This window comes from Chroicocephalus ridibundus, chromosome 1, assembly GCF_963924245.1.
Source record: "Chroicocephalus ridibundus chromosome 1, bChrRid1.1, whole genome shotgun sequence".
Taxonomy (NCBI): Eukaryota; Metazoa; Chordata; class Aves; order Charadriiformes; family Laridae; genus Chroicocephalus; species Chroicocephalus ridibundus.
Window position 1 is genome coordinate 205,363,463 of NC_086284.1, and position 127,622 is coordinate 205,491,084.

Genomic DNA, 127,622 nt, shown 5'->3' on the forward strand with positions numbered 1-127,622 from the left:
ACTTTTTTTTGTAGGAAGATTAATTTAAACTGGTGGCTAGAACTGTACTTAATATTCCAGAATAATTCTTGCCAGGGCTTTGTATTATACGACGACTACTCTTCCTGCTTCTGGAAATTCTGTGTGTAATATATCTAAGGCCACACATCTTATGGCTGCTTCACATTTGTTGCTAATAAGCCTGCTGCGATTGACTGGTTCTCTTTTGGGGGGTACTTTGGTGAGCTTTCTGCTCCTTTGATTAATTGTGTTCCTGTAGTTTCCTATAGCAAATGTTACATGACTGGAGGCACTCTGGCCAGGCCATATGGTATAAAAGGGTATTCATGATGGGACTTGTATATTCCAGCTACTTTTTGGAAGAGGTGGAGTGTGAATGCTGTCTGTATTTAATACTGCATCTGTTGACAGTGTATATAAGGCAAAGGGTGTTTGTCCTTTGCCCCAAATGTTTATTCATTTTAGCACTGTAAAGAGACCAGTGTCAATGAAGTTCTAAGAAATTTACTTAAACCCACTGTAGACTGCAGTACCATGTACCTTTCTCCAGGTAGCATCAACAACTCCTGTCCTGCCCCTCTGGCCACTGCTCCAATCCTTGAGCAGGCCCTAAATGCAATTCTTTTTTCTTGAGTCTAGATTAGTTCCATACTTTGCTTCAGTGCTGTCCCACAACGGTCTGAACCAGCAAAAAGTGAATGGTGATCAAGAGTCTTAATTGCATGGCAGGGAGGAGAGGTAGGATGGGGAAGGGACCACTGAAGGCCCACGCCACCACTCCGAGAAGTGTCTGTTGAACTATAAACTTCAACCGTCAGTACTGCTGGGGCTGTATGAAAGATGCAGCACGTGGAGTCACTGAGGCTGCTCAAATGAAACCAAGTCCTTCACCATCGGTGTTTATGTTTGGCTTCACAGGTGTGAGCTGGAGCAATAGGCTTACGATGTAACTCCTTACCGGAATTAGGTATATTGAGTACAAAATTTTGATGGTAGTGTTATTTTCTATTTTCACCTCAATGGAGAAATAAACTAAAAATGACGCAGTACTAGATGAAAAGCACGTACATCCCATAGGTTATGTAGAGCAAGATGAAAACCTGTGTGTTATTGGAGAGGAGCGGGACCTGCGAGTTCAGAGCTGCTGTACCATAGCCTAAAAAGACCAAACAAGCAAAAACCCATTTCCAAACAGCCGAAGCCTGTACTCAGACACAGATGAGGTAGTACTCGGGACAACAAAATGGCTGTGGTTGTGGTTATAGGTGATCCACAGGGGCGCAGCTGGAGGCAGTCGGGGGGAGGGGGAGCCCCGACAGTGCGTGGCCGGTTCCGGGCGCCGCCGGGGCGCCGTGCCGCAATTACCGAAACCGCGTCCCAGGCACTTACTGCGGGACGCTGCGAGGCGCGGGGCGCGCAGCCCCGGGGTGCGCAACGCCAGCGGCTGCCTTCCCCGGCGAGGCTCTTCGGCCGCCTGCCCCGCTCCGCTGGGCGCGGCGGCGGCTCCGCGGGGCCAGGCCGGGCCGGGCGGGGGCGCGGAGGGGCAGCGGAGGGGGAGCGCGGGCCCGGCGCTACCCTCGGGGCGGGCAGCAGGCCCGGCTGCCGGCGGCGTCGCGGAGCGCGGCGCGCAGGCGCGGGGGGCGCGGGCATGCGCGCTGAGCGGCGGGGAGCCCGATCTGATAGGGAGCAGGGGCTGACACTACCCCCGTGTGGGCGGCGGAACGTCCCGAGGATGACGTGCGGCGTTCTCGAATCCCGTGTCTCGCTCGCTCGCTCGCCGCCGCCGCCGCCGAAGGAAACGGGAAAAGCAACAAGGAGGCAGGAGCAGGCGCGGCGCCATGGCGGCCCTGGAGCGGCCCGTGCCCAGTCCCGAGGCGTTCCTGGGCCAGCCCTGGGCCGCCTGGGTGCGGGAGGCCGCCCCCCCGCACGCGCACGGCGCCGCCCCCCCGCACAGTAAGGGCAGGGACCGGCCCGCGGCTCGGCACGCCGCTCCCCTCCCCCGGAGCGCACGCACGGCGGCGGGGCCGGGGGCCGGGGGGCCCGGGCGGGCCGACCTCCCCCCCCCCCCTTCCCCGCTCCTCCCGGGGCCGCGCTGCGCGGCGGGAGGTGCCGCCCCCCCGGGCGCTCAGCTGACGCGCCGAGCCCCCGGTGCCATGTGTGCGGGAGGCGCTGGCGCACGCCGTGCCGTGCCGCTGCCCCGCGGCGCGGGCTCCGCCGCTGGGCCGGCGCCGCGGTGGGGGAAGGGGGCGAGGGGGAGGATGCGCGGCGCGGAGGGGCCGGAGGATGCTGCGGGGGGGGTTGGGGGGTGGGCGGAGGGTGCTGCCGCGGGGGGCCCGGCGGTTCCGCTCCCTGGCAGATGCTCCGACCATTGTGCTTTTGCTGTTGCAAATAGAAACACCGCTCACCTCCTCACCTCTCCTCCTCCTCCTCCTCCTCCCCCCGCCAAACAATAAATGCACACCCCTGGGCCCTCGGCGCTTCCTGACTCTGCTTCTCTTCTGCAGGTGTAGATCTAGAAGAGACTGGAAAGGAGGGTGGAAAAAGCAGGGAGGTTATGAGGCTTAATAAAGAAGGTAAGTGGATAGTGGTGGCACACCTCTCTCTACCTGTCTGTCTCTTGGTGGCTGTGGATGACTGTGGTTTGGCCTTGACAGGGTAGTCTAATAGCATGTTGATCTCCCTGCTGTGAAGAATGTTTCAAGATTGGATACATGCAGATGACTGTCACTGTGTTAACTTCTTTTGAAGTACGAGTATAACAGGTGTATGTATGCAACTGACAGACATGGTAAAAGATAAGGCAATTTTAAGTCAAAAGACAACTACACATCAGTGGCCATATTGGATTTTTTTTAAGGACTCTGTCGCTTCTTGGTGCAACACTTCACTTGCTTCTGTGTGAAGATAAGCACATAAACCTGTGCGTCAGCTTTAAACGTTATATTATCATTGGCGACTGTAGTGAAAAACATTTTCACTTGCGGAGAGAAATGGTCTGTTACGATCTTTGAGTTCATTCACTTTAGCTCAAGTCGCATTTTATTATTTAATTTTCACCACCGAGCGTGATATACAGTCACCTGAGTGGCTAACATCTAATATTATCTTATATTAGCCTAACCCATGCGTATTATACAAAACCAAATATAATAGGTCATTTGGGCCGTAAGGTTTTCTTCTGGTACCGTAAGTATGAATAGGCAAATTCCTGGCTATTGGTATTTGCTAGTATGCCATGCCTGACACAGTCAGTTGCGAGAGTAGAAACTTTAGTGGTGAGTGTAGGCAAATCAAATCGACACATTTCGTTTGTGACATGCGCCATTAACATCATGCTGGGGTAACACCTAATGCAACTAGTGAAAGGGTTTGGGACATATTTTCATATAGCTTTCTGTTTGTTTCTGTTCTGTTAAGAAAGCGGTATACATATACAGCCTTTCTGTCATGAGAAATATTTCTTGTAAAGTAAGTTCATAATGAACAATCCCATCATAATGAAACTTCCGTGTGACTTACTGATGCTGAGAGAAATCCCGCTATTACCTGTAATGTTGTAATATATATTCTGAAATGATGTTAAGTTTCTTGTTATATTATAGTTGTCATTACACGTGTGTTTAATTTTAGCATCTCGGCAGCTTAAAGGAATCTTATGTTTTCTAAACAAGCTCTTGAAAAAAAGAATGAATTAATCAGTAGCGTAGATTTGTGTGATAAACTATGAAATTGGAGTACACATTAAATAAAATTATTTAAAATACCATAAAACCTCCCTTTTGAAAGACCTTTATAGAGATGCCAAGCTTGATCGTGTTCTTGTCTTGATTCTCACGTGCCTGAACCTCTCTAATTTGCCACCCCAAAAATAAGAGGTAGAACTGGGATTTCCACGTAGTATATCTATAGGTAAAAGGTTCAAAGCTCAAACAGTTTATTTGTCTATCAGTAATGTTTGATTAAAAAGTAATAGAACAAAAATCTTGCTACTGGACCTTGGCCTTCATAAGGAGCTTAATTTGTTGAGATTAAATGTTTTGCACCTAGAAGTCTTTGAAAACAAATTCTTATTGTAAGCTTACTTGAGACATAAAGATTGAAGCACATCCCTACTCCTTAGTCCATACCTAATATGAAGATTGTTTCCTAGAACGATGCAGTTTAGATTATCAGACCTAGTCTATCACTGTTTATTTCTGGGGGGGGTTAGAGACTCCGTTAAAGCAGCTCTATTTAAACTCACTGTCCAGAAAAATTATTTCCAAACAAAGTGTGATGTCGTTGCTGACATTATGATAGTGACAGGTGTGAAACACTTCCTAGCGTTTATAGTACTTACATTGTAATACAGTTTAAAAAACCAAAACTGACTGTTATATTTAGAAAATAAAAAGCTTTAGGAATTTTATTGTTTCCAAGTAGTAACTTGCTTGAAAGTGAAAGAACTTTCACGAAGCTTGAATAAATTAGTATGTGTTGAAATGTTTCTACTGTATTCACTTAAGCAGTCTGTTAATACAGGTGTTTTCACCACACCCATCTGTGTGTCTGAACACCCACTGTAAATCTTCCTTGAGCCTCACTATCCTTATTAATAAAGGTGGGGAAAAATTTGAAGAGTTAGATTGGTCTGCAGAAAACATTGCTCATGTACTTGCAGAAACGCTTGTGTGCTTATTCTGATCTTGCACACATCTGTCGTGTGACATTGACTTTTTGTATTTGCTTTGTTCATAGTCAAGAGTCGGGATTGTGCTAGGTCTTAATGCCAAACCCAACTCATTTTTCTTTGCAATCTTACCTGTTTGTGTAGGCCTTCTTATGGCATTTGTGGTGCCAGGAGATTGTAAGTGGTGTCTTAGAAAAATCTGGTATAGTAAGTACCAGAAAATATGGTAATCGTACCTGGGGGATGATGGACAGACAGGACTTTTAAAGTATCGAAAATTACTGTCCTGTTTGATAATCATAGTGTAAAATCTGATCTTTCTGCATTTACTTCTTGTAGTATTTGTGTGCGTTTTGTCAGCTTTTGTTGATACAACCAGATTTACATGGCCGTTCACTTGTAAGCAGTTAAGCAAGGAGCCTTTTTAGACTAGTGAAACTGTGTGTGTAGAACGTGGTGTGGGAAGACAGTGATCTCCTCCAGACCAAGGTGTTTTACTTTTTGGTATTGTAGAAAAAAATGATGTCAGATGTCAAAAAGTGCTTCCAGCTAGCTTCATCCCTGCATCACTGCCTCCTTTCTGGTTGTGTACTCTTTGTGTTTAGAGTGATGGGCTGCTCTTCCTCCTCTTGTTGACCCAGACAAGGACCTGGGTGGCAGCATTCCCTGGTGACAGTGGGGAGAAACACTGCCAAATCTCCGCCTGCCAAAGTGGTTCATACTTCTTAGCACATCCGCTGGGCAAAGGGGTCGCAGTCTGGCTGTGCTGTTCATTTCTGTAATGTGAGAGATGCACCAAGGCCGCATGCCCCCTGTGCCCCACCTTTAGGGCAGAAGTAAAGACATAGAAATACTGCTCACAGCTTTCCTTTATTCTACAGTGTATATGTAGGCAGCACAGAGGGAGAGAAATTTCCTGAATGCTTGTTCAGTTTTGCAGACGGAATTGCTTTTTGCATGCTAATACTTAACTTTATGTTTTCCTTTAGCAAATGTGGTATGTCCACAGTTGACTTTTACTGGCATGTAGATTTGGGGAGAGGAGATTGCCAAGTTGCAAGTGTTCACAGAAAATCAAAAATTTTATGCATAAATGTTTGTGCCAGAAAAAAAACACTTATCTGCTTATCTAATCAGGAAGCAGAAACAGTATTGTGTAACTTATCTGACAAATCACTACCAACCAACTGGCTTAGCTAAAAGAGGGGTTATCAGAATTGTAGCAGTGTTTAGAATTTATATTGAATTTTAAACAGTGGAATGGTGCTTCTGGAGAACTGAAGATTTTTTTGTGCATAGTAAAAAGAGTCTATATTTAGTTGTCAATTTGTGTCCTGTAAAAAGTCACAGTAGCTTGAGATAGATACAGTGATCTTTTATTATCAGTCATAACCTGTAACTGACTTCAGATTAATTTTGGAGGCATATGTTTTACTTTGTACAGCATTCACGAAAATAGTAGAAGAATGTAAATTTAGTTGTCTTACTTAGAGAACTTCTATTAATAATAGGTTGAGCAAATGTGCAATCATTAAGTGCTGGGAGTACCTTTAGGTAGGTACAGGCTGTAAAGGAGCAAAAGATACCCTGTGTATCTTCACTAACTACATCTGGGTTAAATGTCACCTATGGGATCCAGATCTATATCTGGGTACTTGGTGTCATAGCCAACTTCAGTTTCTCAGTTCAGTGGGTTTGTATTACTGAGGTTTCAGTCTGATGATGTGTGTATTTTGTCTTAGTCTTTTCACTAACCGTACTGACTCATTATTGTTTAGCGTTAGGGATGTTACATAAATAATTCTATTCCGTTTTTCTGATGTTGTATTAAATTCGAGATTCTATATGCTTATTGTGCAACCCCAAATTTGACCATTTTACTTGATGATTATACATGCAAACTGGAGTTTTAGATCTATTGGCTAGTTGTTTACGATATATTTTACCTATTTTGACTTCCCATATAAATATCTGATGGCGAGCTTTTTGGTAAATCCCTTGGCAACACCAGAACAAAATTAAAGGGATACCTATTAGTTTTGCTTTCAGTATTTTTTATTCTTCAGAAAAATATCTTGATGATTTTATCATTCTTCGTGGAAAAATAAGGAGTTAAGGGTGTTGAGAGATGGTAGGAACACTTCTATAGGAAAAAAAGCATATAGCATACCACATTCTATTTTATAAAAAGCAAGAGGAAGAGAACTAAAATTATTTATGAGGAGATTGTGAAAGAAGAGGAGACGACAAAATCAGCTGGTTAATGTAAGCATAGGGGTTGGGGTTGATTTTTTTTTTAATTATTATTTATTTTTTGTTTACTAGTGGTTTGCTGTTAGTCTCCTTTAAGAGCATATCAAACAAAAACGTAAGAATAAGACATTCTTGTTTTTCTTAGCCGCCTTCATCTTTCACCTTTTTGTGGTGGTAGGGAATGTTGGAAAGGGCTGAGAGGGAAAGGAAGTTATAACAAAGTTTTAAACACATACTCCAAAAGAAAGAGGTGAGGTTATTGAATTTGGACTGCCTTAGTTGGTAATTTTCGGTTGGTGTTGGTTTTGGTTTTGCAGTGGGCAAAAGAGACGTCTGAATGTTGTATAATTTTCTTTCTCTTCCCTGTGAGCTAATAAAGGTCTTCCAGAGATACTGGTCCTTAAACAGGTGTAATATTCAGGTGGAGCTCGAGAAGTGAAGGAATTGGCAGGGTACAAAACTGTGGCTGTTGTCAAGAGAAACTTTTTCTTGTCATTCTTATCTTTATACTGGGAATAAGAATAGTGAGCAAAGGTCCCCATGGGGGTTTTCCTTATTTTTCCTTAGGGTGAGAAATGACAGTAGGATTGAATTCTGGTGAGCTTTCTGGTATTCAAATGCCTGATCAGTTTAGTATATGATATCTGACTTGGATTTTTTTTTTTTCCCCATGGACAGCTTCTGCAGGGGCGTGATGTGGCTCCTGGTTGTGGCTGTCACCTCATTTAATGCGTCTCAAGGAATGGTGACAGAAGAAGAATGAAACATTATGTATGTGATAGTGCCCAGAAATTTAGTCAGAATTGTAGTTTATCCTCATAGTTACATAGTTATTTTCTGAAAGCTGTCCTTTAGTTTCATCAACCCACACACTGGATAGAAAGAGTAGAGTAATGGTAAAGCTCTCTGATCAGACATTCTGTATTTTGAATGAGGATTTTGATGGTTTTTAATATGTATCTAAAACTGTTGTTCTATAAATGATTCTGTTAGGTGGCACATATCTTGATGGAGTTCAGGTGATATTTCTCCCAGTATTTGTGCAACAGTTATTCTGAAAAGGTTAGTTCATCTGGAATTTAAGGTACCTCTTTTGAACGCTGGCGGGGAAACCATGTGTGTTTTTCAGTCAACTGACAGTGCTGTCACTAAAGATCTGTCTCTGTCATTCCTTCTACTTGTTGTAATTTATAACAGGACTTGAGAAAGAGGGAAATGACGTGTTTGCTAGAGCATACCCCAAACCCTGTTGTCACCACAGAAAATGAAATTACTTCTTATATCTAATTTTGATTGAGATATAGAAACATGTGTGTTTTCTTATTGATCTGCCTCTGTCTGTGGTTAATAGTTCATAGATGAAATATAGGTTTCCATGTATAAAAAAAGACTACACAAGAGCTGAACCATTTCTACTGTGAAATGGAGTAATTTCCTTGAAACGGGCCTTTTGTTCCTAGCTAATTAAAAATTAGGACATTATCAAGTTCTGTTTTACCTTTGAGGCAAAAAATGTTAGCCGTTTAACCAAAGCTGAGGTGTATGAGATGGAAGCAGTGGAAAATGCTATAGAAAACATGTTTCAAATCACATTTTGTTTAAGTTGTGGATCACAGGAGTCCTGTAGGCACCCAGCATAAGTTTCTGTTAGTCCCAGTGAAAGTTTAGATTTATAATACTGCATGGATTATTAAGAAAGATCACCTTCCATAAAAATAGTATATAGATATGAGTATTCCTTAACGAGTTAACTGTACCATAAGGTTATATGTGCTATGACAACTTGTTATTAAGAATAGTTTTGGAATAACTAGCAAGGAAGATTTTCAGTTTATATGGGAATGGATTAATTTACTGGATCTCTCTGTCTTCCAAGTTCAACTTGGTGCAGAAGTTCTTCAGCTTGTCCTTGAAAAAGCTGATTCAGAAGTTAATGGTGCAGGATGCCAGGTGAAGTTGGTGTCTTTAGGTCATTTATATGCCAAAAAACCTGTGGTGAATGCTGTTGTGACACAGTGACAGAGGTCTTTCAGCAAGCCTATAGCAAAAAGTCTTTGATGGTTCTTTTGCTGGATGAGAGATAGACGCCATGTGGATAAAATCATCCATTTTTTTATTGTAGTGCTGTGCAGCTGTCTAAGCTGACTCAGATTGGAGATGGAATCCAGCACAGTTGCTTAAGACCAATGTGGGGCAGCGGAAAACCAACTATTGCATGCATCATTTCTCTCTTTTTCTTTTTTTGTCTCTTTCCATGATTGAATGTTGATGATTTTAAGGGAGTGATTTTGTCATAACTCGTTGTATGGCTTATTAAAAGTTATTCTTGAAAGCCACTGATGTTGCTGGAAAAGTGGGCTTTCTGATTGCTCTTGGTCCTGTATTTGGTGGAAATAGAGATGAGTTCTGAAATGTTGTGTTTATTATTCAACAATTTCCTTTCATAATTTACTAAGTTATATTAATAATGCAGCCCTTAAGCCCAACACATCTTCCTATTTATCTGTATTGTTGACAGCAATTAGAATTTAGCATTATTTGGTCTCGCTGCTTTTTGGTTTCTGTATGCGCACATTTGTAAAATGTATGGTGTTAAAAATAAGTGGAGTTTGCTGAGATCAGAAAGAGCATCAGCTAGAAATAGCAAAGAACTTGAAGACAAAACTTCTATTCTAGGTTCTGCATGACCACTGATACCAATGTACGTATAGTGCAGTTTCACTTAATCCCTGGGCCCCTCCCGAATCATCTGTAAAACGGAAGCAGTTGTATTGTGACAGAGCTGTGCTCAGTACACAAGGGGTTTAGGCTTGCTTCCCTTTCCGTTCTCTTGGAGCAGGTGTTCAGCAGAAGAGACAGAAGGGTGACTGATGAAGTAACACCAAGACGTAAGAATGACTGTCAAAGGGCAAGAGTTCATGGGGTTTGATTCTGTGTAGCGATCTTAGCTGTGCTTTTTTCTTTGTTTGTTTTGTTTGTAATTTTTTCCTAATATACAGTGTTTGATGCTTTCTGTCTAGTCATTCTTTCTCGTCCTTTTCCTACTGCAGGGGGCTAGATATAGGGGTTGGGCAAAGGCTGGGAATTTGAAATTATATTTAAACACTGCTAATATCATATAAAAGTTGTTGACAAGTTTGTTGGATCAAAAGTGTCTTCTCTAGAAAGACAGAACAGGATAGACTGGACCTCTCCAGTGGGAGAATAAGGTGACTTCAGCTTGTCATTGTTCTGAGCTGAAATGGTCAGAATGGAAGCAGAGATTTACAGAACTGTAAATCATCATGTGTGTTCATCTTTGAATCTCAGGTATTCTGTCCTCAAGTGGCCTTTAGGCTGGCCTCTTGTGATTCTCCAGATTAGACAGATTATCAGGTGGCAGTTACCTTTTCCAGTTATTTTTTTAAGCTGCTCTTAGCTGTGTCTCATTGAGACAGGATGCTACTGATGATGTAAATCTGAAAAGTTTGTTGGACCCATGCCACCACAAAACCACTGACAGAGCCAAAACCTTGTTTGTTTGGGGTTGATAATGGAGACAGTCAGAGGACAATGGTCTGGATGAATATAAGTAATTCATCTGTTACTGCCATGATTAGGGAGGCAGTATTAATATTTACACAATCCTAATGCCTAGCAGCCCTATCAGTGACTAGATGCTACTGTGCAGGGTACCGGTGCAGCGAGCAAGGGTGTGTGCATGCATGTTGTGAAATCGTTGTGCTGCAGAAAACTAATCTTTTAATACATGACGAAGCAGGAGCTTTAGTATTGACAAACAAAAGCACTTAGTTGTGCAACGTGATAGGTGGTAGACTTTAGCCGAAGCTAAAATGGCTTTCTTAGAACTGTGGCAAGGAGAGCTCTAAGATGATGTTCAGAGGGCAGTGAAGTAGTTTTGCAAAAGCTTGGAAGGTGTCCTTACTCAAGTGTGGAAGTTGACCTGAATGAAAATACAGCCAGGTTGTTAAAAGCTTAGTAAATGGATACTGACATCATGCGCCAACTAGAAATGTGAGCAAATGGTGTGACAATAAGTAGGATGCGGACAGTATAGTGTAGGTAAGACAGAGGAGCCTGGAGAGCAAAGATGAATCGTTCCCAGTGTTGAAAGCTGGAATGGAGGATTGTGTGTAGAAGGATGCAGAGACAATAATGGTAGATCAGTATGACAATATAGAAGAAAAAACTTTTGGAACAGTGTGAACAAGCACGATAATGTTTGTCAAGACAAAAAAGAAGAAAATTTTAGTAACAAATGTGAAATGAAGGCCCAGACAAATCTTCAGTTCTGAAGATGTTTAGAGGAGACTTTCTCCTAAGGATGCAAGCCAGGAAGAGTCATTTAGATATAGACGTAACCTGAATGAACAGATCAAGAGAGAAGTCATTGTCAAAGATGACATAGTATTTCCTATCTGAATGATGGACAAGATGATAACACTGTCCACAGTGATCAAGAAAGGAGGAGGAGAAAAGAGGGTGGGAGAGGTGAGATCTAAGTTCTGTTCTAGCTGTACTGAGCTGAAGCTGGCAGCTACTTTAGTGACAAGAGGTGTCAGAAAGATAGGCTGAGATTTTTTTGCTTAGAGACCTGTCTCCTTAGAAGCTGAGTTTGTGGATGAAATTCCCAGACATAAGGGAAGGGGCAAAAGATGTAGCTCAATGGAGCCCTACTAGAAGGCAACAGAGCAATAAGGAGCCTTCCAGTGACCTGTCAAGGAGTTGGTATGGGGAGGAAGGGAAGTAGAACAGAGTAGAGTTATGGAAGTCAGAAAAGGAGAACAAATGCTTCAAAAGGAGAAATGGGTTTAATTTTTATGAAAAACACACAAGGGTTATAGATGATAGAAATGATTAACTTATTTTGATGTTGCAATAGTAAAAGGGTTTTAGACATTTTAGTGAAAATGGTTTCAGTGTAGTACAAGGGACAGCTGAAGGGAGTTCAGGCTGAAGTTAGAGACAAAATAAAGTGTAATTTGTTATCAAACAGTTCATAATGAGCTTAGAGGTGAAAGAAGGATAGAAAGAGAAGTAGTGTAGTTAGAGAAGCAAGGGGTCAGAGGTAGATTTCCAAACATAGGAAAGACTGGTTGGCTGTGCTGCTGTTCTGTCAGAGCAAGAGGAGAAAGGAGATGTGAGGTATGACGTGAGGTGAGGCAAATGAAAAGAGTGGGACAGATGTGTTTAGTATCTATGGTACAAGGAAGAAGGGAGAGCTGTAATGAAGAGAAAAGGAGTGGGAAGGGAGAACGTGAAATGATTATTATGTTTTCTGGCTTTCTCTTAGAATAAATATTTGCATTCTATTGTGGAGAAAGAAATGGATACAAGAGAGAAGGTTTGAGGAGTGAGTCAAAAGTAGGAGGAAAAAAGGCTGAAATTGCAGGTGTGGGTTCATCTCAACTGGAGGAATGGCACAGCTTAGTAAGCAGCAGGAGAGAGAGAGAAAATGTGCAATAACCTCATTTCCAGACTAGTTTAGTTTTCCACTGCAAATTCTAGGGCAGGCAAGAATAAAGTGAAGGAAATAGATATTTAAGATGAGCATGGTTTCAGGATTGGTGGAGTTGAACCTAGTTGTGAGAAGGAGAAGTAAAAACCATCAAGGGTGGAGAAGAATAGGGCAAAAAATACTGTGTTAGTGTGAAAGAGGGTGGAGTCCTGTGTATCAGAAATAATGGGATGGGAATAATAAGCAGTGCTGAGAGAGTAAATTGATGCCATTAAGTATATGCCAGGTCAGCCTTTGAGTCAGGTTCTCGGATAAAAGATTCTTTTGGAGATGACTGGAGAGAAGACTGCTGGCAGTTTGTGCTCTCTGACAAACCGATGCTTGAATCCATAACATGCCTTTGAGAAAGTTCAAAGCTTTGAAGAGCAGCATTTTGGAGAAATCCAGAGAACATTTGTTGCCTTTTCTCCAAGGAGAGAGAAGAGTGTGTAGATCATGGCTGTGGCAGCAGAATGCTTCTGTGCTTTGGTGACTGATCATACCTATCACATCATGTGATGGACATGAAAGTAGTTTGCTTGCTGGTTTCTAGCTTAGTAGTTCTGTTCTTTGTGGTGCATCATAAGTAGATAATGTGTCTACGTCATCTATCGCATACTGACGCTGAATGTCCTGCTTCCAGAGCCAAGACAAGGCCATAGGATTACATTATCCTGGACTGGGCCCCGGCTAATGTTGTACTGCACAGGTTGTATCATCAGAGCTTGGGCGCAGTGCTGCAGTAAACATCGTTGTACGGCTTTTGCTTGTCTCGCAGGACAAAGCAAGCTTGTTTTGCTGTCTACATGCTACAAGCAGGCATACTTTATCATACAGCACCTTTTTTTTTTTTTTTTTTTTTTTTTTTTTTTTAAGAAAGCAGGACTCCGTGATTTTCGAGGTGTTATATGGAATGTCTGTCATTCACGATGCAGGCTCCTCAGTGTTTAAGAAGTTAATCTCAGGTTTTTGCATCTCTTCGGTAGATCTAAACATCTGTGTAAGGAAAGAGACAGGAAGAGGAGAATGCTGCGGGAGAGAGTTGTTTGCTCACGCACAGAGGATTGAGCTGATCCTTTGACTTAGAAGGTTTTACGCATTCCCTTGCCTGCCTTTCCCAAGCAACTTTCTGCCTGTCCCTGTATGTTATTAATATTCAGTCATCCCAACAGCTTATACACATTGTCTTGTGGAGTTACTGAGGAAAAAAGAGAAGAAAAAAAGTCTTCAGATTTTCTCTTCAGGGTCTCTCAGGGATTTTTTGTGCACTATCATAAAGTCTTGTTCTAATCTATATTCATGCTTTTGTTTTATTTTTGGCTTTTTAGAAGACTTGGAGAAGCTTGGGCTCTTTCAAATATACTAAGAAACTGAGTGCATGGCAATGGAAACATATAAGGAGAAATGAGAGAAAAAATGTTTAAGTTCTTGAAATTATGATGAGCTGTATGTATAGCACTTTTAATAGAGTCTTTGTACATTCTATGCTTGGTCTAAGTTTTCTTCAGCTATTCCCATAACTCGCAACACACTGAGTGTGAACATTACCAAGCCTTGTAGGTATTTAGATTCTGAAAGAGGTAATGCAGCTTTACGTACTTTTGGATTTCTTGTTTATCAGAAAAAAATATTTTTGACTGCGTCTCTGAAGGAGGGAATGCTACAATTTTTATTTTGTGGCATTTATTATTGTTTCCAGCTTTTCTAGATCCCTGTCACTATTCTGTTTTCCAAGCTCTTTTGCAAATCAAAGCTATTATAAACCTTTATCGCTTTCCTGGAAGGTCAGAATTTATCCTGAATGTGAGAGTTTTGTGTGTTGGTTTTTGTGTGTGTTTGTTTGTTTTTAATTTCTTGTTATTAAGGATACATTTGGAAAAGTTCTAAAGAGGTGCATAACATGTTCAAATGATGTAACGTATAAACGTGGTAGCTTTAAAAAACAGTAAGATATGGTCTATATTTCAGAGAGCTTACAATGCACGTCGGACAAAGCCAAAAGCAGTATGTTGTGAAGACAAAAATTGGTCTATGAATGTTGAAAAATTTCATGCAGGCAGCTATTTTAAGGAAGAATTTGAAGGAGGCAGAGAATAATTAGTTGATGTGGAGGAAGGAGGCATCAAAGCTGGTAGTATAGCGCACAGGAAAGTAGTGTACAGAAGAGATTTCTAGTGAAAGCAGTTTATTTGTAAAAATAAACTCTCCCTGTTTTATTAATATTGTCCTACTGTCTTGGAGCTGGAAAGTGAAACTAATAGTAATTGCCAAACTGCAAAAATAACATAAATATTGAAAGATAAATCTTAATCTTCCTTAACTCAGTTCCCTAAACATGCCCTCTGTTCTCCAAATACTTAAACATTCCCTTTTTTATTAGGCTTCAGCCTCATCTGTTCTCTTGAACGGTGCCCTAGTTTTGATACTAGACAAAAAGTGAAGAGAAACTTAACACATTGTGTATGCGACAACATTTATCATTCTTTCATACTCCTCCTTCTTCTGTATTAGCTCTTTTATGCCCATTTGTTTGTATGTTACAGGATCAGAGGATAAATGACATGCAAAATTCTAAGCAGCTTTGACTCTTATTATGAACTTTCAACCTTAGAGTGAGTCTGTTGTGTCCAAATTCCTCTGAAGTTTGAATTTATTTCAGGAGAACTTGAATGTGGGCTTTCCGTGGCAGAATTCTGATATGCCATGTGCAACCATAGAGTGCTATGAGAACAATACACAGAACAAGGGCTTTTAAAAGCTTGTTCATTTTAATACTATGAGATTGTGAGAGAGAGTTTCCTTGTGTTCAAAATTGTGTATTAAAGCTACTTTGAGTAATAATCAGGACTGTGTGTGTATATCCAGAGGAAGGCTATGAAAAGTGGTTTGTGTCTACAGCCCACCTATCAGTGTGAGGAGGGGCAGAGAGGGCGAGTGAATGGGAAGAAATCACGAGAATAAACAAGTTGACTAGTGATAATGTTTATAGATCACCTTTCATCGGAAAAAGGCCCAAAGTGTTCTACCAGGTACGTGCAGAAATTAATCCATTTGTCACTGAAATGGGGCATGGGCATCTTTGAACACAGATGCTGCTGCTGAAAGCCTAATCCTACCTGCACATTCAATAAATGAAGGAACACTGAAAATCTGTGTACTGATAAGGTGTAATTCAGTCCTCACTAAAATATGTTATTGCATAATGATTTGGAAAGGAAAGGAACAATACCTTATTTCTAGATTACAAAGAGAATACAGGTATGTAGAATGTATTTATTATTAAAAAAACAAACAAACAAAACACAAAACAACGCAAAATGACCAAAGCATGTTACCTTTCCCTGTGAGAGGTCATGGCAAGCTTTACTGACTAGAGCTCTGTTTACCAGTTTCCAAAAGACGATGCTCTCATTGGCACCAAATTTTGCTTATTAAAATTAAGCAGTGATCAAAGATTGCCATTTTTCAGAATACATTGTTGGGGTTAATCTTTCTACCAAAGAAGTTACCCAAACCAAGCTTGTTAGAATAGACCAGTTATTATTATAGCAAAAAACCACAGTACTTCACTATATTCTACCAAGTCACCACAAATATTAGTATGGTGCTTTACTACCTTTTTAAAATTACTTAGAAGTAAAATTTGATGCTACCACTCCAAAAGGTATTTTGCTTCCTCCTTTCCTGTGCAAACATCACTAGCATAGTCTTCTTTTCTGTGTCCAGTGAGGACTATGGATGCTTTACCAGATATAATAGGATGTGATCTTATAATCTCTTTTTTTTTTTGGTTTTTTTTTTGGCTGTTTCTGTTTTGTTTCTGTTTGTGGAAATGGTCATCCCACATACTTTGTGATTTTACTTGGATTATTTTTTCATCCAAGATAGGAAGGGGAACTAGCTGGTGATATAGAAATAATTGATGATTACAACTGGCAATTAATTTTCACTACATGGGTAGATTTATAACATTAGCAAATCCTCCATGACTAGCCTGCAGCTCTGCCTTTTGTCTGGTAGAACACCGCCTCTAGCCTGAAGCAATTTTTTTGTTGTGTCCACTGGATTTTGCTGAAAATAAAATCTACTGTGGCCACCCAGTACCTCAAGAGGTGAATATAAAAGTGAGCATCAGAGTGCTGTAGTGCAAAATAGGCTGGGAGTGGTGGGTTTATTGAATAAAATAAAGCTACCCCTTTAAACTACTAAATTGGGTAACTGTTACATGATTGCAATATAATCTTTTTCTCTGCAGTTTTTCTCTTGTAAAATACAGGCACTGAATTCATATGTTCCATAATACATAGATCTTTTGCAATTAAGGTTAAAAAAATATATATATTTTTATGTATAACAAACGGAAGTAAATTTGGTCATGGTCTGTTCTGAATTTGTTGTATTAGGAAGAACTTGTATCTGGAATATAAGCAGGGAAGAAAGAATTACCTTACAGGGTTGATTAATACAAGTATTACTCCCTGTGCAAAGCAGTCTTGAAGAAGGCTGAAAGTGCATGACTGGGAAATAGAGTAGGAGGGAGGTGAATACTACTACTTTTTGTATAGCTTTACTGAAATATTGTATCCCAGTTCTGATGTGCACGCTTTACAAAGGTGTTGGAAAAACTGGAAGGAGTTCAGAAAAATCTACATTAATTTGAGGTCTGGATAATCAGCTTTAGAATGGAAGATTTAAGAAGCTCAATCTATTTAGTTTATCAACAGACAGTAGAGGCTACCTGATAAGTCTATAAGTACTTAGACAGGGAGAAGGTATCTGACAGTTAGATAGTTCTTTGTCAGCTAGATTAAGGGGATTCTCATGGCTGAAAGCTGAAGCTAGATCAGTTCAGACTAGAAATAAGGTGCAGTTTTCTAATGATACAATTAAATAGGAACAGCTTATCAAGGGATGTAGTACACTCTCTGTTGCACAAAATCCTTGCATAAGACCCTGGTGCTTTCCCAGAAAGGATGCTTTAGCCAGCCAGAAAGCTTGAGTTTGAAGCTAGAATAATGTGATGAAATTCTGTGGCCTGTTTTAACATAGAAATTCAGTACAGATCATAAGGAAGATGTTTGTTCTTAATTCTCCTCCTCCCTAAATTTTCATACACTTTAAGTGCTTCTTTTGTTAAAAGAGAAGCTCATGTGAAAGATGAGGTGATCAAAGCAAAAAGGCAGCTTTCCAGCCAGGTGCGTGAGAAGGGACCATCCTTTAATAGCAGGTAAAAGAGAAAGTAACACTTTCCATTTTCCCTTTCTCTTTTCCTGGTAATCAAAACCACAAATATCACTCCAGTCATTAATTTTAAGCGTAACTTAATCATATACCAATATACTTGTTAGCCTTCTTGGAAGCATTGCAGATAGTTTGTGCTTTCTTGCTGTAAATTCATGTAACCGAATGCCTTCTTTGGCTTTACTTCATTTGCAAAGCAAAACAACCTTCGTTAACATGTTTTTCCCGGTGCTGCCTTTTTGTACATGGATTTATGAGGACATAGCAGTTCAATCTTTATGGTAAGGTAAGAGGCTCTGTAGTTTCTAATGAATTGTGTGAGAACTCTTTTTGTCCTGGTTTTGCAAAAGAAATAGTAGGAATCTTTTGAAGGACATTATCGCGTACGTCATTTTGTTTGCCTCTTTGTTGTAAAATCATCACCAGTCTGAGTGAAAGTGTCACTTTTTCTCTTGGTTATGCCCACAGCAAAGCCAATAAATGCTGATTTAAGGTACCGTTCAACTTAGATGAGAGATGTTGTGTATGTGGGGTTAAAGGAAGCACCTAACCTACTTTCAGTGAAGACGCACTTTCAGAGGTTTCCCCAGCGTCAGTGGTCTTGTAAGCACTGTATACAAAATAAGTGGAAAGCAAATGTGCTGCATCTTGAGTTTATAAATTCTCTTCCCTCATCCCCTTACCAGTATTGCAGGCTCCAAAAACTTGTAAAAGGCGGCAGCATGAACTGAGGTTCTAAAAAAGAAAAAAATGCAATATTGGATTTCTTTTTATGAAATGTTAGGTTTTTGGGCCTACACGCCCAACAAAAACAAAAGAATTTCAGGACTGCAGAATAAAGGTTTTTTGTTTTGAAACTAAATGGTTTTAGTTTCATTTGTTTTTTCCTGCAGTTGGAAAGACTAAAACAAACTGTGAATTGGAAGGTGAGGTTTGCTCCAATTGTGTGTCGGTTTGTGTTCTGTTCTAGAGCCATGTGAATTCTCTGTGCACGAGCTCAGGCTGTTTCTGGTTGGGAATGTGCAGGGTCATACGTGTCCTGTTCTACCTTGGAGTAGTACCATGAGGGGGTTCTAAAGTTCCAGGGCATCTGAATCTTCCTCAGTTCCTTGTTGCTGCCTGTGACAAGGTGGCACAGCTTGACAAGTGTCTGATCTGTGACTTCTCAGTTGAGTAGGTACAAAATATTTAGAAGATTACGCTCCGAGTCACATTTAGTGTGTCACCTTTCTATGGAGAGGGACTGAATGTTTGGACTGAGTGTCCCTGTCATGGTCCCTTCACTATGTAGATCCCTCTATCCAGAATTTCTCAAATGTTGAATTACACCAGGATCTACCACTAGGCCAGTATTCTCTGCAGAATAGTAACAACCATGCTAAGATCAAGCAAGTGATTGGTCTACTTAACATTCCCAGCATCATTTAATCCATATTTTCATTCAGGTAAATTGTATTTGAGACTATGGCAAATGCAACAACAAAAGCTGATATTTGCTTTGACATGAGGCACTAAAAAGGGTAATTTCTAATCTGAAAGCAGGAGTTCAAGAAGACAACTGATATCCTGCAGTAGGGACAGATTCATTAAAAACTGGAGGAAGCTGTCAGATAAAGTTGTTCTGCCTGCATGGTGTGACCAGCCAAGGTAGTGGTTTGATGGGCTGTATTAGGCAGGTGTATCTCACTATTGCTGTCAGATAAAGATCTATAAAATGTATGGAAACTCCATTGTACTGTAGAAAGCTCAAAGCCTCACCTTCCTGTGAGGTAATATTCCTCATAGCTATTATTCAAGCTGGAAGTTAAGAGCACCAAGGTTCTTATTTCTTATTTGCCTTCTACAGGAACAAGGTACGTGTTGAAAAAAATCATGCTCTAGATTGTCATGCCACAGTCTCAAAGTCTAAATGGATCGGGACCGTCATCTTCCAGAAGTTGTGCTTGCTTCAGGAGAAACAAACTTCAGAGCCTCATATAGCATATGATGGCACCAAACCATTCTGGATATTTCCTTGGCTTTTTGTATCCGTGTCCTCCCTATCAAAAGGCATCTTGAACCATGTGTTTCAATCTGATGTCTATTGATCATGAAGAAGCCCTTCCTCTCTTCCCTACTCCCCTTACCAAAATGTCAAGGTGTGCTTCTGTGGGAGACAAATGACAGCAGTGATTCACACCAGAAGAGTTCCTGTCCTGAATGGCAGTGATGTGAAGAAGCCCATTAGCTCTTGCTAAATAATATGCACTTGATATGGCACATAAGTCAGATGCCAGCTCCAGGAGAGGAGTACTTCCATCTCTGTGCATCTGATTGAACTGTGAAACTCTATTTTCTTACTGCCAATCACCTGCTGAGAGTGAGCCACACTGACCTGTCAGGAGGAAAAAAATGTTGCTTTTACTATAGTGACTCTTCAGGATGCTGTAGGCAGGGTAGGTTCTGCAGTGTGGACTTGGAAGTGTGGGACTGAAATACTTCATACTGATGTGGGAGATAAAGGATGCAGAGACCTGGTGCACAATCCTGACAGTTGCATCAGGCCATCTTTTAAATTGTGTGTTGGATAAACTACCACCAAAGTGTAGTACAAATACACATTTGCAGTCTGAAAAAGATCTAAAGCACACAAAAAGGTTAGCAGGAACAAGATGAAGGATGGCACTGCAGATTTGCCAGATTTCTATACTGAAAATCTACTGGCAGATTACATCAGAGATCCTAAAAATATATGTATATACATATATTCATCTGTTTATAAAATTCTCTGTAGTCATGTTTGCTTTGGGGTTTTGAGATTTTTCTTAAGTATCTGGTGATTCAAAATGACCCTCATTCAAGGCATCAGTTATGGTCCCTCATCTGGTGTTACAACTTTTATATGGTGTGCTTGGGGGTCTTTTGCCTAAATGAAAGCTGCTTTTAATTTGTGATGCATTGGAGAATATTTATCTTATTTAGCTATTCATGTTTTAATAATTTGAAAAATTACGAGAAATTACTGTACTGTTATTTATTAGTCTCTCGTGTTTCTTATTTTGTTTCAGCTGTCTCTTTTATGGCAACTGGGTTTATATATATATTAAGTGGAACTAGCAATCAGGAGTTGGTCGGTATATGTCGGTATTATATAGCTGGTATTTTTAGATGATCCTTGTCCATTGTCAGTATTTGAGGTGGCCTTTTTCTCTTGCCAGGAATGGCTTTGTGAGAATTCTCTCAGTGATATTGCAGCAAAAGCAACATTTACAAAAGAACGAAAGCCTGAACCTTGGGCTTGTATAGATACAAAACTTCCACGTGGATACTGCTTTGAAAGAAGTCTAGTGCTTAAATAGTGTTCACTGCCAGTATCTAATATATTGTCTTCTGCGGGTGTGGAGACCAGTTTGCCCTTGTCCGTATTAGCATCCAGTTTGTATTCTACCCTGATCAGGTGACCTGTAGTTGACATCTGCTGTCACTTAAAGATTGCTGACGGGTCTTGGTGTGTAGCGGTCTTCCCCTGTGGCCTGGGGACAGTGAGTCTGGCTGGGCACGTGTCACTTTCATTTGACGTTGTTTCTCTCTGCTTATCACCTCCTCCAGGAGCGTAACAGTGTATGGAGGGAAAGGGGGTTCAGAAGAAAGTCAAATCTCTGATGTCCTACTATAATAAAATACCTAAAGTCTGGAGATTTTTTTTTTCTATAAAGACAAATAAGGTAAACATGATACCTATGCATTTGAAAAGTGTAGACTTCTTTTCAGGTTATTGTAGGTTTTATTTTGGTTTGACTAAGGGTTTACCCTTTCAGAACCAATGAACACAGTTTTAATGCTTTAGTAATACACTTGTCTAAAGCACTTGGCAGGCTGCTAATAAATAAAGCCTCTCAAGCTTTCTGTGAAGTGTCACAGGTGGAGGAACAGAAACATGGAGAGGCCAAGTGAATTGCTCCAAACATATAAGATAAATCTCCAGTTGTGTTGCTGGAGTGCTTTGGTTAGATGCACCCTCATTTGGAGATTGTATGAGGGTGAGGTGAGTAAAAAAAAAAAAAAAAACCAACCCCAAAATTCTGCATGTAATTGCATCACATGGCACATCTTCAACAACGTTCCCCAAAGATCTATATCTTGTTATTTACACGTTGTAGCTAGTTGCATCTGTACAGAGGCTACATCCCCTTTGCCTCACCTTGAGTAACCATTGATATTTTTATGAAGAGCAGGGTAATGAAGGACCAGGTACATATGTGGGAACTTGGAGACTGATACCAGCCACAGCTTTTACACCGCTGTTGGCAAGTTTTAATTCTTCCTTTGAGGAGAGAAAACCTGCTTTTCCATATCTCTCCCGAGTGTGCCAATCTTATTGGACTATCTTATGGAAGAGATTTTGTCATCAGAATAGTTGTGCTTTTTTGTTGTTGTATTTCTCCTCTGTTGCGTTTAAAACTTTGCTGTACTTTCAGTCAAAGTTAGGTACTTAGCAAAATCCAGGTGTCTGTCCAGACAGCACTGGCAAAACTTACCTTGGAGTGTATTATTTATACAGGAATATTTGTGGACTGCATTGTACAAACCTGTGTATTGAAGCTTCAGATAGCTTTGAACTGTGGGGTTGTTTTCCTCTTAGATCCAACCTGCTGACAGAGTAGCAATTTGATGCTACTGTATATGTTTCATAGCTTGAAGGAGGCTTCCCTTCACTTTAGCGTGTATCAGTTCATTATTTTCTTTTTATGAGAGCAAAATCAGAGTGCTCCTATGGAGTTGATTCATTCAGAGAGACATTTTGCAGCAAGGGGCTTGCTGTTGTATGTGATATCATTTTTTACTTGGTTTTTGAGTTGCTACTGGTGTTTTCTGCAATAAATTTGCTTTTAATTAGAGGGATTTGGGCAGGTGAAAGGGCAAAGAGGACTAGAGGTGAGAGGAAATTACCCTGGAGAAGAAGGATAGGGAAGAGGAGCGGGGGGATTTCACACCATGGTAGAGTTCTGGGAGTGTATCTTCTGAAGTTTTGGGGAATGTGTCCTGGCTAGTAGCGTGCCCTCTTGCCTAATTTGCTTTATGTGTAAGTGCTTCAGATAGGCCTAATGGGAATACTATGGGAGCTTGCAAATTGCCAGAATCTGTTTGAAGGAATCAAGAAGTGTGGTAAATGATTAAGTTTTTGTTTGCTGAGAGTGTCCCGAGTTTTGATTATGTCTGGGCTACTGATGGCTTACAGTTTCTTTAGTATGTGTGTTCAACACTCTGCATGGCAAAATAGAGGGCAAAGTTTTCATTGGGATAGCTCCCATTATGAATGATCTTGCTCACCTTATGTGTCTAAAAACCTTTCTTAAAAGTTCAGCACATTGAATATTTTGAAAATGAGAACATTTATTCTTCGTTTATTTATGGACTTTGTAAAATCTAGAGGTCTTCTGAACGTAATTGAAAGCCACGCAGTCAAACCAGAGTATGTCTCTTAAGGAGGTCCTTATATCCTTGTATGCAGATGTCATAAGGATAATATAGTAATCCAGCCATTAAACTATAAGTTTAGGCCTTGGTACGTTTATTCTGTAACTTTAATGAAGTGAAATATGATTCCAGTGTGTGAAACAACAGTTGACAATAGAACTGCAAAAAATAGTACTGTATTATTTACATAAATTTTTAAATATTTTTTTGCAAGGAGGAAATATTCACATGGGAGGAACGCTTTAATTCTTTATTGTATAGCATAGCATATCTTTTTGGTGGAATTTTATCAGAGATTATTTTATTCACAATTTCATCAGCCGTTTTGCAACAAGTTTGACGTTTTGTAACGCTCTGTTTCCACAGAGGAATAAAAGTCCTTGTAAGGTTATTGAAACATGCAGTTGTAAAGGACTTGTAAATTATCTTGGAATGTAAACAGTGATTGTGAGCTAGCTATGAGTATGTTATTAAAATAAGTACTGGGGCATGTTTTGGTAATTAACTGGGCATGAATGATTACTAGTGATTTTTATTGTATTATAATTTCTTTGCCATTATTGCTCCCTTTTTTCTTTTTTTTTTCCCCTTCCCCCCCGCCCTTTCTTTGTCAAGGGGAGTTGTCATCTCTTAGTTTTTGGTAGCTGCCCTGTTGATACTGAACCAAAATTAATTGTGAGTGGACAAATGACCAGCTTCTGAACTGTATGTGGTAGATAGTTGCAACATTCTACTTGCTGTAAAGTATAACTCTTAGATGAAACTAAATCTTCCCACTTTATATACATGCAGTTAGACTAAGATTTTGAATCCAGGGATGGATCTTAGTTATGCCTATGTTTCCACTGAAATTGTTGGTGTATTGTTGTTGAATTTAATAGCTGATGACTTTGGTAGTGTTAGCTGTAAAATTCAGCTGGTACGTGAAATGGTAACTGCTTCCACTTAAGTGATAAAGAAATAAAATTGTTATTAGCAAGTTCTGATTTGTGTTTGTGAAGAGTTTAGGATGATACAGTCAGGAAGAAAAAAAATCTCTATTATTCACTAATCATAGAAAGCAAAAGTATGTTGAGAAAATGTGGTGGTATTACAAGATTTTTAATAGTTAAAGTGATGTTGTAAGTATCTTTCAAGTATTGCAAATATAGGTAACGAGTTATAAGGAGATAAAGTTATAAAGTAATAACTCAGACGTTAAAGAAACTCATTAAATCAGCAAAGAAACTTATAGGTAAGGTATCCAGACTGCCTTAACTTTACTGTATAGTCATGCGGTAACTATGCATTCTAGTAACTCAGAGTATGTGCCTCCACATAGTGCTTTTTTTTTTTTTTTTACAGCTATTGGTGGCTTTTTACATTGCAGGAACATGTTGTTCTAGTCAAAACTGAAAGAGTTCAGTTTTTCTAAACTGTAAGAATTCTTGACTCTTTAATGCTCAGTAGTTTTAAAGTGTGGCCATTTGACTGTGTTTAAGTATCAAATGATGCACTGCACTTGAACTTGGAGATTTAAAAGAGCAAATGCACTTTGAGGTATGAAACTGGTTTAGGAATCCTCTACCTAAAACAGAGATCTTGAAGATGCTTTATATTTTAACATGGTGGAAGAAAATGTATTCTGGGTTTAAGAATTTTGCTTAGGCAGAGGCTTTCTGTCATGAATACTTGAAAAAAAAATACTCACGTGTCTATCAAATAGGAGATTTAGGAGGAAGGTGCACATCACTAACTTGGAGGTTTAATGAGTCACACTCCAAATATGCACTTTACAGATGTATGTGGTCATTCCTTGTACTGCACTGAGCGGAATGTTAGTGCGTACTGCCTTTTTTTCTATACTCAGGTATTTAGCCTCCTTAACAAAGAATTTCATAGGCTGTTTTGGTTACGATAGTGATTCTGACTGATGTTATGTTCGTTTACCCTTCACTAAATCCGTGTACCACATTAATCTGTCACCCAACTGCTGCCAAGCAGGCAGGTACCTTCCACAGGTGTGGTGCTATAACAGCGTACGCAGTGCGGTCCTGTGTTGAGATACTTTGCGTCCCTCAAGATACATAGGTACCTCTTTCACACTGAAGCAGCTTCAGCTCACACAAGCGGCTCCAGAGTTTGCTTCTGATCCTTGATGTAGTTCCACTTGTAGAACATGCAAACAATTCTCAGTGGACAGATGTTCACTCGCGTGGCTGCTGTACCATATTTAGGCTATTTTCTGGGGCGTTTTTCTGAAGCTGAATTTTGTTGAACCCAGTCTTTTGGAAAAGTAATGATACCAGTGTTTTTTTTCCAGATGAAATGTTGTGATGGGAACTAGCTGTCACTTATGCCATTGTAAATATCACATAAACTTGCAGATGAGGTGTTAAAATATATTAAGATATATGTAATAATGGATATACTTATTTTCTTGTGTGATGCTTTTCATCAATAAATTTGAAAGTGTTTAATTAGGAGTTACAATGTACATAATTCCTCCTGATGTACAGGAGGAAATTCAAGAATTTTGGCCAAAGGTTTTCCCAGTAGGTGATAAAGGAGTGCAGGGACTGACTCCTCCTTTGTCCATTGTCCTTCCTGTCTGTTGGATTGCGTGGTAATTAGTCAGAGCCCTCCAAGGACCCATACTGTTACAGTAAATGGGGGTAAGGTTTGTTCCTTGTAATAGTGCGGGGGATATTTCTGTTTAATGGGGTTGGTGAAAAGGTCTCTGAAGTGGTCTCTGTCCATGAATCTTGATGACTTTATATTGCTTTATGGTGCTGCAGTGTACCTTAAATGCATAAGATAAGGCAGTGTGTTTTTGCTTCTCTATCTCCTTTTTCTTCTGTCTGTTCAAGGCACTATCACTGCTGAAGCCAGGTATGTGCCAGAGAATTGAGGGTGTCTCTGAAAATCTGTGTCTTGGAGCCCATCTAGGAAACCTCTTGTTCCAATGACCCTACAATTAGATAAATCATGGAGTACCAGAAAGCACAGCAGACCTAAAGAAAAGCTGAAAAAAATGAATTCCAAATACGTGAAGATCAGTCTTTAAACAGAACTACTTTGTTGCTTTTTTATTTTATTTTTTTTTTAGCTGTTGCAGAGCTAGCACAACAGTGTAATACTGGATGAAATAAATTAATAACTGCTTTGCTTCACCCAGATCCTCAGAAATAAATGAACAATTGCTTTGCTACACCCAAATCCTCGGAACAGTGTAATGCTGGAAGGGACATTCCTTCTAAGCAAAGTTGACAGGCATCAGGCTGCAGCATAAGAAGTGTTAAGTGGTCCGCTCATGTCAGTGAGCTGTTAGGTGGATGAGATTAAACTGGGAAGCTGGGTGCTGGTGAAAGCATCACTTCTAGGACCAGGTCGTGTCAGGAAATGTTGTTGCTGACCTTTCACACGTTCGTGCTGAGAACCTGAGACAGTCACTGAGCAGACCCATTTTAGCAGCTTGCTTTAATCTCGGTGCAGTTTTCTTTGTGCCTGTTCTTAGGGTGTTCTTAGCTCCCCAGTAAAAATGGCTGATTCCTTCGTATCCTAACCTCAGCCAGGTGTCAACAGCAGTGAAGCTGCAGCGTACCCACTGCAAGGAAAACGAGCTCAAGGGGCTGCATTGAGAAGCAGGCTCACTACCTCCGTGGTCAAGTGTCTCTGAAACATTCTTAGTTTTTTTCGGTCAGTGTAGCACGTCTCAAGATCTGAATCAGCCTGCTGATTCTTGATTACACGCAGTCATCTTCCTTTAAAACAAAAGACTTCTCAAGCCTCAGAAATGCTACCTTGTGGTATTTGGGTTGCCCCCTGAAGTACTAACCAAGTGCTAGTAATTCGTTGCTGCTGTCAAGTAGTGGAAAGTGAGGTAACATTGTGAGAAAGAGTGAACTGGAAAGATCCTTGTAGTAGTCATATACTTAAGACTAAAATTAGGAAAAGCAGTTACCGTCCTGTATTTTGCGTAGTTCATCCCCCAAAAGCCACCTTTTTCTTCTGTCCAGGAAACAAATAAACAAGACAAGACAAAGAAGGTTTTCCAAGTCTCTGTCGGAGAATGTGGAAATGAAATTGTTGCATCATTTTTTGTTTGTTATATAGTGAGAATTACATAGTAGCGGGTCAGAATATGACTTGAGCAGTATTCGGTGTGGCAGAAATTGAAATAGAACAATAATGTGATTGAACTAATAAACTGCTTCATTCTTTCATTAAAAGAAAAGAGCCCCATTAATAGCTTTTATTATATTAGTGTGTATGCCTTTGAGTGACAATATTAATCGGATGATTTGTATTATGAGTAGGTACTGTGCGGCATAACAAGTGCAGAAGATCTTTTTTGGCAGATGCAAGTAACACATGTGTCTTCCATTGCTTTTTCATTTCTTTCTTTTGCACTTTCAGTACTACTACATGGGTAGGCTTCTTTAGATTACCTCTGTAAATTTTTTAAGGTGTCATAGGATCATTGAATCACAGAATGGTTTGGGTTGGAAGGCACCTTAAAGATCATCTTGTTCCAAGCCCCCTGCCATGGGCAGGGACACCTCCCACTAGACCAGGTTGCTCAAAGCCCCGTCCAGCCTGGCCTTGAACGTTTCCAGGGATGGGGCATCCACAGCTTCCCTGGGCAACCTGTTCCAGGGTGTCGCCACCCAGACATTGGCCTTGGGGTAGAGTTTTTTGTATGTTTGGACTTTGGTTAAAAATTTCTCTTTCATATTTCCATATCCTGTTATCCATTAATAAACTTTTTCTCATATATTTTTCTTTGTTGTAAAGGCCTCTAACTAAAAAAAAAAAGCACAACTGAGCATTTTAATGGTACCTCAATCTGCACGCCAATGAGAAAGAGAATGAAATCCAATTAATTTAGAATTGTGTGAAGGAAAAAGATGATCATATTGAAAGTCTAGCTGAAAGTAACTTCTAGGAGAGACAAGTTACGTGAGAGGCAATGTTCCTGAAGAGAGGTGCTGTTATAGGTGTAAGAGGCAATACAGAAAAAGCACAGAGAATTGGCATAAGAATTATTTCTGTCCTTTTAGACAGCACATTTAGACAATATGTTTTCATTTAATATCCAGCTGTTGATTAAGAATAAGCAGACACCTTCCATCTTGGGTGAGAAGAGAGTTCTTAAATTAAAAGATGTTCTTGCCCTTGACTTCTGTTGAAGGGAAAAGTGAAGTAACAAAACAGAAGTACCTTTGGCAATGGACTTGGGGATTGGAAAAGAACAGACAATTATTGGGGGGAAAAAAAATAGAAATTGATATATGTGGCTGTGTAGAAAGTGCCCCCGTTAATTTGGTCAGTCAGCTTTTGAATGCTACGGATTGTTTCGCTTTTAAAGTGCATGTGTGTTGTAAATGTCATGACTAATTAGTTTCACAGGGTGTTTCTGATTGCTTTGAGATGCAAAGTATTTAGATATTTAGTTATGTTTGACTTTTTTTTAGCTATGCTTTTGAAGAGCTGACAGACCCAGAAACTGAAATTGTCCATAGAGCAGATAAATAGCAAACTGCCTCATAGTATCTTATGACGTCATTTGCAAAAGATTAGCTCCATTTCTATTATAGTGTACCAGTGATGTCCTGGATCTAGCTGTGATTATATCTGTTGTCAAACTTATTCTTAACAAAATTAGGTACAGGGTGATCACCAAATATTTAATGGACAGTACTAATCACCAGCGACTTGCTTTAAAGGAGGAACCTAGTAGTGAAAGATGATACACGCCAACCTTACACTTTTACTGCACATAGCATCTTTTTCTTAGGTCTGCTGAAACAACAGGGGGTTTTCTTATTTGTCATAAAGAAATAGTAACTTGATTGTAAAAACTATACAGAACACTTGGAAAGAGGAGGAACTAGATTTAAGTTTTCCGTGAGTTTTATGATGGCCGAGTTGTGGAGTATAAAAAAATCCTGGCTTTCCTCAGCAGTAATGAATACTCCAACAGCAGTAAAGGCACCCACAACAACACTTGATGAAATGGGAACAGCATATGGGTCCACTCTTCCTGTACCTGGACAAGCAATGAGATACTTAGCATTTTGTGAAATGACATAGGTGAGACTATGGATTTTATTTTTCTCAATGATGTTTGCTCATACTCATCGTTTTCCCTGCTAGAAAAATTAGAAGAGTATAGTCATTAGTCATTGTCTGAGAAATATTTTTCCTGATGATTCTATCTTTATTATTAAACTTTTAATATAGTAACAATAATAATCTTGTTGTTAAAGAGCTGGGCTAGAAATTTGTGAAATTTTCATTTTTATGGGATATCTTTTAACCCTTAATAGCTTAATGTTCTTACTCAAAAAAGTGGGATTTCTGTAAAGAATGCAAAATAAAAGTTTTATCTGAAAATGTCAACAAAGAGGAATATTTGTTGCAATTATATATGCCTCTTGGATACGAAAATGCTCCTTTAAACATTATTAAGACTTCTTTAATAAGTCTTTGCGATAGCATTCCATTTGTCACACACTGCTTCTAAAACATACTGAAAGTTATCTTATTCATTGCATGTTCTATAGTCATACTGAGGTCCCAGCCAAAATGAAGGGCCCCATTGTGGCCGCACTGTATGGACAAATAGTAAGAGAACACTGAAAGGCTGCAATCTAAACAGGCAGGGCAGACAAAGAGCATATTATCCTGATTTTAGAGATGGGATACTGAGGCACAGAAAAAATCTAATCAGGGTCATGCAAGAATGTTGTTTGGGAGCCAGGAATTAAGCCAGCTCTCCTTCAGTGCAGTTGTACTGCCTTAAACCAGAGTCACTCTTCTGCAGAAGATAATACAGCTTCGCAGGCTAGCGTGTGAGTGCCAGTGTGTCTTGCTGAGTGTTTATGAAGAAAACACCAGTTGGAGCCTTGAAGTCTGTTTCATGGCAGTCTGCACAGAAGATATAGGAGCAAAGGTTTTTTTCAGTCTTGGGATTTTACTCCTGAGGACTGTTTGACTGCATAGATAACATTTTTTTTTTTAGTGTGCATTGACAAGAAAATGAAAGAAGAAAACTTGCAGTCCTTGTAGTGTTTCATTACTAGCACCCCAAATGATGGACTAACTAAACTAAAGTATTACAAATTAATTGTATTTAAAAGACTTCTGATTTTTTGCTCCACATTCAGTAGTGCACATACAGTATGGCTGTATTACATTTCTTAAAAAAAAAAAAAAAAAAAAAAAACACAAAACAAAAAAAAAAACCAGAAAATGTCAATAAAGATCAGAGAAGTTATGTTCTGCTCAAACTTTATTTTTCAGATTACTTAATATCTGATCACCTAATAATATAAGATCATTGAAGCTATGGTTTTAACAAATAAGAGAAAAATAAGGAAAAAACCGCTTTAGTACTTACCCTGACCCACTGTGAAGGTGATCTGCAGTACAGATGTACTGTTGTGTAGTTTGCAGATGGATTATCAATTTATTTTGTTTTCAAGTATTTATTTTTACGTGCACAGTGGAAAACTTCAGGTCTTTGCACTAAGTCCATGTAGAAACCCTGCTGGTTTGAAATCAAGTATAGCATACCTACATCATTAGTAAATACTTATTGATAGTGAACCCTTAGGATTATTGTGCGGTGATACAGAAGACAGACAGACAGTAGTCTATGCTATCTTCTCACCTCTTCAGCCGGCCACAATCAGAAGCAACATGTATGGTGAATTAAAATAAATTTTTCTGATCACTCTGGCTGTTCCTCAGCTGTTCTAATAACCTCACAAGAGCTCATTTTATTCTCTGAGGTAGTCAGCTAGCAATTGTCGACTGAATTTGAACATTAAAAAAATATTTACAAGATTTTCACTGGAGTAGAGAAAGACCTGTGTTTTCTCCAGAATGAAAACTCTTGTATTTTGATTTCTTTTAAGAAGTCTTAATTGGTGTCCTGTAAGGAGGAAATGTATTTTGTACATGGAAGAGGTTCTTGGAGTAGATGTTGCTGCTGGTCCCACTGCAGTAGTGCATGCCATTCTCATATGTGAGAACAAGTATTTTTAACTGTGTCAGGTTCTTCCAGCAGGTTTGTGAAGCTAAAGTCTTCCATATACAAAGTCAGGAGGTGGTGACAGTAGTTGCATCTCTCCCCCAGTTTCATGTCATGACAGCAAGATTGTACTTGGTGAATATCTTACATTACTACTACATGCCCGTTCTCAAACTTTGTTCTTTATTGTTTGTTTCAACTGCTATGATCTGATCGTCATCCCTTGGACTAAGCTTTGCTGCTCATGTAAGTCCAGCACCAAATTGCATCAAACCAAGTGCTGGCCAAGAAGCTCAGAAAGAAAGAAGAGATCAGTTTCATATCAAAAGGGACAGGGAAGCTTTGTAACAACCCAGATGTGTACAGAAGTATCAGACTGCTATGCAGGGTGCAAGTGTTAGCAGTGTTCTTTCAACTAAATCTGCCTTCAGAGAGCAAGATTTAGGCAGATCCAGGTCTGCTGGTACCAGGCTATAACCTGCATTGACATAGGTTCTGTGATAAGTCACAATACCTTGTATATGGACAACTTCCTGAAAGAATAATTTTTCTCTGTTACCATAAAATAGGTATGTTTTCCCATCTGTCAAGCAGAGCTGTCTCTTTCAAATTCTGCAGGTTTTCTTTGACGGACCTGAAAAGCATTTTTCCCACTCCCTCAAACACCATTTGCCTTGTTGGCTGGATTGGTGCCAGTCTTGGAAATCACCTATGTTTGGATGGATGCCAGTACAGCTGTAGAGGTGTAAACAAGACAGTCTTCATCACAGAAAAAAGGGAAGAAGTCTCCTTCCCCATTAGCATTCTTAGCCAAACTCTTGGTGCCAGACTAACAAAAGTTTAGGCCTATGATAGGAGTATTTGAATGGCCCAGCTTTCCAGCAAAAGATTCCCTAATTGTCACCGATACTATGGCTTCACCTTTGGTGCTAAACAGACTAACATAATTGGATTTTCAGGACTCTAATGACTTGCAGAAGTCCAATATGCTTTTCTGAAACCCATTAATGTCTCGGGCTCCAACAAAGGTTGCTCACTCCACTAATGAAGGACAGCAATACCAAGCTATTGCCCTGCAGCAGTCATAAGCTGTTGTAATGCCAAAGGTGAAAGCTGAGAAGGGGTCCCAGGTACCCTCTGTATAGCCTGAGTACTTCTGTAGCTTAGAAATACAAGAAATACTGAGGAAAAAATTTAAAAGATCCCACATCTTTCATCCAGCGTTTGATATCTCCAGATTTTCACTTACTACTTTTGTAGGACCAGTATGCTAATGTTGTTTCCTTGCCTTTTTAGTGTATTTGGCTAGGCATCAGAAAGCTTAACCATCTTATGGCAGAAAATCAAGATCTGAAACGCTGTGTGTTTCTGTGATTATTGTAGTTAACTCACAGACACGATATGTCTTCTTGTGTCAAGGTGTGCTCTCCCAGTGGAGAAGCTGGCAGACTTCACCTGCTGTAGAAGTCTCTGAGAAAGTATGTGTGTGGTGCAACCCTCTAACTGTTGCTAAAGGTCAAGCATCTCGTTCAGGAGAGGCATACATCAACGTGAGCTGAAATTCAGTACCGTCATCCATGAAGGATACTACTCGTGCTGACAAGTCTCATTTGCAGCGAGACTTCTCTTGATATATGTTCAAGGAAGAAAGAGTTTTTCTGTTGCTATATAGTGGTTCATGGAGACTCTCTGGTCAAGGTGCATGATGTTCACTTTGAATTATGAGGGAAATGAAGATAATTTCCCTCTATACCTCCCCTTATGCCTGCCCTATGGGAAGTTGAGAAATCAGAGGTATAATGCAGAGACTGATAAACCTCCTGCACATTCTCTATCCTTTGTATGTGCACCTACATGCAGCCACACTCGCTCTCCAAGGTTTTTGATAGTGGTATATGTGAGCATCTAAGAAAGATCCACTGTTTCTGCAGGGTAAGAAAGTCTCCTGATCAGGACTTCTTTGCCATGCTCTCCATACTCAGGAGTCTGGAGACAGTTATGCTGTATGTTCTACAAATGGGATGTCACCTCAGCTTCTGGATACGTAGTGCATAGTCTGGATCCTTATAAATAATTTTCCTTTTAATGTTTTCTTGCCTTCAGTAATTTAATTTTTGCTGTCATTTAATAATACTGTTGCTGTCCTGAAGATTTCCAGACACAAGCAAGATGAAATTTGGAGCTGGAGGTGATATCTTTAATTAGACTAACTGTAGCTGGTAGGGAAAATAGAGACATTTTGGGGCACACATCTCCTTAAAGCCCAAAAGGCAGATCTAACTGTTTAGCTGTTGGTCTAATTGAAGATACTGTCTACATTTACATGACTCTTCTGGCTTGCTTTTAAACACATGAAAGCCTATTTCTTCCTTGTATTTTGCTCACCTTGATTTTTGAGGCAAGTTATTTAACTGATGTGTGGAAGGTTTGGAATTTTTTTCTTTTGTTTCTGTCTTTAAACCTTAATATGCTTAACTGATACATATTTTACCACATAACAGGATTTTCTTCTGGGTATGGACATTGTGCAGTTTTATAATAGTAGACTTCGTAAGCAGTTGCTCTAGTTCCTGGAATATGTTCTTATATGTAAAATGGGAGGCAGCTCAAAATCCAGGTTCATGAGGAGGATGCTCCTTGAAATAATTTCTCTGAAGCAATCTAATCATTAAAGAGAAAAGTAAGAACAGTTATAACTTTGTAGATGATAGTTTGATGTTACCAGAATTGTTACAACTCCCTTACATTCATATGTTATGATTACACTTACCTAGTTAAAACTAAATATTGTGTAATTGAATGATGTCCATTTCAATTACAAGCATGGGTTTTCTTGCCTGTCACCCTGCTAAACTGTCTTTTGCCCTTGCCTTTCAGTCTTGTTCCACTCTCCAAATTCTTCCATGCAGACTTGGAAGAGAAGGGCCAGTGCAGAGCATGGCCAAGGCTGTGAACGGTCTGTCTTTGCTCTAGCTGGTCCTTTCCAGGACCATGCCCTGTCACTCCAGCCCTGGGCTGCAGTGGCCAAATGCAATGTTCACTAAATTTTAATATATTTTAGCAGCTTTAATGTTTGTATTTGCCCTATAGTTTAAATTACGATGATAAAAAATTAAAAATAAAGCATTAACGACCATTCTCATAACCATCCAAATGGACCTCAGTGGTATGTGATCCTCTCTTAATGTGTGCTGTTTTCTTAGTAGTATTACCTACACCCTTCACGTCAGAAATGAGGAGGCTCTTTAACTGAAGGACAGGCAGGAGAGCCAGTGTGTTCAGGAACTGAAAAGGTAAAAGTCAGCCTGTCTGGTTATATTGTACAAAATAATTGAAGAGTTAAATGGTGAAGTGGGAACCCCGTTTTAAAGATTAGTTCAGTAATCTAAAGCGTTAGAAACATAACATAGAATTACATAAAAGCAGATTATATGCTTCTGAATATTTTTATACAGTACAAATTAATAAATTTGTTTACTGCTATCTTTAATTGAGGGACAAGTAACTTTATTTTTACAAAGCTGCTTTTGGAGCCAAATGTCTTCCTTTAATATTGCACAGATACCTGTGTGACAGATTTCAGCGCGAGGTAGAGAGGCATTGCTGCTCCACAGCGGTTTTAACTGGTCTTGGTCCTCCTGCTCTCCAGTTATGGGCTCTGCGTTTCCTTTCCCTCCCTTATGCTAGCGGTAGCGTTCATCAGGCTCTGCAGTGAAACAGCTTGTGGAATTAAACTGTCAGAAAACCTTTTCCTGTTTTGTTTTGTCCTTCATCTTATTACTTTGCTCCTGGTTCAGAGCTGTCCTGAATTTAACTCCTTGTATAGTCAGTTAATTGATGGTACCAGCACAGGGGAGGGGCAGGAATATGAAGCTTGGAGGCAAAAAGGACCATACCAGTGCCTAACTTTGATCACTTTAAATTCTTGTGGAACGGCAGCCTGGCTTACTATTGAAACAGAAAATTGCAAAACAGGGCTTGTTTTGAGTGTCCTATAGTGTTACAGAAAGAAGATTCTTAGAGAAGAAATTAAATGCCTTTGCGAACACAAAAGAGTAGCTGAGCACCTTACTAGTTATTTGGTGTTGATGGCTCTACTTTATCAGAGTTGTGTACGAATAGTGAAATAAAGACTCCGTAAGCAGATGAGATGTCTTCTGCCTACTCCAGGAGGTAAGAGGCCGTGTGCCTCCATGTAAGCAAGTTTTAGGAAGAAGGTTTTTCAAGGAGGAAAAACATAACATTAGCTACTGTCCTACCCTCTAGATATCTTAAGATGTGGAAAGCTGAGATTTCTTGGTGTCGTAGGTGTGCAGCATACTCTCTAGTCCCGTGAGTCTGGGGCTTTTCTCTTCCAGTATTCTTGTGATGCATTAATTCGGTAGCAATTCTGGTCATTTGTTGCCAAATTATTTTAGACTGGGATGGCAAATAGCCTACAGAAATTCGGAAGTGTGGAAGAAAAGCTTTGTCACATTTTCCCGTGTTTGTTTCTTTTTTCTTCTTTTTTTTTTCTTTAATATATGGTGTCTTTTGCAAAATAGTAACATTAGTGATATGTGGCTTACTTTATAATCCCTTCCAACCAGATTGTTGTTACAAAAGGTATTTGTTTAGATCGCTGATTTCCAATTACAAACTTTTTTTTTCTTCTGCTACGGGTCTTTGGGAATGGAAGGCACCACTTCTATTTTCAATACAGTTTCAGAATGCCTAGATAAGGCACTGTAGCACACAATCTTTCCAAGTCATTCGGGGTAGTATTTCCTGTATAAACTGTAATTAATGAAAAATTCCCAGCATTCTTTAGGATTGCCAGCATCCTCATGATTGCTCCAACCTGGGAAGCAGCATACCATTCGAAGTTACTGGTCTGGTTTAAAGATGTCATCACCTTGACTCTTTACCACACTGATTCTTGTTAAGTCTACTTGTTGCTTTTTCATTTGCAAAAAAAAAAAATTTTTTTTTTCTTTGTCTCATTCATTATTGCTGTTGTTGAAAAGTCCAGTATTTCTGTTTTCTTTTCATTAATCACTTGATGCTTTTAGCATGCAGAATCTTCAGTTCCTCGTATTAACACCCAAAGGACATCAGTCAGGACTTAGAATTGTGTTTCGCCCTATGTTAGTTCTGTCCTGAATATTTTAATTTTACTTTTTCCTCAATTTCATGGTTACTTCAGCCATGACCTGCATTTTTCCATCAGAAAAGAAATGGGCTTGAGCATTGCTTTGTCATTCTGACTCTGAAGTTAGCCACAATTTGAGCAGGGGCTTGGAGTAAATGACATCCAGCGATCTCTTTGAGCTTAAATTATTCTGTGATTAATGGCAACTGTGACTCTGGCATTTTCAGGGGTAAAATGCAATTTATACTGGCTCAGTAATTACTGAAGCAACTTACTGGCTTTTGTGTAAAAAAGGAAAACTAAAGGCAAACCATACTTGGGGGAGAATAAAGCTGATGTTAAATGGAAAGAGTGTGACATTTATTTCTAAGATAAGACTATCCTGTCTATGCAAGTGTGTTTAACTGCTGTCTGAGTAATACCTGGAAGATGTCTTTGTATTGTTTCAGTTTCAAGTTTCAATTCACCATTCAAATTACTTAGTTTTTTAAGTAACCTCAAATGTAAAAGTAATCTAATGCACTGAAAGATTTTGTGCATTTTTGAATGATGGACAGATTTGTCACTTCTGCAGAACAAGAGGGAAATATTCAGCACATTTCTAGACACAGAGTTTAAATATCTGTATCTCCAGGAGCTGGAGAAACCACATGGATTTTGGTTTGTCCATTGCCATTTTTGCCTTTGCGGGGTTTGTTTTTTTTTTTTAGCTTTTTTTTGTTAATTTTAAACCAGTGTGTCTTGAATAGTCTTTCCCTCTCCTCTCCTCCTCCCCTTCTCTCTCTTTACACATAAATGTCACTAATATTTTTCAAAGCAGACTTTGTGTGTATATTTAGTGGAGCAACTGATACATAAGAGAATGTTTAAAGTGTGTATAATTTATAGCAAAGGATCATCATTAAAAGTTTAATTTCCCACGCAATATTATGAGGTCTTGCTGTTCAACAGCCTTAATTCTGCAGTGGAAGAATGGTTTAGATTATTTCTAGCTTGTGTTTTATTATACAGTTGGATGTAAATGATTATGAATTATATAATAATAGAGAAGGAACTTCATATAAGTCATCTGGCTTTGATTGTTACTAAAAATAATTCCTTTGTGTCTATTATTGGAGACGATAAAAAGTCGTATCTGACACCTGCATTTTTGTGTTTGTACCACACTTTGCAGAAGCAACATTTTCTTTTGTTTCTATGGTGTTTGTGTTTTTAATGCACATTTTACCAAGCTGACATCTTACAAAACTGTGTCCTATGGCTACATTTGTCTCCTTACTTGCAAATGTTAGTAATATAAAAACTATAAGTAGAAGTTGTGTTTATTTTCCAAGCACCATAGCAAAGTATACACAAAGTAATATTTGGTGTAAGATTTTAATCTAGAAAAGTCGTATTTCCTACAGTCAGCATTCACTGTCTCCGATTTCCACCTATCTTGCATATTTTTCACATGATATGGGACACTCTTGCATCCCGTTAGTCGAACAGCTCATTTTCAAGCAAAGCTTTTGTCAGTGTACAGTGCAGTATCAACAGACGTGGCTGGCCAAAAGATTTCATTTTGAGGGGACGACGATTCAGTTACTGCAAGGAATGGGGTATGTATGGATAGCACTTCTGTAAAGCATGTAGGTACTGAAAATAAGTTACCTGCTCTTTCTTGTCATCAAGAGTCTGCTTCGAATCTACTGAAAGCATCTTCCAGTAGAATGAGGTAACTGTGATGGGGCCGTGGGCTGATTTTACTTAGCAGAGGGGCTGGGGAGCTCTTTCTGTCTCAGACTTGTAGTTATCTGTTATTTGCATGTAGGGAACAAGCAGATCACAGGCTCTGGTAGGGATCACCGTGCCAGTCTGGGATGAGTCATGCAGACCTTGGTCACTTTGTTTCCCTTCTTAGGGGAACCCAAGTTTTGGTAGAAAATAAATACTCTTTGCAGTTGCTCTTCTGTCCCTCCCTGTTCTTTTTGTATGTTGATAATTATTTCGGTATTGTTTGATAGTCAGTCACCTTATTCACAGATTATCTGCTGTCTTCTTCAGTGGTCTTACCTTTTTCCATGAAGAAGTCTTTCCTGAGCTAACTTTGGAGATAGCTGTTTTCTTCTCCAAAATTAACCTTTCCTGAAAAGCTTATCACCATTGCTTCTGACTAAGCGGGCAGGGAGGTGTGATTGTTGCATTTAGAAGATAATTTTTTATTTGGAGAGGCTCCATCTTTTTTGCTGCATGTACAAGGTCTAGATTGTCAAATGGCTGTGATCTGATCCAAGAACAATCACTGTGTTCAGAATAACACTTCAGTCCTGGTCACTTTAAGTAGGAAATGGTAGTATTGAACTATTCTTATTAAAAACGAGAAAACCTGTATTAAAAGATACACAGTTGTTTATATTTTCTGCTTTTTTCTTTTTCATTTCAAACTTTCTTTACTTTCTTCATTGTAAATTCTCTGATCTGGATTGCATTTGTAATATTATCACGCCTAGTAAAGTGAGTCCCCAGTTGGAATTTCTGGTGAGACAATATTAATGCTTTGTACAGTTTTAATTAAAAAGTAATTTATATATACTGTGTGTGTGCTTATAAATCCTGAGTTTAATCATGAAAACTGATTCGTGCCAATCTTGTTAACATCGATGAACTACTAGTTAGTTGAACCTGTTTGGACTTGATGAATTTTCCTCTCTTAAAAACTCCTGCATAGTGAAGTTTTTAAGGAATCCAGTCTGAAAGATAGTGTTTAATTTAAGTTTTTTAGCTATTCTGATTCTATAAGAACAATTTATTTGTGTAGAGTGATTCCTATGTCTGATTTCCAACCTGTGGTCTTGTGTCCTTGAGACTCTTGGATTAATTTAAGTGGACTTTTGCAAGGTAGCTAATAACTTCATATCAGGAGACACATTTACAACAGATGCTTGCACCTCCATTGGGCTATTTCTAGGCATCTGCAAAATAAAAAAAAAAAAAAAACTTCCAAAGTGCTACTTCAGGATGTCACTTACTCTGCATAGAATCATAGAATCATAGAATCATAGGGTTGGAAGGGACCTCTGGAGATCATCTAGTCCAACCCCCCTGCCAGAGCAGGGTCACCTAGAGCAGGTTACACAGGAACACGTCCAGGTGGGTTTTGAATGTCTCCGGAGTTGGAGACTCCACCACCTCTCTGGGCAGCCTGTTCCAGTGCTCTGCCACCCTCAGGGTAAAGAAGTTCCTCCTCATGTTTAGGTGGAACTTCCTATGTTCCAGTTTGTGCCCATTGCCTCTTGTCCTGTCCCCGGGCACCACTGAAAAGAGCCTCGCCCCATCGTCCTGACACCCACCCTTTAAGTATTTATAAGCGTTGATAAGGTCACCCCTCAGACGTCTTTTTTCCAGACTGCAGAGACCCAAATCCCTCAGCCTTTCCTCATAAGAGAGGTGTTCCAGTCCCCTAATCATCTTTGTAGCCCTCCGCTGCACCCTTTCCAGCAGTTCCCCGTCCCTCTTGAACCGGGGAGCCCAGAACTGGACACAGTACTCCAGGTGCGGCCTCACCAAGGCAGAGTAGAGGGGGAGGATGACCTCCCTTGACCTGCTGGCCACGCTCCTCTTGATGCACCCCAGGATGCCATTGGCCTTCTTGGCCACAAGGGCACATTGCTGGCTCATGGTCATCCTGTTGTCCACCAGGACTCCCAGGTCTCTTTCCACAGAGCTGCTCTCCAGCAGGTCAGCACCCAACCTGTACTGGTGCATGGGGTTGTTCCTCCCCAGGTGCAGCACCCTACACTTGCCCTTGTTGAACTTCATAAGGTTTCTCTCTGCCCAGATCTCCAACCTGTCCAGGTCTCTCTGTATGGCGGCACAGCCTTCCGGTGTGTCAGCCACCCCACCCAGCTTGGTGTCATCAGCAAACTTGCTGAGGGTGCACTCTATCCCCTCATCCAGGTCATTGATGAATATGTTGAACAGGACTGGACCCAGTACTGACCCCTGGGGAACACCACTCGTCACTGGTCTCCAACTAGACTCTGTGCCCCTAATCACAACCCTCTGAGCTCTATCTTTCAACCAGTTTTCTATCCACCCCACTGTCCATTCATCTAACCCACACTTCCTAAGCTTCCGTATGAGGATACTGTGGGAGACCGTGTCAAACGCCTTGCTTAAGTCAAGGTAGACCACATCTACCGCCCTCCCCTCATCTGTGTATTGTTTTTCATGCTGTGTTTCACGTAGCAGCGTTTTGGTGTGTTCTCGTACACGTCTCTGCAGTTTCTTTGCATTTCGACTTCTGCCACCTCTTCTGTACCATAAAAACTCAAATGGTGCTTTTACCCGTTAGATGCAGTGCTGTTTGCCAGAGTTGTGCAGCAAGCTCACAGGTACCAGAACTTCTCCTTCACTGTTCTGTCTCCTTGACAGTGTCCGTTGAAAAAAAAAATAGATAATTTTGTGATCCTATGAACTAATCTGATTTTTTTATTCCATCAATATCCTTCGATAGATTTCTTCAGTATTAATACCTTTTGTGTTTTTATAAGTTACAGACAGACTTCATAAAAACTCAGACCCAACTGGACTTCATATGCCTCAGGGCTGGGCGTGTTTTAAAGACTAGTATAGAGAGCTGTGAAGGTTAAATGGACTTCAGGAATTTAAAATGGAAAGAAGTTGTAACTTTTATGTTTATAAAGGGCAAAGTCTGTATGTTTTCATAAAAACATTGTCACCGACTCTTCAAGTAACAGAAAAAAAGGTTTTAAGTTGTTGAGGTGTTTTAACCATTTTTGAAATATTTCGTAGCTGTAATGAAATGCATGTTTTTGAGCTGAGACATTGTGTCAGGCTATACCTGGAAGAAATACTCCTTTTTGTGGAGTTTACAGTGCTGTTAGTGGAAATCTGTAGCTTCTGATCAAATATATCCTTGGTAAGAATTGCCAGTATAAAGTGTTTTTTAAGATCACTGACTTTTCACATTAAAACCAAAAATAAATAGGCTAGACATAGTGCCTGCTTAAGGTTTTGTTTGTTTGTTTTACTAGTAGGGAGGATTTGCTTTAGTCTAACTATGCAGTTTTGGCTTCATCAGTACTAACACTACCTACAAGAAATTGCCAAAGGAGTTTATAGCTCACCACTGCCGTTCTTTTAAATTTATTGCATTAAATTGATTGCATTCATCTGGTTGTAATGCATTTAAAGGCTTGATTAGTCCATGCCTAGCACTGCAAAGGGATCATGATTAGTTAACCTTTCAACTGGATTTCATAGCCTAGTATGAGCAGTAACGTAGGGAGGGACTTTTGGTTTTCAGGGCATAAAGGAACCATTGACATCGTATCAGACTACGAAATACCTGCAGGTCAGTGGTACTGGTTTGTGCCCAAGGATGCTTGGACAACCCTGTTTGTATCTACCTGTGAATTGCGTGAATTACCGTGAGAGGGGTGCTCCTTTTATCTGTGGGTTTTTTGGGGACTGAAGATACTTTGCACTTGATCATGCCACGTACTGCCATCTTAAGCAGTGATGTTACTTACACAGACCAGGGCAGAATTACTTATAAAACTAGTTCTAGGGTGAAAATGATTGCGTTGGTTAAGAACTCATGAAATAAGGTACCTGCTTGAGTCGCTTTTTGAAAGAAAATACTATTTTTGAAGAAAAATGTGACTTACAATTATTGGAGAAGTAGCATTTAGTTGCTGATGTTTATCGGTCACGGTTGCTGTTGTACCTGTTTGTCTTCACTGAGGGTCTTTGCAGTTTAAAAGGCACCAGGTTGATATTCCAGCCTGAGTCAGAAGCCGCTTTTGCAAGTTCTGTAATAGATTTCGGATGCTGCTGAATAACACTGGAATGCCATTTTGCGACATCTTTAAATAAAGATGTCACTGCTCTGTTCTGAGAGGTAGCGCGATCTGTGCAGCCGATACTCGGCACAGGGTTACTAATGCAACAACACCTTTGTTAACAACACTGGGTGTGGTGACACGATCACGCCAAAGTGCATAAAAGTGACTGGAGTTTCTGCCCTCTAAGCTGAGCTGCGGTGGATGAGTATGTGTGGTTGTTCTTAAGTTAAAGCAATGCAGAGTGAAACAAGTTACCTCACTTGTAATGTTAGAGCTCTGAGACCTTCTGTAGTAATTTAAGGCCATTTTACTCTGTGTTTGTAATGGCTTAAGAATGCATGTGTTGCATTAATGTGAGGGACAAGTGCCTGTCATTGTCTGACTGTACACATCTTTTGATTTCATGAAATTCCTCATGCCGTCATTGAGAAATACCTCATTAACCAACTTTGTCTCTTCCCAGAGTTTTTGTTGGGGAAACAAACAGCAGGGCATTTGAACTAGGAGGGATGTTCATGCAGAATCAGAAATTTCATGTCATGACTTCTGGTTCAAAACAGGGGTGACGTTCCTGACTGTATTTTAAGCTGTAGGATCCTTGACCTTGGCTACTATAACTAGCTTTTAAGCAGGAGACGTTCTCTAGCAGTCTGCAGTCAAGCTTGGAATATTTTAACATGGAGCATAACCTTTGCGCTGTGTTTTCTAAAAGGATCTTTAGGCAGAGATTTTGAAAGAGATATTCTTTTACTGTTTCAACAGTTGACCAGTACAGAAATGTTTATTCCACTTCTTGGCAGTGAGTGTTAAAACAAAGGTGTTGCTGCCTGTGTTTTGACTCAGACTGAGGGATGCGACTGCAGCTTTAGTATAGGACCTTGAAACCTAGAAGAGGAAAAAAAAAAAATCTCTTTAACATAGATAAGAAGCTCTTATGGAGCAATGTATAAATTTGCTTTGTATAAATTAATATAACAGTAGTGGCCCTAAAGTATTTTCAATTTTTTTTTTCTTAATATATATTTAAAGCATAATTTCTAATTCTTGTATATATTTTTAACTTTCCCACAGATATGCACTTATTTGGCCATTATCCAGCTCATGATGATTTCTATCTTGTAGTGTGCAATATCTGCAATCAGGTAGTCAAGCCACAGGTTTTCCAGTCACACTGCGGTAAGTGAATGTTTTCTTTCCTGAATTACAGTGCCAAACTGGCGTATGGTTCTCTTAAGAATCATTGCATACGATCATGACAGAGGCATTGCAGATACACTTTTCTGGTTATCTTGTGTTCTTTCCACAGAAAATACTAGGATGCCTGCAAATAAGCATATTTCTTGTAGAGGAAGTTTAATTAGTTCTAGAAGCTGGGCTTTTCAAGTTGAACTTGCTATACTGCATTAACCTATTACAACAAAGAAATCCTGTTCGTTAGATACTAGCTAGACTAAAGCTATTGGATTGTCTTTTATCAAAGCTGCAAAGTGAGGGCTGTGATACTGATCTACATTAACTAGAAGTTGGATGTTATGGATTGTTTTCTGATGGGATTTATGCATAGCTGTATATAGGCTTTATTTTTATATTTATCATAGAGTTTAATTTTTTACATAATTGGCATGTTGAGTCATATTTGTTAAGATTCTCTTGAAAAATGTTCATGTGAAGCTGCAGAAATGTGCAGATATTTATTTCTTAATTAGTATGACAACGGCAAGGTGACAATTTTTATGTTGATTATTTGTAAGCAGAACTACTTTAGTTAGAAATTTTTGCTATTGATTAACAAACTACTTTCAAATATTGTCTGAAAAACTTCATCCCAAGGTCTGGTTTATTTATTACTTATCCAGCGTTTTATTTTTTATTTGTCCAGTAGTTTGTTTATGTGGTGGGTTCCTTGGGTTTGTTTTTTGTTTGGTTTTTTTTGTTTTTTTAAAAGATTGCAAAATGTGACTGGAATGGCTAGCTTTGCATGAGGTTAATCAAATTCAGTTTAATCAAATTAACTTGAAGGTGATTGCGTAATAGTGAAAGGTAGCTAGTACTGAGGATAGAATCAATTAAAAACATTAAGAAAAAAAAAAAAAGACCCAGCAAGATTTTCCTTGCCTACATAGAACAAATAAATTTCACAAATCCTGTGCCCCTTTCGGTCTTCTTGGCAGCAAAGCAACACAGTAAGGAGAAAATATAAGTGGGATGAACAGAAAATATAAACATTTATTTACTTTTTAAGAGATCTTACCAAAATATTACATTGGGTTTCTATGGATGGACTGCTAACAATCAACCAGGAGCAACTGCATTCACGTTGAAAGGCAGCTGCACGAGTTACCGCTACCTTTGGCCTAGATTGAAATAATCATGAAAAAATGGTAATAGTGGAATACAGCATTTATATCCAGTGAATAAGAAAAGGTCTGAAGTATTAGTGTAGTGGGAGACGGACTTATTAATTTAATGGTGGGGGCAGGTGTTAATTTCAGTGTTTTAACAAGCCGTCTGTGATTTTTTTAAAAATTTGTTCCTTGCCCTTAGTCATATGTGGTTTCTTCCTGCCCAGCTTCAGGTGTCTTATGGTTCTTTCAGAGACAGAAAAGTTACTCTCCATATGGTCATAGGTGCATTGGGCACCATGAACATTGAATTGGTGCATTAAGAAAAGATCCACTACAGAACAGAAGAACCCATGTAACACCTTGCTGTAGCCTTCTGTAGTTGTACTGCTTGCTGGGTGTGACCTTCTGGTCTGGGGAGCAGTATGAAAGTTGGTCCTGTTTTTGTGTAGGCAGCATATAGAATGATGTTTCTTCTAGATAAGAGTAAAGTAATCCATGTTAGAAGGAACTTTTTGAGCTCTTTGGAAGTAACAAGTTACCATCAGTGTTAGTGTTTTACCTGTAAACTGCAAAGATCCTGTGAGTCACTTGTCTTTTTTTCTTTTTCTCTTTTCTCCGTTATTCCACTATTTGTACAATTCCTTTTACTTCATCTTCATTATCGCAATCCTCTTAGACTGAACAAGTGAGCATTAAATTCTGAATTGCTTGATTTAAGAGCCTAAGGTCAATAAAGACTTTAAAAATAAAAGTAGACTGTATTAAAAGAAATGGAGAATACTGAAAATAATTCACCACAGATGTTAGCTCTTGAAGATTGTCCTTAATCTAGTCAGACTTGTTTCAGGAAAGGTATACTGGAATATTGCTGAAAGGCCTGTGGAAGAGCTTTGTATAGATAAAATATTGTGTTTTAAAGAAGAAACAGAAATGGTGATGTACTAAAACCATGCAAAAGAAGTTTTAGAAGAGAAGGTTTCTTCGAGATCTTGTCAATTGTTGTAAAGTAACTAATAATTTATTTTCAAAAAATTAATCTGTTAAAAGTACTACATCTTGTATAAGAGACACGCATCTACTAACATATAGTGGTTTTGATAAGAAATGAGTAAGACCTAAAGAAGAGCTACACATGGATCTTAGTAATTGATCTGTCTGGTGAGAAAATTATAAAAATCTTGCATTAGAAAACAGATCAACTGAGAGCTGCTTGTGGCTGAATAACCTCTCACTGGGTATGTTATGGTATCAATAGTCCACTGAGAAAGGTCCGGAGAAGGCTTCATTTGAGACATTAGTTCTGGCTGCATTGGGCTTTTCTGTGAAGCAGGAATATTTAATTTTCAGTTTTATGTAGCGTTTTATCACTCGTTGGACACAACCTATTTGGTGGATCAGATTTTGTTTAATTAGTCAGGACATGCAGCGGTATACCTGTAAATTCAGTGATGCTGTCAGTAGACTTTGAGGTAGTTTAGACTATCATATTTACCATAAAATGCAGTATTTTACATGTCTTGAATTGCAGCTTTAAAGTCGTAACAAAGACAGTGGAATGAGAAAGCATTAGAAGCCTCTACTGTTTTTTGGCTCTTGAAGGCTGCGTCATGTGGAGTCTCTATTGCTACTGACAAGGACTTGTAGAGATCTATCCCAGAGTCTCCCACAAAGTGTGGTTTGTTACTAATATCCCTGGTAAGATCCAGTCCATATTCTCTCAGTAAGGATTTAGGTCCGTGCCAGACACGTGCTTTATGTTTCTAGGTTCCCTGTATTGTAACGTGAAGGTCTTGGCTTTGGAACAGCACTGGAATGCTTAGTTTAGCAAACGTTTTTGTAACACTTCCCTTGAGCCCTCGCTGGCATTTGCCTTTCTCCAGAGCCTAGGAAGACCCACTGTTTCATTTGTCTCTAATTTCAGACATGTGGCAGCCATCCTTGATGGCACTGGGAAGTTGTGAAGATCATAGAGCCAGATGTTATTTAACTTTTAAGGGTTTGATTCCTAGAATATCAAGCAGAAAAAGAGAAAAGTCTGGTGGTGGTTCAGGCTTTTTTAATGGGAGGCGATGCATCATGCAACCTCAAACCAGTAGAAATCGGGAAGGTAAAAGAAGAGATCTGGCTAATTAGAGGACTAACTTGCTGAACTTGAGAGTCTGTAATAAACACAACATAAAACTCAGTGTTGCAAAGTAGTAGATCTTTCCTAGCCTCAAAGTCAGAGAAATACTGAATTATTTTTAAGAGCAGTTTCACGTCCTTGTATCTGTGGGATAAACATTTATATCCATTTGTGAGGATTAAATCATTTATGTACATACGGTGTAAGCCCAACTGAAAGAGAGACTTGCTGTTACAGGCTGCTGGATCAACTATATAAATCAAATAATTTCTTGAGGTCATTCAGTATTATTGTGCACTTAGAAAATAGTATATCGTAATGTTGTCAACAATAGGGTTGAAATAGTGTTGCTTGTGAAGCCAGTTCTTCTGAGTAACTTGTTGCAGTGGTGTACAATGTCTTAGATTATTTTTTTTAATGTGTGAACATGTAGTTGTGTTTATTTCTCCATGAAGTAGTTTGAAATGACAAGTCAGTCTAGTTATACAGCTTGTAGCATTACTAAGTGTATTTGGCATGTGGGGAATTTTAGTTTTGAGACTTTGTTCTCAAATGATGACTTCAATGAAGACGTAGAGCACTTCCTGGGACACCAAAGACACAGTATTTTAGTATCCCTGAAGTGCCATAATGTTCTTGCTGTTTGGGGTTTTTTCTCCAATGTATCTGTTTTCTAGAAGATTTTTAGAGTGGCAGCCTACGCTGAGCTCTGTCCATGTGATTTCTGTTAACTCCAGTTCTGTGACAGTCTGTCTGTTACTTGTTTAGATGGGACCCGTACCATTTCCCAGGAGATGTTTCTATTTTCCTTTGGCCCCAGAGAGAGTAAAGCTTCATATTCTTATACTGCATTGTCCTTTGCTAGACTAAAGAGCATCAGGTACAGTTCTGGTTATTTTTCAAAAAAATGTTCCATACAATAATAGTCTCATTAATGTTGGTCTTTTCCTGTTGAAGGGAAAGTCTGTCATAAAAGGTAGCTCTGGCACAGTGAAGAACAAGCAGTGTACATATAGAAAGCTTGTCAAAACATCTTGACTTTTTATTTTAATATAAGGAAATAAATTAATGATGGGAAAGTGTTAAAAATAAAACTGGGGGGAAGGGGTGAATTAGCCAAGCTAAATAATGCAGCTTGGTTAAACAATAACTGCAATACAATCATCAAAGAAAGTTTCCAAACATAGTCTGGAACAGTTTCCAAAACTGCAGAGGGTATGTTAATGAACTAAATAGTTAACATCCTCATTTGATGAAGTTGTAGCATACAGAGGAAAAGAATTTTGCTTCGTCAAGGGGATATGACTGTGAAGATCTCTTCTTTTGCTAATTCCCTTTTTAGAGGCTTGTTGCTATCTATCCTGCCTGTCTCTAAGGTTATTGTAACAGGCTTCTAATTAAGAAGTAGAAATTCTTCTTCCTTAAAATAAGAAAAAAACCCTACTGTTGATTTTCGTTACTTCTGAGTTATAAATTCTTGGGTTGACATCCTCATGTCCTTACGAAAGTTGGAAAAGGATATTTCCTTTTTATATGTCTATTTGGCTGTATAAGCATCATTTAAAAGAAAAACAACCTAGAAAGTAATGGGGCACTGAAGAATATAAATAAATTATTTTCCCTTCCATATCATAATTATTTTCCTAAGAGAAGTTATATGTTTTGAATTACTCAGACTAGCTATTTTACATTGTACTAGTTGTGCGTTACAATTTAATGAACCACAATTAAAGACAAGAAGGCTGAGCTTACAGTATGAATAAGAATGATTTGCTTTCTTAACATGAGCTGGAACATTACTAGCTGGCATCTTTTTTTGCATAAGGATTTTGATATCACTGGTATCACTGTCACATTGGATGGATTATTCTCAGTTTTTATATTATTTTCAATTATTCAGTACCTTGTTTTATATTCAATACAGCTGTTTGGGATTTTATAATTGTTAATATTTTATCCATTGCATTTGACCTTTTACTGGGGGGAGTGCACTTGTGCCCTTCAACGATAATGGCATTTTGAGTGATTCTTCTTCTGTTACTGCAATTTCCTTTTTTCACAGCCTTGTCAAAACTTGTTATATGATATCATTGTTGATTAAATAACTTTCTGGTTGTCACATGGTTAGGTTTCGTTGCATAAAAGAATTAAAATAATGAAAATTATTCTCATCATCTGTCCCTGTCCCCAGCCCCCCCCCGCCTTTTTGTTAAATGTGGAAATATTAGTAGCTACACAGACAAGAATCTCAGTTGTTTTTTTCTTTTGGTGGGGGTGGGGGGTAGAAGGAATTGAATGTTTTGTGTGTACCTTGTTTGTACTCTTTAACTTGTGCAATTGCCTAGGATACAATGATTTGTCTGTAACTTTCATTTCCATTACTTTGCATTGGAAACTCCTAGTAGCTGAAAGCATACAAAAAATTGGCTTTAGCTTTACAGTCTTTCTGTCAGAAATCTTGTTCTTGAGACCAAAGTACAGCAGTGGCATAACCCTTTGTCTCCTGTCTGCGATGAAAATCTAAGCTGTAGTTCCTGCAATGGTACAGGCAGGTTACGTGGGTCTGTCATGTCCATGTCATTCTAAGTTCTCCGAGCCCAGTGTAATGGCAATAGCTGTGAAACTGCCGTCACAAGCCATCTTTTGTGCCATTCCTGTAGAACTTAAATAGTACATTGTTGCATGGACAATCCAGGTAGAGCGATTATTACCCTTAAGAGGCAAAACTAAAGCAGCAGTTCTTTGAATTAATCTTTTCCCTATATATTCTTGGAGTGCTGTATTTTTAGACCATCAGAGCAATTCTTGAGACTCTGAATAGGTACAAAAAGGCAAAATCTGTCTTTGTTTAGTCCTTGGAGAGACCAGCTCTATATCCGAACTGTTGATAGACTCTGTCCAGACTCAGAAGAGCACTTAGATGCATAAAAAATAACCAAATGACATTTTAATACATGATTCAAATGAAGCAATAAATAAAAATCCTTCTTAGCCGCTTGTATGCATGAGGGTGTTGTTCACTTCAGTATTGTCCTCATCCAGGACTGCAAACAGCTTGTTTTCTTCATATGTGCCCTGGAGAAAGTTCAATGAAAGACACGTTGACAAGGCCATGTTCATTCAAGAAAAATGAGAAAGAAATCCTGCCTTCTCTGTAATTGCTTGTCCAGGAAGCAAGAGATTTGGATTTAGTAGCCTTACCATCTAAGAACTATTCTCTCATCTTCCGCCTTCTAGGAGATGAAAATGTCCTACCCACCAGGAACACCATAACCCAGGCTAAAACAGGACCAGCACATGCTTTTTGCATTGGAGATGTATCAGACAAAGTAAACCTGAATGTAGAGAGTAATACCCAGATCCAAGGGGTGGACTGTGATAGGGACTGAAAAATGTGCAGCTGATGTTCAGAGCAACAGCAAACGTAACATGTCTTCACCTTGCAGGCTGCTGAGATCTGCTGGAGGCCGAAGGAGTCTGTTGTGTTTTCATTCTTAGTCTAGCCTGTGAATTAAAAGTGGAGCTCTGTTCAGACCTGCTGACCTGCTTGCTTAGAAACAAGTAGCACAATATTTGATAGGGTTGGCTTTTTTATATTTTCTGCTATCATCCCACTGCTTAAACTGCTTTCTACTTTGTTGTTATTGATTTACCATCAGTGACAGAGCCTAAAAGAGAGAAGTTCAGATATAGAAATAGATATGATGTATAGAGAGTTACGAGGTGTAAGTAGGAAGCTGACAACTTCCCATAGATAACTTCTGCACTTCAAAGAATCACCCTAGGTTGGTGTGTCAATAATTGAAAATTTCTTCATTCAAAAGATTCTTTGAATGAGAAAGCAGGAACATTTTGGCAGCATTGAATCCCAAAGGATTGCACGTTGGGGAGCAGTGAGTATTCAGCAGAAGAAAACGTTCAGCAGTGAAGAGAATGCTACACATGTATGCAGTTGCTATTGAGCATAGTAACCTTTCCCCTCCCGGTCCCCCTTAATCTAGGCCTATGTATGAAATTGGAAGTCTGGAAGTAAAACATTGATTAATTGTCTTTTCCCTATTTTTTTTCTATTAAGTTTTGCCTTTACAGTGCTTTGACTGTGCTGTAATTTTACAATGCTGATCTTAAACAAATCAACATAGTAAGGAGATCGAAAGAGTAATAATGACACTGCAAGTGTATTGTTCTAGTTTACACATATTTCCTGTCATTATAAATTAGCTTATGTCTAGTGTATTCATTGATAGTATTTGATTAGTGAACCCTTTTGTATTTTTTTAACTTCATATAAATTGTGGTAAATGATGCATACATACTTGAACTGGATGTTGTTGTCATGGCATTGATGGGAGATACATATCACTTAATTTCTTTCAGTCAAGATTTTAATAGAGATGTAGTTTTAAATAGTAACCAATAAGGATTTCTTTTAAGGAGTGTCCATTAATAGAACTCAGCTGTTGAAGGTTGACTGCAGCATTAGGCTTAAGTTTAATCTCCTACATACTATAATTTACAGGGCTGTGTTTAGTGCGTTATTCTTCCAGCTGCTTCACTCATGGAGAGATGGGGGTTGTAATAGTGGGGGAGAGGGGAAAGGAATAGTGAAAATTTTCCATCATAACCTGTAAAAATCTGGCAAAATTAAAAATCAGAGTATTTGGCTTGAAGTTTTTCACAGTGTGTCTTGCTTGGTCTGAGTAAGTTGAATGTCTTCGATCTTAGAGAAAGAATGTTTTTTAAAATAATTTAAAAAAATAAACTTCATGGTCCTATTCCTAGATAGAAGTCCAAAACAGAATTAAGAGCTTTTTGAATTCACTGTTTAGAAGTGTTTTGGCGAGTAAAAGATAAGCAAGAGGAAATCCTTTTTTATATCAAATTGTGAAACACTGTAAAGAAGGAAAATTTGATGTGGAATCTGAATTTGCCAAAGGCCCAAATAAGAAATCATTGTTTCTTTACTGTATTCAAAAGTATAGAAGTGTTAAGATCAAGTCTCTTTTCTCTGCTCTCTCTTTGCTTATCCTGCATGTGATCAGGCAAGGAAAAGGTGGTGGAGTTTTTGAGGGTAGGGTGTGGGGTTTTTTGGTAGTACTTTTACTCTACATGTGTTACAGAAGATAATTAATATTTGGATTAGTCACTATGAAATATTAGAAGATCCATTTCAAGTCTGTAGAAGTCTTGCCTGCATATGACCCTGCCTATTGAAAATGACTTTTAGCAGTTGTCTAAACATTTTGGGTTTAGTTAATTTTCTAACTGTTGCAATTTCTACTATTTTATCATTTAGCAATTGCTTGCAAATCATATTACAAGTTTAGGAACTTCTTGCTCTGCTTGTAATAAAATTTTTACTATAAGCAGACTCATAAAATTGATTCTCGTCCCTTGACTATTGACTTTTCCCAAAGGAAACAGCAGCAATTTTCGGGTAGTGTCTTCTCTAGCAGCTGAACATTTCCTGTGCTGTGAGTTGTGGTTGCTGAGTCTGCATGTGAGTTGTCAGGTGAGGCTGGAGGTGCAACTCATCTTGTGCGTTCAGGGCTCCCTTCAGAGCTGGAGAACCAGGCCAGGGAGGAGGTTGGATGACCCCAGAATATACCTCTGGTCCTCACAGCTGCCAGGATTAGACTGCCTTGTTATGTAGAATGGTGAGTGGAAATAAAACTGGAATGGCAGTTTGTTCCTTTACAGAAGTACTACTTCGGATAGTCTGAAAAATTGCCTTCCAACAATGTTTCTGTTGCCTTTTCTAACATCTGTATGCCACTTGGGGTGCAATGGGGAAGACAAAAGTCCCTTGACGTGCAGGAGGATGATAGGATAGTCATATGTCCTTTTCCAAAGAGGTGCAATAGAGAGCAATTGAAATAAATACCCAGCTGTAGTTCAAGAGCTTTTTGTTTTTTTCAAGTTGGAAGTACTTATATTAAATGCCTTTCACAACTAAATATTTTTTTAATTTGGTATTTAAAAATTCCTTATTTTTTAGTAGAGGGAAATCTCAGATGTGATAAACTAGCTAGTACAACGCTTGCAAATCTACTTTAGATACTTTTTCCACAATGTTCAGTAATAATATTTATCACAGGTTTTGTATACCTTCTTAATTTTTAAAATATTTCTTCTTGTGTATTTTAATATTTTTTTTTTCCTCTAGTATGCAAGCATGTTTGTCACAGCTCCATGTTTAAAATCTAGTGATTTCTATTTATTTCATTGTAATTGTAGTACACAACCTCTTGGTACATGACTAGTGCCAAATCTATTCAAAACATTTTATTTGTATGCATAAAATACTGTACTTAAAATGATGATCATTTCAAATATAGCTGAAGCTCCGTGTGTTTTCCCATTTCACAATCCTGTAGTGATTCATATAATTATCTTAATAGCTTATTGCTATTCTCTTTAACTGGTGATATTAATGTAATAATTGTCATATTAAAATCTAAAATATTGAATTAGGCCTTGTTCTAAAATATATTTTATTATTACAGATAGGTTAGACACACGGTAGGCTTCTGTTTTCAAAATAAAATTATTTGCATTAATCTAGATAGATTAATGAAATTACATTCTACAAGGCGTAATGAAAGAACTGTTTAAAATGTTAGGCAAATGGTGATGGGCAGCTTGTTCACCTCACTACATGTATATTTTGATTTTTATTCAATTTCAAATTCCTGCTTTAGCTTCCTGCCCCCAAACCTGCCTAATGTTAAGATGCCAAAATAAAATTTATGAAACTTGCCTTATTAGCTATTTATGTTTATGAGACTAGCGATGCTGTTAACCAGGAACATTTTCTTTGACTAGTGTTCTGGGAAATAACGGATTTCCCCCACCTTTTTGAACAGGGTTCTTGTTTCTGTGACATAATCTTTTATCATGCCTAGCATCTGCTCTGCAACTAGTGAAGTATCCCTAATACCATACTTACATAAAATATCAAGCATTGTATATGAGAAATGTGTTTAAGGCAAGCATTAATGTATCATTATTTGATACATCTGCTTTTAATTTGTTCCCTGTGTTGTATAAGGTATTCTTTTCACGAGTATCCATCAATGTTGTGCTTTCATAATTGTGTAACTAGAGAACTTCTGAATTTTTTTAAATCTAGTTTTAGGTTTGAGATTGCTGATTGAAAAATTGTTTTATTTTTTAATTCAGTTTGCTAGGAGAAGGATTGGCAGGGGGGAGTCTCATTTTTGGTGCCGCTTTTGCCTCAAAATACTGAAGCAGGAATACACCTGTGCAAGCTAAAACATGGACCAGTAATTGGCCAACAATACTGAAAAGGTCTACAGTGATTATATGTGTTTCAGATTGCCTGAATGTGTGTTTGATGGTGATCGGGTTGCATGAACTGTGGCGATCAGTGCATCCTTATGTGTACTTTAAGCTTTTTCAAACTTGCAATAGTAATGTGGATGTCCAAATGAGTCTGAAGACAAGTGTTTCTCATTCTGTGACCTTAGGCAGATAAAAACTGGAAGGTATGATGAAAAAAAATGCTTCTGAATGTGGCTAGGACAACAAAGATTAGTTTGCTGTTTAAATATATCTTTTTGTCACTGCCTGATGCCAGATGCATTTAGTGGGAATGCTGAAATGAGCAGTAAAGCTTTTCAGCATTTTTGCATGGGCAGGAAAGACATGGTCAGGAGCAGACGGCTAAGGCTGTGGAGAAAAGTGCAGTGCGGAACTGCATGTTTAGTACCATGAATATAGAAATGGTGCAGCAAAAAATTTAACCTTGAAAAGAAGAGTCTGTTGTTTGTCATTGTGCTGCTAAACAATTTTGTTGACCCGAAGTTATTTTAAAGTTAACGGAAACTTGAGAGCTGTGGGGTCCTGTGGAAAGCATTCTCAAAACTTAGGTATACGCTGTGTGAAGAAATACCTCCTTTTTTAGTTTGTTTTTGAACCAGCAATGAACAATCATTTCCTGTCCACCTTCATAACAGTGTGCATCATAACCCTCCTCTGCCATCACTTGTCCAGTTTGACAAGTCCAGATCTGTCCAACTGTCACTCTTGTAGAGACTCTCCACGTCTTTGCTATGTGCTTTTTGTATCTTGCCGAACTCTTCTAAACCATTTTTGAAAGGAGGGAGCAGTGGCATGATGTGCTGTATTCCTTGCCTAACATTTGGTTTGCCTTTTTGACCACTATAGATCATTGAGATGATAATTTCATAGAACTGTTACGAGACCAGTGTCTCATTACTGTGTAATAATGATTCAGAGAGCATCATTTTGTATATAAAGTTAAGATTAGTTTCTTCCATGTCTGTCACTTTACATTTCTCTACATGGAATTTCATTAACTACTTTATTATACCATCCAGTAATGTTAGGTCTTTCTATAATCTGCTGATTTTTGTCTGTAGTACTCTGAGTAATTATATACCAAAGATCTTGTTCTCTCATTAACCACCTTCCTTTTTGGATCATTTCTGAATATGTTGAATAGTTCAGGCCCTAATGCAGACCCTTGCATGCCACTGCTGAAATTCTTTCTTTGGGGACCATTTTTACCCTCTTTTCCTTGCCCTGTAAGTAGTTTCTTAGCCTTCGGGTGGGGGGTTGGAACTCTGCTTGCTGTCTCACAGCAGTTATTTTTCCTTTAAGAAATGTAAATATACGGCCTCATTTCACTTGGAAATTTAAGTTGACTGTGTCAATTGGATTTCCCTTGTCCACGTGTCCCTTTTTGCCTTCCAGAACATTTGTGACTCATAACAGTCTAACTACACTCTCTTCCCCAATACATCGTGCTTATCCGTATGTACGCTGACTTGGTTGCTTCTTACAGCTTCTACCCCTCTGGCTTGGATACGTTTCAGACTTGCTATTCTCCATTTCTTTGGGCTTCCCCACATATTGATGTTGCCTTCTGATCTTCAGGTACAAGGTGGTTTTCAGTGAGAGGCTTTGCTTGCTCGTTAATAGCTCAGTAACGGCATCCATGGGTTCTGGGAAGCTCCTGGATGAATATGGATGGTCCGGCTCTGTTAAGCCTCTTTGCAGCCTCCTCTGCTACTGCCTTAGTTGGAGACAGGAACTCCAAGTCCTTTGGAGCTTCTGGACCATGAAGGTCATTTTTTTCAGGTCTAGAAATTAAGAAAAGTTTTATTTATGCATATGTGTCTATGTGTGCATGTGCATTTCTGTATGTGTACATATATATTGTCTGATCAATCCATTGCACCCAGAATGTAATTGTATCCTTAATTCTGGAATAACTACTAGGGAGCGGTTTATTGACACTTCTTAGTTAGGTGTGTTTGGAAAAAATGGGATTTTTTTCTGTATCTAGCTGAAGAAGAAAACACACAGGTTTTTCACATTAAAGAAATGGCTTGGCTATAACAAATTTTTCTCTCATTTTCTTACCAAAATAAATTTCATGCCCATAGAGGTGAAGTGTTGCACTTGGCCTGAGCTAAATCTTTCTTCTAGGAGACTGGAGAAAAAACAGACGAAATGAAAGTCTAGGTCTCAAAATGATTTCCAATCCTTTAGACATTAGTGTGGAGATTAGAACAGTTAGTGTGCAAAGTGGGACATCCTATTTACCCTTTTCTTCCCTAATCTGAGGAGAGTTGAATCAAGAGCACCTCAAGCAGGCTAGCTGGTATCAATGGGTGTTTGTAATCACTCACGTGGCCTTGTGTTCTCCTTACCGTAAAGAAATGCTGATGGGAACTGGGGTATCTTATCTGCCAGGGAGTGGTGGAACAACTCTGCTTGCAAGGCTTTGCCCGCTTCTCCGATTGCGTGTTTTATATGGAAAAGGAATGGAAAGGATTAAGAGAGCCTCAGAATTAGCCGCAGGCTGAGGGACCGGGAGCTTCTCTACTGGAAGACTCAAGTTCAAGTCTACACTGATTTCTTCTCTCCTATTGATGTTTTTGTTTTGCATAAAATAATGAAATAGCTGTTGAACAGGGTAAGAGTGAGAGTTAATCCCTAACTTTTCACTTGGGATCCAATCTGTAGTTCAGGAAACATGTTTATAAATGGCTCAAATAATTTCAGCAGGAGGGAGGGAGAGCAAACTGCCTCGACGCCCTTCACAATATTTTGGCCTTGTAGTTAGAGCCCTCTTCTGTGGAGGGGAAGATTTGGGGTCAGATTGATTACAGGAAGGTGAGTGCTTTAATCAGGGAAGTACTCATCTAGCTGGAGTTCACCACCTTTCTCTTGTTTAGAGACTTAGCACTTAAATGGCTTTTTAATAAAAAATAAAAATTAGAAATATTTAGTATTTTACCAGTCAGAATTTTAAAAACAAATCCACTCTCTGAACCAAGTCAAAGTGGTTGGTCATAAAAGAGAAATAAAGCCAGTCACACAATTGTCAGAGAATTGTAAATTGATATTTGGGGGAAAAAGCCATAATGATATCAGCTCCTGTGTTTGTTGGATCAGTGATAACTACTGATGTGTCCTGAATATGAAATAATTTTGAGGACAGTCAGGATGCTCAGACAGCAGTTACCAGCAGTGGGTGGGTTGACAAAGCCTGAGCCTTCACTTACGATTCGTCTGTCTCATCGCTGCACAGCTCATGTCCCGTCGGTCTGGTGGCTGTGGAGAGCTATGGGCTATACATGCACTGAGTTAAATATTCCCTAACACATGGCATCATAGTACCCCAGGTGCCCTGTAACATTTGCCCTATTTGGGTCAGGGTTTTTTTTTTTTCTTGCAAAGAGGTAAAAGGGGAAAAACAAAAACAAAACAAAAACCCAACCCACAAACCAAAAAAAAACAGCCCTTGATATTTTCCCCGAAGATCAGAGGAAGGACATGCACAACGGCATTACCCACAACCCTGGCGCCACAGTTCAGATTTCCCAGCTTGGAATCCTGGGGGCTGTGAAAAATTCATCTAGTGTATGTTTGTCAGACTTGGGAAAAACTGGAGTATTTTTGGGTTTCTTCTCTTCCATGGCCCAGATCCTTACTGCTCCTTATCTGGCAGACTGGGAATAAATCGGAAAAAAATTGGCCTCTCTTTGCATTTGAAAAGGTGCAAGAATGAAAGGTCAAGAGCAATGCTACAGCAAGGAACGTGCTTAGCAGGGTTTGGGGTTTTTTTAAGGGAAGTAGGAAGAGAGGCGGGTTAGGATATTTTCATATCCAGTCCATGTTACGTTCACAGCTTTCACTCTAGTTTATTTTTAAAAACTAGAGAAACAAAACAACAAATACTGGACTACCATGTCTCACACACATTAGTAGTTTTGAGATCACTACAATACCTATTCAGTCATTCCCCAATTTTGGAGTTCTTGGAAACAGACAGTGGAAAAAAAAATTTATCTTAGAGTTAGCGTGGGTCAAGTGAAGATCTTGCCTGTGCGTGCTCTGAGGTCATTCCTCTTTGACACTTCGTGCCAGTTTTATCCACGTGCTTTCCTGCCTTCCCATTGCAGTTCTCTCTTAGCACTCGCAGCAACCGGTTGTGGAGAGGCATAAGGGAACAAAGCTGAATTGTTGCTTCTGCCCCTAATTTGAGGATGCCCGGTCATCTTTCTCCCTTGCGGTTCTAAGATCTGTCAGTGAAACCTGGCAAAGCTGGCTTCAGTCTCTTCTGCTTTGCTTTCATCCACAGAGAGCGATTCAAGTTACTCAGTAGCCCCTGTGCTAGGACAGTTTTATTTCCAGTTGCTTATCATGTGGTGCAATTATATTAAAGAATTACAAAGTTGTTGCCAGCATTTGAACTAGCAGCACTGTTTAAGCAGACAACTTGGCTTTGGTTTTGTTATTTAACTGACAGGTATGGATGTGACAATTCTAGCTAGATAGTTTCACTGAGATGAAACAAAATTCAAATAAATGTTACATAGAGCTTCAAGTATCATGGTTTCAAAAGCCAGCTGTCGAAACAAATGCATTCAGCTGAACACTTAAAAATTCAGTTAGCTTAATGCAAGACTTTGTTTTAACCATTAGTTATTCATTGAGTTTTTGATCCATAGTTCCATTTTATAAAATAACAGAAATGTTTTCAGTTTTTAAACTATCTTAGTTGAATGTCATTTTAGTAGAATTGTCTTGTGTCTTGGTTTTGTTTTTTTAAAGTTTGGTGTTTAATGAGAAGTTGGATTGATTTTATTTCTTTGATTTTATTTTTTTTAAAACATACATATGACACAAAAAATAAAACAATGTAATTATTTTCTTTAGTGCTTAAGGAAAGTTAGAACATCTACTGGAAAGTTCTGATTAATGGCAAAAGAATATACGTACGCCAGCTGACGCTCTGCAAGCAGAGTTGCACAATATCAACTGTTAAGCAAGTAAAACAGGTGATGCTTTTACATGTTTATGATCTAACAAAACTGCCATCTCTGCTGATGCAGCGTATCACACCTTTACTTTGCAGCATTCCCTTCTTTAGCTTTGGCAAATAGAAACTGTACTCCTCTCAGATCTACCCAAACAGAATTTGGAGGGGTCCACTACTATTTTCATTTTTTGAAACCTCTTTTATGAGAAAATCTCCTTGAAAAAGTATTACAGCCTTCTTAGTTTCCATTAACATAATCATCTGAAACTTGTGTGCGTGTCTGTGTAAGATTCAGCTAACTGAAGATCTGACCTGGGCATTTTATGTCGGTGAAGGAAATGGATGCATAAAGCGTGTCTTAACTCAGCTTTACAAAGTGTACCTTTGGAGTTACATTGGATGTCAAGGTAGCATTTTCTTTGTGGTCTTCTTGTATTTTGTGTTCTTATGTGTCTGTACAGCATCTGCTTAAACTTAAGGTGATGTTAATTTATAAAGTATAAGTTGTAAGCTGTTTCATCACAAGTAATCTTACTGGGCAGTCCACACAGCAAAGATCTGAAGGTGTTCATTCAAGTGCATCTTCTGTCTCCTCTAAAACTGGATATAATATCAATATGGTGTCTTTTTTGATACACACGTGTCTGTGAAGCTGATAGAATTGATGTTTGTTTTACTGCCAGTAGAAAAACTATTAAGTAAGTGCGGGGAGTTGTGACACAGGAAGGGGTCAGACCCTTGCTTCATTCAAAGAGGAAGCTGCTTGCTCCTCAGTGTGTTGCAAATCGTGCTGTGCTTTTAAAGGCTCTATTTCACCCTGCCTGGCCCTGCTGTTTTTTCTTTTCTTTTCTTTTCTGCTTTTTTTTCTTCTTTAAACTACGATTCTTTTTCTTAGTGCAGTTCACATAAGATGTTTGCACTGGTTGAGACAGCATCAGTATTGACCTAAGCTGGTTTTACTGGTTAACGTTTGCCCCTCTCATTTTTCTGATGTGCTTTGCTTTAAAGCTCAGCTTCAGCTGAACCACACAAATCAGTCCCAGTTATTTTTTAAAATGTTCCTTTTAACGGTTAGTTTGGGGGAGGTTGATTTGTTCTTGAATAATTCAACCCTTCAAGCTGAAGGACGACAGATATAGCACAGGCATGTTACGTTAAGCAGGTAGAGCTGGCTTCTTTGAGATCCCCTTGGTTAGCAAGATGTGTACTGGTCTTGTTTGGGAGAAATGGTTTTGGAATTCTGAGTTTCTGCCAAGAACTTCCATGTAAGTTTTCTAAGATTTGATAAAATTGAGTGGCCACAGCGCTGAGATAGTGCCATTCCTTGCATGCTTGGAGGAAAAAGTGCGGTCAACGTAATGTTAGGTGATGCTACTTTTTACACCTTTGGAGGCTGCAGTGGTTGTATTAAGTGTCTGATTCAAATCACCTGAAGATCCTTCTGGAAATTTTGAAGCATTTTCTATTGTTGTCTAAAAAATAAAGTACACCTATTTGCAAAAACTAAACTTTTTTTACTAAGAACAAGATGTTTAATTAGGTCATCTAGAAGTATGCATACGAAGTGTTGCTGAGTGAAGCTGTAGTAATTAATAACTTGTTTAAACTGAAGAATGACAGCTATGCTGAGTATTGTATAGGAAGCTGTGCTGTGGCTTAAAATACCTTTTGTCTGATGATTTATCCATAAAATGGGAGAATGTTGAAATTTCAAGAATCATTATTATTACAAAAATAAGATCTTATCATGTCGGCTTTGCACATATTGTCATGTGCTATGGACATGGAGACCTAGGCTTACCTGTCTTTAGGTGAAGACAGTGTAGACATCTATACGTGAGGTAGTCATTCAGTGTTAGCTTTATGTGAGTGATAGCAAAGGGAATTTTTATATAATTACACTGACATTTAGCAGCTTATTTTAATTATATTAAAAAATACTACAGGAGGAAAGGCTGGGCAGATTATTTGTTTTGTTGCTTTGTATTTTCACTGCGATGTAAGAGTATCTGCGTTGCCTTCCCTGCACGCGTTCCTTTCTATGCAGTGCCTCCCCCACGCTGTGGGACTCAGCTGGCCGAGCAGCGCCTCTCCCCATTAGTCATCATTGCCTTCCCTAGCACTGTGTGCACAAAAGTAATTCTTTAAAGCAGTCACTCGTGCTTCATTTTTTTTAAAGCTTATTCCATCATACATCACTGCAGTAGTACCTTCTTGTAAGCATGGACCAAATCTTGGTCTCTAAGCACAAGCAGTTTTATGTGGAATAGAAAGATACATTGCAAATAAATCACTGCTCACTGCCTTTAATCTAGTTTCAAAATTGTTTGACTTTTGCCATTCAAACACAGCTTCCATTCACGTGTTTGGGAAGCTTTTGAAAGCATATGAATGGTAATTTTCCCAGTTTTTCTGGAACTTAATGTAGTTAACTTCCAGCAATGCCTGCAGCTGGTTGCCTAATAAAAATAACTTGCGTTCCTAGAAACATTAGATCGTACTGATGGCAAAAATGACCGAGCAATTAGAGTGCAACCCATACTGTTACATTAAAATATGTTCTGTCTTAGTCAATATTAATCTAAGGCAAAAGATTAACTGCAGTGATGTTTAGTAGTGTTTTTATCAATGTGGAGTAGCCATTTACAGAAAAGTTCTCATGTTGTAGCAGTTTGCTCTTTTAACTTTGATTACAGGCCATCTATTCTTACGTTATCAAAAGGCTTCCTGATGTCTGTTGCTTTAGTGATTTCTGTTTCTTTAATGTGTGGAATATTCATATAATGTTACAAGAAATGCAATCACTACTTTGCATGTTGCGCAAATGAACATTTACATCTTCATGCTTAACAGTGTTATACTGTCTTTCCTACTGGTTTTTCTTTTGACAGGCAACCTATGTTTTATTTATCCCATGCTGACTTACTGGTTTTAGTGTAGTGAAAATTTTGTTTTAACGTAGAACTTAGTTTTAAATGTAGTGAGTTTTTTTTAATTATCAATTTAACTTAAGAAATGGTTTTTAATTAACTACAAGAAAAAAAATAAAAAGTGCAACTGTTGTATTTCCGGTTCATCTTTTATTTGAAAACTTTGGGGCAAGTTAAAAATGCAAAATGGTTTTTATTTTAAAGTTTAGGTTCTAGAGAGTTTTCAGTGGCAGGATTAGATTTTTGTTGTAACGAAATGTATTAGTCTCACAAGTAAGGTACTAATATTATGAAAGCATTCAGTCCTAAGTGTAGCACGGGGCACTCAGTATAGAAGCGTTATGACAAATCCCCTGTGCCTCTGCATTACTTCTCTGATAGTCTTTTCTTAGATATGTGAAAGTCAGTGATGAAGGTCTGCAGTGTCCAGTAGGCTCAGCAGCTCTAAGTTATTCTAGTGTTTTGTTCTTGACAATGAAGCAAGCTGTTTCTTGGTGATGTACAGAGATAGTGAATGAAGAGTTTTACTCCATTTGTATCCAGTTCTTTACAGACTCCTGATTACATTTCTCAAAATATTTCTGTGTGAAGAGTCAGTTACTCATTCTTACCACATTTGTCATGTCCCCTCTACTGTATGAAGGCCATAACTGAAGGCAGCTGGGTTAGCTAAGACCAGCCAGTGTGCGACAAGTATCAGGCAATTGATGCCACACTGTTGACGCTTGCTATCGTTTACCAAAAGAATATGGTTATAAATGGGACAGCAATCAGTGATGTTTTGTGTGAATAAACTGTTGACCCTCAGTGGTAAATGTTCATAGACTGGAAGAAGACAGTACAGATTGGAGGCAGAGCTGTGAGAGCAGCCCCAGGTTGCGAGGTGCAGCAGTGCTCTTTTCCAGCAAGGACTGATCACCAAGTGACAGCCGCAGTCCTTGTAAAATAAGCAAGAACCTGTTACAACAGCAGCAAAACCTTCAGCAGCTTTAAAACGTTGCCATCTCTCCAGGATACTTTCTCTGTTGGTGACATCGGTGCCCTTTTTAGAGCTCTGTTGGCTCTCACTGTGCCAGGTTGTCGCTCGTTGGGCATATAAGAGGCACCTGCATCGATCTCATGGCTCACTGCTGCAGAGAGGGCAGAGCCCGCTCCTCTCATCTCGCCCTTCCTACCCTGCCCTGGCATCCTCTTCCTTACCTGCAGCGCTCCTGCAGCTCATCTCGCCCTGTAGGGACACTATTCAGCTTGCTATCAAATAATAGGAGAAAGCTATTCACTTTGATTTATTTGTGGTTTCGCACCTTTCCTGCCTTTCTTTGGTTAGTGTTCTGCTGGTTTAGCAAGCTAAGCTCGCCCATCAGGGCAGCAGGTGAATGCCAGGGATAGTGCAAGGAAAAAGCAGGGAGAATGCATGGTTCAGAGTAGCACTTACAGAGGGAACACCAGCAGCAATTAATTATTAAATCAGCTTTGCCTGTCTTATCTAAACTACAATCATAAAAGCATACCTTTTGAAAAGGACACCTGACCTTGAAGATGAAAGATTTACTGTTTGAATTAAAGTGGTGTTTTTCTGGGCTATGCCTGTCTGGATTTGAGTACTGGTTTTAGTAGTTGGTATCTACAGACTGTTGGTATATCTGAGAAATGGTGGTGGCATCCTATTTTTTTCCCCAAAAGAGACATGCTCATCTCTAACAGGAATTCAAAGCCCTAAAAGGGAGGATGTGGTAGGGAGTAAGTTTTAATGTGTGGAGTAAGCCTGCTAACATCAAAAGACATAGAAAGTCTAGAAGATCAACTCTAAAATGCCACATATTCTGACTGAATAGAATTACAGTAAAAGTTGTAAATTATAGAAAATGGGGGGGAAATGGTGAAGACTGCTGTACTGCATATCCAGAATATTGCCTTCTGCAGCACTGAATTCAGGAGGGAAGAGATAACAGACTGAACACAGGTTTCTGCAAAAACTTTGTGAATTTTACTCACTAATTGCTTTTATTGTACATTATCTGAGAAAACGTATGTTACAGTCTTTCAAAAGCTAAGGATCAGAACAAAAGTAGTAAGGAATTTTTTGTTTAAAACTTCTTTAAATATTTTTGAATCTTAAGAGTAGAAATTTATAATATCCATTATGTGGGGAAAAAAATCTGGAAGTTTGAGATGCTATATGTAGTCACAGAGTAAATAATGGAAAAAAGCTGTGATGTGTGATTTGGGAATTAAAAGTGTAATAATAAAACCTGTATTCCCTACATGCATACAGGTGACTTGAAAATGTGTTTTCTGAGTGTACTTTTGTATGTTCAGATAAATCCACTCTGGACTATTTTTCCGAAGTCAGTGTTGAGGTACATGTCAGCAAGCAATTAAATACTGGTTTGACGGTTTCAATCAGCTTACGTGCAGCTTGCAGTACATTTTTTGTAGTACTGTCAAAACGTGCATACCCACAGGACGTGAAAAGTATGTGAATTTAAATCTAAATCACTGATTCTAATGCGAGACTAAGAAACTAATTGAAATAAAACCTTTATTATTGGTTGAATTAAGTCAGTAAGAGATACCAACTAATACCTGGGATTATGGAATCTCATGGCTAAGAAATGTAACACTGGGGTGCTCATGAAGATGCATGCAGCATTGCACACATCAAGCAACAAATTTGCTCTTGTTTGCTCTAAGTCGTTAAAGGATACATTTGAGGTCTTCTCCATGTAATGCTTTAAGGGAGCAGTATGTGTTTGAGGACAAAAATAAGAAACTTAGGAAACCACTACAATGTGGTGTAGTGGTGCTTCTTAAAGCAGCATTGCTCCCATAAGAAATACTAGTTTTGCATATGTTACTTGTGCTTTCATTAACTATGTATCATTTAACATGTAAATATTCTTTAAAAAATATTCAAAAGCTTGCAGAGCCCTAGAGCAGTGGAAAAAGTTGTATGAGAGAAGTACTGAAGGATCTGTTGTCTCCATGACCTTGCTTGAAGAATTACAAGTTTAAGTGTTGGAGGAGGAACATTTATTCCTTGTTGGGTTAATTTCAGCAGCTATCCTAGAAGCACTAAGTACGATGCTGCACCTGCCGTGGTACTGCTGAACTCCGTGGCACTGATGAGGTGCCCGAGTGTTTGATACCATCATTTATAAGCATTTGAGAACAAAGACTGGTTTTTATGTGATTGTACAATATTAACTCCAGTTAATACGGTTTTGGAAGGACAGTGTGCCCACTTCTTGGTACTTCAACTTGCTTAGACAATTTAGGTTGGAAGTTTTACAGCAAGGAAAGCTATTCAACGCAAAATGGAAACCAAATTTTGTTCTTAATTTTATTGTTACAATATTTTATTTTTAATAAGGGAAACTTATCTCTGAGGAACCCCTAGGGATCATGACCAAGAAAGTGAAACCCTGTGCTAGACATTAAATAAGCACTTTCTGAAAAGATGACGTTTTTCCTAAGAAAGCAGATGGTAGGTTGTCTTTTCTTATGTTGTTACAGTATTTGAAGCTGTTTTGAAATTGTCACTTGGGTGCATATTGACATCTAAATGGGTAACACCTTCTTGGCCTGGATGAAGAATGAAAAGGGGAGAGAACTGTGTTTGCCGTACATCTCCGTATGGGAAGGATAGTGCAAGGACTGACTGCAATCAAGTGAAAGTCACTGGAGTAGCCGTTCCTTGCCTGAAATACAGACAAACCTCAGATACATGGATAGGGCAAGCAGAAAAAAAGGGAGTATCTCAGAGTATATCTCAGGTATATATGGATCTATCTCAGGCCTTCTAGGATTTCCCCAAAATAATAGTCTAATTTATGGATTTAGGAGTGAACTGTGAAGACTAAGGCACTCCTTAGTGAAATCCACATTCACCACTTTTCGTTTATAAGAGGTTAAACAAGAAGCCAGAATGCCGTGGCCTTTCTGGAGGAGCTGCTGTGAAAATTCAGGACTGCTGAGGCATCAGTCTGATCTGCAGGGTCAAGTAAGCATAACTGAGTGTCTGTCAAGCACCACTTGTTAGTCAGGGCTTTGTACTTCTCCTCAGTACAACAACAGTTGTTTGATTTGTTTATGAAGGTCTATGATACTTTAAGAGTAGCAGGAGTGTTTTATAGGCCACAAACACAGCTTCGTAGGGTGCGTTGCCGAAAATGGATCGGATGCTTGATCTGTTGGAGTTGCTGAGTCAGGATACTTGGAATTCATAGAAATCTGGATCCCCTCTCCTGTTTTCTGCTAACTGTGGTTTAGATAAGATACCTGTTGGTAGTTTTAGACAGCTGTCTCCAGAAACAATCAGGTAGAGTTTTAGAGATTCTTCTGAAACCATCTCTGCAGGTAAAATCAGTACAATTTTGACTTTCCCAAGTGCTCTGACTTGCGCTTCTCTAACACCCCTCTTCTGTCCTTTGGTGACAAAATATCCATGGCACTGAAACGTAAGAAACCCGATTTGGGCCTCAGAGTGAGATTAATATACAATTACAGAAAAACCCGAAACGCTTCATAGAGCTGCCACTCAAATATATGTGTTGGTGTTTCATTTCTCTGTTGGGTTATATTTTTTTGCCTGAAGTCTGTCCTCTTGTTTTTGCTGGTACTGAGTTGCTGAAGCTGTAGCCTTGTTTCTGGGTGGGGAAAAAAAAACCAGCACGTTGACCTACCTAGCAGTATGAGGAAACAAAATTAATTTTGGCACTATTATAGGCCCGCACAGCTTTAGCAAGAAACATGTATGCTCCCAACAGATTGGACTCTTGTTTCTTCATTTTGAAGTTTTAGTCCCAGAACGCATTCCTGACTAGGCAGTCTCCGTGTACTGGGTACTAAGAAATGTTCCCAGGTTCAAGTAGCTTAAATGTGCAAGCTGTCTGATAGTGCCAGCGTCCATCAGCAAAGCACTTAATATTTAAATTTGGGTCCTCCTATTGAAAATTCTATGGGAATATTCTTCTGATGCACAGCACAAAAAAAAGTTGCTATAAAGTGCTGCTGGCATATTGCTTTTTTCTTTTTTCCCAATAGACACAAACCCAGCTCCATCAGTCCAAAACTAACCATAGGGATTAGATGTTTTCTTTTCAAGATAGTCTTAAAAACACCATGGTATTGTAGCTTTGTGCTGACATCAGGCAAGTTAATGTCTATATCCAGGCATTGGTAAATAAGCGGTCTTCTTAATGTTTTTATGTAGTACTAGTATTACCAGAGTCACATTTATAGCCTGAAAAAAACAGGTTACAAAGGAATCACTCTTAACTGCTCCTTATTTCTTAGTCACTTAATTAAAGCCTGCAAGATGAACAAAGAGAGCGATCCTTTATCAAAAAAAAAAATCCTTTTTTTCCCTGTATTACCTACAATGAATTGTACTTCTAACTATTGGCTTATTTTACTCTCAGCCTTTTTATAGATTGTACGTTCTGTAGATAAAACTTCTGCATTAAGATTCTAGCGTTAGAAAATAATATTTACTGTGCAATATTTTCTCTGTGTGGTTGAGTGCAGAACTTGTCTGTCACTAGCACAAACCGTCTCTATTGGTATCCCATTGTATAAAGAAAACCATTTACAAGAAGTTAATCGATAAGGTGGTCTGTGTTCTTCATCTCAACTTTGGAAGTGCTTTTAAATTTAAACACATGTCTTGATATTGTTGTTAAATTCCCTTTTTTAGATTGAAAATTAAAGCACTGGTTATCACTTCCTGGAACATTTGCTTCAGGCAATCTATCGATGGATCACTTGAGATGCCTAATATTACGAAACAGAAAATTGACAACATCCTGATTGTATCTTAAACAAGAGGTAACATTAGCCTCACTCTTCAGAAGATGGATTTTTATTTTCAGATAATCAAAGCATCATTTTGAACTTACTTGTGCTAGGTTGTTTACATGATTACCATGGATTCTTCCCCTCCCCAAATTCTGGTGTGTTGTTTTGTTTCTCCATGGAAGTCAGCCTTTTCTTAACATGACCCTGTGTTATATTTTAAACATTCAGAACCACGTAATGACTTATTGGCCATTTAAGACATGCGATATGACCTTTATCACACGCTCACATGAGGCAGCAATCACCACTCACTTTGTAGCAGCCTTGCAGCCCCGTGGATCCCCAGGATTATGTGTTACGTCGTGCTCTGACAGCTGCTCCACGGGCACGAACCTGAGATGTACAAATAGGTATTAGCAGTGTCTGACATCCTAGCCATAAAATGATGGAGGTATGCAACACAACCTGTAGTTTCTTTCAGCCTCCAATTTCTCGTCTTTGCTGGAGCTTTTTATGAGCATATATTTTTGCTGGATTTTTTTCCAGTAAGTTTTAAATTTTTTACTTACCTATTTGTCTTATTGTTTATTTACATGTTGATATTGATATTACTTACCTATTATTTCTATACCTACAAGTTGTTTCTCTTCTGCTTATTTCTCCTTCCATATTTTGTTTTGTTTCATTATTTCTTGGCTTCAGCAATTGCTTCTTCTGAGGCAGGTGCACCTGCAGTGAATGCTTTCCTGAACGCAGAAATCCCATAAGCATTCAGTTTTATTTTGCTTAGGTAGGCTCATGCCCCAAACATACAATCTGTTTTATTTTCTACTTCAAGCCCTGTGTTCAAATTAAATTTAAAAAAACCCGCAAACCAACAGGTTATGCACCTTCGAAGACCTATTGGCTTAATTTCTGTGTTCCATTTTGGGTCCAGTGGGTCAGGATGATTTGAATCCAGTTCTTGAATCCAGAAGGACCCGCAGCGCCCGCTGAAGAGCTTACTTATCGTGACTAATCTTTGAGAAGGCTGGTTCTGTGTTTTCACGCTCCCCGTCCACTTTCTCTCTTCTTCCAAGACCTCAGGCAGATGATTCTGTGATTAAGAAAGAAACTTGAATAAATTGGGGCCGTTCCCGCTGCCGCCCCACTGGGATCCCTGCAGAGTCGGGGAGGGTGTGCAGCCGGGGAATACAGCACTCCAGAGAACATCTTTCAGCTTAATTTCCTGGGAAACGCCGCTCCACGCATGTGTGCAAATACATAGAATTTAATCCTAAAACATTTGTAAGTACCTTATGATACAAGCTTGCCTTTGTTAGTGTGTTTCATGTTGGATGCAGATGTGAGAATAAATTTGCATTTAAACTGGGGTCCCATGCTGGTCTGCTGCAAATTGATGGTTTTGGCTGGTTTTAGTGGACAAGCCAACAACTACTGGGCTGCAAGAGGAGTTGCATGTGTGTGGGGAGAGCCGAGGGGCTGCCCATTTAAGTACAGTCGAAACAAATTACTTCTAATAGCATCGGGTGAGCATTAAACCTACTTCCATTCCAAATCTTGGGAGTTATGCTGAAGGAAGTATTTTGGGTTAACGGCAAACCTGCCATTTCCAGCAGCAGCCAGGGTGAGGGTTTGGCAGGGGGATGCTTTGACAGGCAGAGCTGTGCCGCAGCAACGCTCAGCTTGTTGATGTAGCTTTTTATTTTGGGTGGTGACACCATAGCTCTGATATCTGCGTACTTGTGAGTACCAGGTACTTGTAAGAAGAAAAATAGGTGATAAAGAACTTAGCGTTTATCCAGCAGCTGGCTATAACAGGATCTTAATTCTGTGTCCACTTGGACACTGCTGTGTAAAAATCAAAGATAATCAGATCTTCTGAAGCTTAATTTTTGATTACCGGTTACCATGCATTATTCCGGAGAGTTTAGCAAGTGCTGGAGTGGAGGTGGATGGAGCCTGTAACCTCACTGGAGGTGGCTGAAGCTGCGGTGCTGCCGGCTGGTTGTTTGCTGAAGGACTTGCCCTCTCGTGAGCCTTTAAACTAAACGGGGAGTTTGACAGCTTTTCCTGAGAAGAATCGAGTGTGTTAAATGAAACGGGGTTTTCACGATGCAGATTTGTGCATTTACTGTGCCAATCCCGAGCTTTTCGCTGATTTGGGCTTTCCCTGCTCGTGGCGTTGAGTCGGGAGGGTTAAAAACCAGAAAGATTAGCGCTCCCCCCGGGAGCATGCGTCAGTGACCGTCTCTCTTGTTTACGGGGCGCTGCTCGGCGCTGCCGGCGGGCGGCGGGCCCGGGGCAGGACTGGCAGCTCCCGCCTCTCCCGGCACCTCCCCGCCGCCGCCCGCCGCCCCGGGCCGGCCTCTGCTGCTGCTGCCGCCGCCGCCGCCTCCGCCGCGGTGGGCTCCGAGTCTCCGCAGGGGATCCCGTCAGCAACGCCGGGGGAAAGTGCCGCTGGCCCGGGGTTTGCAGCGCGGTCTGGATGTGAGTCTGGGCCGCTGGAGGCCCCGCGTTGGTTGGTTGGCACCGAGGAGGAGCGGCGTGAGAAACCTGTTGCAGGAGCTGTACGAGGTTATAGCACACAACTGTTGCTGGAAACATCCACAGTTTTAGATACCTTTGTAATGTGGAGGGAGGTGGCATGTATCTCAGGGTTGTCAGCAACTCTTACGGTTTCCAAAGTAGCTGAGGCGTTAAAGGGTGCAAGGGGACCTTTACAACTCCCGCCCTGCTCCAGGAGGCTTCTGGGCTGAGCTTCGTGCAGCGAGGCTAAACGCAGCTCTGGCCTGGGGGACTAATTGTGGCAATGCCTTCTGTGGACTGAAGACCTTTTAAAACTGGACTAATGGTTTATAGAAGTGTAAGTGAGCAAATCAGAAGTAGATACATGAAGGAGGGGGGGAGAATAGTAGTTCATTACTGCAGCACAGAAGGACAAAATAGATTTAATTAAGAGTAGTATTTTAGACTCAGATCAGGAAGTGCCAATACTGAAACTTCAAGCACGACCAGAACTTTGACCCTTGCTTATCTGTACTGGGACTTTTTTTTTTCCCCAACTATATCAGCATGCTGTTGTGCAAATACAGTCGCTCGTGTTGCCTACAGTCTTGGAATGTAATATAGTCTGTGATTTTCATTTGCACAAATCTGCACAAATTACTGCAAAAATTTTAAGTTGTGAGCAGACATTAAGCTCCACTTGCAGCTGCTTCAGAAAGGTTAAAGAAAAACAGAGGCAGGTAACTAGTAACTTAGCTAGACCCATATATGTAGAGAAGTTTTTGTGCTTTCTCACTTATGCATAGTATGTAATTCTATATTGTATGTTTTGCTCTTACACGTATATTTCACAGGGTGAAATGTCACCTTGTCACACATGTGACAATTGTAAAAAAAAAAAAAAGCGCGAAATGTGTCTGATTACATTGGTAGTAGGTAGTGGTTTAGAAATATGTCATTTGTAGGGGTTTTGAGGTTTTTTTGGTATTTGACTAACAACATGACAGTGGTACCAAAGCAGTTTAAACACAATGTGCCACTATAATGGCAAACTGCTGACTCTCGAATTAGCAGCTGTCAACTTTTTTATGGACTCCTTTATATATATTCCTTAGAGCTTTTTAAATAGGAACAAGGCAATTGCTGAGTATTTGCTTTTGGAAGCTTTGATATGGTTCTAGATGTGTAAATTTAAATTAAAAGGAACTGAGTACTTTCATGATACTGAATTATTCTTTAAGTATATCTGATGTCTCTCAGTGTGGAGTTCTTGGTAAGACAGGGATTACCTGCAAGCTTTAAGGGTGGTATAGTATCAGGTTTAACGTCGACATTACCGCTTTACCTCTGCTGTGCTGTAGTATGAATTAGAGCTGAATTACTTGCTGTGTGCATGGATTACAGTCTCCCTCTATTTGTACTAATGAATTTAGAACGAGAAAAACTTAAAGTTCTATATCTCTTCTATATATATATATTTAAATTATTATAACGATGAAATCTAAGTGACACTAGAAAACTTTATATTAGAGTTTTTAAGGGAAAAAGAGAACCTACTTGTTTACCTGAACCAGTGTCATCTGATGGAGGTGGTATCTGTCTCAATCTGTGAAATACTATAGCCATTAAATGAGATCTGATTTCTGTACAGCTAGAAATGTCCTGAGATATCTGACCAGTATTGCTTTATATTTAATTAAAATACAAAAACAGTATAGAATAATTTGTTTTAAATTTGCTGTGTAACAGATTTTGACAATTAATTATGAAGAGGAAGACAGAAGTCATACAAAAGTAGTCCATATCACTAAAGTATTTAATAATTTTACAGTTAACATGGAAGGGGAGGGGAGCACGTAAGATTTGTGACATGTAAATTAGCATAAAATTATTGAAAAGAGAGAGGTCCCTTATACGGGATGAATCGCGAAAGCAGGTTCAGCAAGTTTATTTCAATATGCTGAATCTACGAGGCTACATCTGGGGGCAGCAATGCACGCTGCACTTCCAGGACAAGAGCAGCCTATTTTAGGAAGCAATTGCTGAAAGACTTAAGGTTTTGTTCTACAGTGTGCCCAGTCTCTATTCCTACACTATAGTGCAGCCATGTATTAATGCCAGGTTGAAGCCAAAGGTGACCTGGGAATGTTTTGAAAGGGAGGAAGGGCAAGAATAAAAATTGCATCTCTGTTTGATCCGTGGTACGACTGCAGCCGTAACACACAAGGCCTGATGCCGGCTGCCATGCTTTGCTCTGGGGCCTTCAGGCCATGAAATGTCACTGTCCTTTTGTAAGTGCCGCCTCTGAACTTCTCTGAAAATGTTTCACAGTCTGTTGCTAATCCAGTTCCTGGCTAGAATTGATATCTTGGGGTGGGGGGAGCAGTAACGGAGCTGAAAGTTTGTGTAAGCACCGTTCATGTGTATGTGTTTGACAGATACATAGCCAATTTACCTGGAAGTTACAGGCTGAAATTTGCTGTGGCAGTAGCCCCCAGGAAGGGGAAATACCTTGGGTGTCTTTCCTCAAACCTTACAGCAATTGAGAATTTCAGCAGGGCAGTGAGGTAGTGTAGTGGTTTTACATATATGGTCTTCCCTAGTTTGATGGGGTTTAAGGGGCAGAGGAGGGCAGTGTTGACCTAATCTTGTTTCAGCAAATAAGAGGTGAAAACTTTTAAGCTTTCCATCGATGTCAATTGTTCAATGTTTAACAGTCATTTGCTCCCTGTTGTTTACAGTAATTGAGTCCTTTCCCTTCTAGTGCTTATGCTGTTGTCCTCGTTAGTATGTATTCTAAGATAAATACCGTAGACAAGACCTGCAAATACTGTACAGCAGAAGATAGGTTTTCTGGTTTTGTTTGCTGAATGTTACACGGTCCAAAATATCTTAGTCCCTAATACCAAGAATAAACTTCATGTCCTAAGGTAAAACAGCAAAGAAAGACAATAAACCTTCTGTAACTTCTACTGCTATCATCTTCTAGGCAGTAGACATTTAGGGATCTGAAACATAAGGAGAAATAATAACAATTAAAACTGCCAGAGTTCTCTGATAAGTTATATCTGTCATAGTGAATTTTGGTTTTGAACTATTGTTTTTGTTGAATTTCTTGTTTTTCAGACCTTAAGCAACCTGGAAAGTCGAGGCATTTGGGACTAGGGAAATGGAAAGCAGGGGTGATAAGGTCGTAGATTTAGGATCTGCAGATTTCCTCAAGTCTTAGAATGTTGTTCTGGTGGAATAGGTGACCCTCTTCCTCTACCTTGTCCTACACTCTGTGAGCCTCTGTTTCTTGCTATCGTTTGAAAATACTTGAGCAGTTCTCTGCTACGTGTTGTGCTCTTCAGTGTAAATAAACCATTTTCTCTCAGTATTTAGATACAGTAGGCAAATCCCAGGGGTGATATCTCAGGCATGGTTAGTTTTGTTTCACGTGTTAGCCATTGCTGGTTAAATCTGCTGTACTGTCTAGCTACCAATTGGCAGGCTCAGCAAAAAGCTTTAGAAAAGACTTGCTCTGTGATCCATTTGCCAAATACAGAGTTTAGTTCCTCCTCTGTAATCAAGCTGGAGTCAGCTGATTATAGCCGAGATTTTTTTCATGCCAGTATCCTGCTTGTTGTCCTTTCCCTGCCTCTTTGGTCAAGTGACTGCCATTGCTGGAAAAAAATAAACTGAATCTCAGTCTCCTCCAATTTAGAAGTATCTCTCGTCTTTAAATAGCAGGATTTCTTTCAGCTATAGTAGCATCAATTTGATGAGGAGGGACAACTTCCAGAAGAGTCTAAAGAGCATAAAGTCTCTTCTGGAGTTTGCTATTTGCTGACAGATGGACAAAGGTTTCAGCCCTTCAGCATGAACGCAGATAGTCTGATTCAGAGGAAGCAATTGGCAGGTAGGAAATGTAATGTTGGATTTTTTCCATTTCCTTCCCTGTCAACCTTTTTATTTCACTGTCAATTACACTTTTGGCATTGTGGCCAGGAAAACAGCTTCAGGCTGGATTGGTATTGTCTGTTGCTATGTTTTCTTACAGTTAGGAAAGCACTTGTCTTTTAAGTTATCCTTTATTTAGAATATCTGGTTTAATGACTTAACTGTAAATCAGAATCTCAAGTGATCTCACAGCTCAGTCCCTCTGTACAGAGGCCATCCCAGCTGAGTTGGGTTTCGTAGTGTTTGCCATGCTGGCTGGTGCCTGGTTCCTGCGTCGTCACAAGTATCTTGTGCTTGTCTCCACCAAGCTCCCAAGCTCCCTGGTGTCCAGGGAGAGGATGCAGCCGTGATGCAGCATGGCAGGAATGCACACAGCCAGCTTGGGCTTGATGCTGTGCCTGAGTTAATAAAACTCCTTGGGACCCAGAGCATGGGGGTAGCACTGCAAGGCGGTGGCTTCATCTGGAGTCTTTGCCGTTTTCCCCAATGCTCTTGCCTTTGGAAATGCCATACAGAGACAACCGAAGTGGTTCTTTGGTCTTATGCTGAAAAAATACTTGTTGGATAATTTCTGGACCCACACCATCCCTAGAAGTATCGGAACACTTGCACCAAGCTGCACCTAGGCTAATGAGCCCAGATGGAGCTGATTTGTTTCTGCATCTCTGGTACAGATAATCTGACCATGGATAATTGAGTGTTGACTCTATAAATAACCCACTTTGAAATCCTTGTTTTAAAATTGTTTTCCCTTCTTCCTGTTAGCTTCCAAGCTTACTTCCCCTGTAATCATTTCTTGGCTGACCAAAGGCTGCTCTCATCTCTTGACAAACGGATGTACTATTCATTTTTCCCACCTGAAGTGACATGTCACACCAAGCATGGATGAAGCCAGGTTCTAGCACTATAAAAAGTCAGCTAAACCCTGATAGGAAATAATCATCCTAATATGTTTTACCTGTGCCCCAATTGACTCAGGTGGTTTAAATCAAAAACAACTGATACATATCAAACATTTGATACCTTAGAAAGATATTTATTGCACGTTTGTTCTCAGAGACCTCCTGTTGCACACCTCAAATGTCTTCAGGTAAAACTGATTCCTTTGTGTGGATTTGCTTGCAAGTTGAACTTCTAATGATCTCGGTTTGTTTGCTTACTGTCCACAAGAATTGTTCTGAGTTGAGCTATGCCTTGTTTTAATGAGAAGTGATTAATTTTTTTTTTCCCCAATAAGCTTATGTAAGTAATTATGGAAAGTCATTAGAGCATCTTGTAGGAAAAATATCCCGTGTCTTCAGCTGGTGAGCGTGTATGCATTTATTTTTTTCCTAAAAGTTTTTCTAAAATATAGTCTGTGTTTGCTTCTGAGAAGATACGTAGAAAGTTGGAACCACCTGCACTGGATGACAAGTTGTTCAAGGCATTGGAAGTGGTAGGAGGGAAAGCTGAACTGCACAGCCGTGCAATTGTGCATGGCTGTGCAACGTTGTGGTGTTCAGCACCTTGGTAGGTAGCTGTAATGGATATCATCTGTCTCTTTCCCCCGTGCCATTCCTGCCACGTTAATACATGACAGAGGCAACATGAGCTGAATAAACTTGGAATGCCTTAAATTCAGATCCACACTCGCATCGCTGCGTGGCCTTGGGAAATACCTACCTTCATACAGCATCTGAAACACTGACCATGCTCCAACAAATTTTCAAGTCTCGATTTGTTATTGATTATATGGTAGCCTCCAAAAACTGAATAAAGGCCCATCTGAAAGAAATCATTTATATAGGTAGAACAAACATTTAAACTTGTAGACATAAAACACTCTCTCCCATTCAGGGCAATGATGGGAAAGCTGTTAGTACTATGAGCAGGTAAGTAGTTTGTCCAAAGCAAGTAATTTGTAATACATGAAGTTCGTTGCAGCGAGGAAGGGTTGAGAGGTGAATGTGAAGTAGTTGTCACTTGGAATGTCAGAGGTTGATTTGCATCTTTTTCATTCATGTGTGGTTAGGTCTGAGTTCCTTTAGTTTGCACAGTTTAGAAGTCATAAATGATGCAAGTTAAAGTAGAAACTGTCCTTTTATATCTTAAGTTGCATGTAAGTATAGAACTAAAGAGATTTTTAAGGGAGAGGAACAGATAAAAAATGCCCTACAAACCCACTTTTGTATTTGGGTAGGTCTCTCAGTGTTGTCTGTTCAGTTTTGTTCTGTAGAAGGTTGAGAGTTTCGTTTCTTGTTTGTAAGAGCTATTGTATGTAGTGAGGGAAACATGAACAAGTGACCTCTTCAGGAATTATTTTGCACATTCACTTAGGAGGCTCTGTATTAGGGGGTTATCGCTTGTGGGTCCTGCAGCATTCTAAATAATAGATTTTATTAAATAATGTGCCTGAAAAATGAGTGAGCTAATGTATCTAAAATGTCTGGAATGAGGAAATATTCTGCACTGATAGTTATGCTGCTTTTGTAGCAAGTTTTGATAAAGCTAATTGAAACTTAAATATAAGCTCATTCAATTTTCAAAACAAAACAGTGTCCTTAGTTGGGTAGATCTGTTTGGTTACGTGGATTTTCAAAAGATGTCAAAATATTCCAGGATTAATTTGATGTCTGGGAATATCCATGAGGAGTGGCAAGCACAGAATAGCAAGTAAAAAAATTCATATATAAATTTCAGCTTGAGTTTCCTAAAATATGATAACTATTATAATAACGATAGAAGTGATAATACTACTATTAATAATAATAGCAAGAAGGCTTATGCGATTACACCAATTTTGTCTTAAGAATTTTTAACTCTTTACCAATTTGGCTTCAAAAATACAAAGTTTAAGGAATCTTGTGAAAATCAGCAACTGTGAAGAGACACCTTAATTAATTAACATGCCCCCAGAGAACAGCGTTTCATGTGGCAGTAGCATGCTTGTACTGGCAGTTGGCACATGTGTTACCTACGGACCAGACGGAGCTTATCCTGTCTCTTTTGCTGGGGGGCAAAGGACTGTGGATGCAGGATGAAACGGTGAGGGTGCTGGGGGATAGAGAAGCTCAGGGTAACAGAGATGGAGCAAATTTAGGGATCAAACCCATGGCTTTTTAGAAAAATGTTTTTCATTATTTCTCTGCCTATAAAACAGCTTGTTAAGAAATACATTGTTTCACCAGATGCTGGTTTTGGATCCCAAATAACACTTGGAGCTGAAAAGCCAGAAAGTTTAAACAGTAGTTTATATACAAGTCCTGCAAAGCTATTATTCTGGGCTAATTTCAGTGAAGTTACCATTTTTGTACAGGTTTCTTCTAAGGAATGATAAAATGAACTGAAGGAATGATAAAATGAACTGGTGATGTGTTATCTTCGTATTCAACAAAATCTGACGTGATATTATGCACAAAAACAGATCAAGAACATAAGTTTCCTAAAAATGATAGCTTGTTTTCTCGTAGTTGTAGTACAGCATTGTTTTTTGCCAAACCACGTCAGTAGTCCCATCTCAGTCTTCTGTGGCTTATCTTTTCTTATCTGAAAAGAAATGCTGTTATATCTGTTTGGATTAGCATTAAAGAAGTATCAGTTTTCTGTAATAGTTGTGTGATAGATGAGGGAAAACATCCAAGTTCCTAAAACAATAATGTACTTAAATTACTTTGTTGTTGTTGTTTGGTAAATATCATTAAAGGTGGAGATAGAAATACCGTGAAATATTTTACCTGATAAGTATAAGTCAATAAATAGAAATATGTATCATCAGATGACCTTGAATGTGAAAGATCTGCCTGAGGAAACAGGTCTGTTACACAATACGAAGCGTGAGAGGATAGCAATTCTAAATTTTCCTCTATTTGCAACAGTGTGTCTGAAATAAAATTATTTAAGTCAGGTGTTTGGAGGAATGAATTGGTGAGTTGCTTTTAAATTTGTATATTTAGTAAACTAGAGTGCTGTTCCTCCTGTTATATTTCAGTGTTAAATGTACAGATACTTTTTTCTTACATCCAACAAATAGCCAAATAAAAGATTTCTCTTCACATATAAAATCACCCACAAAACTCTGATTTTTCAGCAGTGCTTACCTTTCCTTGAAGGAAAGTACTGTTGCTTGATGGCTAGAAATATTTCAGCATTTCACTGATGGATCTTCCATCAAGTTTAGGGCTGATAATGCATTTCCTTGCTCTGAGCAAAAATGGTAGAAATACCGTTACCACTGGTCAGCGGGTAATAAGATACCAGTGCGGAGGAACTGGTGCAAAAGGATTGTGAGCACTGTCCTCCTGGTGTAAGCACCAGGCAGGCGGTGTGAGATGGTATTTACCTCGGACACTCCCAGACACATCAGGATGTCTCACTAGTTTGGCGTTGGACTACCAGAGCATCTCCTCCAGCAGAATGGGAAATTTCTGCCCATAAGCTCTGCTTGCTTTTCTTTGGTAGAGTGTCACTCAAAAAAGCGTGTAGCGGGATTCATTTGCTCCGTTATTTCTTTTTTGCCTGGGGATTTTTGGCCTTGCTGAGCTGAGAAACATATATGACTTATAGTAGAAAATTGTTGTTTTTTATGCAGTAGCGGTGCATCAGGTGACAAATGCTGATTACACGTATGGAATTGTGTCATTACAAGAAGAGATGAATTCCTACTTAAATCTCCAGTTCTTTTTGTAATCAAGTTAATACCCTAAATCAATAATGTCCCCTTTTATAGTTGAAGAAACAGGCCTTGACACAAGAGTGAAATCTAGGTCTTCCAGCTCAGTGATGTGAAGACTGACGTTGTCACCAGGGCAAGGTATTCACTCTTCTATCATTTTCCTGTCTCTGATACATCAGTAATACCTTGGAGTTCCGTCTTTAGATCTCAGAATCCTTGCAAAAGAAGCAGACAAGTACATTTTGCATTTAGTATAATTAATTGGACTATTTGAAGCATTTTTTTTTTGCTGTGCTGGAGTTCCGGTTGACCGTTGTTTTTTGTTTTTTTGTGGTTTGGTTTGGTTTTTTTGTTTGGTTGGGTTTTTTTCTTCCCCCTCCATGCATTCTATCAAAGAGGAATGGAAATGTTCTGGGAAATGCTGAGTGTGTGGCTTTTGTGGAATTTGGCCATTTTTAAGAGATTTGGCCACTTAAGTGTAATTTACTGATATTCTAGAGATTATTCCTCCTGTCTCCTACAATTACCCTAGAAAATGCCAAGTTATGCCCTAAACAAAAGATTTTTCAGGAGAACAGCAGGTTTGTCCTACTGTGTTAAACAAAAACACACTCCTTTTTTCCTGAATCAAGACAGAAAAAAACGCAGTGTCTTCCTCTAAATATACACTTGTGTTTTTTGCTGCTTTTAATTTTGCACTATGGTTCATTTCTGCAGTTAGTGGACTTGTATCAACAATTATATAAAAAAAAAAAAAAAAAAAAAAAAAACCAGAAAAAAAAAAAAAAAAACAAAACCCTGCAGCCGTTTTCAGCGCTTGTTGTTCTTGGCACAGGATCAGTTCTGGTGTCCAACTGGTAGGACCTGAAACTTGGTGCTTAACAAGTGCCTGTAGTCAAAACAGTTGGTGTGTGCGAGCACTGATCTGGTATTTGCTGCAGCAGGTCATCTGCCTGATTTTTTACCGTGTGCAGAATACCTAATCACGTTGCTGTGTTTCTCTGACGGCATCTGTGGCAATGTGAATCGTTTCACGTTCCAAAAGTACATGTTTACAGTCGTCGTAGAATCAGATTAAGTTGGCAGCCTGCTCCTCTCTGTAAGTGGCTCAGTTTACATTTCTTCTTCTAGCAGGATGTTTTGCATAATTTTGCTGATCCTACTCACTTGTAGACTTTGTGAAATGGAGAATCGTTTTAGTGGGTTTATGTCAGAAAGCGAAGCTTGTGTTTATCGTAAATAAACACCAGCAGAAGGGTGGTTATTTTAGCACTTGATAATTTCCCAATTATGTCATTTGACCTGGAATGAAGCTTGCGATTGTGGAGCTGCGTTTTATGCAGCGGATCAGTCCGGGGGTTTGAGCTGGCAGTTTATTTCCTTTGTCAGTTTACAAGAAGTATCAAAATGAAACCGACTGTGCTGTTTCCTTTCCAGCGCGCAGCGCAAGAAGGGTGGAACGGTTTGCAGATATTATTTCCAAACTTTTTCTGCTGGACTTGGAATAATGTTTTGTCAAAAAAGCTGGTAAAGTTCTCCTTCGGTCTTGCAACGTTATGCTGTAGTTTGCTAGCATCGAATCCAAGTTTATTTTTGCTTAACCTCTCGTACTGGGTTTTGTTAGGTTTTCGTAGACTGTGGCTGCAAAATGAAAGTGCTTACAAGGTGTTTATGAACTCTTGTTATGAACCAGCTGCCAGTTACTGCAGGATGACACATTTCTGCAAGCAGTCTAGTTGTTCAGTTTTCTGGTTGCTGGCTGTCGCTTTTCGGGCATGTGTGGGGTTTTTTTCCGTTTTAGTTTTATTAGAATTAATGCCAAGTACATTTGCAAACTTTGAACTGGGATCAGTACAAGGTGGCAGGTTTCACTGTACTATTTACTGAAATTGTTAGTATGCGTTGCTCAACTTTGCACAGTGAAGGGCTGTGCAACAAAACACCCCAGGATATACTGTAAATAGAAAAACTGTAATTTGTACATAGGTGGTGTATGGAGTTACCGTAGGTAACATCTTCGTCAACAAGACTGTGATACATTACTGGAACAGAATCACGTTGTGGATGAGATACTGAATTTCATTACTATCTGCTTAAATACTGTAAATGGGGAATAGCAAACAGCATTAATCTTGTGTTAGGGGCGGTCAGATAAATTAGTTTATGCTATTTTAAGTAAAAGGGCTATGAACTCAAAGGTTGTGATGAATACAAGCGTAAAAGGAGTTTTATTATTTTGTAATGTTTACTAACAGCAAGTAACTTTCTTACCTTTCCGGGTTTTAGCATTATATTTTGTTTGTTTTTACCAAGTGTAATGCCAAGCTATAATCCATAACATGGGGTCTCTGAGTTATTCGTGGGTCAGCCTAAAATCGATTTTTGCTTTAGGCCTCTCGTACACAGGAAGTGAGATCGTGCTCAACAAGAGTAATGTTTCAAAATGACTCCTGCTGACAAAGTTCTAGTATCTCTTTTCTGGCAACGTTAGAAGGATTTTTTCGTTGGTGTTTAGTTTCAACTACCTGAAAAAAAAAAATACTAAAAGACCAAAAGCATATCTTTCTCTACGCTCAAGCTGTATTGTGACTTTTTTCCTCTGCAATCTTCTGTATCTCACCGATGGAGAAGGCACTCACTGTGGGCAAAAGCTGTTCATTCGATCAATTTTGAGTAGCGCGTGTTGGGTAAGAATGGACGTAGGTGGGATATGCTAAGAAATGTTTTTTGCTTGTAGTCTAGATTAGAGATATCTGCAGTTTCAAGATCATATAAAGATCTTTTTGGGTACAAAACTACTGCAGTCCAACTGGAAACATATGGTTGGCGTATTTTACTGGCAACATATTTACTGTTGTGTCGTTGTCTGCAAGGTTTACTGTGAGCTGAGTGCTTGATCTTGTGTGAGAGAGTCAAGGCAAAAAATCGAGAAGAGACTTTCTGCTCAGAATGTGGTTTTGCCTCTTTTTCCCACATACTGTGCTTGTGGCTCTGGAGCTCATGTTGCCTCTATTGCTTTGCTTTTTTGCTTATGATTAGAAGGAGATGTGGTGTTTCCTGCAAAACAGCTGCTAGTATTCCCTGGTGACCTGTCAGAGAGTATCCAGTGGAATTACAGATTCAAAGGCAGACCTAGAGGACTTTGGCAGCTGCAGCAGAGGTTTTGGGGAAAGGTAGGGGGTTGCATTGTGCAGGATGCAGGAAGGAGGATTAGAAATGGAATACAAGGGCATGGGAGAGGCGCTCTGGAGGTTCAGGGACTGTTAAGTCTCCAACAACATAAGGACTTCACATCTAGCAAACAATTCAGATTTGGCTGAGAAAGTTGGACTCCATCCATGTTTCCATAGGACGTGGAGAATCTCCTGGAATAGTTTAAGATCGCTCGCAATGCTACTGATGCAGAGTTTGTACTGCGCGTTAGGACAATATATAGTGTTGTGCTTTTAGACTCTTGCCACTAAGTAGAAAAAATAGCAGATATTGATCTGAAATCGATTCCTTAGGAAGTGCAGTTAATTCAGTGAGAGAGTGTTAAACTTTCCTCTGAGATTAATGTCATTAATACATTAACTGTTTGACAGCAGAAGTCACATGTTGCTTGTCACTTGCTGCAGTGGCTGCGCTGAGACAGCTGAGAGGTTGCAGCGGGATTAATGCGGTAAAGAGGATTGTAACTTTGATTGTGTTCTCTCTGCTCTTGGATTTGACAGCAACTGGTATTTAGAAACAAAACAGAATATGTGTTGTTATTTGTGTGGAGTGTAAACATCCATTTGGAAGTATTGAAATGAATCGGAAAACTTCTCTTTCGGATTTTAAACGTGAGCACGTTTCATAGCGTTGCAGGCTTCTGCAGCAACTGAAATGCATGTAGAATTTAAGTTAGTATCTTATGAGTGATAACTGGTTTTCTAGTTGCCTTGCAAGATTTTTTCATTTTTTAGGGGCAAAAATTTTCATGAGCCTACTTTACGTTCATTTATGTCCAGTAACTATGCCACTTGTGTATGTAACCAGGGACAGCCATGTCCAGATTTGTGTGTGTCTGTGAGTTCACCTGCCCTGAAAGATCTGATCTATCTACACGTGAACTGCAAATGAGCGTAGAAATTTTTACACAGATGGCTGGTTGTCTCCTGAATGTGCTATTATGTGAATATCAAATTTTATAGCAACTATTTGGTGTGCAAATGTCTTTTATTCACAGAATAATTTCTTACATAGGCTGTGTAATAGCGGATTTCTATATTGTAATTTTATATATTTTTATATATATGTAAAATACAAATAGACAAATTAGTATAAATTTTTAAAAAACAGATGTAACCAGGAAACTCAGTTTGATAGAGGAGCACTGCCGCGTGGTAGTGCTTAAGCAGTTGATTTTGACAGCTGACAGCCTTCTTGCTTAGTCATATATTCCTATTATTTCTCTTTGAAACTTATTACCAATGTCTAAGGCAGATTCACTACCACATATGTGGTAAGGAAGGAGGAAGCAGGAGGCAACCCAATGGTTCTTGAGAAGGACTATACCAGTATTTAGTTATGATTTGTGCCCCCACCATTGAGATTTCTCTGTGAGGTTTCACGCCTTTGGCAAGTCCAGCCTCCTGTGGCCGTGCTTGCCCAGCTCAAACAGGGGTTTTCTACCCCCTTGGAAGGAGTTACTCTTCTAGTGCTCTACAGTGGCCCTAAATGTAAGGTGTTGCTGCTACCTTCTCCTGCTGACACTAAAGTGATGCTTGCTTGTGTGAGCAAACGGGCAGATTTTCCCCGTCGGAGCAGCATCTGAGGACACCGACAGCTGTGTGGCATTGGCTATTTATGTTCTTCCTCCTGTATGACTTTACAGTGGTCATAATTTCTATTTTGCTTCTAGGAAATTTCAAGAGAATCTGGGTAATGCTGATAATTCTCAAATATGTATCGGGGTCTGTCTAAAACGTAGAAGACTATGTAGCTGTGTTCTGGGGGCAGAGGGAGGTTTGAGGAGGTAGAAGGCAACGCCAAATAGAGCAGTCGGTTCTGATTGCAAGAATGACCACCGGTCTGGTACACTCTGATAAAATAAGTAATCTTGTAATCTTTTCCTTCCCAGTCTTTCAAGTAAACATTTATTTAAAATCGTGGCATGCACTTTATTACATTGTCATATCACAACAGTGCCTCTTCCCTCCTTTTCTATGTTATAGTAAAAAATCCAAAGTTAATATACTGGTTTGCTCTTGGGAATTAATAAATTGAGAAAGTTGTCTAGGGAAAAGCACCAAATGTTTAGCTTGACTGAAAATTCAGTGTAAAGAGACTGTTAAAAAATAATTTGCTATGGTATGTGATACTTAGATGACTTTAAAATATAATTTTAGATGGTCAGTATCTTGAATGTCCGTCTTTCCGGAAGATTAATTTTAATAACAGAGTAGTGTATTTCACTTCCAAATATATCCGTAGGGATGATATCGAAGACACAGTTTACTGGAAGGCAGTCAGTCTTGAGAAAACCAGTAGCTGACGTGAAGACTGGAGTAATTAATCCTGAATTTATATAATTTGTGTATGGAAATAAATTTTTTTCCCAAGTTTCACTTTATATACAGCTTGTGTTTGTTCATTACATAGCAGTTCCTTTTCATCAGTCCTTAAGTAATTAATGGAAAAGTTGCAAATTTTTATTAAGCTAATTAAAATTAAGTAGTTGCTGAGAAGGTTGGCGAGTCTTGAAACAATAACTATTATTTAATGAAATAAATACTCTGTGAATGGAACTCTGCATTTCAGAGGCAGATGCAGAGCTTAAACAGTTGCTGCCACAAGTGTGAGGTGAAGTGAATGTAAATTAACTACATCCTGCAAAGGACTTTTAAAGGCAGAGGCTGCACGCTGAGGTGTGTGGCGGGGTGAAAACCAGCAAACGACAGTTGGCATTTGGGGTGTGAGGCGAGATCATATTTAAAAAAAAAAAATTATGTATTTAAAAAATATTTATGTATTTAAATAAAAAATATTTTTGTATTTAAAAAAAAATTAAGACTATAGCTCTTCAGTTGCAGGAGAATCTGGGAAGAATTTCAGCATTTGCAATTAAAGCTGTGATTATGATCATATGGAAGTGCTTGATCTTTAATAGAAAATGCCTTTATTTAGCCACTGGAGGTATAATAGAAACAGTTTGGAATACTCTTTATTTATTTATTTTTATTTATATATTAAAAAAAATTTTGTAAGCATTTATCTTTGTTCTTGAGGTATTCGTCTATTGCAAATTAATCATGGATGAATCCTTCTGCTACTGGCAAGTTTTTACTTGTGAGGATGCCAGACAAATTGTCATGTTTTGATTCTCTGTGGGAAAATTTTTCTTAGTTACCCTTGAAATATCAAACTGGCAAGCACGGGGCTGCTGATGTAAACGCAAACCCTTCCATTGCAGCGGCAGCAGGTCGCTGTTGCATCCTTAGCCTGCTCTTGGCTGCCGGGGCGATGCTGTGCGAGCTCAAGGAGCAGCACCCACTTGGATTCTTCAAGTGAAGTGTTGAAGGCTTTAGGCGAGGAAAAATCACTGCGTGCTGAAGGAGAAATTCCAGCTTGTCCGAAGTTCTCGGTCTATAATTACATTACACTTGCTACGTTTGATTACTGTGTCAGTAGCGGCAGTACCTGGCTGTCCCCTGCCGCGGAGGCTCTTGGTGCCAGGGTGCCGCAAGCCGGAGTCAGCTGCTGCGGGCACGGTCCTGCAGACCAGAAAATTCCTCTTCCCCCAGCCTGGCCCTGCCGCCCGCTGCCTCCAGCTGGGGAGCACCGGGGCTGGCTCCCTGCGGGGTGATGCCGTCGGGGAAAGGGAGCTACCGCAACTGGGGGGACAGGTCTCTTAAGGATTTATAGCATCTCTCGGCAAAAACAGCTCCCGTCTCTTGTATTATTTTGTAGCTGTGCTTAAGTTCGCAGCACCAAGTCTTTGCAGCATACTCTGATCCAGCTGGAGGTTATATACCGGAGAAGTATAAAATTTGTAAAGAATGACCAAATACCTTGTTAAAACAATCTCTGTATTTAACTATATCAGGGACAGGACATTTAGATTTTAAAGTAATAATAATAATTATAACCGAACTCATACAATTTTACTGCTGTCTGTCTGTCCTGAAGCCTGTTCTCCTGTTGTGGGGCCAGCAAGGCCTTGCTTTTTGCAGTACTTAAGAGGTCTCTCGTGTGAGCGCGAGCAGAGCTTACACAAGGGCCTGACCTCTAGATGCAATGTTTGTAACTGATACATGAACTTCCTGCTTTTTTGCACTTGCCGTTTGCTCTATGTGGAAAAAAGTAAGCTTTTACCTTGATTGGTGTTTGGAGGTAACCTCCAAGCTACGAACCAGGCGGAGCCTGCTTCTCTGGAAGGTCTGGGAGCAGTAGAGCTTTTGCTACTTTTCAGTCTTCCAGTTGTTTTCCTTATAGCTTCCCATTAAACTCGAAACAAGGTAGTCATAAAGTAAACTGCCCAATAACCAGATCACATGAATTCTTCATAAACCATTATAGAAGCAATCTCATGTCTGTCAGAGTGTATTTCACCGAGTCATCTGAGCTGTTGTTACCTACTTTCCTCTTTACGTGAAAGAGCTGGGACACCTAGCGTACCTCACATGATGCTGGTGGTTGCATATTGCTTAAAAAATGGTTTGAGATTTCTTGGTGATATTTTCTGGTGGATTATTATATTAGCATTTGTTTTACTACGTTTGCATTTTTCAGAGCACTTCACAGAGTTGATTTTGTTGAATTATCATTTGGCTTGATTACGTTGACAACGATAATGAACTGATTTTCTTTGGAGCGATGAAATCATTGTAACTAGCATAGAGAGGAACAATTTCCTCTTCACTGGCTTCTTTTTTTTTCTTTTAGCCTATGAAATATTGTAAAGTTTATTATTTTTTTCATTACAGAACGAAGACACGGTTCAATGTGTAAACCTTCCCCTTCTCCAGCTTCTCCAGCCTGCAATTCCAGGACATCCCTAGTACAGATGAAACCGAAATCCTGTATCAGCGGCCATAACCCTGTCAGCAGCAACTCAAAGCCATTCAAAACGCCCAAAGACAATCTACTTACCTCCAGTAGCAAACAGCACACAGTCTTTCCTTCAAAAGTATCACGGGATAAACCATGGTAAGTACCAAAAATAATAGTTACCAAAGATGTTGGTGTTCAAAAACTAGCAAGTATCTCTATGTATATTTCACAATCATTAAAAAAAAAAAAACAAAAAAACAAAAACTCCTATCTAAGTTTACAGTTTAAGCCTCTACATTTCCTAAGGGAGGAAACTGGCATGCTTTTAAATTAAAAATACGTATATATAAAGGAAGACCAAAAAGGACTGGATTGCTTTTCTGATGTTCCATCAACTGTCTGCTTTTCTAAGATGCATATAGCAAGTGAGATATTGACCCAGTTTGCTATCTTTAAGGTCTGTCTTCCATTACAGTGGAATGTAAAACTTCCATTAAAACTGATACTTTTAAACAATAGGATATTTTTTTGCAGAGTTCTTAATATTGGTTTAACTGATGTTCATGAAAACTTACTGGTTATAGTCATTTATCTTCAATAGCAGCTGCTGGTGGAGTTTGTGCTGTATTTTGATAATGTTTGATGCCTTGTAAGAAGGCAGAAGAAAATTCTGGCTGCAGAAATCACTATTTTGGGGGCATCTTACATCATATACTGTGATATATATAAACATATAGGCCTTGAGACTGCCAGGCCCATCCTCCTGTGACTGTGATGATAGCAGCAGAGTTGCAAAAATGTAAATGAAAGCAGAACTGGGTCACTATTTTATACCATAAAAAACTGTTTTGTTATCTACAGAAAAGATGCTTTGTGATTAGGTCACTAGGTTGGTGACTCGAGATCTGGGTTCCGTTCCTGGTTCTGCACAGGCTGCTGTTACGCCTTAGTCTCCTCAGCCTCAGTTCTGTGTCTGTAAACTTGAGATAGTAAGACTTCCTTTTTCTTAAGTTTTATCTGCTAACTGTGTAAACATCCTTTCCTTTTATATGTAATATCTAGTGTAAGAAGGTCATGATTTTAGGTAGGGTTTCTGGACACAACTGCCTTAAAGCAGTAAATAATTTAATGCAAACCATTGACTCATGAGACAAAACATAAACTCAAATTATGTTGAAGTAATAGCTCGTGTTTTCTGCCTGAAACGTGCACTAGCTTTTGCGATTTCAGAGAGAGCAGCTTCTGCCTAGCTGTAGAATTGACCTTGCACTGGAACAAACTTGATAAAAATTTAATCTTGCTATAGATCTGAACCTGCCATCTCTAAAAGCATGATGTGCATTCTGGATAATTATGGTATATAATTCTGAAAATAGAAGATCTGGATGTTTAGATTACATACATGCAGTGAGGAGATAGAGGCTATTCTAGTTAAGGTGTGCCTCATTTACTGTTTTAAAGAAAAGTATCCTTGACTGAATTCTTGCCCTTTCCTTCTCAGTGTTGAAGAGGAGATTTATACAGGAGAGGATTTTTTTTTTAAGTCTAATTAAAACAAAATCAGAAAGAACTTTAGAATATTAACACTATTGACTATAAACCTGTTTCTCATCCTAGTGTTACAGACAGCAGCTTACATATCCACATTTCAGCATACTAACTGAATCTATAAACAATATTTTCCCTTCTGGCAACAGATGGCATTCTGTCAGTCAGTAAAAGCTGGACAGGAACAAAATATCTGAGCATTTCCACCAATCCCTTTTCCCTTTATGGGGAACATCCCAAACATTGTCTGATGATTAACAAGGTAGATTTAGCCATTTAAAACTGTTGTACTGCTCTGTTAATGCTTTAGCAACGAGTATGTCAGTAGTTGCACCTGTGAATTACCTAATTCTTGCAGCTCAGCTGGGAGATAATACTGTGGGTTTGTTTTACCAGTGGGGAAAAATGAGGTATATAGTAGTTAATGATATTGTAATCGTCACAAAACAAATCACAAACAGTCTAAAGCGGAGATCAGTGAAATTGTCTTTCAAAATTTAGTGTTAAGTGCCTTGGATTACATGACTTGTTAAAGAATAAAATCAGTCTGATAATCGTCACAGGTTATAGAGAGCTGACAGCTGTTATGGAAGAAAGTGTTTATTCCTATTTCATTACTGGATTGTAATTTTTATTTAGAATTCTAGAAATTATTCATCAGGTCTGATTTTCTTAAAGGAGAAATTATTCATAAAATTTATTCTTTTTTTTAAGATAAGATCATATCTTCCATTCAGCTGTCTGTACAAGCCATAGAATTTCACCCGCTTATCTTTTTGAAAGAAATACTCAATCGACACAAAATGCATTTGTCTCAAAAATGCAAATAGGATTCATCATGTATCCAAGCGTGTTGTGGTTTATCATCCTCAGAAGCTTCCAGTTATTCAGTGCTTTTGTCTGTTACGTTGTATTCTCACGCCACAAATATTTACTTGACATAGCTTCTTCCAGACTGTTATCAAATTAGCTTAATTCAGGAATTGTATCACTTGTAATGATTGCTCTCCAGACCTGGAATAACCTTTGTTGTGCTTGCCTGATTCTTTCATACAGCATCTCTCTTAAATGTTAGCTGTTACATTTAGCAGTATTTCAGCAACGGCCTCTGCAGCAGCATGGCCCAGTAGGTCTGTCTGTTGTCATGCCTGCCTGTGTGGAGACCCAACTCTTCCGTTGTTTAATCCATTATGGGGTTTTTTGGTTGAGTCATCATCGTAAACATTGACTGAGCAGCCCTCTTTCTCCTTCACATGCTGTGTTGTTCAAAGATGCCCTGCAGAATTTCAGGTTGCTCCTCGGCTAATACTTTAAAAAGCATGATCAGAATGATCAGATTAAAGAGGTCTGGAATTGTTTCATTTTTGTAGCCGCTGTTTTAATACTTCCCTTCTTGTAGTTGGAATATGAAGGATTATTGTGAATACATCATCTAGAAATATCTGTCAGCTCTGATATTTTTTTCTCCTGTATCTCTAACATTGTTGCTATTAATACAGCAGCGCTTAGAGACTGGAGCAGTGCTGGAGCACCACTGCGCTGTGCGCAAGAGAAATGTAAACCGTCGTTTTCTGAAGCTTGCGGTTGAGGTGGTAAGAGGTATAGAAAAAAGGGTAGGAAATAGGGAGAAAAAGGCAATAATAATGAACAAATGATCTTAATTAATAAGAATACCCCAGATACTTAGCCTTTATAAAAGGCATTCCTATGGCCAGGAGCTCTCTCCCTCCCTGCTGACCTGCCCAAAGGATGCCGCTTGGCTTGCCGTGCCCCAGCGCAGCTTCCGAGTGCTGCCTTGGGGCATTTTGGTGCTGTGATGCTACAGGATGTTCATTTCCACCCGACCGTGATCCTGAGGCAGTGTAAAATTGGTGTAAAGTGTTAAAGTAAGCGAGCCCTGAGATACCAGCCGAAGCGAGTCTCCTTGGCCTTGACCTCCACAAGGATTAGCCATTGCCTGCCAGAAGTTTTGAAAATGAAGAAAATGAGATGGAAATTATGTGGTTTTCATCAACATGTAGAAAACTGACACTCTTACTGTAAGCAGAAATAGAATCACAAAGGTATAACTATGGGTAGTCATTTAAAATTTATAATGTCACCTTTCAAAGGATTTTTTTAATCATCTCTCAGTCTTTATTTCTTCGTGTTAGGCAATACCATTATTCGTACTGAGGCTGAGAAAGTGAAGCTAGTCAAGATTTAAGGCTATTTCTAATGCAGCATGGATTTGGAATAAAAATTCATCAGAGTTAACTTGGAGCACATATTTTTACCACTAAATCACAAATACTTTGTTACGCTGTAGAGACCATCTCAGCAATTTAGAATAGAACAATGTTTTATGTTTTTAAATGTTTGTGAATTTCTTTTCTCACAAATTTGAAGTGTTCAATGAGTGTCTGAGATTTTAGAATGAATACAGTTATGAATGATCAAAAAAAAAACCACCCAGCAAAATTACATAACAGCAAGGAAAAATAGTTTTAAAAAGCCTGAAGAAAGAAAAACGGAGTTAATAAGGAGCTCTGGGTATGAGGAGTTTTGTGACATACTGCAGTTATTTTTCTTGCTTGGGAATGACACTGACAAGCAATGGCTTGGAACTAAAAGAACATTGCCATAAGATACTTAGGAGGGAAATTCACTCTTGTTTTGGGAGTTTGTCACAGATTCTGCTGAAGGAGTGGATAGGATAGGATAGGATATTTCAGTTGGAAGGGACCTACAATGATCATCTGGTCCAGCTGCCTGACCAAGAACATGAGAAAACAAAAGAAAATCAGTTATCTTATCTGAAAAAGAGAAAGAGCTTTTGAAGCCTGTCGTAATCAGGGACTTTGTGTAGCCCTCAGGTATTTTTGTAGCCTTTTTCTAGTTTCCTTCTAATTCATCAACATTGGTATTGAACCACTGATGAGCAACACTGGAAGCCATATTCCAGTATCAGTATAACCAGGGACGTATGAAAATCAAATTTGCTCCTTAATCTAATTTTCTGTATAATTTTTTTAATATAAGAACAGCAATACAATAAAGGTTCAAATAGCTTATCCACTGTGCCCACTAAATATTTCTCTCGCTATTTTTCAGTATGTTGTTTCCCCATATTTCACTGCAGACTGAATAGCTTGTTATTTCATGTGTAACTTCACATTTGCTTGTATTAAAATATCTTTTTGAACGAATGAACTTTACCAAACACTCCATACCTTTTATAACTGCCTTTGTCTCTTCATTATTTGGTTTCTCTCTTCATTATTTGGTTTCCCTCAATCCTGATTCCAACAGCAAATGTTGTTACCAGTAATCTTACATTTATTTCTGAAGACCCGTGAAGTTTTCAGTCATGTCAGACTTGGTAACGATGGCTAAAAAGTCCCCCTAGCCAGCACCCTTATTGAATTACAAATCTGTGAAAAACTAGTTTTTAGTTTTATGTTGTTTAACATTTGCTTTTAAACTGTTTTTATTTGTGTTTTATAATGCCTCTCAAAAGTTGGAACGTTTTCACAGTTATCTTTGTCAGTTTAACTGGTAACCTCATCAAAAAGTGAAACCAGATTTCTTTGCCAAGGTCTCATTTTCAGCAAAACCATGTAAACTAATTGTTTCTCAGTTTATTTTTATTATTTTTTTTCCATTTTTTCTTCCAAGACACTCTGGTTTGGGTTTTCAGCGTGGATGCAACAGCAGCACTCAGCTAGCTTCTCTAAGTTGCGAAATATTCCAAGATTCAATTGGAAATAATATGCTGAGACCCAACACTTTTGGAACTCATGGCCACGTTATCCAGAGTTGCTTATGCGAAAAAAAAAAAAAAATCATGATTTTTCAGCTGTCCCTTTACATTTACTGAGGGAATCAAAAAGCATTTTTATCTGATTGGAGAGCATTGTCACGCTTCTTTCTTAGTATAGAAGAAATTCTGAACAATTCTGTCATTTTTGCATCGCTAATAACTATTTTGCTGTCCCTTAGTTAGATGCTGCTATTATTATTAGAATTTCTGTTGTGTAAAAAAAGTAAACTTCTCTTTACTGAATACAGATTTTTCTTACATATCTTTGGCGATAGTCTGTTCTCCCAATTTTTACTGCTTGTCAGGTGCCCGTCCTCAGTTTTTATGTTTGTTGCATGTTGTTTTTCTAATTGTCCCTTTCAACAGTTGTCTTTAATAAATCTAAACAGGCTCTTTGTTCAAATATTCTTTTAAAAATATAGTAAATGTGATTAAAAACTTTATTTTTCTTTTTTCTAACAAACTTCTTAAAGTAGTCTTCAATTTTCGCTCAAAAAACTCAGTTTGGGAAAAGAACTCTCTTTAACCATCGAATATAAATATAAGCATTTGTGATTTATTTCCCTTCTTAGTCCTTAGTAGTTGACCATGATGACTGGTCCTGTGCAGCTTCCAGCTGGCCCTTTAGTTATTGATTTATCTTTGTGTTATGCTGACATGAAACTAGAGATCCTTAATGTTGAATGCAGTACCCACTTACATTAATTTAAAAAAAAAAAAGGTGGGGGGGGAAGTTGCCACCTGTAGCTTCTAAAATCTCAAATACTTTACTGTAGTCTGCCAGGAGTCCTATAGAACGCCTGTCTTCAAATATTGGACTATTTTTCTTTTTTCTTCTACATTGCAATAAACTGCATAATGAAGGTTGACTTGTTCTGTAACAAAACTAAGCAAAAATGTTTCCTCCCCTGGACTTTTTTCATTATCACGGTGATCCGTCCATATGTGCCCTAGGATTTGAGGTTCTGAGCACTGCAAAAGAAAGAAACATTTTTCATATTTATTAACTCTATTTTACTACTAGACCAGATAATACACTTGGCCCTATATCTTAGAAATTGGGTGTTAAGATTTGTTCATGTCTTTTCATGTAGTTTTTATAAAGTAAAACTACGTGATCTAGAGTAAAAAAATTCTCCTATTTTCAGAAAATCTAATTGCCATGAGTTTGAAAGAAAAAAAAAATTAATTCCTACCCTGAGTTGTTACAATTTTTGACTATCGTTTAACTCAATAAATTCAGAGCCGTTTAAAAAAGTAAAGGATCAAATTCTCTTTCATAGCTCCATGTCTGCATTCATTGAAATACTTCATGCAATTATGGTTTTGCAAGTCAAATTTTTTTGCTTAGTTCCTTAGTTATATTTCATTGCAGTCAGATCTGTATTCTGACTAGCTGCCTGCTGTATTTTTGGTACCACAGGGTATGGAAGTTTCATATAATTTCAGCTCCAGAATATGTCCTGGTGTCTAAATCTTTTCTTTTTCAGTTTTATATACATATTGCTTATATCAGGTTTTGTACATTTTTCTATGTTAAAATACACTTAGAACAAAGATTACCAGCTTTCCAGTATGGAAAAATCCTCTCTAGCCACACACGCCGCACTTTTCTGCGTATCATCCTGAGCAGCTGTAAAGAGGTTTTGCAGTAGACCAGGAAGGTCAAGACTTGAGTGATTTTGGACCCTGCTTCCCGTGATTCCGAAGGGTGTCCCATGGAGCATGCCATCTCAAAGTCGTCTTTTTCTGATTCCAGAAACTCCATACCTCTTAACAGTTCCTTCCATAGGAAGAATGCAGCAAAGGTGCCGTTTTTCAGACAAAATAGACTGAAATTATGTGAGACTTGTGAATGGGGGGAAGCCCCAAACCGTACAGTGATGTGCAGACAGGCAAATGGTGCCTTGTCCTGGGAGACTGACAACGGTGTCGTCTCCGTCAAGAAACTCTGCTGACCTGAGCTGCAGCACGCCAGCGTGCTTCAGAACATACCCGACTTACCAGGGGTTGTGTGTTTAACAAATGTCACAGGGGTAATGCCCTGGTAGAAGCTCTGCGCTGCCATGCAGAATCACTGCAGCGATGTGCAAGAAACCCCTTGTTCTTTGAGTACAGTTTGCTAGGGAGTAATTTCACGCTCCTTATCAATATGTTTCATTTTGCCTTTAAGCGTGTACATAAAATTAAATCTTTAAGATAATAATAGACTAAAGACTCACCAAGTTTTAAGTTTTTCTGTATGGGTCAGCCTCCTCGACTGACACCTTTATGCTGGGGATTAAAATTAGGGAGGTTAGCTTAGTTCTGTGCAATTCAGAAAGGAAAATACGGGAATACTGTTAAGGAGACCCTCATGCTTCTAGATGAGGAATTTATTTTACCTTTTAAACATCACCACTGCATTTGTATTTAGGAAAGCTTGTGTTTCTTCTGTTTGTTCACTGTGTAATGATAGTCTGAAAATTGTCATTTTTGCATGATCCATATGGGAATTTGCTTACAAGGAAGATAGTTGGCTATTTGGCTAAATCACCTGTTCAGGCAGTGTAGGAGAAGAATTGAATCAAGCGAGATGTTTTCATTTGTGGCCTCCAATGAAACCTGGGTTGAAAGCTTCGAGAATTTAGGGTTTTTTTTAATTAATATTTTTTTCTCTGGGTTTGTTTCAGTCAGGAGGAGTGTATAATGTATATATTAATTCGTAGTCACAAGACATCCAATTTTGGAGTTGTTGGGTAGGTAAAAAGCAGCTATCGTTGTTGGATATTTCCTCATGCAGATAGGAGCCAAAAAAGTTAAAATAACATTGGAATTGAAAATAACTTGTCTCAATCTTTTTTTGCTGCCAAATTGAGAAAGTAACATTAGTTAGTGTCACAAATACACTGTCGTGGTAGTTCAGTTAGGAAAAGTTAGTTATTGCAAACTGTATTCTGAAAAGGGCCGACTAAGCTAATAATTATATTGGGAATGTTTATTTTTAAGTTCCTAAGATTTTACTGAAAATACACTTTAATAATGCTCAATTCATCAAGGATTTTAATGCTTTTGAAGGGACCGCTGTTAAGATTTCTGTGCTTAAAATCTCTTTTCTCCTAGTTTCCAGAACTTGTATGTCATTCAGACGCATCTAAGCAGATGAATTATTTTTGTGTTTATTTCAAAATATTAATATTGTTAGCAAACTACTTCATTATCGGGGTGAGTTTAGTGCAGCATACACGTACCTGATATGTGCTTGTGTTAAAGGCTTGGGACCATATATGTAAGGGGGTATGTTTTGCTTAGTACCAAAAACTTATTTTGCTTATGAATAGTAGGGATTCAATCTTAAGAAAAAAAAACCACAAACATTGATTTTATAATTCTCTGCACTGCCAGGCTTGTAAACATTTGATTGAACAAAAATTGTTGGTAATGGTACTAAATACTTCATTTTAGCCTGGTCTAAGGATATTGTGTCACTTGCATCAAAATTTTTATATCTGTGGAAAGGGATTAAGTAACTGTTAATCTTTGGTACAGAAAATACAACTTGAAGATTTTTCTTTGGCTTTGCAGCGTTCCTGTTCCAGTAGTCAGTCTAGAGAAAATCCCTAACCTAGTGAAGGCAGATGGTGCCAATGTTAAAATGAATTCTGCAACCACTACCACCATCACCTCCTCCTCAGCCTCTTCATCCACCATACCTGCTCCAACCTTGGTTAAATCTGGTTTGACATCCAAGTCAGTGCCACCGTCACCAGAAAAGATTCTGAACGGCAAAGGAATTATAGCTCCATCAATAGACAAGAAACACCAAAATGGCACTAAAAGCAGTAACAAGCCTTACAAAAGACTTTCAGGTAAGTGATGTTGTAGTTCATCTTCTGAGATAGTCTGTCTGTCTTCATTAATATTTCTATAGCTCAGAAATAATGTACTAATAAAGTGCTGTCGCCTGGTTTGGTTTGATTTTTTTTGCTCTAAGATGCCAGTTTGCATATATGAATAAGAAAGCTTTCACACTCTTAGCATGTGTAAAATATTTTTAAAGTACACATTCTGTTTAGCTTGAAATTAGTGTTTAATGCATTTCTCAACTGGTCAACAGGCCAAATATAAATTTTTATGGAAGTAAATTCATTAAAACAGAAAGGCAGAAGGCTTTCTCAGGCCTTCTGTAATGTAACTTGGGTCTGATTACAACAAAAGAAAATGTGCCTTGGTTGGGTGACTTTAGTACAGTCATGGTCAAGTGGAACAGTTGAGGTTTAAGATATTGGATTATCCACCAAGTCATGAGTTTTTAAAGAATCTTCTTTCTTGGTTTTCAATACTAGAAAATTCTAAGGAGATATACTTAAAAGTCATAATTCCCCTCCACCCCTTTCCCCCTGTGTTTCACATATGAGCAAACATGTTTGTAGCGTGGGGATCTCAGTCTTTCTCAGGAAGACGGGACGGTGGGGTTGAGGGAGCGACGTTAACGAGGAGGTGCCCTGCGTGGCCTTAGGCAGGGCAATATTGAGGATGTAGGTCCCCGTGCAAATCTGCCACCAAAGCACAGAACGCCCCATCGCGGGAGGGCAGAGGCTCCCTTAGAAAGGTTGCCGTTCATTGGGAAGAAGAATTATTTTCCGTGGAGTTCCCCAGAGGTGACCCATACCGGTTGTTGGGCAGCGAGTAGAGAATTTGCCCCCCAAAAGCTGAAAACATATTTTTGTTCTGAATGAAAGGAAACAAAGTGTTTTGAGGGATTTTTTAGTTTTTAAACAAAAGTAACTGACTCAAGTTTACAGCTTCAGGCGCTGTGCAGGGTCTATTCATCAGCTGGCAGTACTTTGTGATTTGGTCAGGAACTTCTTGTGTGTACTGAAAGGCTAATTTTGCTAATGGCAGCATGATCCGCATTAGATCGTCAGCTTGGCAGAAAGTTAGTTCACATGATTTCTAAATGTGCACTAGTTATGAACCAAGTATAAGTTGTACAAGATAAATGCTTTCGTTTCCAGTTAATGAGTGTGCCCTAATTTTTGACTGAATATCAGGTTTATTTTTTTCATTTTCTCAAATTTGGCAGTTAGCCTACGGTACTGCTACCTTGGCTTGATTCCGGAGCAGCGCGAGGTGTTTGCTGGGGCTGTGTGGGGTATGGAACAACGCCATTGCCTTAAAGGATTCAGTACACTGATTGCTTTCTTAACTAGTGGCATATAAGAAAACAGAACCGTTGCTTATTGTAGTGTTCCACAAAACAAAAAAAAATACTAAGAGGAAGTAGCTGATTAGGCTTTTAAACCTTACATTTCACTTGCTAAGATTCAATTTGTTATTCTAATAAAAACGCTCTATATTTTGCAGTTAATTTAACATATTGGTTTCTTTTAAACCATTATTTCCTTTAATGGTTTAGATGCTTAATTTAGCTAATCAATTCTGAATTTCTACTTGGCAATTGAAAATGATACTTTTTTTAGATACTTGTTTTCCTCACATCGCCACATACCACCACAGGGCTGTAGGTGATACTTATACATTTTTTTATACGAGTGCTTGCTGAAAATTTTGTAAAGGAGAGTCATTTCTGTAGGGCCTTCCTTCAGCTTGCTTGTTTTTTCAGTGGAAGTGACTCCGTCGCTGTTCTGTCTCTAAGCTGTCACTCGCAGCGTCTTCTAGGATAGGGAACGTCTCACTGGTGGAAATTTCCAAACAGGCTGGGACTCTGCGCAGGACTGTTTGAGCGCTCCAATAGGCATTAGTTTACTTTTATATGGTTAACAAATCCACAGAAATTATAGTCTTTTTTTTTTTTTTAAAGCTCCTCTGTCATTATCAGATTTAGAATCTGTTCAGTCTTGCTTCTGCTGCCTCGTGTATTGATGCAGGAACACAGTAATTTAGCGATGATGCAAACAGGACAAGTCCTGAGAGCACCGTAGATGAATGGCCTGCAGATTGTCTGTCACTATGATGGATTCCTCTCCATTATTATACAGAACTGTGGAAGGCTGAGAAAAAGATGTTGGAAGGTCAATGAGGTGATTATTTTAGATATCCCATAAATTTAATTCATTTCACATTAAAAGAATGTGATGGTGGCTAGGGGATTTAGGTTTCCTTCAGTCTGCTGCTGTGGAACTGCACAGCTGTTAATTTTTGAAGCTCCTTAATAGGTCTGGCTGGTTTACATCTGTTTTCTTTCCTTTTTAGCAGCCTCCACTCTCTCTCATACCCTTTCCCTGACTGTGGCTGAAATTTGGGTTTTTTCTTTGCTGAGAGCTGGTGGTTGTTTGGGTGATGAATGAACCTGCCGTCTTTTCAGGAGTGCTGTCGTTGGTGAGAGAGAGGAAACAGCTCGTGGAACTACAAAAGACAGTGTGTAGCTGCCCAGCATAAGTGGATCAGTGTTCCCTAGTAGCAAACTGCAAAAAAACATACTTTTTTTTCTAAGTCTTCCTTAGTTGCGATTCTCTTTGGGGTGAAGCTAAAGAATGCAGATGCCCAATTCAAACCAAGCCTATCTGTTGTGTTGCAAACAGGAGTTTGAGAGAGTTCAGTTTTGACCCTTCCTCTTCTTTCAGTGAGGTTATAATGAACACCCTTTACTCTGTCCACCAAACGTGGAGTCCGTTCTGGAGAAACAGCCTTCCCAAGCTGTGCCTGTGCACTGCAGTCTAGGGCTTCTCAGGCTACACAGTTCTTGATACAGAGGCGGTCAGAAGCTGCATTTCATTACTGATAAGAAGGTGATAATCTTCATTTAATGTGTTGCCCAAACCACGCACGTCTGTAGCTGGCAATTAGATGCTCGTGACTGCTCTGGAACAGCCACAGGAGAAGTGCTTCCCTGGTTGTTTGGTATTTTCTGTTTCTCAGGGAAATCATGTTATTGTGTTGCTTGATAGACGGTGGAGCAAGTCCACTCTTCCCGACTATTAATTCACTACGTTGATTTTACCTCTGTGTGGTTTCCTAAAAACTGGCTTTGCTGTAATCAGTCCTGCAAGTCCCCACGTCTTGGTTGGGACACCGTTACTGACAAGTTGCAGTCTGGATGCTCCCAAAGGGAGCACTTTGCATTTTTTTTTGAAGTAGGTTTCCCTGTTGATCCAAAACAGTCCTCACCTGGTGACTTTCAGAACTCATTCCACAGCCTTATGATTACCCTAGGGATTTTTTTTATTTGAAGGCATATTTATAAGTCCATATAGTCTATTTAGTTTGATTTTTTTTTAATTTTTTTTTAATTTGTGTTAAAGGGTTTTAGATGAGGGATTCGGGAAACCGTGATGGGAACGTCATACACTCAAAAAACAGGAGTGATCAAATCCTTTAGCACATGAGCATGCATTTTCATCTATTAACTAGAAAAAAATGTTTATAATGGTCATACACAGATACTTTTCTGTTGTGCTGTGAAGGCCACAGAAACTACAATTACTTGTGGCAAATTTCAGTCCCTTTGTAGATTTCACCCAAAAAAATAGTTCTGACTATTTTTTCCAAGCTCACTTTTTGGGATGTCTCTGCTCGTAAGTTAATAACATAACCACTTATTTAATGTTTGCTTTATCACTTTTAAGTCCATATAGCAGAATACATAAAACTGCTAGTAATTGCGCTATCTGGACGATAATTGTCCTGTAATGTAGGCTACTTAGTCTCATGTTTCTTCTTCCAGCTGTTCTGCTTGCTGTGATGCTGTCACAACGTTGTAACATAGCTGTGAATTGCTGTCTTCATCTTAACTCTGATTTGTTTGTTTATGAAGAATTTTTGGATCCTCAGATAAAATGTTGTATTTGAGTATGGGATGTTTATTATATCTGAATGTAACACCACTGTATAGTTAAAATAGGCTTTAGCAAATGGTTTATATTCCACTATCAAACAAAAGCAATCCAGTCTGCCAATTAAAACATACGTCAAAGGTATATAAATATCATAGTAAATATTTTTTTGGCAGCATAAACTGAAAGGTATATGTCCTTAGTTTTGTCACAGCTCTGTAGTGCAAACCCTAAAATTATATTAACATAACCTAAAGGAGGTGATGCTATCTGTGGTATATAAATACTAAAATATTAATGAAAATGAAATATGCAAATACAGCATATTAAATATTAACGCACCTTTAACATTAATCTTGAGTAGACCTCATGTAAATGCCTTTTTTTCACAATGTCTGCAAACTTTAAACTCCATGCCTCCCTTCACTTAGGGGAATAAGAACTAACATAGATGTCACTTTCACACAGACCTAGGGGACAGATGTAGATAAATTTTGTTTTTAAAATGCCACTAGCAATCTTGCATTAACTTTTGAGACACGTGGGTGGTTTTTCAGAGTTTCTGAGTATGTCAAAGGAATGTCGTCAAAAGCACTTGTGGTATTTAGTCTGTATGTGTCTTAGCCAAACTCGAAGCCAGATTTGCACGTGCTGTATTTCGTGGCCCCGGAGGCAGTCGGTGTTAGAGAGGGAACGGAACTTGTGGGTATTTGGCTTGGTCCCGTGTTTGGGCCACTCTGCTGAGCCCAGCCCTGCAAGCAGACTTGCTTCTACAAAGTCTGTGACTGAAATCCTGCTCTAAATAGTTTGAAACGTGTAAGGACAAAAAATTGCACATGGCAGTATTATGGGGTGCTGGGGGTGGGATGGGTGGTTAAGGTTCAGCCTGGCTGAATTAAGTTCTATCAGGCAAAAATTATCACTACTCTGGTTAAAATTTCTGTAATAATCTATTTTTTTTTCTCCTTTTTCTACCCACCCCCCATCAAACAGAAAGAGAATTTGACCCAAATAAACACTGTGGAGTACTGGATCCTGAAACAAAGAAACCTTGCACAAGATCGCTCACCTGCAAGGTATTTTTCTTAGAAGATAAAATATCAGATGCTTTGTTATAGTTTAAATCCTACCACGGTAGTTTGAGAGGTCATACCTGCTCCTGTCTTACAGACAATGGGTATGGTATTCAGACGCTGTCTTCAGGTAATTCTTTTGAGTAATTCTGTTTCTTTGAATCAGAGCATCTGCATTATTCCACTGATATTTTTAAAAAGATTTTTTTTTTTTTTTGTCATTTTGTTATGCAAAAAGCATTGATGTTTCATGTAGAAGCACGGGCGTTAACTTTAAATGCTCCTTTTTTGGTCCATGTGTGCAACAATGCTGAAGTATAGTCAGTTTTTAGTAAAAAATTAACATGATTTTGGTATAAAAAATTACTTGGAGGCTGACCTTGTGATAGTAATAAGTCTCATGTCAAAAAGTAGCAGCAATGTAAGAGATTTTTAATGAACATTTGTATGTGTATGCGCTGCCTGTCAGTAGAGGTGATCATTTAAATTCACTTTAAAATGTATTCACATTTTTCAATCCAATGAAATCAATTTTTCATTGTAAGTTAAGAGCTACAATGATGTTACTTCTTAATATTTTAAAATTATTGGAATTATATTTTCTGTCTTGGAAAAGGTAAGTCAATAGACTCTATTATATGAAAATTGTTGCAAAAAGTAATTTTAGCCTTGATGTTGGCATTTCTTAAGAATGACTTCATAAATTATCAAAGATAATACGGAATAACAGCTTTATTTCCATAACTGTGGCTAAAGTTGTTTGAAGTAGATTTTATCTTGTAGAGTTGTGGTGTATCGGAAGTATAGGGGACTCATAAACAATGTCATGCACACACAAATGCTTTTTAACCACCCTATTTTTAGACTCATTCACTTAATCATCGACGAGCAGTTCCAGGCCGTAAAAAACAGTTTGACATCCTTCTAGCTGAACACAAAGCTCGATCCAGGGAAAAAGAAGTTGCAAAAGACAAAGAGCATCCACCATCTGCAAGGGAAAGCTATCAGAGCCAGCCCGCACCAGCACAAGACTCTCTGTCAGGATCCTCAGTGAACTCTGGGCAAGAATCTAAAGTAACATCTCCTGCAAAATCTAGACCACCAAATTCTGTACTTCCAAGGTAAGCAATTCTCCAGTCTGGAATGTCGTAGCCTTTCGCACAGCTTATTTTATAAGCATTTGGTGTTTCTTTAGGCTATTGCATTGTACAACGTATTAAGATAAGAGTTTCTCTTAGCACGTTTATATTAGCCTAAATCTGTCCATGGTAGCCTGTGATCTGATTGGGAATGGGGTGAGGAGTGGTGTCCACCCTCTGATCGGAATCTCAGACTAACTGTGTTTTTTTGCTAAAATGGTCGGTAATAATTAGGAACATTTACATTTGAGTCATTCTGACACTTCTGTGAATAAAAGTCTATTTACAAGAATCAGGGTAAGTACCGGTGGTGAAATTCTGCACGTGCGTACAATTTTTCTCTGCAAAAACTTCACGAATTACATTAATGGAATGTCTTGCAAAAAAAGCTGTAATTTAGTGTAAATGGCAATGGAAGTAGCTAGTTCTTAAAACAATTGATTTCAAACTATCGTAGCATGTCTGTCCTCATTTTGAAGATTTTTCTTGTTAAGGACAAAAGCAGTCTTCTGACAGACAAGGCAAACTTCTAAAGTCATCCCTTTAGTAAAACTAGTGTGATGTATTGGACCTACTGAATTCTACTTATCCTCTGGTAAAATTCCCCTGTATTTTGTGTCATTGGCTGGGGGGTTATTTTGGTACTAGTTTTGGCTGGAGTAGGTAGAGCTAAACTAGTTGGTTTTGTTCATATTCATTTTGTTTCATGTTTCTTTTCTTTGCAAAAGCCTTGGTCAGGATTGAGTGCCCATTTAGGCTTTTGTGCTAAGATAGTCCCTGTTTCAAAGAGATTGTTGTATTTGCTATCTCAAGTCTTACAGAGACAGCCATTTCCTATGTTTTCGGTGTGTTCATCAAGCCGTAATGAAATTTTATTCATACAGTGGCGGAGGTGGGTCTTACAGGGTTTGAGTGAAAGGACAATAAAAGAAAACCCGTAAATACATAGAGTTGTGAGAAGTCCGCATAATCCTTGTAAAAGGAGTGACCTTACAGAGTCCTTACATAGAGAGTAGCGCAGAGGGACAGGCAGACATTGGTTTTAGTGGCTGTCACAGTCAAAGAAACAAAACGGGAACGCTATTCAGTGAGAGTCAGCTGAAGAAATTGCAAAGGTAGTGGTACATGAGGAGGAGGATTTTAGCAGTCGTACGTTGTGTTTTTACAATCTACACTCGTGTTCCTGCTGCAGTACCTCTGTTCTGTCCTCCGTTCTGTTTTTGCGAGCAGCCGTGCCAGAGCAAAGCCTTGCTACCTCTCGGCGGGGAGCCAGCGAGCCTGCAGCTCTGCTGCTGGAAGGGGTTATGGGGGTGCTCCCTGCTCCGCTGGGGCAAAGCTTGCTGGCGTCACTGGCGGTGACTCGGCTTGACCTGCCCGACTTTTCCTGAAGGCTGAGGAGCACTCGCACAATCCACGCCTTGCAACAGCAGCTGCAGCAGGTATTTCTAGCTGATGGGCTTTGTTGAGCAATCCCCGTTCAGTTCAGAAGAGGGCACCTGTCCACAGTCTCAGTGACTACTGTGTCCTGACAGCAGAAATTCATGAGTTTGAAGATCTTCTTCAGAATTTGCTCAGTGTGGATGGCTGCTCCAACCAGAGAGGTCCACGTACATACTTGGTTGTACAGACTGTAATTGAGAATCCTTTTCCACCCCCACTTTTAACCTGATTTGTTTCCAAGCTACTTTTGAAAGGCAAGGCACCACCGCGCCCTGTGGTGCAAAGGCATTCCCGCTTTGTTTTACTGGATTTTTAGCAAAGGTAAAGAAAACCTACAATGCTGTAAGAGGTTCTCCCAGTTACTTCACTCACTAATCTACCTGTAGAAGATGTCAGCTAAACGCTCTCATGATATTTAGTACGCTAATTTCAGTGGGATTTTGGTATGAAATAAAATTTCATAACTGGACCCTTGGGTTTAATCAAGTAGCAGAGTAATAGTGCAACATAAGAAGATTTTACACATCTGATTTTTTTTTTGCATTTTTAATATACTTTGCCTCTTTCAAGATCTTAAACTCAACTTCGTGGCAAATTTAAAATTTCAGGCAATACAAAGGTGCTTCTGCTAACATTAACTTGGTAAGAACCTGTGATATATGTCTGACAAGACCAAATGTCAGGTATTCTGTTATCTTTTACTGTCCTATCTTTTACTATGTGATCATTTCTGGTATAATTGACTTTGGCGCTTGACTCCTGCAGGTGGGTTTGCAGAGCCTTTGAACACTGATGATTTAAATGTGTATTCTCCTCCTAGACCATCATCTGCAAATAGCATAAACAGCAACAGTTCTTCAAACCACAGTGGGTATGTACCAGAACTGCCACTGCCTTCCATGGGAGGAGATTTAACGAGCAGATTGTCCAGTGATGAAGGAGAAGCGGATGGAGCTGAAGAATCTGAGAAATTAGACTGTCATTTTTCTGGACACCATCCCAGACCTCTTGGGGTATGTGTCTGTCTCTGGCATGCCTTGCCGTTATTCTTACGTAATTGGAGAGGGGAGAAGAAAGAAGTAATTTAGTAAAAATGTGAGGAATGGGGACCTTATGTTCTGAAAACCATATTCTAAAGACAACAAATGCACTTGACAGAAAATGGTATGGATCGGTTAAGGTAGGAGGAGAAGACTGGTCAGTGCATGCGACAAACATTGCTAGGTTGCAGGACAGGATGAGCAGCATAAAACCAAAAGTTCTAGTTTTAGATTTTGCTCTCAGTAGACTACAACTCGTGTAATTCTGCTAAACTGAGAAAAGTTGCATGGTTTTAAATGTGATGTGAACAGATAATCTCTTTGTTGTCACAGTTTTTATGAAGCTGTACTTTGCAATTGGTTATAGTTCTGAAAATCATACGGCAGCAAAGGCTATTACAGTGCTTCATTGATTTTTGTGGTCTGGTGTGAAGCAGTGATTAAATATCATTTATGTGAGTGTATGTGGACCTAGAAACTATTCCTTCCTTCACCTGAAAATGGGAAGTCTAGAGCACGGCGTAGCCCATCTGCTCTGGTGGTGGCTCAAGTATGTGCTTCTCTGGCAGCTGTTTTTGTCTTTCTCCCGTGTTTGTGAGAAATTTCATTGTAAGTATTAAGAGCTGCCTTGTGGTGTTATCTCCGCAGTGTGAATTTGTTTACACTGTACAAACCACGAAGCAATGGGAGAACTCTTGAACTTCTAAGCAGTTGGTTCTCATCAAAATTGAGCCAAGGAATAAAATTAATGAAGGCTTCCCTTAAGTGTTTTCCATATGATATGCAGAATAAAACAAACACTGTGATAACTGTAGCATTGTCTGTATTCCCTAGAGCAAAGGAGAACTTGTTACTGTCAGACACCAGGAAAAAGTATGAGCTGAGCATAAAATGACTGTCAGATGAAATTCTGTATTTAGTTCTTACACAGACAGTAAGAATCGTTATAGTCCGTATAATACTACGATACGCAGTAACCTCCTGCTTCCTTGGTACTATTCTGCTTCATTTTTGCTGGCGGCTTCTTTATGAATTAAAAATTAAAGGCTCACTGCATGTGTGTCCACACAATTTAAAAAATAATTTAAGTGCAGCCAGTTCTTGTGTGGGCATCATCAGTGAGGCATGGCCGTCAATAGCCATTTTGGTTTAGGGTCCTGGTTCTGCTTCAAGGCAAATCCCACTGACTCATCTGTTCTTTGGAATCTTGGCGTCTCTCAACTGAAGCAGTTACTGACAGCACAAGTGTTCTTAGTGCATATCAAGGTGAAGTCAGAAAAGATGGTGTAAATCGCTTTCAGCACAGTTCATGCTAACTTGCTAAATTTCATATTGAGGCGGATCGTTTTCCGTACATAGTCCCTCTCAGCTAGGTGGTGGTAACAGATGGTAACGAGCCAGTAGCTTCTTAAACTACCTCTTAGTGGTAACTGATCTGTATCACTGGGAGGTGAGGCTAGTTGATCAACTTAGGTGGTGGTTTTAATTAACCTGTTTAACCTTGTTGTGAAACAGACTTAAGATAAACAGTTACAGTCACCACTCACTAGCCATTAAGCTGAAAAGTACTTTAAACTGATGCTTTTCTACTGCGTCAGTACCTTCTGCGCTCAGCCAGAATTTGTGTGACTTAGTCCCTGCATGATGGAGAGTTGTCTTGTTTTCTGAAGATGATTTACAATGGGTTTCTCTCCCACAAATAGGTGTTGCGGCAGTTCTCTACGTAATTTGAGATCAGTAAGACTGAACTGAAGAAAGGGTAGATTCCTGATCATGCCATTTCAGTGTAGTAGGACTTTGCAGGAAGTTCTCCAGAGGAAGCGGTGCAAATACTCCTGAACTCTGCCGAATTCTCAAAATATTTACTACTCCTCTAGATGATTTTCATACACTGTGAAGAGTGTGTCCGGTGTTCTGTTGTGGCGCAGGTGCCATGGATGATAATTTATTTTTTTACTGAAATGTCACTGATTTGTTTGGTTTTTTAAATAGATACTAAAGATGCTCCCATTGCACCTTTTTCCTCTTCAGTTATATGTTTATTCCTGTTACACAATTACAAGATTTAATGCACACGGAAGGGTGTAACTGTCATTCTGAGGCAGTAAGAGCATTATTAGCCAGAATTGCTTCCTGAGCAGTACCACAGCATTTATATGCTTTCCCTGTCACACATAGGTACCTGACAGTAAACTGACTTGTTAGTGAAGTATGAAATATACTTTACACTACGCTGAAACATTATGCATATATTTCATATATCATGCAAAAAGTATTTATGCTGCACACAGTAAAAAACACCTTTTTAAGGGTGTTTTATATGCATGGTACAAATTACAAAGGTGTTCCTTGATACGTAAATGAGAATTATTTTATAATGTAGAAATATTTATTTTTTTTATAAACAACATTGAAATATTTTTTCTTTCAGTTCTGTTCATATGGCAGTCGCTTAATGGGAAGAGGGTACTACGTCTTTGACAGAAGATGGGACCATTTTCGATTCGCACTAAACTCCATGGTAGAAAAACACTTGAACTCACAGATGTGGAAGTAAGTGGGATTTTTACACTTGGTGGGTAGTTAAACAGTTTTAATTCTGTAAAACTTCTAAATTAAACACTCCATGGGAACGATTTGTGAAATTACCTCTGTATTAAGTCATAGCAGTAATACGCATACACTTTTTCTCTTCACACCCATATCACCCATTCAGACTTTGTTCTGTAAGACTCGTGTTGTAAGATAAGGAGCTCAGTACACATTTGTCTGTGCGTAAGATGGAATATGATAGTCTTTTAGTCCACAGTGCCCTGACTGGCTTTGGGGTCTTAAAATTATGATTATTACTTATTATTGAAGCACCTCTATATCACACACACAAGTTACAAGCACTATAGACTTTGGCTAGTCAGATACATTAACATAGACTGCACTTATAAGAGAGATGCTAATTCTTTTGAAAAGAATAAATACTTGAAAAGCTCATATCGTATGCAGATAGGGTTGATTTTTTGGGGGTATTCTGCTACAGAACATGCGTTTTTCTTCCAATGTAATGACACTAAAGTGCAGTGTTTCGTGTCACTGTTTATTATCAGGACTGTGTTATATTCATTGGATACCAGCCATTAGATAAACAAGGTTTGATTTTTATTTAAATCTATTTTTGAAACACTAAAGCTTGGCTTGTCTGACTAACCCGGTAACTTGATGATAACAGTGCTACTGTGCTGGGAGACATAGTTTGGAAATGGTTGGGTTTGCCGTAAAAGGGCCAGTTCAGAGACAGATCACGCTTGGTCTCCAAAGGGTTCCTCTCTTCTACTTTGTAAATTTGGCTGTTAAGTACTGTCTGTCTCCTTCCACAAATAAAACTAATTTGGTTTCTTTAAATGCGAAGGTTAAGACTTTTTATCTATTGGCTTTGTTTGTCAGGAGAAAAGACACTTGGGCATCTGTGAAAATGTGTCGCTAGTGCCACTATTATCATGAAAAACCAAAAATAACCTCTATAGTAGTTATACGATACAAGAAATAAACAGGCCTCATCCTGCTCCCACTAAATCCAATTGTAAATGTTTTCCCAAATTCTAGCTGTTTATGTAATCTCTAATGTTTTAATGAATTCCACCCAGACTTTCTTTTCTGTGTAACACAGGAAGCTCACGGTGCTTAACCCCTGTTGTATTCTTCTATTGTCCTCAACCCTCCTCTGGGCTGATCTTTTCCTGCCTTCCCCAAGCAGGGCGATGCGTAACTGGTGCTAACGCAGCTCTGTAGCTGTGGCTAAAGGTACAGGGATGCAAGGCCGTAATTTGAGAACGATAATAACATTTAATAACATTAATAACATTTACAAAGCACCTTTTATCCCTACTTAAAGTACTTTACAAAGGTGGGTAAGAATTATTGGCCCTTCTTTAAAAGTAAACTGAAGAATGGATCTGATAAGCAGCTTTGTTCGCGAAGCAAGTCACAGGGGGTAGGACTTCCTTGTTTCTGGCAGCATGGACTGTATGTAATCCCTTACGTAATTGTGCCATAAATGGCGTTCTGGCTGACAGTCTCCATAGGAAGAATACCAGGAGAGAACACTTGTAATTAGGATTTGATTTATGATAAAACAGCACACCCAGTGCTGCTCTTTTATCATACTTCTTTGAGGGCAAGAGTAAGCCTTTAAAAACTGAAAAGGTGTCAGTAGTGAGGATAACAAGGGCAGAGTTATGGTGATATACAGGTTCTTAACAAAGAGAAATAGGATTAAACTGTGAATTAAATTTTAGTCTAAATAATGAGAAAATCTCACATGATAATTTTCCAAGAGACATTATAGAAGTCTGGTTCTTTGTTAGCGCTGGACAAGATAAAATAATAGAAGATGGTGACTGAATAGAAAGGAATTTGAATTCATTTTACTAATTTCACAGGTAATATTATTAAATTTTATTATCAGAATAGTATTCAAATAGTTATAAAGCTTATCAAGCATTGTTTAATATTTTGACAATTTTTCAACATCAGTGAAATTAATCAATAACTTAGCTAGTTAATCCTGTCTAACCAGCTCTCAGATGAGCTTCTGGGAATAGCACTACATTGGGAAAGGGATGAGCATTCCTCCTTTCCTCTTTAAGCTCGGTGATTAAGTGCTTCACAACCCCCCAGACTGGCTCCTTCACCACCCTCATCAAATGTAACCTGTGACTTTAGGCTGATACCGAAACTGTTCCACAACTTGAACTTTCAACCAAAACACGTGCAATGAGTGGACCACACCGACTATGTTTATAGATCCCGCCTTTGGGTGTTTTATTTGCATTTTTTAATTGTTTGGTAAAATAGGAGAGGAAAAAAGGAAATTAAATTTGTAATAAAGTGATTGAATTGTACATGGGGCACTTGTGCTGAAGTGGAGCTCAGTTCTGGTTTAACTGAGTTACACAGTTCAGGGCTCAGGTGCCATCACAGAATTTTATAGGGAAAATTACGCTGCGTAGTTCTTTACCTAATCATCTTCTGTTAGGTCTCCACTGCCTTCACAGATTTAATGTGCCTCACTTCAAAATTAATTTTTAGGAAAATATACTTCATCATCCAGCTTTCCCAAATCTCTACAATATTAAAACACATGTGGTTTGGGTTTTGTTGTTTGTGTAAAGTCCCAAAGAATCTCAAAATGGAATTGCAAGTTTAAAAAAGAAGAAAAAAAATCAGAAGTAAAAGCATTTTTAAGATTTTTGTTGAATGCAGAGCTGATTTTGAACTGTAAATATGAAAATATATGTGATTTGTAGAATAGGAATCAAAATTAGAATGAACTAGGTTTGCCTTTTTTAATAAGTTTGTCCTTCCAAGAAATCATTTCCTATCTGCATTGTTTGGATGGAGTTTTTTCGGTATTTGAAAGGTTCTTTTTTTTTTTTTTTCCCCTGTCTCTATTTAGGAAAATTCCTCCTGCGGCAGATAGTCCCATGCCTTCTCCAGCAGCACATGTCTCCACTCCTTTTCCAGCATCGGTCTTACAGCCTTTCAGCAACCCCAGTGCGGTGTATATTCCTTCAACACCTATCAGTTCAAGAATCACTTCTTCTTCTTACATAATGACATCAGCCATGTTATCAAATGCAGCCTTTGTGACAACGTCAGATACGAATTCCATTATGTCACACACTACAGCTTTTCCTCACGTGGCTGCAAGCTTAAGTATCATGGACTCAACTTTTAAGGCGCCATCAGCTGTGTCACCAGTGCCAGCAGTCATCCCTTCCCCATCCCACAAGCCATCCAAAACAAAAACCAGCAAATCCTCAAAAGTGAAAGACCTGTCATCTCGGAGTGATGAGTCTTCAAGTAATAAAAAGAAAAAGCCGCAGTCGTCGTCATCGTCGTCGTCATCATCCTCATTATCTTTGCAGACATCTTCCTCGTCTTCATTTTCAGGGTCCCACAAAAAGAACTGTGTCCTGAACCCCAGTTCAACGTTGAACTCCTATCAGGCTACATCTTCCTATAACAGTATGTCTGTGCACAATACAAATAACGGAACAAGCCCACTCAGTGCCAAATCGGAGCCCTCAGGACGGACTTCATTGTCAAGTAGTTCAACAGACTCAGTGAAACACATGAGCATGGTAGTAAGCAGTATTGACTCTTCTAATCTGTCTGTATCTTCTCTTGTGCACCACTCAGGGGACCACTCCCTGGGAGCACATAATGCAGTGTCTTCTCTACCCCTTTCTTTTGACAAATCAGAAGGAAAAAAACGTAAAAACTCTAGTTCTAGTAGCAAAGCCTGTAAAATCACTAAAATGCCTGGTATGAATAGTGTTCATAGAAAGAGCACTGCCAACCTTATTTCTGCGGTGCCAGATCCTACAAGCAGCTCCATCTCTCGGCAGGTAAGGGACTCTTCCAGTTATTTTTTTGCAGGTCATGTCTGACTGACTTGAAATATTTCATGCATTCTGAAAATAGTACGTTTGCCTCAGCTTGTTTTTCATCATACAACTTACTTTCCAGGTTAATACAGAAAGATATTTGTATTTGTTTTGTACCAATCATAGAAAGATGTTTTGAGAGTTTTTAAAATATATATATATCTACTTTCTTAAAATATTTTTATGAATTTTTTTATTCAATTAATAAAATAGGCATTTGTATCTCTGAAAGTAAAATTGAATGTCCACAATGGATAAATAATTTTTAGAAATTAATTTTTTATCTTAATTCTCATCTCTCTTAAATAAATTGTGTTATTAAAACAGGAAGATAAGAGTCAGCATTTCTGTTTGTTTCTTTTCCCAAACTTGTTGCTGATTCATTTCTTAATGTTACGCAAGTCTCCTAATTTCTCTTATGTAAAACGCTTACATCTGCCTTTGCCCTGGGGAGAGTCTGAGATGCCTGACCTCAGATGCTGTTTCCTGTTTGAAACTGAAAAAATTAAGAAATTAAAATCTTGACCAGATGACCTTCAGTGGACATTTGGTTATCTTTTTCAGCATGCGTGTGTTCAGAATGTTGAGGTCAGTGCAACAGATACAGTTACACACTCTTACTGCATTGTCACTGGCAACAGAGCTTTGACTTCTCTTTCAGTGATGCTATATAAGGTAAAAGTATATGTGAATTAAAATTTGGTGGAAAAACTGCCAATACGGTCTTTATAATGATCTACTGTGTCATTCTGATACCATGTCCAGTGCTGTGCAGTGCACGGAAAACAAAGCTTGGCCCTGGCATCTGGAAGACAAAAGCATAGAAATTAGAATACCTCAGAAAATCCAGAGAAGGTATCTTAGGAAAATTTTTTTCATTTGTGAAACTTCCATTTCCTGAGGATATTGCACATAAAATGGAGTCTGGAAATGAAGAGGGTAGGATCTTGGGCAAGGAAATCCATAGGTAATAGCAGACAGAAATGGGAGTGGAAGAAAGGAATAAATGAATTGTAAAACTGGTATAGCTGGCAGAATGACGGTCTCGAAGAATGGCTTAGCAGGTATATTTTCTCTTTCCTGCTTCCAGCAGAGGTGCAACTGAGATGACTTGTTTGGCTTTTAAAAACAGGTAGTGGCATTGTCTTTCTAGTTAAGCCTTTTAAATGTGTCCTGCAATCACAACTAATCTTTTAAGTCACTGAAGTCAGTGGAGAATGCTGTAGACTCTTCATTTTGTCACACATCTGATTTTTTAAATATGTGTGTGCCTAAAATGTTTAAATTGCCCCAAGATATACGATCTCAAATGGGAGCAAAGTAAGTACAAATTGTTACTTGGGTGCAAACATGGGTAGTAGGAAATGGATTGTATTGTCTTTTCGCAGTAGGTAGGCTGTATCTGTAGCTAGTGCAGTCTGAGGAAGTCACATAGATACACGCAGGAGGTTCCAAGTTCAAACTCTGACTCCCCTAATGATTAAATCTGTTCCTGTGGGCCATTCCTGCTCCAGTTTGTGATGTGTTTCAGCGTGTTGCATAGTAATGGAAGTAAATAAACTACGAAGAATCAATCAGAAGTCTTTTCTGAATATTTGTAAATACGTAATTCATGCTAATATTTTTTCCTTAAGTAAAAGGTTAAATATCTGTAATGAGTGTAATGGTATACAGATTTTTAAACATAATGGTTTTTTATACATGTACAGGTGCATACACGTATATACCTCTCCATGCAGATATGTGTGTGTGTATATGTTTAAAAATTGGTCACATGTTCCTCTTACACTGCTGGTCTTTGGAGCTACACTAGTAATCAAAAATAGGAGGTAGAGCGGAGTTGAGTGTGTTTCAGATGTCTGGCTGGCAGCTAATCGTCTTTGTGACAAGGATACTGAATTATATGCAACACAAAATAGACATTTCCTATTGGTTTTTTGTGCTATAAATAAATGAAATTTGTACCCACTTAAGCATATGGGTCAAATAATATTATGTACTATACATGTGAATATTAAAGCTCTGGTGAATACAATACTCAAAATCACTTTTAAGCTGTGCTGTTTTCACTTGCTGAGTAGGAAAGCGATCACAGTAAAAATTCCACCAAAAAAAAAACCAAAACCAGTATTACTTAAAATCTTGCTCCTGTTTCCTGATGTCACAGGGTAAATTAAATTAAGAGACTGACAGCACAGAAAAAAGATCAAGTGACTTGTGACAGGCTCAGGTATTTTTTTTTTTCTAATTTAATTCAAGTCTGGCCTGGATAGATAGTAACCGAAGGTGTTAAGCATTGGGTTTTGCAGTATACTTCATTTTAAAAGCGGGGGGGGAAAAGGGGTTTGAGTCTTGGCCTCACCCTAATCCTTTTGAAACAGTGTTTCCATCATTAAATACCCAACACAACTGGGAATATTTATTTCTTATTTTTGCTGAGTGCTGTAACTTTTCAGTCTGTCTGAATTCCCTGTCCGTCCTGGAGCGCTGCCCTTCCTGCTCTGAAGGAGGACAGGATGGGAAAGCAGCCCGAAGCTCGGCAGTGCTGCCAGCTGCGCTGCTCCTTGCTTTGTCTTATCCAGAGAGTCATCTCAGTCGTAGGAGCACTGAATGAATGAGAGCCTGAAGAAGTATTGTACTCCCTGTCATGGATTCTAGGATCTCAGCAAGTCCATTTCCTAGTGGCTATTTTTCCATTTAAAAGATGGACATGTATTTTATTGTGGAAGGCTTTTATGAATGGAGAAGAAAGGTTTGCAGGTGTGTCCCGATGTTCTAAATGGTTAGGAAAGATTTTACAAGGTTGTGTATTTTTGGTCAGGATTTGTGTATTGAAGAAAAGCATGTTACTAGAGAACAGCTGTGGCACGCAAAACAACAAGCTGAAGGGAACAGAATAAGACAGAGGCCTGCCCTTTTAATCTTTGTGCACCACGGGAGCTGCCTTCAGAATTAGCTGTAAATAAAAACCTGAAACATTTCTTCTGGACAGAATGTGAACAGAGAACAATGTTTTAAACAATCACTTTATGAGAGAGGGCAGATGTGGAGAGGGAGACAAAGGCTATTTTTCACTATGTATGTGAAATTGCAAAATAAAGGAGTGATGTTGCAGAAGGGAAGGAGAGAAGTGATGCTGGTGCAAACCCTGCTGGCCAATGCCACGGTCCCATCTATTCAGTAAGAAACTTGCAACTGCGTTTCTCACTGTTTAGAAGACAGGTCCTTGCTACCTCTCCATCAAATGAGTAAAGCTGATGTTACTTGATGTCCGTTGACCTTGTGAATGACTATTCAGACTCCAGTCATCTGCCATTTGTCGGCAGGTGTCTGTGGTTAATTTTTATCAGCCTTGTAACCCTGGAGGAACTACTCCTCTCGCTCAGCAACTGTCTCCCCTTTTGTATCACAACATAAACATCTACGCTATGTTTATGGGTCATTGTAGAAAAACCTAATACAGACGGCTCGTGCAGAGTGCTGTAATCTCTCAAGCACTGAAATATGCAGACTGAATATTGTAATATTTTAACGAAGTACTTTTAAAATGTATGTATGTGTGCTATTGATTTGCGCTTATTCCCAAAGAAATTCTCTGATGCAGTAAACTGATATAATGGCAAATTTAAACCTCTGGAGTTTGATTCTTCTAGTTAATATTTGCTTTATTGAGCAACAATAAATGAAGACTCTATATGGAAGAAAATGGAATAACGTAGGGCATGCTGTGGTGCTTGGCCACTTGCTTTAAACTCCCCAGGAGTGGGGAGGGTCCCCTGGGGGGGAGTCTGTGACCCTGAGCCCTCCGTGCTCTCTCAGTTGCTGACCAGCTGCTCTAAGTGTCTCCAGTAACTAAAGAAACTCGTGTTTCGGTCTAGAGACGTAGGGGTTTACAGTATATATTCCCTCGGTAACTGTTTCTTATGGTTTTTTTCTGACCTGTAATAGTATTTATGTGCCTTTTAAGAGTTTATTTGAAGTATACAGGCTCTGAGAGATAATTATGATTCTATCTGAAGTGTATCTTTTGCAATAGCAAAATACCTGTGTTCCAAATGCAAAGCAATTAGTGCCACTTTACACAGGAAAGGGAAGGCCATTACCAGCATCTGCATTCAACTGACAAATACGCCTCTCAATACTGCTCAATTAATGTCTTTCAGATTGGAAAAAATAGCAGTGTAGCTTTGTCACAGTCCAGTCCTTCGAGTACATCAAACCCAGTACACAACAGACAAGTAAGTTGCTTTTAAAAAAAGTGTATTTAAGTAGTCTGTAAGTGGTTTTGAAATATTTTATACTGTAAAACCTTAAAATACTATTTCTTTATGAATACAGTTCTTTATAGAAGCTGTCTTTTGGTAAACTAATATTACATTTCTCCTCTCACTTAATTTTTTTTTCCCCAGCTATTTTCCCCTCCGAGATTTATGAATAACAATTTTTGTGCTTGTTTTTCACCATTTTTCACCACCTGTAATAGGCCTCAGTTAGGCTTCTACGCTGCTCGCTGGTTGTTGCTTTGGTGATGCAAACTCAGCAGCAGCAGCAGAAACTGTCTGCGCTGGATCCAGCTGCACTGATCTGGTTTTTCTGTCCAGTTTCCTCTGCTGAGCGCGAGATGGCACAACAGAGTCCCCAAACTGGCATGGAAGGGACAGCGTTTAAAAATAGGCCAGAAGTGAAAGCAGCAAAGGGAGGACAGAAACAGCACAGAGAAGACAGGGCACTTGACTATTCAGAGAAACTAATCTGAAAGCATAACTAAACTAAGCATAATCTGAGTTCTTCGTAGACTGTGAGAAATCCTTAGCGTTCCCGTCATACCTGTTTATCACACAGACTGCTAGTCAGGCAATTATAATTTCTGTAATTCAGCTTTTCTGTGAGAACGGGTGCTTGACCTGTGATCCACCCCTCATCTGTCTGCCAGGCTGATAGACTCGTTTATTTTTTTTAATACGGCCCCTACTGTTTGACTCTCCAAGTTGAGTAGTCCATCAAGAATCCATCATCGAGATCCTTGGCATGAAAAGGTTTCCCACCTCAGCACGGTGTAGTCACAAGTGAACAAAAATTCCAGGGGATTTCTCTGTACAACCAGTCAGTATTTTAGAATTCTGTTACATATTCTGGCTAAATTATACAGGAGTAGTTATTCCAAATGGCTGTGCTGCTTAGTCTCTGCTGTGTAGACACAGCAAAAGAATAGTAATGATTGTAGTAATGATAACCCATAACTGTATCCTCATTAAAAATGTTCCGAATCATTTTGATCATCTTGAGATGCACTGCCAAACAGTAACTTATTTTTCTTTCTCTTGGTGCTGACTGCTAAGCAGTCTTATGTATGGAAGAGCTACTCTGAAGGGAAAAAAGTGGAAAGTTCCTTTATACTTCCAGGGAGTGGTGTTTTCCTGTGTTGAGACGCTGTCATCCAACTGCCAGTAACAAACATGGGATAAAGCTGTTCTGAAGTGCAAAACTGTTTTTGCTTTAACCTCCTGCTCCTGCGTTAGTATAAAATACACACTACCCGAGGAGCAGAGCTTGTTGGGATCTGTTGCCTAGATCCCATGGGGAAAACCTACCAGAACAAAACATTAATTTTGTGGCAGCCTTATGTAAACAGAGGCTATTGCTGATCTTTTCAGCTGCCTGTTTCCATAACTTTATAAAAAATAGAAGTGTTTGCTTGTTTTAAGCCCCACAAGCCCTTTATAGTTAAAAATATGTTTCTGTCAGTTTGGTAAGTTTCTGTCAGTTGACTATGGAGCTCAGAATACAAATACAAATACAAAAGAAAATCAAGATGTATTAAGTTTTATTAAACTTTTTTTTTTTAAACTCATACCACAGGATTTTAGTATTTGGAACCACGAATAATGATTACCTACCTAAGAAATGCTTGTCACTGTCAAAATAAATCTGAGCTCCTTTGTTGACAGTTTTCCTCTGCAATCTAGCAACTGTAGTCTCTGAAGAAAATTTTAGTCTTAAACTGTGCTATAATATTTCTTTATAAAGGTGTTAGTAATTGGGTAACAATAAGTGGATCTGCAAGTATATGCTGTGTCAGTAAAGGTATTACTGGGGGAACCTGAGCTCTCTTGTTTTTAACCTTAGTGGTGTTATAACCATGATAATGAGAGAGTCCAAGTGAAGCAGGGTCTGTAGGCAGAGACAATCTCTGCTATACACTAGGGTTTATAGTTGGAAAAAACAGGCAAGTTTTCACAAATACAAGTCAGAACAACAGACTTCCAGCAACGCGGTTTGAAGTGCAGCTGTCAAGGTACCTGTGAGTATAGAGCAGTTACTCTGGGCTGGCTGCCTCCGCTGTGCTACCTGCTCAGGCAGCCCATCGGGGTCGCCTGCTGGTGCAGAGGGGAGTTAGAAGGGAGGAGATTGTTGTTTCTCAGGAGAAGGGAGAGGGTTCCTTTACTCAACACGGGGTGAGTAACTGGGTGAGGATAAGGCACTCGGGAAATTGCGGCAGACTGTAAAACCAGTCTCGTTTGAACCTGTGATTGGCTGCCTGCTGTCCTGGTGACAAAGCTATAGCTTCCCTGCTCGCTTTCCAAAGGTGTCCGGTCAGAGCCGAGAGGACATGCGGCAGTGCTGTGAAAGTCACCTGCCACCCATAACTGGGCTTTTCTCATTATTGAGTTGTGAGATACAGGTGCCCCATAGTTGTTTTGATTTCACACAAGTAGTTTCTTTTGGTTAGTTGCTACATTTGTTGAAGTACACTGTACTCTTGGGTACTCCTGTGGGGGACCGGTGGCTGCAAGGATAACTGTTGTGGGCCTGTCTCCTCTCTCCCCTCGCATTAAATTCAAGATAAACTCAGATTAACTGTTCTCAATTCATGTTTAATTTGAATGTTGCTGCATCTATTTCAGACCTGAACAGGGGCTTGTATACAGAAAAACGTGCCTGTTTTTCCAAGTACTGTTGCTTTAATAAAAAAATACTACTTTTCCCTACATGACCTACTTGTTTTTTAACAAACATTAATGAAATGGTAGTTCTATAGTCAACGTATTTGTACCTGTTAATACAAATTATGTATTAAAAGCTTGTTTTCTCCAGATTTTATCCTTGTTCTAGGTTTATAACTAACCAAGTGTTTTTGTCTTCATAGTGCTTTTAGGTGCCTGAATGTGTTAACACTTCAAGACCTCAGTATGCGGTGGTTTTTAAATACTGAGTAAACTAGATCATTTTATTAAGGGAAGGTGACAACGTGTATGCTGTGTGGGGATTCCTTGTGCATGAAAACATGCTGTGTAGAGGAAAAGATTCTTCAGAGTTGTCGTCTAATTGCTGCTCTTTATTTGTAATGATACACCAAGCTAATGAACATGAGATTCGCCAAAGCTTACTAAAATCAGACAGTCCCAAAAGGAAATACGCTGTTTATTCAAAGCAGTTCATTTTCTTAAAGGTCTAATGCAATCAGTAAACAGGGACGGAATTTAGTTCAGGCACTTGAAATAAATTCCTGCTTTGAGTTCTGTCAGATGCAGATGTTATTAAAGTATTATATACTGAAAGACATTTTGTGATTTTTGAACCTGGCTCTGGTTTCTCTTTTAGAAGACATCAAACCGGACTGGTAGAATAAGGACTCTTCCATAACAAGGAAAAGGAACCAGCCTATAATCTCTAGGTCTCAGCAGCCCTACTCCACAGGGTTTTTATTTTCTATGTCCTGCAGATGGATTTAACCTTTTATGAATTTGTGGTTTTAAAGAGAATTAAATTTACAGAAAACTGTAATAGCGATTTGTTTAGTTTTTCACTTGTATTTGCCACTGATCTGTGCGTTCTGCTTGGTTATGTTTCATGCCTTTTAAAGCTGTTAGCGTTGCAATGCTCCCTTTGTTTCCTTACCAGAACACAGCGGACATTCCAAAAAAAAAAATCCAAATCATGATTTGAATTTATTTAAAGGATCTCCAAATTTTTTCATTAACTAAAAATTACAGTAATTCTGTATTTAAGCTTGTCCTATGGATAAAAATTGAGTGCATTTCTTAGTAATTTGCAAACAGCTGGGGCACTGCAACTTTAGGGACTAATCCTGACTGGTGCTCTGTACCTACAGCATTTAATAATTTCAGTGGGAATTCTGAGTGTTCAGCCTCTTCCAGGATCAGGCTCTTAAGGAATCTATGCTTCAATCAATGCATAGAGGATTTCTGCACCAAACTGTAATTAATGTTATCAGGGCTCACCGTGTAAAATCCCCGTATCTTGGTGGGTTTCCAGACACTTAAGATCCCAGCACTTGATAACTTCAGTAAACAGTTTGGGTTTGCAAGGGCAGGAGTTGAGCAGATTGGCTTGCATTAATAGAATTGCACTGACAGTGTTTCTTATAGGATTACTGAATAATTTTTTAATAAAATATAGATTTTATAATCAGGAAGCCAATACTAGGTACTGGAACAATAGTACAGAGGAGTTAATTTTTATTTCTACAGTGTTAAAAGTGCACTTATATGCTGGTTTATTTACATCTTGGGGAAAGGCGAGAGACTGCAAATAGGGAGATTATTACTACTTTCTTTTTTAAAAAAAGAAGGCTTAAGGCAAATTTTAAGACTAAAAATGTTTAAGCAATTATAAACAAGGCTAGACCCTTTGAAAAAAGTTTAGAAATATTCTTAAAATAAATTTTTATAGTGTTAATTTTGTAATAATTTATGTTTTGCTATACTTCAGAGCTAACTGACCGGTATAGTTTCAGAAACAGTATGAAACTTAGGAAAGTTTAAGCAATGTTTATATTTTTAAAATGTTCTTTGAATTATGTTTTTATTGTACATTTCTTCAGACTGAAAAATGTGTACATATCTTTGTTATTTTTGCACAATTTTTGTCTTGTTCAGTTTTAGGAGCAGTACTATGTTGATTTTTTTAATTTATTTTGAGTTATAAAACTGCAGGAGTTTAAAAATCTCAGTAACAAAGTCATCCTCTGTAATCAATGAACTGCTATTTCTAGTTGTTGAGGGAAAACAGTGGTTGTGAGATTCAGTGGTTGCTTCTGAGACATAATGCTTATCAACGACTGAAGGAGCAATTTTGTAGTTTTAGGAAGCTTTAGCTCTTTCCATGCATCTTTTAATTGGAAAGCTGGAATATGGAGCCTGTCCTTTGAATGCTGCTTAAATTTTTTTTCAACTGGCTTACACCTGACAGCATTTCAGGAAAGTTAAGCACCAAGTAAAATCCCACAGTGTTCTTTCATCATCAAAGAATCATTATTTAATTATATGTATCAAAAATTTCAGCCTGAAAAGTTAAATGGAAGTAAATATTTGAAAAAAATGGATACAAACTGGACCAGCCTATAATGCATTATTAGTGTAGCATTCACTCAGTAGTTCTTTTTCCTCCCCATTTGCCTGAAAATCTTGTGATTTGTTTCCAGCAATAGAGGCTCAGAAGCTTTGGTTGTTACACATACGCAATGCATAGGCCCGTCAGCCATAAAAAGCGACTTGGATAACTTGTATGCCTTCTTTTGTATTGATGTAACAATTGTAAATAGTGCTGATCGACCTTTGTAGAGAATAGTTTATACAGCATATTCTATTATTGCTGATTCTCAGTGAACTATTGTTTTAAAAAAAGAAGAAAAAAAGAAATTTTTCTATTTACACCTTATATTTTGTTATGCTGTTGACCCATGGCACTTTAACAAAACTCTGTGGGTTTTGCATAGCTGGTCAGTCATGGGATATATTAAATAACTGTTGTTGCACAGAAATGAATTTGCACCTGCTATATTGTGCTTTCCTACTACAGATTTTAGAACCTTTTCCAGAAGACTTTTGAAGAAAGCATGTCCAATCATTCTAAGAAAAAAAAATGCCATACTTGTACAGCCAATTTCTTTTCTACAATCCATATTTTGTAACACTAAGTATTTTCATTCTTTGTCCTGCACCTTTATGTATTAGCAGTATCAAATAGAATCCATTCCATGCTTGTGATAATTGTAAGCAGAATAAATGTCTAAAGTAGGTGTAAATAGTAAATTCTATGGCTTACAGTTTAAAAAAGGAAAAACAGAACAAACATGTATCTGATTGATACTGCCATGGTTCAACACCGGGCCTGGAGATATTCTCTAGTGAGCGATTGTATTTTTTGTTTTTTGCTTTATTATTATTTTTTTTTTGTAACATGGCTTTGTAAATAAAATAATTTATATGTTTGTAAGAAACAGACGGGTTTTGTCATTATTTATCTCTGCAAAGCAAAAATGGTACGTATTGCAAGACTGCCCTTTTTCTTGCCAGAGGCTGAAATAGACGGTGCCGATAGCCAGCACTGAGAATTCAACGGGTAGTTCAAAAGATCTGCCCAGCTCGCTGTACAGGGCTGAATTGCTCTGGGATTATTTTTGGCATTCAGGTCTGAAATATTTCTGTATTTACATGCCAGGACATGTGTGACAATCAGCTACTGAGGTTTTTGCATTGATAAATCATTTTTAAATTCCTTTGCTTGGGTGAATGCATTTTCTCATTCCTTATCAGTGGAAGAATTAACTTTCCTTGAGCTGTTAGATTTAGGAATTCTCACTTCAATGGGCAATACAAATTTATAACCAGTCTTTTTATCAATGTTAATACTAAGAATGCAACTTTTATCTAGGCGTTAAGATTCTTGTTCTGTGTAAAGCCTGTTCCAATTACAAATCAAATGAGTCTTAAATTGTTCAGTGGCTTGTCAGCTCTGCAGAGAGGATTGCAGTTTTTTCTCTCACAGCAAACCTCTTCTGCAAATCTGGGGAAGATGCACATTTTTATGCTGCTTTTATGAAGTATCTGGAAACTCAGCCTTGGAGATACTGCAGGGAAGATGCTCCCAATTATGGTATGATCTTTTTTAAAAGCAAGAAATTTGGACTGCAAATTGTGTTTTTATATGCATACACTCGTAACTGGCAGAGGAGACAGAAAGCTGGCCTGTGTTACAGGAAACAGTCCTCAAAGGAGGGAAATTTTACCTTCTAGGTAAACAGCTTTTTGTGGAACATCTTGCGTGTTCTGATGCATGTAACAAAAGCGAATCCTGACCTTCCTCTTTACTGCACAATTTGTGCCTTGGTCTGAGCTGCTTATATTTTGAAAACTTTTTTTAATCTTGAGTTTATCTTTTCTAGTATAGAAAAACTGAACATTGTGAAGTAACAATAGATACTGAAGTTTCATCTGATGGAGTGGAACCCGTGTATGGCTGAAGAGTGACACTGTTTGTAAGATGCTTTGCTATTTCTAGCAGCCGTTAGAAATTAAAGCTATGGCCAGCAAAGGCCAAAGATCACTAAATTTATTTTCCAAATATGACTGAGTTATTTTTTAGCCCTTGCAGGTTTGTTAAATGATTTACAAGCTGTTCTCTATTCGGAGTTTGTTTTCCCCCACCCTTTTTTTGGTTATGCAACAAGTATTTTGCTTGTAGTAGTACTCTTGTATTATCTAACATGCTCTAAATACCACCAGTTTCAGAGGGAAGCAGATCACACTGTAACTTTTTTATTCATTGCACTGTAGTTTTTATGCTTCTGTTTTTACCACAGAAATATTTATTTTTGAAGAAAGTCATTGCTGTCTGCAACCAGTATCTGTTTTACTCTTCCAAATCTGTCAGGATTCACAATTGGAAGAAATGCCAAATGCTGATTTCAGAAATATTTGGAGGAGATTCATACAAGAGATTCAGACTTTGGAACACAAGAATGTTTATTTCATGCAAATTTTTATGCTATTTTGCTCCTTGAGTACCTCTTGAAAGCTACTACTCAAAACAAGTACAGACCTCCTTTAAAACATACTTTCCTAAGTAGAAGAAAGACAAAGCTGATAATTCAGCACCATGTCCCTGTTTGCTCTTTGACTGGAGAATCCATGGTAGATGATGCATATTCGTGTTCATTTTGTAATGCATCACATATGACACGGGCAGGATTCTTTTGTGTGTGGTTTTCTGTTGTTTATGGCTGACGTGCAGAAACATTTAGATCTAGTCTGTGATCTGCTCTCCCCACAGAAAGGAGAAGGGAAGCTTTGGGGAAGCTGTTTAGGGGCCGCTTGCCAGAAGTAATAATCAGGATCCAGGAAAACTGGGTTTGAGGGTAAGGACACCAGTAGAGATTTGAGACAGTGCGCAACATTCAGCTGCCCCTTTGCAGATGTACCAAACTGGAAAGATTTAGCGCTGAAATTAAATCTGGGTTTGATAAATTTGGAGCAGTTACTAACAAGGTTGATGTGACACCACGAGAGACTGGCTCTTCATAAAAGTTGTTTAGTATGAACGAAGTATATTTACCGAATGCTACAGGTGTAAAGGCCTGTTGGTATAAATACAGATTGCCTGATGAAATCCTGTTGGCAACCCTGTGAGTCCCGTGTCTGTGTCAGCTATTTCCAGCCTGGCCCCTGCTGAGGCACAGCAGGGAATGGGGACAGAGTAAGCATGACTGCAGAAGAGAAACCATCATCCCTTCCCGGTGGCAAATGTACTCAGTGCTGATTTGGAGAGCTGTGTCCCAGGTGAGTAGATGGGTCACTGAAAAAGGATTACTCGGGCTCAACCCTTCAGCCTTTCCCACCAGAGATACAGAATGTATAGGCCTGTAGCCTCAGCTCTGAAGATCCTCTCGACAGCCTATGCGAGAAGCTTTCCCTTCTGGTCAGCTCCACTCTTAAATTGCAACTATTTGCCTTCCTTTTTCTTTAGTTTTCTCTTATTTTGACCCATAATCAGTTGCCGGGGGTTTGTGTTGTGTGGTTTTTTGGGAGGGATGTTGCATGTTGTGAGGTTTTTTTAAGCTTGCCTTCGGTTATTTCTTCCTTGTTAATTCCCTTTAAGATTTGTGTTTTGATTACGTAGCCTGAACACTAATCCCAACACACTGGGCTTGTTGCTTCATTATCAAGGAGACGCCGAGAAGGTGCAGAAAACTGTTTTTCACTTGTGTTATTTTGCAGAGTGTTTCCAAGGCCTACAGCTTCACCCCCTGAGCATGGATGCTTCCCAAGAAAGAAAACGTTCAAAGGGAAATGCTCCATTTGTGCACCTTTCAACCTAGAACAAGCCAAGTGCACGTTTGCTCCTGGAGCAGGTAACAGACTCTGCACTGGGCCTTTCATTCTGAACAGACAATTCTATAATGCCTCCTGTACTTGCCGCAAGAGTATTACAGGACCACTCACTCCCATGACCTCCACTATTCATCTTCCAATCCCAAACTCCTTTCAGCTGAAGTTAAATGCCAATGAATCCTGAAAGATACCAGCTTCTCCATCTCAAGCTTCTGCCCAGGGCCTTTGGGACCAGACTGGCTTTCAAAATCCCTTATGAGACTGCCAAGAAAGGAAAAGGCAAAAAGAAATTGTAGCATGGAGCAAGTGGGTCAGCACTGTAATGAACCTCTGGCTCCAGCTCACCACTTGCCCTGACTTAAGGGGACATAACAGCAGCCTGGCAATACCTATGACGAGGTCACGGGGAGATCAGAGCCAGGGTCTTCAATGCTGCATGGTGAGAGGGTGAGAAACAACGGACATAAGTTGATAAAAGGGAGGTTCAGACTGGATACAAGGAAAAACTTTCCTGCCATGGAGACAGTCAAGCATTAGAACAAGTTGCTTAGAGAGGTAAGGTGCAATCTCTGACTTTTGAGGTGTTCAAACTCAAACCAGATAAAGCTCTGAGCAGCCTGGTCTGACCTCAGAGCTGACCCTGCTTTGAGCAGGAAGCTGGACTACAGACCTCCCGAACTATGATCCAAATGGGAAGAAAGCAATAATGATGATCTAACTCCTCTCTTGAGGACTGATCTTGCAGGGTCATTTTCTTAGAAATGCTCCCTAGGGCCGTCTTAGGGTATTTATTTTCCTAATACCAAACCCTCTTCATTGCTTGGTCTTTATGGTATTTGTTAACCAGCTTTTTTGGTAGCTATAATTCCCACTCAGAGCTTGTGATACCACTTTATCATTGGCCTTTCTCACTCTACTATGTCTTTCCTAGATAGATATTTTGATATTTTGCTGGATTTTTTCCAAATCTCTCCCTGAGATACACCACAGAATTTCCTTTGAATCAATTTACCTGCTTTATTTCTAAGACAGCACAGGACGAGGCAGAGAAACTACTGTCCTCTTTAAGTCTAGTCTTTTTACATTTACAGAACCAAGCACTTCAGATGTTTTCCAAGAATGTTAATCTCTTTTTTTGAACAACCACAAACATCTTTACACTAAGGATGGCTAACTGTGTAACAGACTAGATGGCATCATTTTCTAAATCCATGTACTGGTAATCGGCACATTCTCTATTATAGCACATGCAGTACTGCAGCTTATAAGGAGAGCGTGCCTATTCTTGATACCTGTGGGAAACCACCTACTTTGACATTCACCTTCATCAAATGTTGATGCATCCAGAAGTGTTGGATTTGGTAGAGCAATGCTGACATCAGGAAGCATTCCAAGACCTCTTTCTGGTAATTGTGCTTTTACAGGGTGCTGACTGAAGTGACAACTGTTAGAATAGATCTGTGGACTAATGGTCAAATACAGGAAAAGACTGAGGTTACTCATCAGTAACTTGAGTCTTTCGAGATGCATAATCCCCAGATATTTTTGCATTGCAACTGCATGCCCAGCCTTTCTGTTGTTCAAAATGTCTCTTTTTTGGACTGTGGGTGGGTTGGAGAAGCTAAGTTGATGGAGATGGATCCCTGGTCTCCACCACCCTGTGTAGTGTAAACTCGCTGTACAGACACTGCTAGAATAAAAGCGGTTCTGTAAGACGGCTAAGTCTCCTGATATGAAACTAGCCTTTTTGTGACATATTTTTACTTCTCTTTGACTCTGAAACAGTAAATGGCAGTATTTTTCTAATTCCTGATATTTTATTTTTCTCAAGTATATGATTTTTGATGGCAGGTTTAGCCTTTATTTTGCCATTGACTGGAAAAAAACCAAACAAACAACATTTACAGCTTAGCCTTGTGACTGCAGGTTCTTGTTCTTCTGGAGGGGACTGGGATGGCAATGTGGTGGGAGCACAAGTGATCCAGGCTACTTCTGTACTACATCAAGGACAGTTTCTTGACAAGCTGAGCCTGGCTATGCTAGACGTGCCGCTCGCACGTAAGGAAGAGCTGGCTGAGAACATTGACATTGGTGGCAGCCTTGGCAGCAGTGATTACAAGACAGCAAAGTTTAAGATTTTGAGGTAAGTGAGGAAGAGAAGTAGACAAATTGCAACCCTGGAATTTAGGAGAGCAGACTTTGTCTCTTGCAGACATTTTTTTGGTAGAATCCCCTAGAAAACTGCCCTGAAGGGCCCAGAGGAGCTAGTTGAAGCATGAGAACAGTCCATTCTGATATGCAGGAAGCTGAGTAGACATGGGAGAAGGCCAGCATGGCTGAATGGGAACTCCTGACTGGTACCAAATCCAAAAGGTGAGCACACAGACTGTGGAAGCAGGTGTGGGCTACCCTGGAGGAATAGAGAAACGCTGCCTAGGCATGCTGAAGCAGAACTAGGAAAACCAAAGCTGGAGTTGGCATTAGTGAGGGATGTAAAGGACGCTTTCTGTATGTTAATGTGGAAGGAAGGGTAAGGGAAATGTGGTCCGCACCACATTGGGTGGGTAACCTAGTGACAAAGGACATGGGAACGACTGAGGTACTCTCAGTACTGCCTTTGCTTCAGGTTTTAATTCGAGAGGTCTGGGCTCAGATTTTTGGGCAGAGTCTGGGGAGTGAGGTACTACCCGTGTAAGAGGCAGCCTGAGTTAAGGAGTACTTACACTGGATCTATACCAGTCTATGGGAAAAGCTGGACGCAGTTCAAGCATGCAGGCTGATTTCATCACAAGGCTGCCATCATCCTTGAAAGATCTTGGTGAACAGGCTACAGGGCTTCCAAGGACTGGAAAAAGGCAAATGCCCATTTTCAAGAAAGACCCGGGGAACTGTATGCTGCTCAGCCCAACCTCAATTCCAGGCGGATTATGAAACAAACTCTCCTAGAAGCCATGTCCAGACAACATGGATTTACCAAGGGGAAACCATGCCTAACCAACCTGCTTGCCTTCTGTGATGAAATGACTGCCTTCAGGTACTGACCAGAGAGTACTGAATGTTGTTTACTTTGGGCATAGCAAAACTTTTGACACCATCCACTTTTGTATTCTTCCAATAAATTGAAGAGATATGGATTCAAGGAGTGGACTATGAGGTGGGTGGAAAATGGGCTCGGCAGCAGGGCTCGGAAGGTTGAGGTCAGCCATTTGAAGTCCAGTTGGTTGGTTGTTACTAGTACCATGCCTCAGGGGATAATACTGGGCCAAATAATGCTGAAGGGTTTCATTACCATCCTGGATGTTGCAATGGGTTGCAAGTTCATGGATAGCAAATTGGGAGTAGGGAGGTGATTGATACAGTAAGGGCAGGGCCCCCTTCAGAGGAACCTCAATAGGCTAGAAAATTGGTCTGACAGGAACCTCATTAGCTTCAACAAAGACAAACGCAGGGTCCTACGCCTGGGAGGGAGGCATA

The 127,622-nt window shown here is 39.1% G+C and overlaps 1 protein-coding gene across 8 annotated transcripts; it reads left to right on the plus strand.

Annotated features, from left to right (window-relative positions):
- Positions 1–1,655: 1,655 nt before the first annotated feature.
- ATXN7L1 (ataxin 7 like 1) lies at positions 1,656–121,251 on the plus strand. Of its 8 annotated transcripts, none has more exons than XM_063323444.1 (12): positions 1,657–1,953; positions 2,505–2,573; positions 43,192–43,296; positions 86,689–86,911; positions 95,670–95,953; positions 100,874–100,956; positions 101,818–102,074; positions 104,353–104,545; positions 107,004–107,125; positions 110,022–110,976; positions 115,179–115,253; positions 118,163–121,251. In XM_063323444.1, exons 1-12 carry the CDS (start codon positions 1,839–1,841, stop codon positions 118,169–118,171), a joined length of 2,490 nt encoding a protein of 829 aa, XP_063179514.1. In that variant the 5' UTR covers positions 1,657–1,838; the 3' UTR covers positions 118,172–121,251. The 8 variants fall into 8 exon arrangements, with proteins under 8 accessions (XP_063179515.1, XP_063179514.1, XP_063179521.1 ...); XM_063323451.1 differs by having other exon boundaries at positions 1,798–1,953; positions 118,618–121,250; XM_063323445.1 differs by lacking the exon at positions 43,192–43,296 and having other exon boundaries at positions 1,656–1,953; positions 118,618–121,250.
- Positions 121,252–127,622: the final 6,371 nt, after the last annotated feature.

Coding starts and splice junctions, on each gene's coding strand:
- ATXN7L1 (XM_063323451.1), top strand. CDS start 1,839: ATGGCGGCCCTGGAGCGGCCCGTGCCCAGTCCCGAGGCGTTCCTGGGC. Junction 43,297..86,688: donor GGTTTTCCAGTCACACTGCG/GTAAGTGAATGT, acceptor TTTTCATTACAG/AACGAAGACACGGTTCAATG. Junction 104,546..107,003: donor ACCATCCCAGACCTCTTGGG/GTATGTGTCTGT, acceptor TTTTTCTTTCAG/TTCTGTTCATATGGCAGTCG.